Below are 121,896 nucleotides of genomic sequence, written 5' to 3'. Positions count from 1 at the left end.
TTGAGGCCAGCCTGGGCAGTGTAGCAAGACTCCAATCTGTTAGAAAAAAAAAAAAAAAGCAGGCTGGGTGTGGTGGCCTCATGCCTGTAATGTCAGCACTTTGGGAGGCCAAGGCTAGTGGATTGCTTGAGCTGAGGAGTTAGAGACCAGCCTGGGCAACATATTGAAACCCCGTCTCAACAAAAAATGAAAAAAATTAGCTGGGTGTGGTGGCGCACGCCTGCAGTCCCCACTACTTGGGAGGCTGAGGTAGGAGGATCACTTGAGCCTAGGAACTCGAGGCTACAGTGAGCTGTGATTGTGCCACTGTACTCTAGCCTGGGCACTGTACTCCAGAGTAAGACCCTGTCTCAAAAAAGAAAAAACCCGATAATATCAACCTCCAGAATGGTTATCAATGGGAGGAAGTTATCTCTCTTCCTTCTTACTCATAAATTGTGGCCTCAGCTCCCTGGCTGGCCGGGACTGTCATCTTCTGATTCTCCTTTACCTGGAGCAAGTTTATTTCCTGGCTGGATCTTTGCATCTTTGAGTGAGTCTCCTCTGACACCCCTCCTAGCCCAGCCCCCCACCCCTGAGGTACCGCAGGCAAATTGAAAGAATGAACTTCCCCTCAGCTTTCAGATGGGACTAGTAAGGGGTTGATATGTGGGCTGATGTTTGTACAGTTTTTCCCCAGAACAAGGGTAAACACATGTTTTTATACAGGGTCAGATAGTAAATATTTTCAGCATTGCGGGACAGAAGATCTCGGTTGAAACTACTCATGGTGACGAAAGCAGCCACAGAATGGGTGTGGCTGGGTTCTAATCTAACTTTATTTACAGACATTGAGATGTGAATTTCGTATCATCTTCATATGTCATGAGAGATTCTTCTTCTTTTTATCTTTAAATTATTTTATTTTTATTTTTTGTAGAGATGGAGTCTTGCTATGTTGCCCGGGGTGGTCTCAAACTCCTGGACTCAAACAGTCCTCTTGCCTCAGCCTTCCAAAGTACTGAGATTACAGGTGTGAGCCACGATGCCCAGTTCCTTGATTGTTTTGGGTTTTTTTTTTTTTTAATGTTTTGAGATGGAGTCTCACTCTGTCGCCCAGGCTGGAGTGCAATGGCGTAATCTTGGCTCACTGCAACCTCCGCCCCCCCGGGTTCAAGGGATTCTCCTGCGTCAGCCTGCTGAGTAGCTGGGATTACAGGTGCGCACCACCACGCCTGGCTAATTTTTTGTGTTTTTAATAGAGATGGGGTTTCATCATCTTGGCCAGGCTGGTCTTGAACTCCTGACCTCGTGATCCACCCACCTTGGCCTCCCAAAGTGTTGGGATTTACAGGTGTGAGCCACCGAGCCTGGCTTTTTTTTTTTTTTTAATTTAATGTTTTGAACAATTTAAAACTGTAAAAACTACCTTTTACTTGTGGGCCATACAGCAAGAGGGGGCAGGCCAGGTGTGGCCAACGGGCCACAGTTTGCCAAACCCTGCCCTAGGAGCATGAACTCCAGTGGGTTCTCCAGGGTGCAAGGCAAAGATCCCATCTGCCAATCATGTCTGAACTCCACTTCGGAAGCTTGGGCAAGTACTGTGGGGCTCTGGAAGGCAGAAGTGTGCAAATCATGGCTCTTCATGCGGCCCTAAGCGTCTAACTGCTAAGCCCTGCTTCCTGATGTTCTTCACAACAGAAATCCAGCATCAGAAATCAGACACTGGCTGGCTGCTTTAGCGCTGTGTTGGCACCAGGTGCGTTGCATGCCAGGCTCTAGAAATAACCCCTCCTATTTTTAACACCCTTGCTTCATCAGAAGGTTTCTAGTTTCTCCCGAAAACAATCTCAGGGCCTAGAGAAACCCTGTCTGAGTTGGAATTCAGAGCCTCTAAGCCACATGTGTTGCCCTCTTGTCCCCACAAAAGTCCTCAACGTACCCGGGTGACCTGCCTTCCCTTCTCATTCGGCGTCAGGGGGCCCCTGATGTGACCAGGAATCTGAGCAATTTCTATGCAAGGCGCGAGGAAAACGTGAGTTTTCTGAGAGCTTTTTTATTTCAAGCCACAGACAGATTCTACTCAGTTAAAAATGCTTCCCAGGGCTCCTGGAAGCCAAGGAGGGGACGCTGCGCTCACCAGAGAGGGTGTGTTTTATCACTGAGAAAGGGAGGGGCTGGCTATTTACACGGAACACCAAGAACTGGCAAACACAGGTTGTCCCTGCAATGTTCATAAAGGACAACCGGAGGCAGCTTATCAGAGGCTGGTACAGTGGGGACACCTCTGAGCTCCAGGGGAAGTGGGGCCCTTGCAAACACCTGTCCACCTGCTGGCCCTGCCTTTCCCAACTGTGGCCAGATTGAGACTGACATCCTCTTGCTCTATTCCCAGGGGAGCCTGTGGCAGCCCAGAGGAGCTCAGAGAGAGGAAGCAGCCTGCGACTGTGGCAGGGGGCAGATGGGAGCAGGGTGGAGCTAAAATTGCTCCCGCCTCCCCTCTGGAAGGTTCCAGGCTGAGACCTGGCTTCCTGGAGAAGAAGCCTGAGGGTTGCTAGGGCCACAGGAGGGCTAGTGCTCAGGCTCAGCATCCATGCAGGACTCCCATGGGTTCCGGGGCATTCGAGGCAGGGAGAACAGCAGGAGGGCGAGACCACCAAGGAAGAGGAGGACGAAGGCAGCACAGGCGCAGGCGAAGGACCAGGAGTAATAGTACTCGATCCAGACGGTGTCCTCACTGTCAATCATGCGCTTCACCGACTGCCGCATGACCTCTACCGAGACCAGGATGCAGAGACCTGGGGGCGGAGCCAGGTACGCTCAGGGACCGACGGGTGCCTGCCGTTACCCCCAGCCCCAGCCCAGCCTGTGTGCATGGAGGAGGCAGTGACCTTGCCTTGGGGGAAAAGCTGCCTCAAGGCAGGTTCTAGCTGGGAGCCTGCAGAGCGATCCATTTGTCCACGCACCACCCTATTCCTGCATCCCTTAGAAGGACGACCACATGGCCGGGTACGGTGGCTCATGCCTGTAAACCCAGCACTTTGGGAGACTGAGGCAGGAGGATCGCTTGAGGCCAGGAGTTTGAGACCAGCCTGGGCAACATAGTGATGAGCCCTCTGTCTCTACAAAAAATTAAAATGTAATAAAAACTTAGCCAGGTGTGGTGGTGCACGTCTGTAGTCCCAGGTACTCAGGAGACTGAGGCGGGAGGAACCCTTCAACTCAGGAGTTCGAGGCTGCGGTGAGCTGTGATCGTTCCACTGCACTCCAGCCTGGGCGACAGAGCGAGACCCTCTTCCTCATCCCCCAAGAAAAAGAAAGAAAGGCGACCACGTTTCTTTCCTTCTTCTGTTAATCATTCTCTGGGCCATTTCTTTGGGGCCTTGAGGGTTGAGTCATGGGGAGGAATGGACAGACCACCAAGCTCTGTCTCCCTCCAGCCCACCTGGGGTCGCTGAGGGCCTGGCCAGGTTTGCCCCTGGATGGGGATGGAGCCTGGGAAATGCCCCCCACCCAAATCCCACGGTGGGCATGAGAGTGGAGCGGAGAATCCCCCACGACATGGTCCCCCCAGTCCGGTGCTCGGGCGGAGCCCCCAGTCTACCTGCAAAAGCGTAGAACATGGACGCGGGCCGCAGCAGGTAGTCCCTCTTCTTCCCGAAGGACAGGAGGACACAGAGGCTGCCCAGGATGACGAAGCCAAGGCTGAAGATGGCGATGGCGGCTGCCGAGATGCTGTACTCTGCAAACACAAGGGACACCCGGCATGCGGCCTCAGTCCAGGAGCTCTCATGGTGGCTGGTTAGGGACCACCCCATACACCACAGTTCCCATCTCACACATGAGAAAGCCGACAGCCCCAGGGACCAAGTCCTTCCCTAAGGCCCACACAGAGCCAGGCTGCCATGGGGCTTCTTCTACCCATGTCTTCCCAGAGCATCAGGCTGCAAGGTCCCCACGGGGGGCAGAGGCGAGAGGCAAGTGGCTGGAGGCCTTTCCAGAGCAGAAACTTTCCTCGAGTGACAGGGCAGGAGGCACTGGGGCGGCGAGTGGTCTGCCTGGGGTTAAGGAGCAAAGGACCACAGGGTGGCTTGTCACGCAGCCCGGTGCACGTGAGGCTCTGCCAGTGTGTGTGGCAGTGTGCGTGTCTGTGTGTGGTTAGTGTGTGTGTGTGTTCATGTATGTGCCACATATGTGAGGATCTGTCAGAATGTGTTCGTGTCTGCGTATGGTAGTGTGTGCATGTGTATCTGGGTCTGTCAGTGTGTTGGTGTGTGTGTCACTGTATGTGTGTCTGCATGTGCTAGTGTGTACATGTATCTGTGCATGTGTCTGTGTCATTGCCTGTGTGTCACTGTGTCCAGTCATCAGGTCCCCGTGGTCTACTGGGCGCCATTGTGCGTCACCGCACGTCAGCGCGCGCATCAGCGCAATACGTACCGCGGTCCTGTGTCCTGTGCGTGTCATCAGTGTACGTCATGGCAATACGTCAGTGCGTCCCGTGTCCCAGTCACTGTGTTGCGTCACTGCGTCAGCATGCCTGTGCGTCCCAGTGGCGTCACTGTGCGGGCGTCAATAACGCAGCGTGTCCTGTGTGTCCGTCTCAGGTCATCAGGTCATTGTCTCTGTGCAGGCCTCACCGTCCTGGGTGTGTCATCAGGCTCCACCGTACGTCGTGGCGGCATGTCATTGTACATGTGTGTCAGTGTCCTGGCGGTAACTTGTGTGTGGCCATTGTGCATACCGCGGCACGGCGGCGTCAGTGCGTCCTGTGCGCATCCTTGCGTCATCAGGTCAGCATGCGGCTCTGTGCGTCCCAGTGGTCCCTACTGTGCGGGTAACAATGCAATACGTGTGTGCGTCCTGTGCGTCCGTGCGTCCTGTGCGTCAGGTCATTATCCTGCGTCACCGTGTCCTGTGTGCGGCCATTGCGTGGTGTGTGGTCATCAGGTCATCAGGTGGTGGCCCAGGTCATCAGGTCATCTTTGTGCGTCATCAGGCAGAATCAGGCGGTCATCAGCATGTGTCCCAGCGTGTGGCTCTGTGTACCAGGTTCCAGGTGTGTAACCGTGTAGTAATCAGGCCCAGCATGTCATGTGTGTCATCTTTGCGTACATTGCAATACGCGTCAAAGTGCGTCCCGTGCGCCCCAGGTACAATATCCTGCGTATGTAATCAATCGCGTAACACAGTGTGTCATTGCCTGTGTGTCATTGTATGTCTGTGTGTCATTGCCTGCGTGTCACTGCGTGTGTGTCATTGTACATGCCAGTGTGTGTAACTACAGGTTCAGGTCTTGTGTGTGTGGGCCATTGCATGTGCATCCGTGTTGTGTGTCCAGGTGCGTCACTGTGTGTGTGTCATTGTAACGTGTGTCAGTGTGTGTGTGTCTGTGTCTTGTGTATGTCATTGTATGTGTGTATCCAGGTTATGCAGGTCTGTGTGTGTCAGTGTGCTGGCCCCCAGGTTCGGTGTCTTGTGTGTGTCATTGTGTGTATCTGTGTGTGTCAGTGTCTCTGTGTCTTGTGTGTCATTGTATGTGTGTATCTGTGTTGTGTGTGTCTGTGTGTGTCAGTGTGCGTCTGTGTGTCTACCCACTCACCCTGTGTGCAGCTGTCTGGGCGCGGGCAGGCACAGGTGTGTGTCCCGACAGTGGGTGTGCGTCTGAGCTCTGTGGGTCCTGAAAAGCTCCCAGAGCCCACTGCGCCCTCTCGGTACTTGGGGAGGGATTTCTAGGCCAGGGAGGGACTCAGACTGTCCCTGAAGACTCTAACCATCACATCCCACCAAAAGCCACCACAGGGCCTCTGAGCACTTGTTCCACATCCACAGCTCCCGTCACAACAGCTGCCCTTGGGTAGGAGCTTGCCAGGAAGTGCTGCTTCTGCAAACGCTCCCTGGCCCCGAGGTGTGGAAGCTCTGGGCCCTGGAGATGGAAGGCGGCTACCTGGGGCCTCCGGAGCAGAGAGGTGACAAGGCTGTTGTTCAAATGCACCATGGGCTTCTTCTCATCAGGCCTGAGGAAGTCAGTGCTTTTGCCCCCAATGGCTTTCTGGCCCAGTGATGCATGACACAGAAGTCCCCTCTTGTCACCCCAGCCCCCTTTCCACCCAAGCTCACCCTTCTGAGTAGTGAATTCGAAGATCTCCGAGCTCTCGCCGGGGTTAAAATGCCTGAAGTAGGAACAGTTCTTCTCTGCAAAGGAGGAGACATACTGTGAGTTGAGGGGAGGGACCTGTAGCAAGGACAGAGGCCTGGCAGAGAGTGCGGTGTCATTCTGCTGGGCACGCAGGGGCTCTGGCAGGCTCTCTTCTCCCCAGATCCTTAATCTGGGCTGAAACGTCTGTCTGTGACCCTTAGAACAACATCTCAGTGGAATAATGACGTTGCCTGGAAGGCTGAGAGGTCTTCAGGGAGCTGAGGCTGGATGAGTCCACAGGGCAGACTGCCTATGGGTTCTGCACCCCATTAGGCAGACGGGGTAACCAAGGCCAAGGCTTAAGCCATTTTTCAGGGTGTGCAGGGTGCACAATCACTAAAGAACCAAACAGCAGTCTCCGTGAGGACCGATTCTGCCTCCCCAGGGGACACTGGGCAATGCCTGGGGACATGGTGGTGGTGAGAGGGGTACACCTGGCACCTAGCCGCTAGAGGCCACAGACGCTGCTGAGCATCCTGCAACACGCAGGACAGGCCCTCCCAACGTGGAATGATCCAGGCCAAAATGTCAAGAGTGCCAAGGTTGAGAAACCCTGGACCAACCCCAAATCTGGGACTGTTTCTCATCAGAATCCAGGCCCACCCTGGTTCACTGGTGGGACCTGGGAAGCAGTGTTTTTCAAAAGCTTTCTGGGAGAGCCTGATGTGCAGCTGGGATGGGAACCCTGCTCCAGGCCCCTTAAAATGCCCTGCAAAGGGCTTTTTCCGAGTGGCCATTGGAATGGCCTGGACGCAGATGGAACCCTACGAGGGCTGAATGTGACCATCATGTGGTTTCACTGGGTCGCTGGTCTCTGTGAGACAGCCCAGATGAGACCTGCCCCGCAAAGCCGCTTGGCCCACCTGATAATTGTCATAAAAGCTATGGAAAGTCTGTGGGTAGTAGGAACACGAATCTGAATTTGATGAGGGAGAGGGGAGGGGTTCAGCGCAAGGAAATTCATGCTGATTTAAAATATAATTTCACTTCCATTTTTCTCCTTCAGTCTCTCTCTCATAGCTAGGTATACTATAAAATCAAAGGACAGGCTGGGCGCAGTGACTCACGCCTGTAATCCCAGCACTTCAGGAGGCTGAGGCAGGAGAGTTGCTTCAACCTGGGAGGCAGAGGTTGCAGTGAGCTGAGGTCATGTCACTGCACTCCAGCCTGGGTGATGGAGTGGGACTCCGTTTAAAAAAAAAAAAAAAAAAAAAAGCACAGTCTGCACAGTCTTATCTCTTCCTAAATCCAGTTTATCTTCTTTGCTCTTGATTTAGGAAGTGGATGAATGGGTTATTTTATATTACGTTTCCTTCAAAAACTAAGTTAGTTTGCTTTTTATTTGTGGAGGCCCTTCATTGATTTCTTTTCCTGTGGGTCAATGACCCTCAAGTAGAAAGACATCTCTTCCTCTAGTTTAGATGGTGTCTAGTTTGTCAATTCATTTGTTCACTTCCAGGCTTCATTTAGATGCTCACAAGGCGGTTGATGGCTAGTTCTTTCTGGAAACGTACCTGCAGTGATGCCAAGGTTTTTTTGGGGGGATGAAGGCCTTCTTTAATCGGACCTAAATCATCTTCTTGCTCCTTAAGCCTGTAGTCTCGTACCATTCCCCTCCTTCCCCCAAAAGTCGGGGCTGCTGCCTCTCCTGAGGCTGAGGAAGGAAATGACCCTGGAGATGGGATGTGGTTTAGCAGCAGTACCCGTTCCTGGCATAAACAGCTTTCTCTGTGCGCTTCTATATTTAAATCACTTTCCTTTTGAACCACATTACCTGGGGTGTCTGACTGCTGGTGGTGATGTCAGAATTGGTGCTCTGCTATTCTCTCTCGGCGTCCGGTGCTATTTTAAAGCATAATGCAGACCTCTTCTATTTGTTAGATTATTAGCTATAGATCTCTTGAATCACTGCTTCGAAATGGCCCATGCTATGTCGTAAGTCTCCATGTGTCTCCCTCTGGACAAAGAAACATTTCTGTTTCCGTTGTATTCTTTAAGAACCAATTTCAGTTGTCAGAATTGACTGAATTCAAGTGTATTTCACCGTCAGCTGCCTCCCTGACTGCTCGAAAGCTGTCAGTTAAAATCCTTCCCAGCGGAGGACCCTGAGATGAGGGCCACGGAGTGCTTTGCTGGAGCACGGCTGTTTGCACCCGGTGGGTTGCTGAGGTGACTCCCGCACAGGTAGCATTTGGCTCGCCAAATCCCCACCAGATAAATGCCAGGCTCTGTGTGGCTGCTGGCTGCTTGGATAGAAATGATCTTAACTCAGACACAGGGGTAGCCTACATGTCTGCAGGAGCCAGGTTGTGAGCTTTTGGGGGGATTGCTTTTCTTTTGGTGGTCCAAGGACAATGTTCCCCCTCCCTCTTCTCCATTAAGTGTCCTCAAATGGAGGGAGGGGGCCTCCAGTGGCTAGGATTCCTTCTCGGGGCATCAGGAAGCCTCAGCTTCACTCTTACATGGCTGAACTAGGGGCCTGAGGACGGATGGGCCGACCTGTCCCCTCTCTTGGGCTTAGCACATGAAAAAGGCCAGTGTCTCCTGCCCTGAACCTGGGAGAAACATCCACTCCTGGGCTATGTGGCTGCCCACTGGAGACCATAAACCCTTTCATGGTCCCTGAGGGCCCCTGTAGGGGTGGGGGCACGTCAGACCCAGGCCCCATTCAGGATAAATCAGGCCAGGCATCTGCCCATGTCACTCAAGAGGGTGAGGGTCCTGTTCAGATGGACAGACCCTACTACAAGCCCCTTCCCTCCCTGCCCTGTCCCTGGGTCCAGGTGGATATTATTTGGGAAACTGAGCATCCAGGGCAACGTAAAGAGGAAGGACATCTGAGGGGGACCCGTCTTAGTCATGGGGCAAGAGGAGAGGGACTGTGACGGTCCTGTGCAGACTCTGAGCCTTCCTGCCTGTGCCTCTGGGATGTCCCTCTCTGTCCCACTGCCCTGGCTTCCATCACACTTACACAAAGCTCAGGGATTGCAGCTTTGCTTCCGACTAAGTCAGCAAAGATTCCAATGCCAGGATGATGATCTGGGGTGTTAGGAACTCTGAGGTTGTGCCATTCTCCTTTGTCTCTGCAAATGGCTTATGCTGATTTTAATCTCCTTATTTCTGTAAGACTCAGTGGTTTAAAAATATTAAATGGGGTATTTATTAAAACTGTGGTGAACTCAGCCCTCAGACTTGACTGGGGGATGGAACAGTCTGGCTAAACAAGTGTTCTGGTTAAGGGCATTAGTCACTGTGCAGAACCATGTCTAGTGTGCCAGTTTCGAAGAATTAGAGCAGAAGCCACATTTAGCTCCAAGCTGAACTGGAGTTAATAGGGATCTTTCTCTGATCATTGGAGCAGCTGGTAGCATGAGGGGATGCCTTGGGTTATCACTGAGAATGTATCAGTGTACCAAGTGACAGTCCATGGAGACTTTCATATATTCAAAGATAATTTGTGGATTTGTCCAAAACCAAAGAAACTGGTACTTTAGGGATGCAAGAAAGCCTCTAAGTTGCATTGATGCCAGTGTTGTGTTTAGCCTTTTGGTAAAAGAAGTTCTATCAGCTCCTGACAGTGGTTTTCTGGGCTGTGTCTCCTCCCACACCTCTGATTGAAGAATTTTATAGAATGGGCTGGAGAAATCTCCAAGACCTGACCCTGGAGCTCCAGAGCACTACTCTTCCGTGGGAGAAGCCTGGCTTTGGCCTAGGCCTCTGGCATGGACTCCTGTGAGTGGTGAGGGGAGCCCATGAAATTCCTGGGGTCAGTAGTATCATGCTCTTTCATCCAGTCCCAATTCCTGCACTGAGCGAAGATGGACCAGTAGGGAAAATGGGGCACTAGGCAAAGTGGGCCCTGGGGCAGCCTGCCTCCTTGCCCTAAAGAGGCAGAGCCTGAAAGAAGCAACACTTCACCCAGCCCAAGGGCAGGGGATGGCCTCTCTGTGGGTTCATTTGGACTTTCAGAACACATAGTCTCTCCTATGGGAGAGGCCCCTGCTCTCATTCTGGAGGCATTGGAATTGGTCTTAGATGTTGTACATGGAAGTCCTTCTAAGACTCTTTGGGGGACAGTAGAAAAATTAGACAACTCTTGTGGGGGACAGTAGAAAAATTAGACAACTCTTGCCCACTGAGCCTCCAACATTCTAAGACTAAATGGGACCATGAGAAGTCTCCTCCACTGCACCAGCTTCTGGTCTGGCTACCCTCAAACTATGCCATGTCAAAAGCTGGACTCCTTGTGTTCACTTGGGTCAGAACTTTTAGGAGCTGTGTTTACATGCACAATAGAGGGTGTGGGAAGGAACTGGAGAGAAAGGAGGCTCTGGATTCAAGACTTGGGTGGAGAACCTCTATTTGTTAGCTAGTTAGCCTGGGGAAGGCTATGCTCAGCCTCCATGTTCCTACCTGTAGAATGAGAACCACCTGTAGAATAAGAACCACCTGTAGAATAGGATCCACCTGTAGAATAAGAATCTACTCACTGGGTTGTTGTAAAGTAGTTAATTTATTGACTAAAAAGGTGAATGTTAGGGGTAATCATCTGAGTATGAGTCCTGGCTGCTCTGCTCATCACCTGTGTTACCTTGTCAACTATCTCAACCTCTCAGTGGTTCATTTTCTTTATCCGTAAGATTGGAATGATGATAATAGCATGGCCTTCATGGAGGTTTTTGTGAGGATTAGGTGAGCTAACATATGTATGTCATCCCACCACCTTCTGGACTCCATTGATTTGGGGGAAAATTGGCCGTTCATCTTACTAAGGATTTCTCATATGTGATGAATTGCTTCTTTCTGTTTTTAAGATTCTCTGTCTCTTTCAACAGTTTGATTATCGCGTGTCTAGGTGTGGATCCCTTAGAGTTTATTCTACCTGGAGTTCATTGAGCTTTACAAATTTGTAGATTTTTAATGTTTTTCATCCAATTTGGGAAGCTTTTGGACATTATTTTTCATATGCCTTTTTTGTTCCTTTCTCCCTTTCCCTCTCCTTCTGGGACTTCCTTTACATACACTTGATGGTGTCCCATAAGTCTCTGAGGCTCTTGTCATTTTTCTTTCTTTTTTTTTTCTATCTGTTCCTCAGACTAACTAATCTCAAATGACTTATCTTAAAGGTCACTGATTCTTTTACCTGCTCAGATATGCTATTGAGCCCCTCTAGTGAATTTCTCATTTTAGTTATCGTACTTTTCAACTCTAGAATTTCCATTTTGTCCTTAAAAATAATTTCTGTCTCTTTCTTGATAGTTTCTATTTCATGAGACATCATTTTCATCTTTAATGCTTTTGATTTTTAAAAAAAGTTCTTTGGATATACTTACTATAGTCAATTTAAAGTTTTTGTCTAGTAAGTCCAATATCTGGCTTCCTTAGGGATCTATCGAGCTCTCCCTGCCCCATATATGCCCCATATCATTTTAGTTCTTTGCATGTCTTGTGTTTATGTATGTATTTATTTATTTAGAGACAGTCTCGCTGTCCCAAGCTGGAGTGCAGTGGTGTGATCATAGTTCACTGTAGTCTCTAACTCCTGGGATCAAACAATTCCCTCACCTAAGCCTCAGGAGTAGCTAGAATTATAGGCACATGCCACCACTCTTGGCTATTTTGTGGGGTTTGTTTGTTTGTTTGTAGGGACAGGGTCTCGCTATATTGCCCAGTTTGATCTCAAACCTCTGGCCTCAAGCAATCCTCTTGGCCTCCAAAAGTGCTGGGAACACAGGAGTGAGCCACCACACCCAGCCAGTATTTTTTAAACAATATAATGTGGCAACTCTGGAAATCAGTTGTTCCCCCTTCTTGAGGATTTGTTCCTATTGTTTGTTTAGTGACTTTTTGAACTCAGATGGTAAAGTCTGTTTTTTGTCATGTGTGACCACTGAAATCCCTGTTCAATTAGCTTAGTGACCAATTAGAAATTTCCTAAAATGCTTGGCAACAATGACTCCCCCAGTCTTTACTGAGGGGCTCTGTGCATATGACTCACACTCAGGTAAGCCACCCACACCTCTGCCTTAGCTTTCACTTTCTGCTTGAACAGAGCCTTAAGATAAGGCAGAGAGTGCTTAGGGCCTTCTTAGGTCTTTCTTGAGTGTGCATATAGCCTTGTGCATGCGTGTGACCTCCTAGATTCCCAGGAATTTGTTGGAGCTTTTCAAAGCAACCTATGGACATCTAGTCTCCAGTTTTTTGGTTAGCCTGTTGTTTTCCCAACTGTTATCTACTGCCTCAGACAGCCATGATGTTAAGTAATCATCTCTAATTATGTTCCACAAATGTCCCCAGGAAGAAAGACTCTTTGTACTGGATGAGCTCAGAGTCAGGTCAAACAGAAACAGCTTCTCAAGTGGGGCTTTTCAGGGAATCACCAGACAGGTCAAATCATGACAATGCTCTGGGAATGGGCCTTTGATCCAACCCCATTCTCTCCCCTCCAGAGGCTACTAGGATGCTGATTTTCACTGTGATTATGAACGTTGGTTTGTGAGGTTACCACAGAGCTGGGAAAGGGAATCAGGAATAAGTCAAGTTAAAACACCACAGAACTCACTGGTCCTCCTGAGATTCACCCATTTTTCTTGCTGGACTTTGGTTAATTTCCAGAGTTCTGAAAATGTTGATTCTGACCATTTCCACCAGCCTTCTCATTGCTTTTATGGAGAAGAAGATTTTTGGAAGTTCTTTTTCTCTATCATCTTTTTCGTGATGTCATTCAAAGTTGATACATGTAAAGCATTTACAACAATATTCGGCACATAGGGTTACATGTATGTGCCATTATTATTGTTGCTGTTGTTAATAATAAATGAGAGGCCACATATGAACCCGCTTCCTCCCTCCAGACAAGAGTGGTCCCAGGGGGCACAAGAAGGGCATATGGGGAAGGAGAAAGATGTCCATTTGCAGAGAAAAGAGAGGGAAAAAGGCAGGAACATACTTTGGAAGATGACTGGGGGAAGGTAGTGCTCAGTGTCACAAGTGTGGGAAGTATGGTTCATAGCTGGTTAGGCTAAGAAGGCAAAGAGATAGATCCTGGTCAGGCTCAAGGCCAAGCAATGCCTGTTGGTCCCCTGTAATTGGTCCAGTCACCTCTCACCAGCCTGTCTCTTCCTTGTGTGGACTCTGCTCACTGCCCAGTCCTCTGCTCTGACTTTAAAAGGCAGATGGTTCCAAGGACGGGTGAACAGGACTGTAACAGCACGTCCCTATGCGCGGTCCCTGAAGAAGCTGCCCTGCCCTGCCCTGCCCTGCCCAGGGGAGTTGGCTGGAGGGATTGCCTGTTTATGGGTGTGCTCGGCAGTCGCCAAGGGGCATGGGCATCCGGGCTATGCGATACCCTGCAAGCACATGGCCACACCTGTCACCCTCAGCCCTGGGACTCGGTGTTTCTATAACAGTTGGGCACTTACGAGTCTTCTGGGCGTCCAGTGGGCGTGAATGAGGGAGGGGATCTCTGGAGCAAGCAGCAGGGAAGGAAGAGGGAGCAGAGATATGGGAGGATGGGGTGTTGGCTCTTTGGTTCACATGCAGACTGCAAGATCTTTGGGGACTCAGCCCTAGTGTCCTTGAAGGACAGGTTTCAAGGAACACCAAAGTCTGGTAAAAGAGGGAATCATCCTGAAAACCAGGTGGGACATCACACTGACATAACCCTGCTCCACTGCCACCGTGGATGGGCGTCTGTAAACCTGGGAAGAGATCTTACATTGCTGAGAGTCAGTCCCATATTTTATAGAGGAAGAAGCAGAGGCTGAGGTGATCTTTGTCCTCGCTGGATGGTCATTTGAGGGTAATGGGCAATGGTGACTAGATCCCTGGCCGCCTGGTCTCCACGTAGCACCCTTTCCTCTAAAGTGCTGTATTTGCTAAGAATCCAGAAGCCTCGGCATTTGCAGAATAGAGGCTAGTCATGCAACTACCAGGTACTCCTGAAAAGGAGCTTACCTTCGACATGTGGTTCGGTCACATGGTAGGAAATCGAGGAATACGCTTAAATTACAGGGTGAGGAAATGCTTTGTAACTCTGACAGGGTCTGAGCTAAGGGAGGATGCATAATGGACTGACATCCTGACAAAAGGGCGGGTGGAGGCCAGGCACGGTGGCTCATGCCTGTAATCCCAGCACTTCGGGAGGCCAAGGCAGGTGGATCACCTGAGGTCAGGGGTTCAAGACCAGCCTGGTCAACATGGCAAAACCCCGTCTGTACTGAAAGTACAAAAATTAGATGGGTGTGGTGGCGCATGCCTGTAATCCCAGCTACTGGGGAAGCCAAGGCAGGAGAATCACTTGAGTCCAGGAGGCGGAAGTTGCAGTGAGCCAAGATTGTACCACTGCATTCCAGCCTGGGCGACAGAGCAAAACTCTGTCTCAAAAAAAAAAAAAAAAAAAAAAAGGTAGGGGCAGGTGGCTCACCCACAGCCACATCCTGCTTCACAAGCATTCAACCTGTGCAGCTTCTCCAGGCCCAGGGCCCACAAGGGTCCATGCTTGGATTCATGTGCTGCTATCGCTGCCTTGAAATCCTTGGTAATTTGGAGCAAGGAACCCTGCATTTTCATTTTGCACAGGACCCTGCATATTCCATCGCCTGTCCTCTCTCCTCCCCTGCCTTGAGGCCAGGGACAAACCTGCCAGCTCCATGGTTTCCCCCAGCCTGAGGACACAGAGCCACCCAGCATGTCTTTGCAGGGAGAGAGTGACCAGATGGAGCCCAGAAGTCCCTGGGCTGGTACAGCTGCGGTTCCTGTCTTGAGCCTGCCCAGCTCTCTGTTCTGGGCGAAAAGCCCCATGGTCCAGCCAGACAGAAATAGCTGGGACAAACGCCCTCGTCTTACAACCCAGCCCCAGCCACCAGCACAGCACATGCAATTCAGATCTTCTTCCCTGGGCAGAAAGGGCTGGGCGGCTGCCCTATCTCTAGCCTGAGAAACCTGCCTTCCTTGGCATGGGCAAATTTGTCCGGGGGACGACAGGGAAGGGCGGGAGGTGGGGATCGGGACGGAGGGTGGGTACGTTACCCCCGGGCAGGGTGATGGGCCCGCAGGTCTTGCTGTCGTCCATGGGGATGCGCTTGGTACAAATCCGCCAGAGGCCGAAGTGGGCCGCCTCGCAGGTGGTGTTGTGGTGCTCCATGTGGGGGCTCAGCACAGCCCAGTGGTCAGTTACCACGGCCGTCATGGCCAGCACGATGCCTGCCAGGATGCAGAAGAGGGTCACGCGGACCTTCAGCGTTTTGGTCTGGGACATGGTGGTCGCCGAGGCGTAGGTGCCCTGGGCAGGGTCCGGCGGCTGCGTCTCCTCGGGCAGGTGACAGCCGAGCTGGGGGGTGGCGGTGGTTGTCGAGTTGGGAGTGGCCACTAAGTTTAGTGTGCCTGGCTGAGCCAGAGTGGGCTGGCCTTGGGGCTGAGGGACGCGGGACGTGCTGAGCAGCTGCCCAGACGTGTCAGGGGCCTGAGGAAGGCTGCTATTAATGCCCCTCTCCAGGCGTGGCACCGGGGACGGCTTCTGCTCAGGTTTCAGGGCTGTCTGCCCCTCTGGGAGCCAGAAATACCCCGGTGGGGGGCGGGGTAAGGAGAGAAGGCTCTGGATGGTGGATTGAGGCCTCTATGGAGCAGCAGCTCAGGGTGCCTGAGTTGGGAGGGGGCGAGGGGTGGGCAGCAGGGCCCCAGGGGTGGGGATCTGTCTGCTCTGGGCTGATGGGAAAGGGCACCCCAGGCCAGGGGAGGAGACCAGGAGCTGCAGGCTGCACGGCCGTCCCGGGTTCCCACAGGGTAAGCCTACTACCGGCGGGGCAGTGAGTATGTTCTCATCCTGGAATCTGGGGGGCCTAGGATTCTGTCTAGGGACATCCCAGGGACCCCGTCCGGGGCCTGTGGAGTCCACCTCTCAGGCAAGCGTTTTAGCCACAAACCCCACAGCATCCCCCAAACCATAGGAAGATTTTAGGTGGTTCCCAGGCCTGGCCTTACCCAACTCTGATCCCTCCACGAGAACACTTCTTCCTTTTCAATTCTCTTTCCATCCCCAAGACTGAGCTCCGTTCGAGTCAGTGTCATGACTGCCCGCAAAGTGTCCTCTGAAACAAAGCGAGAACGGCCTGAAGAGGACGAGGAATCCTGCTGGACTTGGTGGTTCCGTGTTCAGGGCACTGTGTTTGGTTTTGCCGTCTACTAACAGCAGGTGATAACGATTTTCCAGTTACGTTTTAATTTGCAAAATGTGTGTGTGAGTGAAAAAGAACGAATAGGTTGATTTATAGGGGATCATCAGGAGCTCATGGGTGTGCGGATACGGCAGAGAACACAGAAAGCCTGGGATCGACCACCCTCCGAGGGTCCTGGGCACCTGCCTGGCCCCCAGGCCTGTTCCCGAGGCTGCGGCCTCTACGTCTCTCCTGGGTTGTGCCATCTCTCCCTTCCCAGCTCACTGGGTGGCCCTTTTTGGGTGTAGCCGAGAGGCTGATGCATGATCAGGAATAGCCTCCTGAGCTGGGTGGGGCCTTGAACTTCACAATTCTTGCCTCAGATTGACACGATTTACAGAGACTCTGCCCATGTGGACAGAAACATTTCAGCCTTCAGCCTTGGAATCACAGGAAGTTCATGATGATGATAACAGGAGCAGTGGCTCATCTTCAGTGAGTGCTTACTACCTACCAGGCACTCTGCTAAGCCTTCATCCATCATCGCAGGTACTCTTCACACCAAATCCACAAGGGGACTGTGGCTGTTTTTGCCATTTCACAGTAACACAACTGTTACTGCCATTTCACAGACAAGGACATGGACACTCAGAGACGTGAAGTCACTTGTCTAAGGTCACACAGTGGGAAAATGAGGAAGCCAGGTTTCAGGACCCAGAGCCCAAAGTCTTAACCAATGGTTAGAACTGGGAAGAAGCTTGAAGATCTATTGTGACAGATTAGGAATCTGCAGCCCAGAGAGGAGACATGACGAACCAGGACCACCTGGTGAACAGCCCCGAGGCTGAGCTGAACCCTCGTGTCTCCAGCCACAGGCTCGTGCTTATTGTAGTTCCATCCAAACGTTCATATTTTTAAAGTCAGTCTCTCATCCATATTACAATCTCCCGAGAGCTTCTCTCCCTACTGTTCTCATCTCTGCTTCCCTTCCTCCCTGTCCCCCCGCCTCTGTGTTCCCAGTGGGTGCTAATCCATCACAACTGACTGATCACTGACTGATTGTTGACATATGCCGCCGCCCCTGCTTCAGCTCGCGGAGAAACTGCCTGTCACCAGGTGGGTGGACCGTCTCCATGGGGAACTCCCAGAACCTGGGACATGGCCGCAGTCTCTGAGCCCTCTCTTGTTGCTTGTGGGGGCCCAGCTTCAGGATCCTGGCACCTGGGGATCTCAGGGGGTGCTGGACAGCTTGAGCAGACCTACTGAGTGCCAGGCACAAAGCAAAGCAGTAGCTGGGGAGCCAGAATAGGGTTCCAGTGTTTTAAGACAGAATATCTAGAAAGAAGCTATTTAATTTTAGCACTACAAGTAAATACAGTGTCGCTGGAAGAATAAAAGTGTCTTTTGAATTTCCTGGTGTGGTGGGTGTGGGTGCCCTAAGCTCTTTGGTGCCAAGAGCCTCTGACAGCCTTGGAAAGCACCCTGAAAGGGCCCAGCCCACAGGGTGCACCCAGCACCAGCCATGATGATATTGCAGGCCCTTCAAAGATGCCAGGTCTCGGCGGGGACAGCAACCAGGAACTTCTGCTGCTCTTTCCCTCGGTGGGGGGCAGGTTTGTGCCCCATGCAGGGGTCCAGAGTCCTCCGCCCCAGTGCAGTGAAAGCATTAAAGATTGATGGCCTCTGCCTTTTGAAGTCATCTTTGTGTAAGTCGCACCACGAGGCCAGCAGCTGCAGCTACTGCAGGCAGATCCACTTTCTCTCCCCTGTTTACTAAAAGCTCCCTCAAATACACCTTTTCTGCTCACAGAGGCACTGCCGCGCTGCCTGCCTGGTTCCCCAAGAGCCTGGCAGGGCCAGGAAAGGACTTCAGTATCCACAGGCATTTGCTGAGAGTTGGGCAGGGCAACATCCATGTCCTCCCCCCAGATCTCACCCTTTCCAGGGCAGCAGGGAGGAGAGCATCTCAGGGAGGCAGCATGCAAGAGGGGGACCAAGCTAGAGGGTGATGGAGCCGGCCAGCCCTGAGCAAATCCCTGCACTGCTTGGTTTCAGCTGTGCAGCTTCCAGCAAGTCATTAGCCTTTCTAAGCTGCCCTTTGTAAAATGAAAGCAATGGGCCTGGCTGTGGAGAGGGTAGAAGGACAGGAGGGAGTGCACTGGACCAGCTTAGCCATGGTAGGCACTATGGGCTGCATCATGTTTTCCCCAAGTTCATAGGTTGAAGCCTAACCCCCAATGTGATGGTGTATAGAGATGGGGTCTTTGGGAGATAATGAAATGAGCTCATGGAGGTGGGGGCCTTGTGATGGGAGTAGTGTCTGTATTAGTCTGTTCTCACACTGCCGAGACTGGTAATTTACGAAGGAAAGAGGTTGAATGGACTCACAGTTCCACATGGCTGGGGAGGCCTCACAATCATGGTGGAAGATGAAGAAGGAGCAAAGGCACATCTTACATGGCGCCAGGCAAGAGAGCACGTGCAGGAAACTGCCCTTTATAAAACCATCAGATCTTGTGAGATTTATTCACTATCATGAGAACAGCAGAGAAAAAGACACCCTCATGATTCAGTTACCTCCCACTGGGTCCCTCCCGTGACATGGAATTATTACAATTCAAGATGAGATTTGGGTGGGGACACAGAGCCCAACTGTAGCAGTGTTCTCATAAGAGGAGACCGGAGAGAGGCCGTCACGCATTTAATAGAGTATTGAGTACTTGATTCAGCACAGGACGTAATGGTAAGAAATCAATCACCCTGGATGCCTGGCACTCACAGTGTTGTGGGAAATTTGGGGGGCTCCTTTCCTGTTCTGTTCTCCAGATGTTGATGCTTACTTGCACCCCTGAGATATTTTTATCCTATCCACACCAGCCCAATTCCCTTTGGTTTTACAACCCCACTCTGCCAGCTTCCAATTCTGGCAGCTTTTTCCGACTGCCCTGATCACAGTGGCCTCTTCCCTCCCTGTTGATTCAGGACCCTCCTGAGGCCTCCAGAACATACAGGCCAGCCAGGGCTTGGGCCATAGTTAAGTTGGGGCACAATAAGGCCCACGCTGGGACTTCTGCCCTGCCAAGCAGAAGAAGAACCACTCCCTGCCCTTGAGGAGTCCACAAATTGTTAGGGCAGCTGAGACTGTACTGGGAGGGGCTGTGGGGTCTCCTGGGACAGAACTCAGCCTGCTTGGAGAGGTGTGGAGAAGAGGAGCTCCAGGCAAGACATGGGCCCCTCGGGAGGCTTGAGCCCGCAGCCAGGGTTCTCAAAGTGCACCCTGTACATACGTGCAAGAGGAGAGAAGGCAGCCTGTGATTTAAATACTTTTTTTTTTTTTTTAAGGCGGAGTCTTGCTCTGTTGCCCAGGCTGGAGTGCAGTGGCGCAGTCTCAGCTCACTGCAAGTTCTGCCTCCTGGGTTCACACCATTCTCCTGTCTCAGCCTCCTGAGTAGCTGGGACTACAGGCGCCTGCCAGCATGCCAGGCTAATTTTTTTTTGTATTTTTTAGTAGAGATGGGATTTCACTGTGTTAGTCAGACGGTCTCGATCTCCTGACCTCGTGATCCGCCTGCCTCAGCCTCCCAAAGTGCTGGGATTACAGGCGTGAACCATCGCGTCTGTAAAAGTCATTTAAATGTTTCTTTTTTTGAGATGGAGTCTCCCTCTCTCACCCAGGCTGGAGTGCAGTGATGTGATCGCAGCTCACTGCAATCTCCGCCTCCCAGGTTCAAGCAATTCTCTTGTCTCAGCTTCTCAAGTAGCTGGGATTATAGGCATGTACTACCATGCCCAGCTAATTTTTGTATTTTTGGTAGAGACAGGGTTTCACTATATGGGCCAGGCTGGTCTCGAACTCCTGACCTCAAGTGATCTACCCGCCTCGGCCTCCCAAAATGCTGCAATTACAGGTGTGAGCCACCACGCCTGGCCTAACGATTTTCATATTTCTTTTCACGAGGATCTGGATTATATCATTAATATTATTTCTTTAGGTCAAGATCAAATTAAAAGTGGTAATTTAAAGAAAAAGATGAAGCAAGTAATTGTACAGGTGGCACCTAGGATGTGGCAAGCATCATGCCAGTGTCCCAGGGTGGCTGCTGTGTGGAGCACGCAGCTGTCAGGGAAAGCGCATGTCCTTTCTGGAAGTGACAGTCATAGACTGGAACCCCAGCTTTGCTGTTGACTGTGTGTGTGCCTTGTGAGAGATGGGTCACCTTTCTGAGCCTGTTTCTTGCTCACAAAGAAGGGAGGATCATAACTACCTTGTGGGGTTATAGCGAGAATTAAACGCAGTAATGTATGTGTGCACGTGTAGACTGTGATGTACGTTACTTCACAAGAAGCTTTGTGGGACTCTGAGAGGGCTGGACACCTGCAGTGTTGGTGCCCATGGCTTGGGCAGCAGCAGGAAACATCTTGTTGAGCAGGTCAGAGTCAAAAGATAACGATGATGATTTTCTAGCCAAGCAAATAGAAGTTTGATGAGAACATGCAAATCCCCATTGACTGTCCGCCTCACTACTCTCACTCTGGGAGTGCTTCTGGAGAAATCTGATGATGACAGTGGTTCCTGCAGAATGGGTAGTGATGGAGCTAGGGAAATATTATTTTGTGACTGTTGTTGTCATTCATTCATTCATCAAACACTTACTGATCACTGTAGGGCTATTAGAATGTGAATAAGACATCGAGTCTGCCCTCTAGGAGCCCACAGTCTGGTGGGAAAGTCAGGCATCAACTAACATGAGTCTGCTCTGATGGATAGCAGAGGGCATGCTGGGAACATTGGTGTTCAGTAAAGGGTTAACTCAGCAGGCCTGGGTTGTCCAAACCCTACACATTCCAAAGAGAGAACTGGCCCTTAACTGGCTCTTGGGAGATAACTTCTATGCCCTTGGAATACTCTACCTGATAAGAGTGTTTTTGCCTAGCCGGAGTCTTGGATCACACCAGATAGTTTAGGCTAACAATGTGATTGATGGTAAGGGCGTTGGACCACCTCAGATAGTTTAACCTCTGGGATGGGGGAATGAATACTGAGTAGCTAAGGTCAGTCACATAGGCACCGATCCTCAATAAAAAACCTGAACACCAAGTCTCATCTCAGAGGAGCTTCCCTGGTTGGCGATACTTTTTGCATGCTGTCACACAGCACTGCTGGGAGAATGAAGTCTGTTCAACTCCCTTGGGAGAGACGACTGAAAGCCCACACCTTGTCTCTCTTGAACTCTGCCCTCTGCACCCCTTTCTTGTGCTGATTTTAATCTGGATTCTCTCACTGCAGTAAACTGTAACCATGAGTATAACAGCTTTTCTGAGTTCTGTGAGTCCTCCTAGTGAATCATTAAGACCACTCGAGGGCAGCCTTGGGGACCCCTGGCCCACTACCGTAGGTAGAGTGACACTGGAGGGGGTAGTCAGGAGACCTCATGGGCAAAATGGAGGCTGAGTGGGGTGAGGACAGAGGAAGGAAGGACCAGCTGGCAGGGGAAGAGCAGGTGTGGAGGTTATGGGGAGGAGGAGTCCAGACTCTAAACTGCGTAAGTGATTAGGTCTGGGTAGGTGCAAGGGAGGCAAGGGGGGAACAGAGAGATGTGGCTGGAGAGATGAGTAGGGATCAGACCTTGCAGAGCCCGACAAACCATATCAGAAAATAGCGTACCTTTGTTCTAAGAGTAGCTGGAGCTGCAGAAGGTTTTCTGTTTGTTTGTTTTTTGTTTTGTTTTGTTTTGAGACAGAGTTTCACTCTGTCACCCAGACTGGAGTGGGGCGATCTTGACTCACTGCAACCTCCACCTCCTGGGTTCAAGCAATTCTCCCATCTCAGCCAGGACTATGGGCACCTGCCACCATGCCTGGCTAATTTTTGTATTTTTTGGTAGAGATGGGGTTTTGCCATGTTAGCTGGTCTTGAACTCCTGGCCTTGAGCAATCCATCCACCTCGGCCTCCCAAAGTGCTGGGATTACAGTGTGAAACACCGTGACCAGCATGCAGAAGGGTTTTAAATGAGCATTGATGTGTCTACATCTGCCTGGATGATATAGTTTGACCGAGTCCCCACCCAAATCTCATCTTGAATTGTAATCCAAATTGTAATCCCCACATGTCAATCCAAATTGTAATCCCCACATGTAATCCCCACAGGGTGGGAGGTGATTGAATCATGGTTTTCCTTCATGCTGTTCTCATGATAGTGAGGAAGTTCTCATGAGACCTGGTTGTTTGCTAAGTGTCTGGCACTTCCTCCTCCTCCTCTCTCTCCTGCTGCCTTGTGAAGAGAGTACTTGCTTCTCCTTCACCTTCTGCCATGACTGTAAGTTTGCTGAGGCCTCCCCAGCCATGTGGAACTGTGAGTCAATTAAACCTCTTTCCTTTATAAATTACCCAGTCTCAGGTAGTATCTTTATAGAAGTGTGAAAATGGACTGATACTCTGGACCAGCAGCGATGCAGGCAATAGAATGGGTTGAGATGGAATAACAAAAGCATGAATGAAGACAGAGATGGCAGTGGGAACCAAAGCAGGAAGGGGTCTACTGGGAAGATCCACACGTGGGAGACCCAAAGGGATTTGGTGAGAGACTAAACATGGAAGGAAGGAGTTGGAATTTCAGACTCGGAGGCCTGGGTGGACAGTGATGCTACTGACAGATGAGATGAACTGGAGGAGAAAAGACTGAGTGTTCAGGAGATGGGTTCGGGCTCAGGCACTGTATTCGTTAGATACAGGCCATGCTGCTATCGCAATGAGACCCCCAAAGGCAGCTTAACTAGGCAGAAGCATGGCATGCTTCTCTTTCAAGCACAGTCTGGCTGGCAGGGTGATTGTCTCCATCCAGTCATTAATGGAACACGGGTGCTTCCTGTCTTGTTGCTCCACCATGCTCTGGGGTATCATCCTCGTGTGCAAGGCCAGGGTCACTGACATGGCAGCTCCAGACCACAAGAAGGGGGAAAGAGTGGGAGTTCAAACCAAACAATTTCCTTATAAACAGTGGACACACCAGTTGCACAAAACACTTAAATTGTTGAGAACTTTGACCATCTCCAAGGGCCCTGGAGATTAGCTGGGTGGCCATTTAGCCAGCTAAAGCTCTCTATTTCCATGCAAGAGGGGAGAACAGATTTTGGGAGACAAGGGCAGTCTGCTGCAGACACACCAGGAGGAGATCTGGAGATTGGGGAAGGATCTGAGTTAGACATGTGGACTTGGTGGTAGTTGTAATAGTGAGAGGGAATGAGGTTACTAAGGGGAAGTGATGAGGTAAAGAGGAGAGGAGCTCCAAGAGTGGAATCCAGGAGTTCTGTGGCCTAAGATGTAAGGATACAGAATGGAAACCAAGCCAGCAAAGGAGAGGAGGAGAAGGCAGAGAAATAGAGGAAACCAAGAGGGTAGTGTGTTAGAGGTCAGGAGCAGAGGACATCTCTAGAAGGCAAGAGTGGCTGATAAGTTTTGGCACTATAGAGGTCAAGACAGAAACATGTCCATTGGTTTTGACAACTGGCAGGTAAAAAAATCAAGGCAGACTGTAGTAAATTGAGGAGCTAAATGGGAGGCGAGGAAGGGTAGACAACACGTTTAGACATTTTTGTGAAGTGCTCAGCTTAGAAGGGAAGGAGAGGCATGAGGGAAGTTTGGTATTTGCTGCGTTTTTTAGTTTTTGTTTTTGTTTTTGTTTTTTAGATGGAGTCTAACTCTGTCACCCAGGCTGGAGTGCAGTGGCATGATCTCGGCTCACTGCAAACTCTGCCTCCTGGGTTCACACCATTCTCCTGCCTCAGCCTCCTGAGTAGCTGGGACTACAGGCACCCACGACCATGCCTGGCTAATATTTTGTATTTTTAGTAGAGACAGGTTTTCACCGTGTTGGCCAGGATGGTCTCGATCTCCTGACCTCGTGATCCACCTGCCTCAGCCTCCCAAAGTGCTGGGATTACAGGCGTGAGCCACTGTGCCCGGCCTGGTATTTGCTGTTTTAAGACAGAAATGCAAGATTCTAGGGGAGGGGATGGGGATGACCAGACCTCAAATGAAAGGGCTGGCGATGTACAGGAAGAGGGGGTGACCTCCCCCACCAGGATGGAAAGGACCAAGCAAGAGATGAGTCATGAGGGAAACCAGTCTACAGGTGGTGGAGGGGTGGGGAGGTAAGGGGATTGCCATCTAAAGACTTCTGTTTTCTTGGTGACCTCAGAGGTAGGGCCAAATGGCTGAAAGTAGGAGATGGAAATGATGGGTGGAGGGTTTCGTGGAGGTAGTGAGAGTGTGAAATAGCTGTTGTGAGTATTGGGGTGTCCACTGACAAGGGCTGTTTTAGTCTGTTCTCATGCTGCTACTAAAGACATACCGAGACTGGGTAATTTATAAAGGAAAGAGATTTAATGGACTCACAGTTCCACATGGCTGGGGAGGCCTCACAATCATGGTGGAAGACAAGGAAGAGGAAAGCGATGTCTTACATGGTGTTAGGCAAGAGAACTTGTGCAGGGGAACTCCCATCTATAAAACCATCAGATCTCATGAGACTTATTCACTATCACGAGAACAGTACGGGAGAAACTCCCATGATTCAATTATCTCCACCTGGTCCCTCCCACGACATGTGGGAATTATGAGAGCTACAATTCAAAATGAGATTTGAGTGGGGACACAGCCAAAGCATATCAAGGGCATTGAGGATGATAGCTGGGGTGCAGCATAGTACCAGCCCCGTGCATACACATGGGATTGTATTCATTGGCTCTTGCTCTTGGAACAAATTACCTCAAACTTAGTGGCTTAAACAATGCAAATTTATTATCATACCAGTTCTGGAGGTTTTAATTCCCACTGAGTTAAAAATGAAAGTGTTGGCAGGGCTGTGTTTCTTCTGGAAGCTCTAGGGGAGACCCCTCAGATTTCCTGCCCTCTAGAGGCTGCCAGTGGTCCTCAGTTTGTGGCCCCTTCCTTCTTCAAAGTCAGCAGTCCCATCACTCTGACCTCTGCTGCTCTGTCACAGCCCTCCTCCAACCCTCCTGCCTCCCTCTTTCCCTTAGAGGGACCCTTGTCTTTCTATCTGGGGCCATGCAGATAATCCAGGATAATCCGAGCATCTGAAGATTCTTAATTTAATCACACTCTCAAAGTCCTTTTTGTCATGTAAGGCCACATATTCACAGGTTCCAGGGATTAGGATGTGGACATCTCAGGGGACCACCATTCTGCCTCCCACAGGCACCAATTTACAAATCACTTGATTTTCTCTGGTGCTACCATGAGGCTCAGGTGCAGAGATGGAGAAAATTTGAAAGGTGAGATTGGAAGAGGGTTGAGGATCTTCTAGGAGACAAATACTAGAAGAGAGCCCAAGGGAACTGAGGTGTTGGCAAAGGCGAGGTTAAATGATGCCTCACCATGGTCTAGACTGGTTAGGATGGCCCTGAAACCAGGAAGCATTGATAGATTGGGAGAAAATGGAGGAGTCAAGACCTTGAGGCTTGATGAGGTTGAAGAACGGGTGTCATGGTGGAGAGAGCATGGAGGAATTGAGAGCATTGGAGACTGTGGTCAGAGAAGAGAATGATGGCCCTGAAGATTACACCAGGACAGTTAGGGGTGATGACAAGGTCAAGGTTGGAGATGAAGGTCAATGGAGGTGAGAAGGCCAGAGAGCTGTGTGGTCAGGAGTCAGAGTGGTTGGTCCCATGGACATCAATGTGCTGTGATGGTGGCAGTATTTGGGGTACAGAGGAAGGCTTTAGCCAAGGTGAAGTCTTTGATGAAAGTGAGTTGAGTGGCTGGAAAGGAGTTGGGGAGGTGATGGTGTTCAGAAAGGGCTCAGGATGGCCAATTTAGACCCTCAGAGGAGAAAACTTTGCCCGAGGAGGGTGGAGGAGTGATGGTTTGCAGGTGTTAGCAGCCCCCCACCACCACCACCAACTCTCCTTGCCTGCAATTCCACGTGCAAGGACATGAGTTCATAACCATCTGTTATCGTTGACTTCTATTCCTGAGATTGCACCAGCTGTTTTGTTGGAAGCTGCAAGTTAAAAAATATCTGTCTCAGGTGTGTCTGCCTGAGCCTGTCCCTGGAGTCTAAGGTCCCTCAGATCCTTTCTCCCTTCCCACCTGTGTATCTCTTGGGACTGAGTCTGGGTCTGGGCTGCCGGGACTGCTGTATTGGGAACCTGGGCAGAGAACGAACCTCTGGGCAGAAGTGGCAGCTTTCACCAGGGAGGACACAATGTCCTTTTACGGTTTCTTTTACGCCAGGAGATGGAAGGAGACCACAGCAAAGAGATGTAAAGATGTGGCAAGTTCCAGGGGGAATAGTGGAGATGGAGGATGGGAGGGAGGGTCTGTGGGTGGAGAAGCCTAGAGCCTGACAAGGTACTAGAGAGATGAGGGGAGCAGATTTCTAAAAACGACCAGAGCAGTGTTTCTGCTCCCACTTTTTCTTCCAGAACCTTGTTACTACTCATAAACGGGTGGAATCTATTTCCTCTACCCTTGAGCCCTAAGTGGCCTTTTGACCATTCCAACCCTTACCATACACTGAAAGTGATGCTGTCTGACTTCTGAGACCTTCACCTTTCTCTCTTACTCTCGAGACACTCGTCTTTGGACTCAGCTACTATGCTGTGAGGAAGCTCAGGCCACACAGAGAGTCTACACATAGAGATTCAGGCTGAAAATGGAACCTAAGGTTTTGGCCAAGTGCCAGCATCAACCACTGGACATGTGAGTTAAAGGGGGAACCTCCAGATGATTCCAGCCCCCAGCCTTGGAGCCTGCCAGCTGAGGCCCCAGACAGTGAAGTAGAGAAAAATCATCGTGACCCTGTCTTGCTCAAGCAGAGACAAGAGTCCTTGAGTATATTGAACGGTTGTTTAACACCACTATGTTTTGAGGCAGTTTGTTACACAGCCCTACTGATGGATATACTAGGCAACTGGAGGGAATTCTATTTTGGGTGGCAAAGAATGGCTAAATGTATGGTCTGGTGGATGAGGCAGGCTCAGCCTTTGGAGAGGAGAGCAGTACGAAGCTGCTGGCTGTGGAGTGGTGGGGGGAGTGGGGGCAGGTGGTGGCTGAGGCTGCTGTCCCCAAAGCCCAGGCCCTCAGGCTGCGCATGTGGACAAGCTCCTGGCTGGGTTTGGAGGTAGACAAGAAGGCCTGACCTTTTCATTGGCCTCTGGGTGTCCTATAGGAGTGAATAGGGGACAAAGGTCAGGTGTAGGTCCCTCCAAGCCTCCTCTCCTGCAGGTCCAACACTGCTGTTTGGACGATGTTACCTTCCTCAGGTGACTGAGGAGAGAATGGGCTCTAAGCACACAAGGATGTGGGTTGGTAACCCTTTTTGATCGCAGGACTTCTGTTCTTGAGGTTGCACCAGCAGTTTTGCTGAAAGCTGCAAGTTTAAGAACATCTGCCTCAGGTATATCTGCCCCATCTTCCACCCTCTGGATCCTAAGGTCCCTGAGCAACCATTTCTGTCCTCCCATCCCTCCCCCGTGCGCCAGATCTCTAGGGCTAGGCAGTGATGGAGGGATGCTGTCTTGGGTACCAATGCAGGGAGTTGAAGGCTCAGAACATGGCTGGCTCTGAGCTCCCTGCAGGAAGGTCTCCCTTGCCCCCTTACTTCCCATCCACGCACACCCCCTCTTTCTCCCAGGCCTCTCCTTAGTGCCAGCTCCTGTGGTTCCACGTTAGGGAACCAGAACAGGGCACCTGGGAGCTGGTCAGGACTGGGTTCTTGCAGCCTGCGTAACCTTCATGGAACCAGGAGGGCCCCAGCAGGGTTTGGGGATTGTCAGGTCCTGCAAAGAAAACAGCAGCCACACAGCTGCCCTGACCACCTCCGCCCAGCAGCCCAGGACACTGACGGTGAAAACAAATGGGCTTCGGCAATAGAAGGAGCTGGCAGCAGGGGCCGCTCCCAGGTGCAAGACTCAAGAATGGATGGCAGGTTTCTCCCAAAGCATAGTGCAGTGCGCCAGGCACCCTCTGGGCCTGGCTCTCAGAGCACTTCCTCCAAGGGCTGTTCTAGAATAATCCACTTTGGGAAATTCCTTTAGTATTGTTTGTCAACAAACATTCCTGACCACTCACTAGAATGCCAGTCGCTGAACTGGGGTGTTTATGTGCATTTCCTTGTTGAAAATTTAGCTCATTCTCTCAACAATGCGAGGTGGGGGATGTCACCTGCCTCATGTGACTGAGGAGGGAACGGGCTCTGAGACAGGCTGGGTGACTTGCCCAGTGCTGCCCCTCAGAGTGGAGGAGCTGGGTTTTGATCTCCATCTTTCTGGTCCTCTACCATCTCACTGCAGCTTCTAGGGTGTGGGTGGAGGAGGGCGAACCCCTGTGTCGGGCTGGGCCAGGCTTCTGGGCTTGTTCTCCTGCTGCCTGTTCTGTTGAATTCCATCATCATTCTGTTCTCAGACACAGGGACACAGGCTTCCAAGAAAGTCCTCTTCCCCAGGGACAGGGGCTGTTTCCCATTCCCTTCCTCGAACTCCAGTGTCTGTTTCTGAAACTGTTGGTTCAACAACGAAGAAGAAAAAGGCAGAAATCTAAATGGGTTGCAGGGAAAGGAGATGCTGGGATTAAACATATGCGTTTTCGTAGTATGCCCACAACCTAGATACAGTAAGCACCAAAAACTTGCCATGTGATGGTGCACGAGTGGTGTCACCCTTTCTGAGCCTCAGTTTCCCTCACTGTTGAATCAAGTGAGTGCGGGGCTTCTCAGCCTCAGCACGAATGATATTTGTGGCATATTATTCTTTTGGGGGATGAAGCATGGGGCTGTTTGGTGCATCGTAGGATACTTAGCAGCATCCTCAGCCTCTGCTCAATAGACGTCAGCAGCACCCCCCTTTCAAGTTATGACAACCAAAAATATCTCCAGATATTGGTAAACATCCCCTTGAGATGCAAAATTGCCCCTACTTGAAAACCACTGGGCTAGCGGTAGCTCCCTTTCACGGTTGTTACAAAAATTCTCAAAAGATAATTTTCTTTCTTCCTTTCATTTTTCCTTCCTTCTACCCCTCTCCTTCCCTCTTGGAGCCTGATCCTTTTCTATAATGATCAAATGTATGCATTTTTCTGCTGGTATCTTGATCGTGGATATAATGATCAAGTTGAATGAGATATTCCTAAAGTATCTGCCACTTCTGTTGAGCATGATGTTCAGTAATTCCGTGATTCTTGTTTGCGTCTAGGCACAAGCTCAAGACCGTCCCTCCAACCTGGATTGAAAGTAGTATGGACCCATGCTACAGATGGGGCATCTGGAGAGAGTAGAGGTCAGACATCACGTTGGAGCTGAAGGAGGGGCTCAGGACACACAGGTTGATGCAGTCCCAGGAAAAGCTGTCACTTTAAAGTGGGCATGCCCAGAAAAGTTTGGTGGAGGGAGGCCAAGCAGGGAGTTACCAAACAAAAGACAGAGACCAGAGGGCTGACACTGACCAACTCTTCTCCAAGCTTTCCTTTTCCCCTGAATTAGACTACATTTCCCACCTTCCCCTGCTCTTAGACATGGTCACATGATTGAGTTCTGGCCAATGGCATGTGGACAGAGGGTGAAGTCACAACTTCATGGTCTATTAAAACCTCCCACAAGGCTTTCCACCCACAGTATCATCTATTCTCTCTCCCCTCCAACTGCCCACTGGACATCAATGTCCAGAGCAACCTAAGAAGCCCATGTTGAAGATGGCAGGGTCTCCATGGGTCTCTGAATGTCTGCAGGACTGGGTGGAGCCTAGGACCCACCCCTGCACAGCTGAGTGGACTTTATAGGAGTGAGAAATGAACTTCTATTCTATGAATCCTGTATATGCTTGGGGTTGTTGGTTGGGTAGTCAGCCTATTCTTTTTTTTTTTTCTTTTTTTGAGACAGAGTCTCGCTCTGTCGCCCAGGCTGGAGTGCAGTGGCGCGATCTCGGCTCACTGCAAGCTCCGCCTCCTGGGTTCACGCCATTCTCCTGCCTCAGCCTCAGGAGTAGCTGGGACTACAGGCGCCCACCACCATGCCCGGCTAATTTTTTGTATTTTTAGTAGAGATGGGGGTTTCACCGTGTTAGCCAGGATGATCTTGATCTCCTGACCTCGTGATCTGCCCACCTTGGCCTCCCAAAGTGCTGGGATTACAGGCGTGAGCCACCGCGCCCGGCGGGTAGTCAGCCTGTTCTAAGTAACACCAGTGCCAGGATAGAATGGGGCTACTGGGCTGGAGGAGAGGGGGTTTTCAGCAGCATTATTTTTTAAAGGGTCTTGCGCTGTCGCTCAGGCTGTAGTGCAGTGGCGGGATCTCGGCTCACCACAACCTTCACCTCCCGGGTTCAAGCGATTCTTCTGCCTCAGCCTCCCGAGTAGCTGGGACGACAAGCGTGAGTCCCCACACCTGGCTCATTTTTGTATTTTTAGTAGAGCTGGGGGTTTCACCATGTTGGCCAGGCTGATCTCAAACGCCTGACCTCCAGTGATCCACCCGCCTTGGCCTCCCAAAGTGCTGGGATTACAGGCGTGAGCCACCGCGCCTGGCCTCAGCAGCACTTTTTTTTTTTAATTTATTTTTTATTTCAATAGGTTTTTGGGGACCAGGTAGTGTTTGGTTACATGAGTAAGTTCTTTAGGGGTGATTTCTGAGATTTTGGTGCACCCATCATTTAATCAGCAGCATTTTGATTAGGGAAATGGAATAATTATTTCTGTGCCAGTTCTTGTGGCTCTAACTCTGCATGTTATGGAGGCAGAGTTTTTAGTTGAACGAAACATGGGACCACGTGACCACGGGAGGTGGAACCAAGTCACTAAATGCAGACTGGCCCGGGAGTCCACCCAGGATGGCTGAGAAGCTTGCACTGAACCAGTTTCCTAGGGGCTAAGAATAAACAGGAGACACAGAAGTTCTGACACAGGGTGCTGACTCTGGGCAGCGTGGAATGAGTGCTCGGAGCTTGGCAGGGGGTCAGCAGGTGGGGGTGGGCAAAGGCCTGAGCTCCCCTGACCCCAGGGCCTGGTGGCTCAGCACATCAGTTTCCGCAGGTGCCTGTCTCAGATAAGAGGAAAGAAGGTTAAAAGCTGGGGCAGGAAGTTCAGAAAAGCCAAGACTGGTTACTGCAGCTCCGAGGTAGGGATGTAGGGACGCTGGGCCCTCAGCCTCCCTACTCCATGCTTTTCTCTGGGACCCGGGTAGGAAAGCTTTTCGTGAGACTGAAGTTCTCTTGAAGGAGGCTCAAGAGTTTGGTGCCTCTTGGTTCCAGGAGGAGCAGTGAAGCCTGTGGCCCTTAGCAAGAAAACTCAAGGTCAAAGTCCTGAAAAAAATGCAGGCCTGGCGCCATGGCTCACGCCTATAATCCCAGCACTTTGGGAGGCCCAGTGGGCGGATCACGAGGTCAGGAAATCGAGACCATCCTGGCTAACCTGGTGAAACCTCGTCTTTACTAAAAATACAAAAAATTAGCCAGGCATGGTGGCGGGCGCCTGGAGTCCCAGCTACTCGGGAGGCTGAGGCGTGAACTCAGGAGGTGGAGGTTGCAGTGAGCTGAGATCACGTCACTGGACTCCAGCCTGGGCAACCGAGCAAGACTCCATCAAAAAGAAAGAAAAGAAAAGAAAAGGAAGGAAAGAAGAAACAAAGTAAGAAAAAGAAAAAAGAAAGAAAGAGCAAAGTGTAACTGGATGCAAAGGTCTCCTGGGCTGCAGCTTGGACAGAACCAGGAGAGGGTGCTCCTTATCCCTCCTCTTGCCTCCAAGGAGGGGAAGGTGGAGGTCTGTGCCCACCTGCGAGGGTGAACCTGGCTGTCTGCAGTGGTCGTCGGCTGGGGCCTGTGCCATTTGTTGGCCATCGCCCGGGCTAGAAGGGTCCTCTGGCCCCTCTCTCAGTTCCTTACCTTACTCCTCCCTGTGGCCTGGGGCAGGAGTGGTCGGATGCCCTGCCTGGGACTGTCCAGTGACAGTGGAGGAAGCCCATTTGGCCTCTGGTCTGAGCCACATCCTCCCTTCTGGCTTTTCCAGCCATGACGCTCACATTGTAGTCATAAGGATGCTCTACTTCGTAATCATTTCAGAATTCGGAGGGGAACAGAGGCTGGCTAGTAACCTTCTTTGAAACCACTTGGGGGCAACTTTAGTGCCTTGGCAGCTGTGGCTCCAGCTGGCCTCCACTCTGCAGGGGGACAGGCCTGGCTCTCTTGGCTGCCCAGGGGCCCACACCCCACCCAGTACAGCCTGTGTATCTTCTGGCTCATTGGTGAAAAGCCACCTCGATGCCACCACCCAGAAGTTTGAAACCAGCCATTGGTACTGGGGAGGTGGCCAGTGACCCAGATTAAAGCTGGAAAAATCGGCCTTGGTCAGAGCCTGGCCTCCCCGCCCCCGGGCCTCCTTCTCCTTCTCTGGCGGCGGGGGTGGGGCACAGTGTACCCTAGAACCAGGGACATCTATTTACCCTAACCGCCCACAAAGACTTACGGGGGGCTCTTCCCCCGCCTCCCCACATCAAGAAGAGAACATTTTAAAAATGTTTTTATTTAATTAAAAAAAAGACAGAACAACCAACCAAAAACCAGTAGTAGGTACTGGAGTCACAGGTGCTTAACTGGCGAAACACACAGGGCTGGGGGTGAGGGGGTGGGTCGGGAGGAGGGAGAGAAGGCGGGTGCCGGCCACCACATCCCCCCGGGTGGGCGTCAGGTGTGAGATGCAGCGGGAGGGCCAGGAATGGGCGGCCCAGGGCCCAGGGTCCCCGGAGACCCGGCTGGCCGCGGGGAGAAGGCTGAGAGTTCCGGGTGTCTGACGTGGTTTTGCTCCCGGCTCGTCCCCTTCTTCCTACTCTTTCTTGGTCCCTAGGTGGACCCTGCTTACTCTGCCTGGGACTGGGCAAGAGGTAGGATTCATTGGAACACAGCTTTCTCCGTGGAATGATAGAAACTTCTGGGGCAGTGGGAGGGGAGGTGGCAGATGGAGAGGAAACAGAACAGCGCGGCTGCCTTGCTTTTGGAGATCACAGAAGAAAAGTCTCGGGGCCTTGCTGGACGGCGGGTCTGGGGAGGGCGTTCCCTGTCTTCAGCCTGGTCATGGCAGTGGAGGTGGTGGGGTGTGGGGACGGGGCTGGCCTAGAGCAGGTGAAGGCCTTGAGCTCTGGTGCTTCAGCGTCCGCTGCTAGGCACACTTGGACACGCCACCAGACGATGTCAGCCCCGACGGGAGCGAAGGCTCCGGAGCACAGCACACAGGGGCCCTGGCAGGCCTCATTTCAGCTCCCCGGCACACCACAGCAGTCAGCTGCGGCCGCTACGGGTGGATGAGTCCTTTCCTGGGGGCAAAGGAAGGTGGGATAGACGATGACATCATCACCAGACCGAATGGACCTGGGTCTGAACCCCAGGGGCCGAGTCCACCCATGGGCTGCGAGCAGATAGCTGAGGTAAGGATGCGCTCGTTCTTTCCAAGCACGACAGCTACCAGGACTACAGGCGACTGTTCCAGGGTGGATCAAGGAGTCTCAAAAAGTAAGAAACAATTTTTCTTTAGAAAGCACATGTTTTATATAAAAGAGGGTTAAGTTCCATGTTCTAGAGAGTTCTTCTTCCAAGCCAGTACACGCTTCCACGCTCTTTGCTTGCTTCAGGAGGGGGAAAAAAAAGAATGGCTGGAAAAACTGTAAAACACAGAACCCACTTCCTCAGCTCCGGACAAAGTGCTGAGATCTCCCCTCTGTGGGGAGGAAGAGAAGCCCAGCTCAGCCCATTTATCCAAACTCCCTCCACTCCATCCTGTTAGGTGGTGGCGGAATAAATTACATTGACAGGAGTTGTGGGGCCAGTTGCTGCTACTTTTTAAGACAAAGAAATGAATGTAAGTTGCTCTCCTGGCGTTGATTTGCAGGAAGTCATGATTGGTAACCACCTAGGAATTGGATGTTTGTTCTCTAGGGTTTTTTTTTGTTGTTGTTGTTGTTTTTGCCACTGTTCACCCTTGGGTCTCCCTTTCTTGCACAGAAGTCCAGGCTCCTGTTGCCAAATGCCAGTTGGAGGGAGCTGTCTGTCCACCTCTTCCCCAGGATCCCCAATGCTTAGGGGACAGAGTTGCTCCTTAGGTCTGTGACAAGGGGCACAGCAAGAGGCCACGTGCCCACTTTCCCCTGACCAATGGAACCCTCCAGACTCTGAAGTCCAGTCAGTGGGTCTGTCCTGCCCATTCTGAGTGAGGCGGAAGCTTCCAGAAGCAGAGAGGAGAGCCAGCAACAGCTGCCAGCCTTTACCTGGGCCTCCTCCACAGGCCATGGCCTCCCCAGGTCGAGGGAAGCTGGCCCTGGGACAGCGCAAAGGCCGAAGCACCAGTTGGCTGCAGAGCTGTCTTCAGGATCACAGGCCACCGCCAGAGTCTCGGAGAGAGGGAGAGATGGAGAGGAAGGGAGTGAGCTTCGGTGGTCTGATTTCTGGCTCAATGACACAGGAACCTCAGGTTCAAAAGCAGCTGACAAGAGCCCAGAGACCTCTTGGTGCTCGGCGGAGCCTTCTGGTGGCCCGGCGCCCAGGCAGGGAGGGAGGGGCCTGAAATCCCGTTTTTCTGGCAAGATGCCTTTCCAAGAGGAGATAATGGCTCGATTTTGTCTTCCCGAGTTGATCAAGGCCGGGCAGCCTCAGGAAAGCTCTAGGGCTTCCTGGGAGATTTCAGTGACCCTGGGGCATCAAAACACCCTTTTCGGGGAGGGGACAAAGTCAGCCTTCAGCTTCTTCTGCAGCCCCGGGTCCAGTCTCCCAGCACAAGCTCTGTGCAAAGCCAGCCCAGGACACCTCTGGAGACCAGGGGGGGCTGCGTTTGGCTTTAGTTCATTGTTCGTTGTCTTGAGGATCACATGCCGTCCTGTGTGACAAAAAGAGCCATTCTGGGGAGAGGCCGGAGCTGAGAGAAGGGGCAGGTGGCTCACACAGGGGTCGTCCGTCGGTTCAGCATGCTGACATGGAAACCTTCCTTCAGGTCCTGCTGGAAAAAGTCATGCACCTGCAGGAAGCTGGGCTCCTGGTCGGGGCTGTAGCTGGCTGCGGTGGTCACTTTGAGGGGCTCCCTGGACAGCGTGTACATGGACAGCTCCCCCATGGGGATGGCCCCTGTGATCTTCAGGCCCATGGGCGACACGTCCCTGGAGGGCGAGGCCTCGGTGGACCTCGAGCTGGACCTCGAGCGCCGTCTCCGGTACCTGTAGCTCGGCATCCTGGCATAAGGAGAAGAGGAAGATGCCTTAAGGAATTCCCGTTTGGTCTTAAACCTCAACTCTTTATTTTTCTCAATGTAAATGTTTACAGCCAGGACGCCCACGGTCTCAGCCACAATGAAAGACAGAGCTCCAAAGTAAAAAGACCAGCCATAGTTGTAATGGTTCTTTTTGTCTTCATCCCTCTTGTCACTCGGGTCGCCTGTGTTGCTGGAAATGTAGACGATGATACCAATGATGTTACTGAGGCCTGAAAGGGAAGCGGGGAGCGGGGAGTGGGGCCAGGGAGGGAGAGAGGCAGAGGTTAGACCCACAGTGGGATGGGCAGGGCAGGGAACAGGTAGACACTCCCCTCTCTGATGAGTATTTCTTTATTCTCGTTGCTAATTTTTCTTTTCAGTAATTAATGTTGAATGGGTAATATAGTACAAAGTTCAAATGAGGTATACAATGAAACACACTCTCAGCCCCCAGTTCCCCTCTTTAAGGCAACTACTGTTATCTTCTTTTGTATGTCCTTCCAGAAAAAAAAATTCTCTCTAACACACACACACACACACACACACACACACACACACACCCCTATTATTTCCTTTGCACAATACTCTTTGGCCGCTTGTTTTTTCTCTTAACAGTACATCTGAGAGACAGTTCTGAATCAGGCCATGCAGAGCTGCTCCTGTCTTTCTAACTACATGCGGCACCCCCATATGGAAGTCTCACGACCCACCTAACCAGGCCTTTGCAGGAGATGTCTGGGTGGCTCCCTGCCCTCTGCTGTGACAAGGTTGCCTTGGACATCCTTGTGTCTACAGCCTCACATGTGCATATGGATACAACTATGGGGTGCACTCCTTGCAGTGAAACTGCTGGGCCTTGTGCATTGAAACACTTAAAATACATTTTTATTTGAGAATAATTTATGATTTACCAAACAGCTGCAAGGTCCAGAGAGTTTCATATACTCCTCACCCAGTTCCCCCTAATGTTAACATTTTACATTATGTGGAACATTCGTCACAACAAACAAACCAGCCTGGCACATGACTTCAGACTTTACATGGATTTTTTGTTTGTTTGTATTTTGAGACAGTCTCAGTCTCACTCTGCTGCCCAGGCTGGAGTGTAGTGGCACAATCTCTGCTCACTGCAACCTCTGCCTCCTGGGTTCAAGCGATTCTCCTGCCTCAGTCTCCTGAGTAGCTGAGATTACAGGCACGCACCGCCATGCCTGGGTACTTTTTGTATTTTTAGTAGAAACAGGGTTTCACCATGTGGCTAGGCTGTTCTCAAACTCAGGATCTTAAGCGATCCACCCGCCTTAGCCTCCCAAAGTGCTGGGATAATAGGTGTGAGCCACCGTGCCCGGCCTTTACTTGGATTTTACTGGGTTTGCACTAATGTCCTTTCTCTGTCCCTGGATGGATTCAGGATATTATATTGCATTTAGTGTTTTAAATTTACAGTCACTGCCTAAGTGCCCTCTGTAAGAGTATAAATGTCCCAACAGCCTATTGTGAATATTATCAAATTTCTGGTTCTTTGCCAATATGGGAAGTGAAAAAGAGGCATTGTTGTGTTTATTTCATTCTCTCTTATTCTAAGGGAGGCTGAACAGAGCCACACTGGTGGGGTGTGAGTTCCAGTTCTACCAAATATCAGTGTGACTTTTGACAAATTACTCCCACTCCCTATGTGTCAGTCTCCTCATGTGTAAAGTGGGAGTAACTGTGGTCCACACCTCGCCGGGCTGGTGTGAGGATTAAATGAGCTGATATATACAAAGTGCTCACAACAGCATCCAGCACACAGGGCGCCTGCCGTAAGTTCAATTACCATCCGCTGCATTTTATCATAAAGTGCTGTGTTGTGTTTGTCTCTGCACTGTCCACGTCCTCTGTCCATTTTCTGCAGCACCCACCCCATGTGGAAGGGTTAGAATATCTTCGGCTAAGGGGTCCAGCAATCCTGCCCTGAGCTCATTAGTCCTGGGTTTCGACTCCTTGTCTCTTCCGTTGTGTTCTGTAAGAACCCTTTCTGACATGTTTTTTTTTTTTTTTTACCCTACTAGTTCGTTTTTTATTTATTTATTTTTTTGAGACAGGGTCTTGCTCTGTCACCCAGGTTGGAGTGCAGTGGCGTGATCTCGGCTCACTGCAACCTCTGCCTCCCAGGTTCAGGTGATTCTCGTGCCTCAGCCTCCCAAGTAGCGTGCCCCCATGCCCAGCTAATTTTTGTATTTTTAGTAGAGACTGGGTTTCACCATGCTGGCCAGGCTGGTCTCAAACTCCTGACCTCCAGTGATCTGCCTGCCTCGGCCTCCCAAAGTGCTGGGATTACAGGTGTGAGCCGCCACCAGTTCACCTTTCTCCCCTCTGATCTCTCTCTTGCTGCTTCCCTAGCTTCGTGTTGTCTTCCCCACTCTGTATTCAGCACGAGTTGGAAAAGTGTTTCTTAAATGACAACTCCACGAATCCAGTTTCCCGGAGAAGTTTTGTATCTTCTTCCGACTTTCCCAGCCTTGGAACCTGTCCCTCCCCTGTGGCACCTACCATTTTCCATCTCGAGTTCTTTAAGAGCTTGTCTGACCTCCCTGCCAGGGCTGGTGGTCTGAAGCCAGGCCCCATACACGCCCGGGTGCCTGCCACCACGCTCGGCCCCCATCAGCGCCCCCTGAGCCAGTGAATAAGCCAGTGTCCCCCTGCGGGCCTCCCCATTGCTTCCTTGCAGCCAGCCGCAGCCACCTTCTCTGCCTGGACTAGTTTTCTTTGGCTAAGGCTCTGGGTCCAGGATCCAAGCCCCTCTGGTGGCACCAAGCATCTGGGCCTGCCTTTGAAACGGCTCCTTCTAGGGGCACAGGCAGCTGCAGGGGGCATCTCGAGGGGCCTTGGAGGGGGGCAGCCCTGGGCACAGCGTGTCTTTGCCACTGTGCGTGTGACTTCAGGGAAGCCACCTGAGCTGCTGGACTCCCTGTGTGCCTCTTCCGCAGTAGCGGGGATGGTGCGGTCGGGCTCACAGAGCGCTGGCACGGCCACTGTGGTTTCTGGTGTGACTGGAGTCTTCTCTTCCTGACCTGGGGAGGACGCTCCGGGGCAGTGTTCAGGGGTCACAGCCGGGACCTCCTAAACGGCTCACACCTTGTGAAAAATGACTGCTTCAAGGAGGGTGGTGGGCCTGGGGCAGGAGGAGAGAGAATGGAGCCGCGTGGAAGAAGGGAAGGGCGGGGGGCCTGGCCAGGAGGGAGGTTCATGCTTCTCCCAGGAGACCCTCAACACAGGCTCCTCTTCCCAACAGACACACACGTGCGCGCACACACCATAGTCCTCACACACACACACCATAGTCCTCACACACACAAACACACCATAGTCCTCAAATACACAGACACACATCACCCTCCTCAGACACACACACCATAGTCCTCACACACACACACCATAGTCCTCAAATACACAGACACATCACCCTCCTCAGACACACACATCACCCTCCGCAGACCCACACACCATAGTCCTCACACACACACCATAGTCCTCAAATACACACATCACCTTCCTCAGACACACACACACCATAGTCCTCACACACACACACCATAGTCCTCAAATACATACACACATCACTCTCAGACACACACACATCACCCTACACAGACCCACACACCATAGTCCTCACACACACACACACACCATAGTCCTCACACACACACACCATAGTCCCTAAAATTATACACACACACACCTCCTCAGACACACACATCACCCTCCGCAGACACACACACCATAGTCCTCACACACACACCATAGTCCTCAAATACACACATCACCCTCCTGAGACACACACACCATAGTCCTCACACACACACACCATAGTCCTCAAATACACAGACACATCACCCTCCTCAGACACACACATCACCCTCCGCAGACACACACACCATAGTCCTCACACACACACACCATAGTCCTCACACACACACACCATAGTCCTCAAATATACACACACATCACCCTCCTCAGACACACACACACCACATTCCTCAAATACACACACATCCCGCTCACATACACAAACACACCCTCCTCAGACACACACATCACCCTCCGCAGACCCACACACCATAGTCCTCACACACACACACCATAGTCCTCACATTCCGTCCCCATTCCATCCATTCCATTCCCCATTCCTGATCCATCCTTCCTCGGTCCTGTTTCCTCCCCTCCACCTGAACCCCTGATTCCTCCAGATCACCACACCATTTCCTCCACCAGTCCTCCATCCCCCTCCACACAGTCTCCTTTATCCTGTTCTCACTCCCTGGCTTTCCTTCCCTCCCTCAAACACACACCACAGTCCTCAGATATACACACATCCTACACTCTTCACACAAACACACCACAGTCCTCAAACACACACATATACCACACACACAATCACAGTTCTCAAACACATACACACCCCACACTCCCCACACACACGTCTATTTATTGCACTGGAAGGAAACAGATGCTGGAGTGGTGTAGAACTGGGGCCTGGCACCTCGGCTCCCCAGCGGCGGCTGCAGAGCTGGAGCCAGCCCCTCTACTGCAGTGGCCCCGGGTCCCAGGATGTGAACAGAAGTCATCTACCCACTCCAGGAGAAAGGGCGAGGGAATGCAGGACAGGACGAGGATGCTCTGAGAGGCCCGCGTGTGCGGCATCACAGACCTGCCCATCCTCAGCCAAGGTGGCATGTCACTGTCACCCACAGCTCTGTGGCTTTTCCCCAGTGGCACTTTCCGGGGACATCGGGCATGGCTCTGAGGTGCTGCTGCCTTCTTGTAGCCAGGAAGGTTGGGGCAGTCGGGATGGGCGGGGGCCGCCTGCTCACTCTTGGACTTCTGCTTCCTCTGCAAGACGGCCACTCATGCCCATTCTGGGCCCTCACCCTGTCTTTACCTGGCCAACTCCTTCGAGTTTTGGCATGATTCCCCTGGGCACCTCCCTGACCGCCTAACCCAGGCAGGCTCCAGTTACAGGCTTGTAAAACTGCCAGCTGAACCCCACGCACCACTTTGCACACCTGGATTTATTTTTTGGTTGAAGTGAAATTCATGCAAGATAAAAGTAACCCTTTGGAAGGGCACAATCCAGTGGCATTTGGCGCATTCAGAATGTTGTGCAAGCACCCAAAACATTTCTGTCACCCCACAAGGAAGCCCTGTTCGGCAGGTGCTCCCCATTCTCCATCCACCCCGTCCTAAACACTGGAACGTTACAAGTCAGTTGCATGCAGCGATGTTATGTCTGCATTCCCCCCCGCAGGATGCACACTCCCTGCAGTGTGAAACAGGCAGTCCTGTGTCCCCAGCTCCCAGCCCAGCACCAGCGCGGGCAGGTGGCTCACCTGCAGCCACGAAGAGGATGCCGGCGCTGAGGACGATGTTGTTCTTGCGGCTGTAGATCCTGCCGGCGCCGATGCACAGGCCACCCAGCAGAAGCAGGATGGTGCTGAGGATGGGGAAGACGCTGGAGGCTCGCACGATGCCTGGCCAGGGAGGTGGGGGGCACAAAGCAGAAGGCAGTGAGATCAGCTGCCCTTCCGGGCATGGCTGTGTATGTCTCCCAGGAACCTTGCAGCTCCAGGCCCTTCCCCAGGATTTGAGATTCCCATCAGGACCTGGAGACTCGAGGTGGGCCAGGGCCTAGGTAAGCTCAGGGCTGTTGGATCAGATGCAAGTGGGGGCTCCAGGCCTGCCCTTCACCCTGGAGTCACATCTCGCTTAGTCTCTCCCTGGGAGTGGGCACCAGGGAGACCATAGTAACAGCCATGAAAGCAACAAACTGCATCACATTTCTGCGACACTGCACAACCCCCTCAGCCCTTGCATCAACGCAGTCTCCATGAAGCCCCTGGAAGGCTGGGAAGCAGTGTCCACAAAGGGTGGCCCTGGTCAGTGGCTGAGAGCACAGGCATTGGCATTGGGTCTGTGACATGCCGGCTGTGCAGGCTTGGCCAAGTCACTTTCACTCTACAAAACTCAGCTTCCCGTCTGTGGAATGAGGTTCCTCACAGCGCCGGTGTCCTACACTTGGCTTTGTACAGGTAAGGTGCATCGCGCTGGGCCTGACCATTCTATACCTTCAACATCATCATCATCACCATCATCATCATCCCCCAGGTGACAGACAAGGATGTGGGACCTCACGACTGGCCTGAAGTCACAGGGGAGGTGTGACTGGGCCGAGAGGGATGCTTGTGACCCACAGTGTCCACAGAACCACCTTTGTAGCCCTGCCACTGACTAGCTGAGCGGGGACAGCTGACTTTGGTGGCCACCTCAGTCCCCTTTTATAACTTGGGAAGAGTAACATCTACCTGCAGGGAGTTGGATTGCAGCCTCCCTGGAATATACCTGTGTCCTAACCCTTAGGACCTGTAAATTGATCTTATTTAGAAAAATGGTCTTGGCAGGGCGCAGTGGCTCATGCCTGTAATCCCAGCACTTTGGGAGGCCAAAGCAGGCGGATCACCTGAGGTCAGGAGTTAGAGACCAGCCTGGGCAACATGGTGAAACCCCGTCTCTACTAACAATACAAAGAAATTAGCCGGGCATGGTGGTGGGCGCCTGTAATCCCAGCTACTTGGGAGGCTGAGGCAGGAGAATCACTCGAACCCAGGAGGTGGAGATTGCAGTGAGCTGAGATCGCACCATTGCACTCCAGCCTGGGTGACAAGAGCGAGATTCTGTCAAAAAAAAAAAAAAAAGAGGTCTTGCAGATGTGGACTCAGTTAAGAATCTCAAGCTGAGATCATCCGGGATGAATCCAGTGGGCCCTAGATCCAAAGACAAGCATCCTTACAGAACCTTAGAAGAGGAGAAGACACAGGGCAGAAGGGGCTGTGAAGACGGAGGCAGAGACCCAAAGGTGCTTCCATGAGCCAAGGAGTACCAACCACCCCCAAAGCTGGAAGAGTGGCCCTCTCCTAGAGCCTTCAGAGAAAGCAGGGTCCCCCAATACCTTGACTTTGGGCTTCTGGCTTCCACACTGTGACAGTGAATTTCGGTTGCAAGTCACACGGTTTTGATCATTTGTTATGGTGGCCTTGGGAAATGAACATGCCTCATCGGAGGGTTACCATGAGAAAACGTCAAGCACCCAGTAGGGGCTTAGGGTGCCCCTCCCTTAGCGTATGGGGTAGGAGGAAGACCAGAGGGAGGGAAGGGAGACTCAGGAAAGGGAAGCAAAGAGTTCGGCCTTTCCCAAGCACCTGCTGTCTCGCAGCCCCGTAGAAAGCTCGGCTGCGTGGACCCTTGGTGGCCCCCGCAGGGGACAGTGAGTCTGGCCGCACTGGCAGGCGCTGCCCTCCCCAGCCAGCTGAGCGGGTTTCAGGGCTGTCAGCCTCTCCTCTGAAGGCAGGGTTTGTCTCCTTTTTTGTGAACGCATCAGTGTGTGTCCCTGCTTCACAGAGAGGGGATTGTCTGGGGGCGTTAAATGCAGTTCTTCTCTCCGGTGCCTCCTCCTCTCCAATTCCTCTCTGCCTTCTGGCAGCAGCGGGCTCTGGGATGAAGTTTCCTGTGTGGTTCTGAAATGTGCCTCTGATCTGTGCTGGCCAGAAAAGTTGGGGTCAGTCATCCCCTCAATGCCCTCGTTCTGCAGACAGGTCAGAGGAATCCGAGAGAAGGAAGTCCATCCAGCACTTTGGGAGGCCGAGGTGAGTGGATCACTTGAGGTCAGGAGTTTGAGACCAGCCTGGCCAACATCGTGAAACCCAGTCTCTACTAAAAATAGAAAAATTAGCCGGGTATAATGGCAGGTGCCTGTAATCCCAGCTATTCAGGAGGCTGAGGCACAAGAATTGCCTGAACCTGGGAGGCAGAGGTTGTAGTGAGCCAAGATTGCACCACTGCACTCCAGCCTGGATGACAGAGTGAGACTCCGTCTTAAAAAAAAAAAAAAAAAAAAAAAAAAAAAGCCCAGTTGCTCTAAGATCACTGGATGCCCAGGCTTGGCTCAGAGCCATCCATTCTGCCCAGGTAAGTCACACAAGCACCTATGCCTTGCCACAGGGACTCATGCCTGAGCTGTGGATGTGCAGATGCCAGCTGGGATTGCCACAGACAGTGGTGCAGGTCGGACACAGCGCAGGTGGCTAAGGGGTGGAGGGATGAGTGAGGCTGAAGTCCAGCCCATGCCCTGCTGGCCATATCAAGCCCTGGCAGAGGATCTGCATCTGCCAGAAGACCAGACACTTCCTTCTAACTCACCCCCAGGCACACTGTGGACTCCCAGCAGCCCTGACACCAGCCCCCTGTGGCCTGGCACAGAAGTTATCCACCTAGCTGCTGAAAATGCAGACTTGGAGAGGGGCACCAGGCCCAGGGCAAGGTGGGCAGGAACCCCTGGGACCAGCAGGGCCTGCGGAAGAGAAGGTAGGCAGGAGGTGGGGTGGTGACCCCCTCAAATCTTGGGCTGTGCATCTGCAAATCAGCAGGGACATCATAAGAGCTCAGAGGCCTTCAGGGCGCTCTGCAACAAACAATACAAGCCCAGCTTCTGTGGAAGGTTTCAGAATGCATGGCTGGGGGCCGAGTTCCTTCTTGAATTGTCAAAGACTGGGTGGGAGCAGCGCAGCCTTGGATCTGCCAGGGTTGGTGCTCCACGCCCACGCAGATGAGCCGGCCTGAAACAGGCATCCTGCAGGCAGCCCCACCGTGGATCTGTTGCCTTCTCCAAAACACCCATTCTCCACCTGGAGGACAGAGCCCTGTTTTCTTTGCTGCTGTACTCCACATGTCTAATACAGTGCCTGGCACATAGTAGGTCCACAGTAACTTCTTTTTTTTTTTTTAAAGATGGGGTCTTGCTCTGTCATGCAGGCTGGAGTGCAGTGGCACGATCGTGGCTCACTGCAGCCTCAACTTCCTCGGCTCAAGTGATCCTCCCACCCAAGCCTCCTGAGTAACTGGGACTAGAGGCATATGCCATCACGTCTGGCTAATTTATTTTTATTTTTTGTAGAGATGAGATCTCACTACGTTGACCAAGCTGGAACTCCTGACCCCAAGCGATCTTCCCACCTTGGCCTCCCAAAGTGCTGGGTTACAGGAGTGAACCACTGTGTCTGGCTGCAATAACTTGTTAAATGAATGAATAAATGAACCCTCATGAATCCTCACTTGTTGCAAATATCAACCGCCAGAGACCTCCCTCCTGTGCTTCTACATATTTTGGGGAGCCATAGTCTGGACAGAGACCAGAAGACAAAATATTAGAAATCAGGGTGGCCCTGGAAACTCATGCCAGATGTCTGTGGCGACCATGACCTTGGCCTGTCTCTGAAAGTTGCTCAGCCCCTCTGGCTCCAAGCTCACAGGCACCTGTACTCTGGAGATAAAAGGACGATCAAAGACACATGCAGAGCTTGGTTTTAGGGCCAGATATCCCGGTTTCTGCAGCCACCGAGTGGAAAAACACCTCCCTGTTGGGAAGTCAGTTCCCTCCCACCCCGCCCTGACTTCTGCCAGCAGCAGAGACCACAGGCCCGAAAGCCGTCAAGCTGTCTCTTCTGTGTGCATCTCTGAGCTTGTTAATGAACCTGGCTGCTTTCCCCACAGCGTACGCTTAAGGAGAACATGGCCTTCCCCAATGAGCTCTAATTGCGGTTGTGCTGTCACCATCATCATATCTGGGAAAATCACTCTGTAGCCCTCCCCGCCTTGCACCCTCCCCAGAGGACCTGGAACGGCTCACTTATTTTTGTTTTTTTTTTGCTCTTCCAGATCCTCACTCCATCCTGCCCTGGGCCCCTGGAAGCTGACTGTGTAGACTGAATCCTCGGGCTCCCACCTCTGGCTTTTGGAAAGGGGTGTCTGCGAGGGAGTTCGGCCCAGCTGTTGGTGAAGGGGCAACATTGCTTCCCGATGGCTGCAGCTCCTGCCAGGTGGCCCTGTCCCTACCGCTTCTTCCTCCAGGCTCCCACACCTGCCCCCTCACCTATCCAGGCTCCCGGCTATTGCTGGTCCCGGGGTGCTCTCCAGCCCTTGTGGGTTTCCCTTAACCTCACCCACACTTTTGTAAATGGTCCTTCCATAGACATCCTTTATTCATCCTGTTTGAGTGTGACATCTGCTTCCTGCTGGGAGATCGAGAAGCCACGTGGGGTGACCTCTGGGCTACTGCATCTTGAGGCCAATCCAGAAAAAGACCTCAGCACTCCGGGACCATGAATAGGACAGAGACAGGCGAGTAAAGAAAAACTAGCACCAATGCCCATAACCTCAGGGGAGCTCCAGTGGGAAATGGAGAGGGAATGGTTTGTTTCTCTAATGCCATTTTCCTTATAGTCCCAGGGTTGGACCATGGGCACATCTGCCCCCAGAGCTTTAAGAACCACCTGATTGCCCTGGATTGGGCAGAGAAAGGCAGATTCTGAGTTGGGGCTGATTTTCAATTGAGTCATCCCAGCTAGGCTGAGCACCAAGGGCCTCTGTAGACAGTTGTGCAGACATGCACTATACAACCGGACGGATGTTCATACCATAATTGATGCATGTGACATCCCTTGAGTTGTGCAGTGTGCAACCTGCACAACTATCTCTGGCGGCCCTGTGGAAATCTCATTTGATTGGTTCAGTGTGGGCTCCCGGTAAGCAGAACCAGAGTATAGGCAGGAGGAGGAGAAGGTGAGGGAGGAAGGATGGGAGGCAGAGCGGTGGCCAAGTTATTTCACGTTCTGGGCCTGGTCGCAGCAGCCTGACACTGCCCCAGGCTCGATGGGAACCGTGTGCTGTTCTATTTCACCAGATGACTCAGAATCAAAATCCTTTCTCTTAGAAAAAACGATCTATAAGCAGGTGCAGAGTGAACTGTGCTCTCTCAGAGGGCGCTGGTATCGATTCTCCATCAATGAGGCTGGGTTCGAGCCCCAGGGGTGCTGCTGTGAGCTGCTCTTCATGTCTTGCCTAACGTGAAAGGGGAAAATGACTCCGAAATGGTGCTATTTTTCTATTTGCAGGCTCCTCCCTGGCAGCTCCCAGGGAGGTATTCACAGGCCCAGGGATGAGATCTGGACTTAGTATGGTGGCTGGGTTTGTTATTTGGGATTGAGCTTGCGCTGTGACTTCCAGGCTTCAGTCTGGGGGCCCCACGCAGCCACTGGACCCAGGAGCAGGTGGGGGCTCCCATGGGCAGACGCGGTGCTTAAAAGACTTCAGGACCATATATCAGAGGCTGCTCCCTGGCACCTTCCTCGCCTTCTGCCCTGGATCTCCCAGCACCCCACGAGGCTGTCTTGGTGTATGACTGTATCTGCTTTTTCAAGACTAGAATGGATGAGAGTATGCAGGAGAGGGTGGGTAGGCCCCAGTGTGCTTGGGGTGCCACACCCCTCAGGGAGACCCAGCCTGGGCAGAGCCTGTATCTTTAACCTCCCTTGCTCCAGCCTCAGCTCCAGCCAATCAGTAGCTCCGAAGCCAGCCACGCCCAGCAGGCTTTCTGCTCAGGCCTGTCTCCCCAGGGCATAGACCTCTCAGCCAAATAACCCCATTGAGATACCCAGTATGTCATGGCAGTGATGAGCAAAACTCCATCCTCCGAACTCACGATGTCTGAACAAGTAAGAGAGTGAGCGGAGCATCCCGAAACAATCGCCCTCTCCACGCCCAGTGTCTCTCTTTCCTCCGGCCACCTCCCCCCCCAGACTTCCCCCTCCCCACAGAAAGAGAGTCCAGGCCTCCTGACACTCACGGAGGAGGTACTCTGAGCTGTCGTGGTCGTAGTCATTGTCCTCTGGGAAGTGATTGATCCGGAAGCAGTGCCCTTTATAGACCCCTGGAAGGAACGAGAAGAAAAGAACACTGTACATCCTGTCTGGCTTCACTCATCCACTCACTCCAGACACAGTCACCGCGTGTGTGAGCCTCTGCGCAGGTCTGGGGACAGACGGAGAAGAAAGACAGGCTCCAGCGGCCCAGACTGGTGGGGGCACAGGAGAGACACACAGAGAACGGCTACACAGGGAGAGAGATGCCCCAAAGGTGACCCTAGTTATGGTCCAAGGGTGGACGCACGTGAGAGTGAGGGGACCTAGCATGAATCACCATTGAGATAAGAGATACCAGGCAGAGCTGCCCTGGGCAAGCAGGAGGTTGGATCCCTCTACCCAAGGGACTCTTAGCTGCGCGGCGGCTCACGCCTGTAATCCCAGCACTTTCGGAGGCCGAGGCGGGCAGATCACGAGGTCAAGAGATCGAGACCATCCTGGCCAACATGCGGAAACCTCGTCCCTACTAAAAATACAAAAATTAGCTGGGCATGGTGGCGAATGCCTGTAGTCCCAGCTACTTGGAAGGCTGAGGCAGGAGAATCGCTTGGAACCGGGAGGCGGAGGTTGCAGTGAGCCAAGATCGCACCACTGCATTCCAGCCTGGTGACAGAGCAAGACGCCATCTCAAAACAAAAACAAAGAATTTGCCCACTGGGAATGGGGTACAGGGGGCTTTCCAGGCAGAGAAGCAAGACATGCGAAGGCAAGGGTGGGGTTGAAGTTTGTCTGTCTGTGTCTTTCCTGCTCTTAAACCGTAGTTATGGCCCAGTGCGGTGGCTCACACCTGTAATCCCACCACTTTGGGAGGCTGAGGAGGGCAGATCGCTTGAGCCCAGGAGTTCAAGACCAGCCTGGGCAACATGGTGAAACCCTGTTTCTCCTAAAAGTACAAAAATTAGCTGGATGTGGTGGGGTGCACTTGTAATCCCAGCTACTTGGGAGGCTGAGGTGGGAGGATCACTTGAGCCTGGGAGGTGGAGGTTGCAGTGGGCCGAGATCATACCACTGCACTCCAGCCTGGGCAACCGAGCCAGACCCTGTCTCAAAAAACTCAAAAAGCCACAGTTATGGTGACTTCTTCCTAAGGTACACAGCTGGTGCAGATTCCAATCCGCTCACTCAATGTGATTGAAGGAAGAGAGGACAGAGCAAGAGAAACTTCCAGAAGGGCTGAGCCCATCTCCTGCTTGGTTTCTTCCTTCCTACTCTGAGAAGTGGCTCTCATGGGGTGGGGGGCCAGACCCCCTGGGTAGCTTCATAATGTAGGACAGGCCACTCCTCCCATCCAGAATCTTCTGCCCCGCTCTCCTAGTCCTCTGCTTCCCTGAAGTCTGAGAATGTCCACCACAGAACTGGACATCGGTTGCCAGGGACACAGGGTGTTGCTGCTATGTCCCATCCGTGCCAGAAACCCCTTCCCCCGGGTCAGCCCCCGCTCCTGCAGCCCAGGAGCCACAAGCTCATCTTGACACCCGAGTGGCCTGTGCTGGGGCAGTTTCCAACTGGGACCAATTCCTTTTCTGCAGCGGCTGCAAGCACCCCTCCTTGCCTTGGTCAGTCAGGAGCACAGTCCTGGCGGCAGGGTCCGGGTGCTCGCCCACCTCTCACACTTCCAACCAGGAGAGGTCGCTGGTGAGCTGGGAGCACGCCGCCCTTCCCCCTGGGCACCAAGAAGCTGGTTACCGGCTGCTGTCCCCAAGTTCTTTCCTCCATTGAGCCCCTTCAGCTGCTGCCTCCAAGAAGCTGGGGTGCTCAGTGACAACCCTGCTTCCTGAAGGTCCATGGGCCCTGGGGGCCAGTGGTGGGGGGCGGAATGGTGGGGAGGCAGAGGGAGGGTCTCAGAGGTGGTGCTAGGAATGTCCTCTGCGTGGGATCCAGCACGAACAACGTAGTTATTAATCCCTCGGTCTCCTCATCTGTAGAATGGGCAGAGCCACAGCCCTTATCTCCTGGGGATCTTAGAATTACACCACGTCATATCTGAAAGGCACTCAGGGTGATTCTTGGCCCATGGTGGTGGCTCAGAGTTGGGGGGTTCGCTGCTGTTGGATCTAGAAATCACCCACCCTCGCTCCTTCATGAGTGGCTGAATTGGTGGAGAACCATGACGGTTTGTGAGCAAGAGGAAGGAACGCCAAGACAGGCTGGGCCTCAGGGTGGTGGGGTGGGGACACAGAGGCCAGAGTGGGCTGGATCCATTTCCTGTCACTCCTGGCTCTCACACGGCAGGCTCAGAATGTTCCTGGAGACCCGGAGTAGGCATTTTGCCAGCCGTGGGTGGATGAAACCAAACTCTGCTGTTCCTCCCCTCTCCCATGCCTTCCCTCCCCCTTTCCTCCCCTCCCCCACACACCTTGTTTTTGGCTACTTCATGGGTCTAAGCAAAATCACCAAGTCACGCATGCACGGTGGGACAAGTGGCAATAAGAGGTTGAAAAAGAAAAAGGAGTGTGTCTTTCCTGATTTGCTGTGCTGCGGCAGGCTGCCAAGTCCACCGTGTGTCTTCTCAGACCCTCCTTCGTGGGCACACCCTTCCACGTATATACGCGTGGGGTTCCGCCCATCTTTACAAAAATTACACTTGTCTTGAAATAATTGTAGAGTCACAGGCAGTTGTAAGAAGTAATACAGGAACCATCCACGTACCCTTTATACTCAGCTTCTCCCCATGACAACATCGTGCACAACTGTAGTGCAATATCACAACCAGGACACTGACGTGGACAGTCAAGATACAGAACACTCGGTCACTGCAAGGAGCCCCCATGCTGCCCTCGCACAGCCGCACCCACGCCCTCCTGCCCGTCCCCTCCCTGACCCAAGGCAGCCAGGAATATGTTCTCCATGTCAATAGTTTTGTCATTTTGAGATTCTCCTACAAATGGAGTCATCCAGCAATGTAAGCTTTGGGGACTGGCTGTTCTCACACAGCCTAACCCCCTTGGGATTCATCCGAGCTGTCACGCGTACGGGTAGTTTGCTCCGTGTTATTCTGAGCGGAATTCTGAGGCGTGGATGCAGCATTGTTTGTTTCATCATTCACCCACGGAGGCACACCTGTTGTTTCCAGCTATTACTAACGAGGCGGTGGAGAAGGGCACGAGTTGTCTTCGGCCCCGTGGAGAGTGAATGAGATTGTTCTCTGCCCCTAGAGCCAAGAATCGGGGATGTTTCCCCTAAACATCCTCTCTAGGTCAACACCTTCAGCCCTTCCTTTCTCCCTTCCTTCCTTCCTTCCTTCCTTCCTTCCTTCCTTCCTTCCTTAATGGAGTCTTGCTCTGTTGCCCAGGCTGGAGTGCAGTGGTGCAATCTCAGCTCACTGCAACCTCTCCTTCCCGGGTTCAAGCAGTTCTCGTGCCTCAGCCTCCTGAGTAACTGAGACTACAGGTGTGCACCACCACGACCGGCTAATTTTTGTATTTTTAGTAGAGACGGGGGTTCACCATGTTGGTCACGCTGGTCTCGAACTCCTGACCTCAAGCAATCTACCCGCCTCGGCCTCCCAGAGTGCTGAGATTACAGGTGTGAGCCATCGTGCCCAGCTGCCATTTCTTTACTGATGGTTTCAAGTGCCTACATCCCCCTGGCTCCCTCCTCTGGGCTTGCTCCCAATTCTCGGGGCCTGGAGGCACAGTTCCACCACCAAACCCAACATTCAGGCTGGGTCCGACCAGCTCAAACCACACTGGCACTTTCTCCTCCTCTTCTCTGGACTCCATGCTTCTGTTAGTGGGACTGGGTATCACTGTTGATTCAGTCTCCTAGGATTTTTTTTTTTTCCACAAAAGTTGCCTCACCTCCCCCGAATCTGTTTTTGTGGAGTAGAATGTTTGGCACTAAGGACTTCACATTTATCCCTGTCAAATTTAGTTTCGTTAGCATTGGCCTAGGGCATTTAGTAAGGAGAAAATTAATGGCTGGTGCAAGGAGTAAGAGAGAAAGCCATTTTCAATCCACTTCACACGTGTTCGCTCTCCACACACGGGCCATTTGCTGTGCTAGCTATTAAGTGATAGTTAGGGTGGCTAATTGTGAGATCCTGACTGGCTGGGCTGCAGGAATGCTGAGGTCGTGAGGTGGAGACAGGGGTTGCTGGGCTGTGTTCCCAGAGACACTGTGGCCCTCGCCTTCCCAAGGGCCACGAGACCACTAGCGTGAGAGTTTGTTAGTCACTCGGCCTCAGGCAAGTTACTTCTTCATCTAGAAAACCTAGGAGTTGGACCAGAGGGACAGTCCTGCTTGAAGATTCTATGACTATTTTGTAAATAACAGGCACGGGGTGTGTGCACAGGTGTGCATGCTCCTTCATGAGTAGGTACAGGCTTGTGTGCAGACGTGTATAATCTCTTCATCTGCACGTATCAGGAGATACTTTCATTAAAAGTATATTTCTTTTTTTTTTTTTTTTTTTTTTGAGACGAGTCTCACTCTGTTGCCCAGGCTGGAGCACAATGGCATGGTCTCGGCTCACTGCAACCTCCACCTCCCGGGTTCAAGCAATTCTCCTGTCTCAGCCTCCCAAGTAGCTGGGACTACAGGTGCATGCCACCAAGCCTGGCTAATTTTTGTATTTTTGGTAGAGATGGGGTTTCACCATGTTGGCCAGGTTGGTCTCGAATTCCTGACCTCAGGCGATCCACCCACCTCGGCCTCCCAAAGTGCTGGGTTTTCCGGGTGTGAGCCATCACATCCGGCCTCATTAAAAGTATATTTTTATGGGCACAGGAAGCATCTGGAAAGGTATATCCCCAAATGTGTCCAGTATTTTATTTCTGAGCGATAGAGTAATGAGCGAGTTAAATTTTTCTTCTTTACATTCCTCTGTATTTTCTGAATTTTCTACAGTATCTGAAAATGAACCAATAAAAGTAAGAAAAGAGACCAGATTCTTTGATTCCAAGTGAAAATGAGGTGATGGGTCTGAAATGACAGCAGATGCACTTGGACAGGGGAGCTGGGAAGCGAGGTGTGAACCCTGGGGGCTGGAGGGTGTGTGGGCAGCATTTGAGCTTCTCCTTCCATGACCTCTGTGAAGGTCATGCCTTGGGGTCATGTCCCCAAGTACAGTTGAATGACCAACCCCCAGGACCTGATGGGTTCCAGGGACATAGGAACACTGGAAGAGTCCAGGCAAACGTGGCAAGCTGGTCACCCTATGAGCCATTTGAGGGACACTAAGCCTCCATATGGGCCACCTGAGGCCATTGTCATTAAGGGAATTCTGGAGAAAAGCATGTCAGAGGGCGACTTGCTGATGGCGACTATTCATGTAATCCTTTCTCATTTGCAATGCATTTTCAAAAGCATGACCTCATTTGATCCTCACAAACATTCACAGATGCCACAGGCACCTATTGAGAGTGTATGGTCACCCTTCTGTCCACCTCTTACCTCTTGGCCTATCTTTGACCCCAGTCACACATGGCTGCCATGACCAGCTCTGTACAAGTGGAACCTGCTGACACCTCAATTCAGCTGCACCAATTACTTCTTGCTTTCCACCCACAGCACTTAGTATGTTGCCTGCGGGAACCGCTCTGCACTCGCGCGTGCGCAACTGGAAGTTTGAGGGATGAACCACGCTGGGGGAAACCTTTGAACAGTGGAGGATGGGATGGGAGCTGGTGGATAAATGTCCCCAAACACTGTCCCTTGGTGGGCAGTTCTGAAGTCCATTCTACACTGCTTCTGAAGGGGTGAGTCCCAGCAGGACCAAGCCAGGTGATCATCAGCTCAGGACACCTTTGCATTGGCTCTCCCCTCCCCCATGCCTGGTCCCTAAGATGGCCACCCAAGATACACCCCCTGCATGCCAGCCCTGGGTTCAAGCTACGATGAAAGTTGGGCGTATTGCATGCTTCAGCCCATTTCATCTCTGCAATAAGGCTCCTTTGAAGATGGAGAAAGAGGCTTAGAGATGTTGAAAGATCTGCTTCCACAAGGCTCACAGCAGAACAATTAGGCATTCTACCCTATGCTGTAAAACAAAGTCTTCTCTGCCCCATTTGACAGAAGAGGAAAGGGAGGCTCAGGGGACACCTGGTCCTCTGCATGTGGCACCCTGGAATCCAGCCTCCTGACTCCTTGTCCAGTGCTCCTTCCATACCACCCTGATGCAGCCTTTCCAAGAATCCTCTATAGATGCAGGGCTGGGGCTCTAGAGGCGGTGAGGCCCAGCTGGTCTTTCTCCCCAAGACAGAACAGGAAGCGAAACCAGATAGCCACCAGGTGCGCCGGGTTAGCTTCAAGGAAACAACTGTCAGGTGATGAAGAGCGAGGTATTGGGAGTCTCCAGGCCCTGGGAAAGAAGGCAGCCTCGAATTGGCTGGGGCTGTCGAAGCCGGGGAGGGGGCGGCCCAGCAGCACAATGCCCCTTTAGGATCTAGGAGGGGACGAATGTGCATAAAAAGGAAAGAGAAGGAAAGAGGGCAAGTAGAAGATGATACTGAGTGAGGCCTTTCCTGTTCACTCATGTATCACTCATTCATTCTCAACAGACTTTTACCATTTGCTCATCACTCAATCATTCATTGCTCGACAGTATTGTCACTGTTTACTCATCTCATCTCATCTCATTCATTCATTCCTCAAGAGCATTTTACAGAGTCCATAGCAATGTTCTAAGCGCTGGAGCTGCCAGTCTGAGTAAGACGGAGTCTGGCCCTCACAGAGCTCTCATTCTGGTGGAGCAGGGAAAGGGGTGCTATTGACACAAGAAGATAAAATAAATGAATATCAGCATCATTTCAGGTGGCGCCATGCGTGAAGGCAGCGGAAGGGGTCTGCGGCGTGTTAGGCTGCGGACTCTTGTCCTAAAATTGTGGCCGAGCTCAAAGCTGAGATGATGAAGGTGTGGAGTCCACTTCTGGGAACACACACCCCTGTGGGGGCTGCTCAGATAATACGTGATTTCAGAACATCCCCCATGATCCCCACTCTCTCCAGGCAACACTAGAAGAGGAGAGGGGAAGAACCCCAGACTCAGTCCAGGGACCATCAAGGAACACCTACTGAGGCCACACAGACCAGAGAAGGCAGTGAGGGTGAAGACCATACCTGGGCCAAGCGTCCCAGCAACTCTGGTTGAATTAACTTAGGAACTGCAAAATAATCAAACAACATGTATTGTTCTAGAGAGCCACCAATGCGAACTTTACCATAATTGAAAGCATTCATCTGCCAACTACTCCGAATTGGAGAGGTTTCCCTGGACTGTACACTGTGAAAGGGGGTAGCTGTACTCGGGTCACAGCTCTGGTCCAAGGGCCAAATGGACCAGGTCTGTGTCTTAGAGAGGGGCACGCTGCGGGAGCTCAGAGCATGCCTGTGTCTCTCTGTCCTTCTGGCAACCATCTGCCACGACTACTTCTCCTCAAGGTTTTCCCAGAGCTCCTCAGAACCTGGCCCCCTCCTACACCACCCCATTTCCACAGGAAGGAAGGGAACAGCCTAGAAAGACTGGAGGGTTCTGTGTTTCCAGGAGGCTACAGACCATCCCAGAAATGACCTGCCTGGGACTTCATGGAGGAACTTCATGGTGGGGAACTGAGGGGTAGCAGGACGTTAGCTGGGCTGATAGGTGATGGGGGCGTGAAAGAGCTCTGTCCTCATGGTAAGAGTGACAGCAAATATTTATTGTACTTAGCACCTATGATATATCAGGCACTATTTTGAACACCTGACATTTATTGACTTAATCTTCATGCTAACCCTATATGGTGGACAGGCTAACACCCTTGCTACTAAGTGCCCTAATTGGGATCTGAACCCAGGCTGCCTGGCTTCAGAGTCTGTGCCCCTACTTCGCACACTAGGGAGGCAGAAGAACACAGAGTGTTCTCAGAGCTCTAAGACGTTCTGCGTGGCTTCAGCACCATGGGGAAGCATGTGTCCCCAACACTCCTTAGGATTAGACTCTGGGGCTGAGGGTATCGGCTGATGCTTCAGGCTGCGTTAATCCTTCACTAGCAGGCAGAGATGCTGAAGCAGCGGGGACGGCAACCCAGGGTCCCACACCACTGGGACAGCGAGTAGTCAGGGAGGGTAGGCATGGACACAAAGGCAGAGCTTGGCTGGGGAGCAAGGTTAGGATTTTTGAGAAGGGCTGATGTGTGCAGAGAAGGCACCACCACCACATCTGGTGCAAACAAAGGGGACAGTTGGGGCAAAGGTGTGAAGGTTCCCAAACCACAGCTGTCCTGGTGTGGTTGGGTAGCAGTGATGGGGGAGGTAGAGGCAGAAGGAGCTGGGATGCGGGTGGGGTCTTGCATGGTGGGCAGAGGACATGGGACTTTATTGTCTCCATGGTGGGGATGCCATAGTCTGAATATTTGTGTCCCTCACCCCCAAATTCATATGCTGAACTCTTAACCCTGAGGTGATGATGTTAGGAGGTGATTAGTGGAGCTCTCATGAATGTGATTAGAATGTGATTAGAGTCCTTTTAAAGGAGACTCTGGAGAACTCGTTCATCCCTTCAACTACGTGAGAACACAGCAAGAAGGCACCATCTATAAACCAGGAAGCGGCCCTCACCAGACACCAAATCTGCTGACACCTTGATCTTGGACTTCCCAGCCTACAGAACCATGAAAAATAAATTTCTGTTGTAAGCCACCCAATTTACAGTATTTTGTTATATACTATATATATATACTATATTTTATAGTTTGTTAGCAGCCTGAATGGACTAAGGGAGGGGGTGACTTCAGGTTGGAAGGCCCAGGGAGGCATCCTTCTTAAAGGGAACTGCATGGGATAGGAGCAGCAAGGAGATATAAAACCAAGACATGCAGCCCAGTGCAATGGCAAGCGATGTTCTTGGTTTGGGGAGACACTGGCTGCTGTCCTTGGATGTAGTTTCAGAAGAGGGACTGGAGGCCAGGATGGAAGTGACTTGGCCAAGATCATTCCAGCACAGAGACGCAGGGTGCATTCGTTTTCTGGGGTTACTTTAACGAAGTACCATAAACTGGGGGATTTCATGACAGAAAGGTATTGCCTCACAGTTCTGGAGGCTTGAAATTCAAGGTGTTGATGCAGTTGGTTCCTCCTGAGGGCTATGAGGGAGAAAGCACTTCCATGACTCTACCTTGCTTCTGGTGTTTGCTGGTGATCTCTGGCGTTCCTTGGCTTATAGAAGCATAAACCCCATCTCTGCCTTCTCTTCATATCACATTCTCTCTGTATGTGTGTATCTGTGTCCAAAGTTCCCCTTTTCATAAGGGCATCAGTCATACTGGATTATGCCCCACTCTAAAGGCCTCATTTTTTTTCTTTTTGAGACAGGGTCTCACTCTGTCACCCAGGCTGGAGTGCAGTGGCATGATCTTGGCTCACTGCAACTTCCACCTCCAGGATTCAAGTGATTCTCCTGACTTAGCCTTCTGAGTAGCTGGGATTAAAGGCATGTGCCACCATGCCTGGCTACGTTTTGTGATTTTTAGTAGAGATGGGGTTTCACCAGGTTGGCCAGGCTGGTCTCGAACTCCTGACCTCAAGTGATCCACCCACCTTGGCTTCCCAAAGTGCTGGGATTACAGGCATGAGCCACCACACCCGGCCTCAAAAGGCCTCATTTGAATTTGATTACCTCTGTAAAGAGCCTGTCTCCAAATCAGGTCACATTCTGAGGTACTGGGGTTAGGACTTCAACATAAGAATTTTTGGTAGGGATGAGGTAGGGTGCAATTTAATCCATAACCCAGGGTTCAGAGCAGACATGCTGGGCAGGCCCACCAGCCAGTGCTACAAGCTGCTGCTGACAAACTCGACGCTCCTTGATTCCCCACCCCTCAGCTCTTTTCCCAGCCCTGCTCCCTGCTCCCCACAATTCTCCCTTAGAGGTCCCCCTAGTAATTCCTCCACTTCCATGCTGAGTGCCAAAGAAACCCCCTAATAACTGTGATTTCCTAATTGGCACATTCTGGTCTCCTACGGGCTGGCCTCTCTCCAGCTTCAGCGAGCCAGGCTGTTGGGAAACCTCTCCATGGGTTCCTGCAGCGAAACTTCAGGCGTGGAGAGGCAGTCTGGGCTGGGTCGGGCTTTCTCAGGGAGCCCTAGCTTCCTGACCTGCTGGTGGCTCTCCATGAGACACTGGTAAGCCACTATGACCTTTGGTTCCTTCATTGAACTTAGATTTATTGAGCACTTGCTGTATGTGAGATGCTGGGGACTCAGAGATGTAGTGGAGTGTTTTGCTTGCTAGAACCTGTTTCCTCTTCTTACGGTGCACACGACTACACTGTATTTCCCAGCTTCCCTTGTGGTTCAAGATGGCCTGTGACCCAGCTGTCCAGTGAAATGTGAGCTGAAGTGATGTGAGCCAATCCTGGACAAGGCTCAAGAGCAGTGGGGGTGGCCCTACATCTCCACTCCCTCCCAATCTGCCATGGGATGAGAGAGGCCTGGGTCCCTGAATCACTCTGTGGAACACAGATGTCCATTGACAGGGCCATCCATTTGGACTGTTAAGATGAGCAGGAAACAAACTCCTACTATGTTTAAGGCATTATACATTTGGAATTTTTTCTGTTAGAACAATAATCAATAATACAAGAAGATAACAGGACAGACACGGTCTCTGCCCTTCTGAAGCTTTCTGTTTCCATAGTCATTCAGTGACAACTGAGGAAAGGGCTTAGAAGGAGTCCTGAGTTTCCGACAGCACATCACCGAGGAGGCAGGCCCAGGCTGCAGAGTAGAGGTCAGGGAAGCCGCTCCTCATTCGGAAAATGGGGGAAATATTTTTACAACCTTTCAAATCTCAAGTGAGACCCAATGAGACCCATTTGGTCAAGGCACCTTGAGAAGGCTAAATTGTGATGATGTCATGAGTGTGAGTATATGGTTTTCAACTCCTCATTTCTCAGAGATGTCTTTAGACTAGACTGTGTTCCAATTAGAGTTAAGAGAGGGGCTAAAAATAATAAATGCTTGCCATTCAGAGTCTGGGAAGTTTCTTTGGGCAAATGAGGACAACTATCACTGGCACCTGCTAAAAGATTCACACAGGCTCATTTCTTTTTTGATAGTTTAGAGTCATTGAGGTACCTTGTGGTCCCTCTAGAATCTGTTTGGGTTTGTTTTTTGTTTGTTTGTTTGTGTTGAGGTAGAGTCTCACTCTGTCGCCCAGGCTAGAGTGCAGTGGTGCAATTTCAGCTCACTGCAACCTCCGCTTCCTGGGTTCAAGCGATTCTCATGCCTCAGCCTCCCGGGTAGCTGGGACTACAGGCACCGGCCACCACGCCTGGATAATTTTTATATTTTTAGTAGAGATGGGATTTTACCATGTTGGCCAGGCTGGTCTCGAACTCCTGACCTCAAGTGATCCACCCGCCTTGACCTCCCAAAGTTCTGGGATTACAGGTGTGAGCCACTGCATCCAGCCTCATTTCTTCTTTGATAGCTTAAAGTCATTGAGGTGCCTCATGGTCCCGCTAGAATCTGTTTGGGGTTTTTCTTTTGAGGTGAACAAGGTTCACCCACTCAATCCTTTGCCCATTCTTTCTTTTAGTTTGGTATTCATTGATTGACACCAGGTCCCGTGGATCCTGCCTGGGAGAACTTATGACCTAGCTGGGGAGGTGAGTGAGCACATTACCTAGAACAAGAGAGCCAGTGACACTATGAGAGAAGGAGCAGGTTTGTGGAATTTCAAAGAATAAGGGACAAGTGCTGAATGGAGTGTCTGGGAAGCTTGGGGAGTGGCTGGGGTTCACACAAAGTAAGTAGTACTTGGCATATGGCAGCCCAAGTGAGACAAAGCCCAGAGGCATGTTTGGCATGAGCTTCTGGAAGGGACCTTGCCTGGGGAGGTGATGGGGACAGCACTGAGGTTGAGTAAGCAGGTGGGACTGCAGTCCTGGAGGGAGCCGGAACCGTCCTGTAAGGAGACTGGATTTCACACCATCAGCTGAGGTGCCCCGGGAGCTTTCCTGAAGCTGGAAAACTCATGGCTCATGCCTAGAGCTCTAGACCCTCCAGGCTCCGAATGTCTGTCATTCTGTCCCCAGCCTGGCTGCTATCATCTGGCCTGTTAGGGCTTTCAGATCCCACCCTGGGGCCCTTGGGTGGCCTCTTTTAGCCCCAGAGGAGCCTGGCTGCCTGGACATGGCAGCCCTTGCTCACCCAGAAGGAACAAGCTCTCTCCTCATCGCTGCCCCTCATGGTGGAGTGCCTCGTGAAAAGGGACACACATCAATTCTGGCTTCAGGCTGGCAGCTTCCTGAGGCTGCCAGAGGCTTCCGGGCAGGGAGGGGTGGTTGATGGGATGGTGTCAGGCCCCTTGGAGTCAGCCTGCCTTATAATGGCTTCCATAGTGACTCGGGCCCATTGTCCCTTCTGTCAGCTCGTCTATAGAACCAGGCAGGGGGGCAGAGCCCTGTCCCCAAGACCCACCTGTGTCTAGCAGTTCAGGGAACCACAAGGTCCGAAAGGGTGTTTCCTTTCAATGGAGCAGCCTGGAGTGGGGCCAATGGAGGATTTGGGAGAGAAGTCACCTTTGTGGTCAGCCGAAGGGAGACAGCACCGGACTCTGGTACAAAATCCATTTGGGGACTGAGGCCTGTCTGCAGCCCATTCTGGTTCCCATAGGAAGCAGGATTCTTGGAGAGAATCCATTTCCACCTCCAAATTCTCTCTGTGAACCTGGACCCTGGAGATCAAAGCTCGTTTGGTAAGCAGAGGCATTGCTTTGGGTCCTGGACTCTAAGAATCTTGAGCTGTGGGCATCTGTGTGGTGATTCAGAGGGGCAGAAGCTGGGCGGAGAGGGAGTGGGCCGTCTGCCTTGCACTACGCCCATACTGAGGTTCCGATGGTCCTCAGGGGTGTACCCCTCGGGAGCCCCTTTCTCTGGGAATGAGTCCTTCACACAGAACTTCCCCAGTGGCCGCATGACATGGCCCTGCCCCCAGCCAAGGCTCCTCAGCAGACCTCTGGCCCAAGCTGGACCAATCAGAGGTTCTCTTGGAAGTGTATATTTTGGATCAGAGACAGAGGAGACCCATGGACCAAGGGACTTTCGAGAGTTTTTAAAGGGGTGTTCTTGAGTGGTCCAGGATGCCAGTTATAGAGGGTCCTGCCTCTTTCCTTCCTTGATCTTGGCTGTTAAGCTCTCCCTTCCATCCTTTGGGACCCTTCCACATCCTTCTGATAAAGTCCTCTTTGGGGCCGGGCATGGTGGCTCACACCTGTAATCCCAGCACTTTGGGAGGCTGAAGTGGATGGACTGCTGGAGCCCAGGAGTTTGAAACCAGCTCGCGCAACATGGCAAGACCTCATCTCTACTAAAAATACACAAATTAGCTGGGCGTGGTGGTGCGCGCTTATAGTCCCAGCTACTCGGGAGGCTGAGGTGGGAGAATCAACTGAGCCTGGAAAATTGAGGCTGCAGTGAGCTGAGATCAGATCACTGCACTCCAGCCTGGGTGACAGGACTGAGACCCTGTCTTAAAAAAAAGAAAGTCCTCTTTGTGGATCAAGTCAGAGAAGTTGGTTTATGTGCTTGCAACCGGGAGAACCCTAACCCCCAACCAGCTGTACCTTCACTGGGGGAAGGAGATTCCAACCTGCTTTTCCAGGGCTCCAAAGCCCAGGCTCTACTCCTTGTCTCAGGGCAGGTCTGCAACACTTTCTAAGACATGAAAATAATAAGCTTGGGTTCCCTAGAGACCACAGGGCTCCAGGGAAAGGAAGGATGCTGTATCAGGGGATGAGGATGCTGAGCACCAGCCCCTTGCTGCGTGGAAGCTTGTGGAAGCTTGTGGCCTGTGTATTACAGCCTTCTGAGGTCTCAGTCACCTGAAGGGCTGAGGGTGTCCTCAGAAAACACTGTTGAGCTACTCAACCTTTCAGCATCTGTGTGTCCTCTCTATGGATAGTGAGACATCTACAGGCCTCACACCATGTGTGGCCAGCAGGGAGAAGAGTCCCCATAGATGATGGTTTCTCTCCCATTCTGATTAAAAAACAAGAAACAAAAAGGCCAGGTACAGTGGCTCACACCTGTAATTCCAGCACTTTGGGAGGCTGACGTGGGTGGATCACCTGAGGTCAGGAGTTCGAGATCAGCCTGGCCAACATGGTGAAACCCTGTCTCTACTAAAAATAGCTGGGTGTGGTGAAGGGTGCCTGTAATCCCAGCTACTTGGGGAGGCTGAGGCAGGAGAATCACTTGAATCTGGGAGGCAGAGGTTGCAGTGAGCTATCGTGCCACTGTGCTACAGCCTTGGCAGCAAAGCAAGATTCCATCTCAAAAAAAAAAAAAAAAAAAAAAGCCAACCTCCTTGCCAGTAGTCAATGAACCAAGCCTTTGGAAGGGTTCTCCTGCATCAGAGCCACGATTGCAGGAAATGCCTGCCAAGAGGACCTTGGAGACAGCTTTGGGGCCCCAGAGCCCCTGGCTCCTCAGGGCCCTGCTCCTTCCCCTGCAACCCCTCCTGCCCCTTGGGGCGGGAGGTAGGAGACTAGTTACACCCTCTCACCATCCCTCATCTGGCTCAGCGAGTTCTTCAAGAACCCACAGCACTAGCCTCACGCCTCCTCCAACACTTTGCTCCAGAGTGGGCCAGGATTTTCCAGGCTTCCTGCCGAGATTCATAATTGAACGGAGCCGGAGAGATTTCCCCAACCAATTGCTCCCTTTCTCTCCTAACACAGGGAAATGGGTATTCAGTTATTGTCTCTGTGATTTTTCTCCTTGCATCTACTTGATAACTGCTGCTTAAATGAAACTTCAGTACCAAGGGTGGTGGTTGTTTTCTTTCTTCGTTTCTTTCTTTCTTTTTTAATGAGGAACAACTATGGAGCTGTAAGGGGCGAAACAGCTCTCTGCAGATTTCAGCTTTTCCATTGATTTGCCTCTGCAGATCTCTGGAAAGTTATGCTCCAATAACCTGAGTTTTAATTGAAGGGGCTGGGCAAGGGAGGGAACATCAAAGTAGAGAATCATAAACTTCTAGAAGGGACCCTTGGGATCATCCACTTCACCCCACTCACTTCAAATATTAAGAACTTGCTGCCTGGAGAGGTGAAGGGCCATTTCCATGGTGACAAGCTGATTGGTAGCATAGCCAAGCTTTGCATGTTGGTCACTTGACTTCAGGTTTAGAGCTCTTTTGCCCCCTGTCCCCTGCCTGCTCTAGTGCAAGGCTCTATACCGGGGGTGATTTTGCCTCCCAGGTGACATTTGACAAAGGCTGGAGACAGTTGTGATTGTCACAACTTGGGGTGGCAGGGTAAAGTGCTACTGGCAACTAGTGGCCAGTGATGCTGCTAAATATTCTACAATGCACAGGATGACTCCCTACCCTGCCCCATCAAATAATGATTTAGCTCCAAATGTCAATAGTGCAGTAGTTGGTGGTGAGTAAATGTCCTGCACAGAACTGAGTCTTCCCCTTCCCAGCCCATGGCAGACATTGCTAATCAATCACAGTACTTTTCTCCCCAGATCATAGTCTGAATCCTCAACACAGTGTTCCATTCAGGAGCTACTAGTTGATAAAATACCTATTGATCATCCTTTGGCTGGATAGCATAGAGACGGTATGTTCTGAAGTCATTCTGCTTGGGTTTGAGTTCTGGCTTTGTTACCACCTATTAGCTGTATAATCTGAGGTCCTAATTCACTTCTCTGTGCCTCATTTTTCCCATCTGTGAAATGGGGATCACAAATGGGGATAAAGTGAGGGTGATTTGGGGGATTAAACAATTGTATGCAGTTTTTAAATGTCACTGTGCCTGTCACATGGTATGTGCTTACAACATGTTTGCTGTTGTTATAACCAGCCCTGTTCTAGCAACAAAGAGGCAGCTGGTCTTATCGTCAGAAGTCAGCAGGCCAGGTTTGCCCCCTATTAGGACTGACACAGATTCTTCCTTGTCCTCATATACCCATAATACTGTGGCTTCCAAAATAAGCAGAGCTTCCCTGACTCTTAGAAGGCCCAGCAAAGTAACCCTGTTTTTCCCTGAGCCTCATGACTAATGGACTAATAAGTGTTGGCTTTGGTTGAACACTATATTCCCTGTAAAGCATGTGCTAAGCTCTTTCCATTTTCTCATTAAGCTTCAAAAACAACTTACGAAGGGGGAGCTCCTATACACCCATTTTACAGATGAGAAAGCCAAAGTTCAGAGAGGGCAAGCAACTTGCCCAAGGTAGCACAGCCAGGATTCTCTCACCTACTTCTGTCTGATCCTACAACTAGTGCTGTCACTGCTATGATTTCCTGCCTCCCTATTCCATTTGAGGTTGGAGAGAGAGAGAGAGAGAGAGAGAGAGAAAAGATGAGAGAGAGGGAGAGCCAGTGTCTGGGAGGGCACACACCTGCCAGGTCTGCCAGGTCACCAGTGCTTTCTGGCAGCCAGACCAGGATGAGGGAGCACACATGCATTTCTGGAGTAACTCCAGGGCTGAGCATAGTTCTTTCAGGGCAGCCAGATACCAAGTTCAAACCCAGTTTTTAAGACCCCTCTCACCACCTCCCTGATATGGTTTGGCTGTGTCCCCACACAAATCTCATCTTGAATTGTAGCTCCCATAATCCCCATGTCTCATGGGAGCGACCCAGTGGGAGGTAATTGAATCATGGGGGTGGGTTTTCCCATGCTGTTCTCGTGATAGTGAATAAGTCTAATGAGATCTGATGGTTTTATAAAGAGCAGTTCCCCTGCACACGCTCTCTTGCCTGCTGCCATGTAAGACGTGCCTTTGTTCCTCCTTTGCCTTCTGCTATGATTGTGAGGCCTCTCCAGCCACGTGGAACTGTGAGTCCATTAAACCTCTTTTTTCAATACATTGCCAAGTCTCAGGTATTTCTTCATAGCAGTATGAAAATGGACGAATATGCTCTCATACCTGTGGTCTGGAGCACCAGGTTAGAATTCTCCATTACCTGCCAGCACCCTAGTGCTTCTCAGTCACTTGGTGAGGAGCCGGCAGATCATGGGCTTAGGCAAGGCCTCAGAGCTCCTGGGCTAATCAGTCACGCCTTGTGCCCATCGGCCCTCTATCCTAAGCCCCAGGGCACCCAACATCCTGCCTGCGTCCTGCCCACTGGTGGCTTTCCAGGAAGAGCTTTGCTACAATGCACAGGATGTGTACCTTCCGTTCCTTATGGAATCACAGAGAAATGTCTATTTCATCTGCCCCATGAGGGCCCCTCAAGTCCTGGAAGAGCAGCTGCAGACCTGGTCATCCAGTAGAACCCCAGACTCAAGTCAGTGCTGACACATTAAGAGCCCGCCGGGTGCCAGGCACTATGCTAGGCCCTGGCTATGGTGGTGAAGGTGCCAGGGTCATCCCGTCCGTGCCTTTGAGTGGCAAGAGGGGGCCTGGGATAGCCTGTAAGCGGTCAGGGAGGCTACTCAGAGAAACCCACAGTACAGCTGCGCCTTGAAAGAGGAGCAAGGTAAAGATGCAGTGGCTACTGCAGAGGCCCAGAGGGGCCAGAGCCTGTCTGAGAAGGCAAAAGGAGGCCGGTGGGGCTGGAATTAGAGAACCAGGGGGAGGGGACAGAGGTAGCAGGGCCTCCGGGGCCTGAGAGCTGGAGGGAGCCATGTGGGGATGTGTATTAGTCTGTTCTCATGCTGCTAATAAAGGCGTACCCCAGACTGGGTAATTTATAAAGAAAAAGGGGTTTAATGGACTCACAGTTCCAAGTGGCTGGGAGCCCTCACAATCATGGTGGAAGGTGAAGGAGGAACAAAGACACGTCTTACATGGCAGCAGGCAAGAGAGTGTGTGCAGGGGAACCACCCTTTATAAAACCATCAGATCTTGTGAGACTTACTCACTATCATGAGACCAGCATAGGAATAACCCATCCCCATGATTCAATTACCTTCCCCCAGGTCCCTCCCATGACACATGGGGATTACAGGAGCTACAATTCAAGATGAGATTTGGGTGGGAACACAGCCAAACCATATCAGGGTGTGAAGCTAACCATCTGATATACAAGATTTGCTTTTCAGGAAGGTCTGTTCCTCTCCAGGATGGAGGACAGAGTGGAGGCAGGGAGGCCAGTCAGAATCCAGGCTCTGGGAAAGGGGTCTCACTAAGGTCCTCTGCTGACTTGGGGCAGAAAGGGAGGACCCCAAGGATAACTAGTGCCCCCATCACTGTCTATCTTCAGACTAACCATCCATCCCCCTGTCCCGAAAGCAGTCCTGGCTTAGGGGCACTAGCACCCTTCCAAAGCGGCCTTCCCTGTGCTACTTCACTCAGGGCCTAGGGACCTTGGCCACTGGCCCTCACTTGTCCTGCTGTGTCTCTCCCTCCTCCAGTCAGTCCCAGAGACCATGCCCACATGGCAGGATCCATGTCTCAGAGCAGGTGCCCTGCACCCTTGCCCCCTCTCCTGGCTCCAGGCTCCTGAAATCCCAGGTGCAGGTCACTCAGCCTCAGCTTCCTCCTGGAGTTTCGGAGCGAAGGCTTGAGGCTTTTGCTTGCATTAAAAAAAAAAAAAAAAAAGTAAATAAAATGTAAAATCCAGCTTCCCTCCTTCCACAGGCACAGGAGAGCCCATGTGTGGGGCTTGGTGAGCTGGGACCCAGTGAGAGCAGGTTGGCTGGGAGGGAGACAGAGAAAACCCTGGGAACACAGTGGAACAATTGTCATCGTGAGTTAAGCAGGCTGTTTATGGGAAGGATAAAAGTTAATGGGAAGCTATACTCCAGCTCCCCACCATTAAGCAAGAGAAATGCTGTAAACGACACAAGGAAAGAGAGGAGAGTCCCAAATGCAGCGATTCTGCTTGCAGAGAGAGCCTGGGGAAGGCAGGGTGGAAGCCAGGTGGAAATAGGCGGTGGGGAGCCACATTCATCACCTGATTAGGAGGGCAATCGAGATTTGGACATCACTAATTTCATCTAAGTGCTCTGGGTGGCTGATTCATCTATTACCCACCATCCCCATGCCAGGGATGAGTTGAAAGCCAGTTGGGGAGGAGGCGTTGGCTCTCTCTCTAATTCATCTAAATAAACCCCTTCCCTTGAGAGGCTGTGCACTCAGACAGCCCGGACAAGGAGTCTCATCTATCCTAATAGATCATAGTTGCTCTGGCTTCTTGCCAGTTGATATGGTTTGACCCTGTGTCTCCACCAAATCTCATCCTGGATTGGAATCCCCACGTGTCAGTGGAGGGACCTGTAATCCCCATGTGTTGAAGGAGGAAGGTTGGATCAGGAGGGCAGTTTCCCCCATGGTGTTCTGAGAGTGAGTTCTCATGAGATCTGATGGTTTTATAAATGCTTGGAAGTTCCCTCTTCGCTCGCTGTCTCCTGCCACCTTGTGAAGAAGGTGCCTGCTTCCCCTTTGCCTTCCACCATGATTGTAAGCTTCCTGAGGCCTCCCCAACCAGTGAAACTGTGAGTTAATTAAGCCTCTTTCCTTATAAATTAGCCAGTCTCAGGCATTTGTTTATAGCAGTGCAAAAACGGACTAATACACCACTGAGATGGATAAGGAACGTAGGACTGAAGTCTGTGGGGGCGGTGCCCTGGGGTCAGGGAGCTAGTCCCATGCTAACTACCACAATGACCACCACCACCACCACCACCAACAACAACAACAACTCTACTGCCAACTATTACAGTAATAGCAGCTAATACTTGTTGAGGTCATCGCTGTTCTATGTACTTTATATTCTAACTCATTCAGTTCTCACTGCAACCCTCTCATGCAGGTACTGCCATTGTCAGCCACTCCATTTTACAGATGAAGAAACTGAGGTCCTGAGAGGTTCGGTAAGTTGCCCAGGGTTGCCCATCTAGTGCAGGGTTGGGACTAGAACCCAAGCCATCATCCTTCAGAGCCTGAGCGCCTAAACCACTCGGCTCCACCACCTCTCAAACTGTATATGACGAAATACAAGCAGGCACCAGCTGGCAATTCAGGGGCTGAGGGAGGCCCAGCCCAAATGGTGGGATGTTCTGTGAACTCCCAGACCATCTCAGGAGCATCTCCCCTTCACCAGCTTCTGTCCTATGCTAGGCACCCATGCTCCAGATAACTGGTGTGTCTCTTTGGAAAGGGGCTCATGTGAGAAGGCAGGGCGGAGGTGAGGAAGCAGGGCGGGGGTGAGGAAGCAGGGCGTGCAGTTTGTTCCCAAATGAAACAGACTTGGAAACTGAGCAAGAGGCAGAGTGTGAATGGGCAGCCCCAGAGCATGCCCGAGGCCCCGGGTCTGGCCCTGGGTGAGCTCAGCCACGCACTGACAAGGAGCTGCCTGCCTGGGGGCGTGGGAAGGTGAGTGGGGAACACTCAGAGCAGTGGATGCGCCTCCTGAAGGTTGGGAACTCGGCTTCAGGCCAGTGCCCTCAACTAGCAGTTTTCAGTCTGAGGCTCAGGAATGTTCACGTTAAGTAAGTATCCCAGGGCTGGGTGCAGTGCAATCCTAGCACTTTGGGAAGTCGAGGCAGGAGGATTGCTTGAGTCCAGTAGTTCAAGTGAGACCCCATCTCTACAAAGAGCAAATTTAAAAAATTAGTCAGGCATGGTGGCGTGCACCTGTAGTCCCAGCTACCAGGAGGCTGAGGCAGGATGATTACCTAAGCCCGGAGTTGGAGGCTGCAGTGAGCCATGACTGCACCACTGCACTCCAGCCTGGGGGACACTAGCAAGACCCCATCTCTTTAAAAATAAAAAAGATCTCCAATGGTCTGCAGGATGTCTGAGGCCTCACTGTGGGGAACTGCTTCAGACTGGGGGCCTTGAAATTTACGGCATAAATGGAGTCTGCCTCCAATGCCACTCTATCCAGAACAGCCCTGACATGTCTTGAACCCTGACATTGCAAGGGAAACAGCCCAACACCCTTGACCTTGGCAATTCTTCTCACATGTGGTCGCTTTCCTGGTTTCTGTGGCCTTTCTCTCTCACACCCTCCTAATCACTCCCTGACTGATCCTTTCCAGTCTCTCTCAGGGTCTCCTCCTCCTTCCCTTCCTTCTCAGGGGTGCGCAGCTTTTCCTCTGTCCTCAGTTTCCATGCTCATGCTCCTGTTGGTGACCTCTGCACAGGTGTGGACCTTTGTTTTTTTTTTGACAGGGTCTCACTCCCATTGCCCAGGCTGGAGTGCAGTGGCATGCTCTTGGCTCACTGCAACCTCCGCCTCCCAGGCTCAAGCGATCCTCCTGCCTCAGCTTCCCACGTAGCTGGGATTACAGGCATGCGCCACCACACCCAGCTAATTTTTGTATTTTTAGTAGAGATGGGGTTTCCCCACGTTGGACAGGCTGGTCTCAAACTCCTGACCTCAAGTGATCTGCCTGCCCTAGCCTCCTGAAGTGCTGGGATTACAGGTGTGAGCCACTACACGCCGCCTGGTTTTAACCATTCTCTTTGCACTGCAATTCCTCAGACTCAGGCATCCCACCCCCGGGGACATCTCCACCTAGAAGTCCAACAGGGGCCACAGGGCTCAACACGGCTCAAACTAAGCTGTCAACCTGCCCTTTGTAACCCTTCACCTACTCTCATTGCCTTCTTGCTCCCACCCTCTGGGGATCCTCACTGGAGGGCATCTTGACTCTTCCCTCTTCCTCACCCTGCCTGTATTTCATCCATCAGCCGATCTTGGAATTCCACCTCTGTGATGCTGCAAATCCACCCCCTTCTCCATCCACACTGCCCTGCCCTAGTTTGGGTTTGCGTAACTCTTCCTTTTTACTGGTATCCCTGTTGCTGCTTCCCTCAAAACCACCTGCCAGGACAATCTGGTGACATAGGACTTTGACCACAGCACCATCACTGACCTTCCACCTCCTGCAGGATACAGTTTGGTCATGCCAGCCATCACAGCTGGTTCCTGCTGACCCTGAGTCCTGTCGCTGGCCCTGCCCTCCAATAACCCTGAGCTCTGCAGGGTTCCCCATTCATGCTGTTTCGAACCATCTTCTGGCTTGGGCTGTTCCCTTTGTCCTCCCCTCATCCCCTTATAAACTCTCAGAAGTCATCAGGGCAGGTGCTGCCCCTTCCAAGAAGCCCTCGGGCTTCCCACACCCGGGGACATCTCCACCTAGAGATGTCCCCCTCTTCTCTTTTGCCTTCTCATAATGGTCTGTGCACATCCCTGTCATTGTAACCTTTTGCATTATTTCTAAATTGTGTCTCCCCGTAAGCCAGGGATCTGGGTCTGAGATTTACTTGTCTTTAAACTGAAGCCTTCTATTTAGTCTCTGCTCAATTCATGTTGGTTGAATTGCACTAATGGGCTGGGCGTGTTGGCTCACACCCGTAATCCTAGCACTTTGGGAGGCCGAGGCAGGCAGATCACCTGAGGTCAGGAGTTTGAGACCAGCCTGGCCAACATGGTGGAACCCTATCTCTACCAAAAAATACAAAAATTGACTGAGTGTCATGGCGTGCACCTATAATCCCAGCTACTGGGGAGGCTGAGGTGGGAGAATTGGTTGAACTGGGAGGCGGAGGTTGCAGTGAGCCGAGATCACACCACTGCACTCCTGCCTGGGGGACAGAGCGAGATCCTGTCTAAAAAAAAAAAAAAAAAAAAAAAAAAAGACTGATGTTCTTTCTCCAAAGAGAGCTCTGAGGGACTCGGGATCTAGGAGGCCAGGGGAGGCACTGCTCTCTCCTGGCTCCCTGGCTCTGTGTCTGCGTGCAAAAGGCAGAAAAAATAAATCCACTCTGCCCTCTGCCCTCTTTACCACTAGGGAGTGAGATACCCAGGAATGCCATCAGAATGCCCAACCATGGAGCAGAGAGGCATTGGCAGAGCATGCAGTGCCCCTGTCCACAAGATGCCACTGGAATGAGCTGCTTGTCATCAACCTCCTAAGTCAACAAGTCACTCCTGGAAGTGTGGCTTGATTGTAATGTGATAAATATTAATGTCCTAGAGGCGAATCCAACGGGCCATACTCAAAACCATGGTTTGGGATTCAGTGGGACCAGATGTCAGACTGGTTTCATGTCACTCAGTTCTAAAATCAAAGTAAAAATCACCCCCTCACAAATAGGTTGAACTGATGGCAACAAGGAAAAATGGAAAAACCTAGAGGTCTGTATAGATCCCTTTTTTTTTTTTGCTCTGTCACCCAGGCCAGAGTGCAGTGGCATGATCTTGGCTCACTGCAACCTCTGCCTCCCGAGTTCAAGCAATTCTCCTGCCTCAGCCTCCCAAGTAGCTGGGATTACAGGCACCCACCATCACACCCGGCTAATTTTTGCATTTTTAGTACAAACGGGGTTTCATGATCTTGGTCAGGCTGGTCTCGAACTCCTGACCTCATGATCTGCCCGCCTCGGCCTCCCAAAGTGCTGAGATTACAGAGGTGAGCCACTGCACCTGGCCTAGATCCCATTTTTAACACAACCCACACTGTCATAAATTCCTGCAGTCCCGATATTTCAGAAGAAATGCTGGCCCACTCCGAGAAGATGCTGGCAAACCCAGGCGTGGACTCGTGAGGCCCCCAACCCTGCAAGGTTCCATTCTGCCCTTCTGGTGCCTCCCCTTTGCTTAACTGGGGCTGAAGAGCCTGACCTTCCTCAGGCTTCATGAGAGGCTGCCGTGTGATCGCAAAGCTTTCATTATTCATCAAGCCATTTTCCCTCCCAGTGAGATTTGGATCCAGACATAGGAATAGCACATCCTTCAGTTCTCCAGCAGAAACAACCCCCACTCCCGATGGACAGAAGCCGGAGACACCCACTTCCAGAGGTGCAAATAACAGCCGGAAAATGAAGTTTACCACGGTGCCACGACCCGGCATGAGGGCTCTAGGGCCACCTCCACAGAGGCCTGAATATTCTCCATCTAATGACTCTGAGTTATGAGCTTTTCACTGTTAGCTACCAGATTGAACTTGATTTGAAATTGGCCCCAGGAGAAACTTGTTAAAGAAAAAGATCTGAGATGGATCTTTCTTTGCAAGATCTTTCTTTGCAAGGTACTTTGCAAAGCAGCTCTCTCCAGTTGCATCCCACAGCCATAGATTTCTGGATATTCAAGGGGACGAATGGCTCCAGTCCTCCTCATACCAAAGCCCCGATTCCCCCCTTCCCCACCCTGCCCTCGTCCTGGGAAGACCTCTCACTCCCTCACCCTCCACTACCACCGGCCTCTGAGAAGGTATGGAGGAGGCGCTGAGTGCTAACTCTGTGCAGGTGCAGTGATGCTGATGTTGCTGTTACATTGGTGAATCCTCCCGAAAATCCAGGAGACAGGGACTGCTGTTCCCATTTCACAGAGGAAGAAGCAGAGGCTCTGGGAGATGACCAACTGGAGAGAGCCAGGACCTGAATATCATTGTATCTGGTTCCAAACGGCGTGCTTTCTACTTGCATGACACCCAGCTCACAGGCTCCGTGGTCACCAGGACCAGGCTCCTGGGAGGCCAGTGTGGCATTCTGGCTGACAGCAGCATGGGCTGCTTGCTTAATCCCTCCATGCCACACCTTCCCACTCTGAACAGCCAGGATAATGACAAGACCTACCTCCCAGGGCGAGGGCAAGGCAAACACGCGAGGTCCTGACACACACGGTGTGCTGAGGCACCTTCTCCATGCATGTCTGCCAGTAGTGGAGGCATTTTTTTTTTTTTTTTTTTTTTTGGAGATAGGGTCTCGCTCTGTCACCCAGGCTGGAGTGCAGCAGCTTGATCATAGCTCATTGCAGCCTCAAATTCCTGGCCTCAAGAAATCCTCCCACCTCAGCCTCCTGGGTAGCTAATACTATAGGCATACTCCACTACACCCTGCTAATTTTCTATTTTTAGTAGAGATGGGGTTTCACCATGTTGCCCAAGCTGGTTTTGAACTTGTGGCCTCAAGTAATGCTCTCACCTCAGCCTCCCAAAGTGCTGAAATTATAGGTGTGAACCACTGCACCTCTGGTCTCTTTAAAAAAAAAAAAAAGGTTTTTTTCATGTGTGTATTTGAAGTTTACAACATGATGTTATGGGATATATATAAAGATGGATAGTACAGTAGTTACTACCCTGAAGCAAGTTAAAGAATCTATCATTGGCTGGGTGCGGTGGCTCACGCCTGTAATCCCAGCACTTTGGGAGGCCGAGATGGGTGGATCACAAGGTTAGGAGTTTGAGACTAGCCTGGCCAATATGGTGAAACCTCGTCTTTACTGAAAATACAAAAGTTAGCAGGGCGAGGTGGCGGGCGCCTGTAGTCCCAGCTACTCAGGAGGCTGAGGCAGGAGAATCGCTTCAACCCCGGAGGCGGAGGTTGCAATGAGGCGAGATGGCGCCACTGCACTCCAGCCTGGGCGACAGCGCAAGACTCAGTCTCAAAAACAAAAACAAACAAACAAAAAAGAAAAACAAAAACAATCTATGATCGCACATGGTTACTCTTTAAGTACTTTTGTCCCTGGGTGATCCCCCTTGTGTGTGCAAGAACAGGTGTGGGGGTGCCCTGGTGACCTAGCAATGGGGGAGATTGTGAGCTGTCCAAGCCTGGCCCCAGCTAGAGGGTGAAGCAGTCTTCCGTCCCCAAATGTATGCCCCCTCCTCTGGGAAGATGAAGCCCTTCTTTGGGGTGTGGTCATAGGGAGTGGCCTCAGTGGCAGGAGCAAAGCGTCTTCCAGCACCAGGGATGACACAGCTTGCGAATCAGCGGCCCTGCCTGCCCGGCCACTCAGAGCCTTGTCTCCAAATGAGCCCTAATTCATAGGACCGCTGCCAATGCTCATTAATAAATGATGGAAAACCTCTCAGCAAATGCTGAGCCCTGAAACGGTGCCGTGAGGCCCCCGCCACAGGCCTCAGGCCCACACAAGCCACCGCCAGGCAGCCTTGGAGTCCCCTGGGTGGGGATTGGGGTGGCTGAGCCTCAGTGGGTGCCAGCTGAGCACTGCAGGTGCTGCCCTGAGGGTTCTCACAGCCTGTCCCAACCCAGCAGATGAGCCGGGCCAGCTGTTGTAGACACAGAGCACACTGGGTGCAAGGTGGGCGCTCCCTCTGGGACACCCAAACGAGGCCCAAACGAGGGCAGATCCAGATTCTGTTGGGCCCTGAAGTTTGTGTAAGCAGACAGGCCCTCATGAAGAAAAATAACACACAATGACAAGTGCAAAATGACACTCAGGAAGGGCCCACGATGCTTTAGTGTCTGGGAAGTCCAGCTTTGGTCTCACTGGACCAGGGTCCCCGGCCCCAGGATTGAGACACCGGTGCAAACACAACAGCCTCTCCGGCTCTGTTACCTTCTCAGGAAGCCTCCGCCAGGCCAGGGGCTCTGAACCAGACTCTGGGGAGCCATGGGGTGCCTCGAAGGGGCCCACACGGGTGGCTGCCACCTGACCCTACCCCTACCCAGCCATGGCAGGGCTGCTTCCAGCTATTTTCTAGACATACCTCCTCCGAGGAAGGTGGGTGTGCTGGTGGGTAGTGCCAGGCTTGTTGTGTGCTGCTGGGAGGCCTTTCTTATTTGATGGATCCCCTGTGCCTGGGAGAACCAGTGCTAGGTTGAATGAATGAATGAATGAATGAACGGTGAATGAATGGTAGGTGGGGATAGGACCCAAATAAGCTCTTCTTATCTCAACTTTTCAAAACTTCCCACACAGAGATTCTCGGGCTGACCCAGCGTGGGGTCCCCACCCGTCTCCTCCCCAATCTATGGGACCTATTCATTCGTGTAGCAAACATTTACTGAGGGTGCTGACTTGGTGGGGCAACCAGGTACCCAAGGGCAAGAGAGGAGGCAACACAGGCCCCCAAGAGCTTGGCGGAGCACCAGGTACCCCGTGACATGACATAACACATCCGGCCAAAGTCTGGGCACAAACCCAGAGCTCCAGGAGTCCAGAGAAGGGAGGTGTCACCGCCAACTGCAGACGAGTAAGGCTTTGTGGGGAAGGTCACCTTTGAGTGAGTTTTGAGGGACGGACAGAGTGAGTTGGGTGGGCAGGCAGCTCGCCTTGGGGAGGGCCCCATCGCATTCCAGCAGGCACGGTGGTAAGAGGCAGGAAGTATAAGCCAGACAGTGAAATTTCAAGTTGGGACTCTCCTTTGAAGTGGTGAAGAGAGCTCGGCCTGCAGATCTTGCCTTCACACCTCTGGCTTTCTGTACGCTTCAATATCAGGGCCAGGTGATGCCCTGAAATGTTCAAGGTTTCTGGCCTTTGTCTGGAGACACGCCTTCCTGGTGTGTCACGTATCAGATAATCATGAACATGTGGTCGGGAGTTGTCAGATCTTATTCAGGGTTAATATCTGGGGGCTAAATCCTGTCTGGATGGTGCCCCATCAGCATAGAGGGCAGAACTGAAACACATCCTCGCAGGCCCGTCTCCTTACCCACGTGAGTAGGGAGGTGTCGCCAGTCTACTGAAGACCCAACGGGAGAACAGACTCAAGCAGCGAAATGGACCAATATAGTGACCATCCAGGAGCAAAGACATCTGCCACCGACCCGTACACCCCCCTGCCCCACTGCTTTGCTCAGCACCAGGAGGGGAGGGGGGCCCTCCTCTTACGGGATCTGGCTTCTGGGAAGAGGAGAAACATGCCTCACACAGTATAGGAAGGAGGGGTCTTTCGGAAGTGTTTGTTTGTTTGTTTGGAGATCTTAATTCATCTTCATCTTTCACCAGGCAAAGCTACTGTGATTCTTACCATTTGGGAGAAGGGGAAGGGGCAGGGGAAATGGTGCGATGGGCAGGCCCTGCCGAGATCAAGCTGGAGCCCAGGGAGGCCTTCCGGCTCCAGGACCAGGTGCCTTCCACCTGCACCACCCTCCTGTGATTTCCTCTGTGCTGGAGATTTGCTTGCAAAAACGGAGGGAGGGAGCGGCCATTCACCGAGCTCCTAGCAACTGCCAGTGCTTTATGGTTTAACTCATCTAATCCTCATCCCAGGCCTTTGAGTCTGGTATTAATGTACTCTTTTTTAAAATAAGGAGACTTAGGCTGGGTGCGGTGGCTCACACCTGTAATCCCAGCACTTTGGAAGGCTGAGGCAGGAGGATCACGAGGTCAGGAGATCGAGACCATCCTGGCTAACACGGTGAAACCCCCTTTCTACTAAAAATACAAAAAAAATTAGCCGGGCATGGTGGTGGGCACCTGTTAGTCCCAGCTACTTGGGAGGTTGAGGCAGGAGAATGGTGTGAACCCAGGAGGCAGAGCTTGCAGTGAGCTGAGATCGTGCCACTGCACTCCAGCCTGGGCGACACAAGCGTGACTCCGTCCCCCAAAATAAATAAATAAATAAATAAAATAAAAATAAGGAGACTTAGATTTAAAGAGTGCAGAAGAAAATTCCCTAAGATCAACCCTCCAGCCCTAGAGAAGGACAGAACCAGAACTCAAAGTCAAGTTCATCTGACCGGCAACCACCCTTTGTACCAAAGCCCCTTCCATCTGTGGTAGGCACGGTTCTAAGATGGCCCGCAAGATACTCGCCCCTGCTGTGTGCCCCTGTATAACACCCTTCCCTTGAGTGTTGGAGGAACCTGTGACTATGATAATTCAATTATGTAATATAAGACTCCGTTGCGGCAGATTGGAGGGGAAGAAATCAGAGATGTTCCTGCTGGTCTGGAAAAAACAAATAGTCATGCAGTCAACTGCCAAGGGGGCCACGTGGCAAGGACTCTGGGTGGCCCCCAAGAGCTGAGAAGTCCTGGCTGATGGTTGGCAAGAGAATGGCAGCCTTTGTCTCATAACCACAACCGGGTGAATTCTGCCAACAACCAGTGAGCATGCAAGAGGTTCCCAAGCTAAGAAAGGAAAGCTACCCAGCCAATATCTCAACTGCATCCTTGGAGACTTAAGCGGCGGATGTGGCAAAGCATGTCCAGACTCCCAGTCCACAGAGTCTGGGAGATAATAAATCTGTGTTGTTTTCAGCCACTACGTTTTGACAATTTGTTAAGAAGCACAGAGAAAATGAATGTATTTCTCACCCAAAGTTGCTCATTTTGCCTTCAGGACCCCAGTCCAGCCTTGGAAATAGTCACTGATCCAGAAAGAAATAAAAAATGTTGATGTTGCTTTGACAAAAGTGTTTAACCTGAGACTCAGTTTCCTCCACTGTCAATCAGGAAAGGAACAGTACCCACATCAGGAGGTTGGTGGGCGGTTCAGGGAGGTGACACATATGTGTTCTTAGCCTACAAAGGGAGTTCTCAACACACTGTTGCTAACAAAATCACTTTTCTTTTATTTTTCCCTCTTGGAGAGCAGCATGGAAAACACTTCAGAAGCGTGGTTAATCCGGCAGTTATTTGCAAGGCTGAATTAATCTCCTTGTATTGGTTTTCTGGTGCCGCCATGACAATATACCACAAACGAGGTGGCTTAAAACAACAGAAGTTTATCTTTGAATGGTTCTGGGGCTAGAAGCCCAACATCAGGGTGTCAGTGGGGCCATGCTCTTTCTGAGGGATCTAGGGAAGGATCTGCCCCATGCCGTTCTCTTAGCTCCTGGTGTTTGCAGGCAACCCTGAGCAAATGCTCGGGCTTGTAGCTGTATCACTGCAATCTCTGCCTCCATCTTCTGTGTCCTTCTCCGCCTATGTCTGTCTTTTCTCCCTTTTTTTTTTTTTTTTTATGAGGACCCAATCTATTAAACGAGGGCCTATTCTAATGGAGTGTGACCTCATCTTAACTTGATGACATCCAAAAAGACTCTATTTCCAAATAAGGTCGCATTCCCAGGTCCCAGGCATTACGGCTTTGACATATCCTTTTAGAGGACACAGTTCCATCCATAATTCTCCCTGATGCTAAAGATGTTGGGAATAAAAAGCTCTTAGCAGCTTCTGTTTCTCTTCTCATTTAACTCTCTTGCCTTTTTTTTTTTTTTTTTTTTTTTTTTAGGCAGAGTCTTGCTCTGTTGCCCAGGATGGAGTACAGAGGCACGATCTTGGCTCACTGCAACCTCCACCTCCTGGATTCAAGCGATTCTCCTGCCTCAGCCTCCTGAGTAGCTGGGATCACAGTCACCTACCACCACGACTAGCTAATTCTTTTTGTATTTTTAGTGGAGACGGGGTTTCACCATGTTGGTCAGGCTGGTCTTGAATTCCTGGCCTCAAGTTATCCACCCACCTTGGCTTCTCAAAGTGCTGACATCCCAGGCATGAGCCACTGCGCCCCGCCTCCCTTGCCTTTTCAATGCCTTACATATGATAGAACTAGAAATGGGAAGACCTCACCAAGAAACTTCAGGAAGATTCTGGTCTAAGAGAGGCAAAGAGACCCTTCTGATGACCCATATCTCCTCAGAGCCACTGGAGAGCAGTGGATACCATGAGCTGCTCGGTGCTATCCGACCAGTGACAGATGCAAGGGCCGGATGCATTACTGAGGTGAGGTGAGGTGCAGGGGCAAGTGATGGGGATGGGCGGGGAGGCCCTGCAGGAGGCCAGGCAGACAGGTGGCATCAAGAGGCAGATGCAGCAACACCCCTCACGATGGAGCTGGATTTCCAAGAAAATCAGAAACTCTGCTTCCTTACTTCAAAGAAAAGCTGGTGCCGCAGATTCGAGGGCCTTTTCCTCTCCTGCTTGCCGGTGGCTGTTTGGAGATGAGATACATGCACACAATAGCTCTGATGATGGGACTGGCCGAGTCACAGGACACCCTGGAGCAGAGACGCTGAGCCTGGGTCTTCCCGCCATGGCAACAGGACAGGATGAGCTGCAGGCAGATGGAGCTGCAGACGCTGTGTGATGGCCTCACACGCTCTCAGGTGCAGTACATGGGGATTCATGCAGCCAGACTGGGTGCTATCAGGGTGGTGGCTCTGTGACCACACTGTGTGCAGTTGCATGTGTGTATACACACACACACACACACACACACACACACACACACACACATAAACGATGTATAGCCATAAAGCACTCTCAAGGGCTCCCACTCTGCCTCCTTTCCTGGGTGCACACCTACAGTATGCACACACTGGGACCATGTCCAGTCTCGGGCATGCCAACATCGTGCATGAACTGGCACACAGAGACCAACAGTAAGCTCTGCTCACCAGCTAAACGCACCGCTGAGATCCCTGCTTTATCCCAGGAACCATGCTTCCCAGGCTCCCTTACCCTTGGCTTCCGGGTAGGTTTGGTCAGTAGGTGACTCTGATGGAAAAAAGGGCCATCAAAAGGGGAAAGTCGGGGTATTTCGCCCCCTCTTCCTTGGACAGTGTTTCTGCAGCTGCTGCATCTCCTCTGGGGGTCTATCTAGTTACTTCTGGAAAGCCCCTCCCTCTGTGGTCCCAACTTCCTCCAGTAAAACCGCTCTCTCATTTTCTCTCAGGAAGGAGCTTCCTGCAGCCACCCACATCTCAGTGCTTGATGCTTCTCCCGTTTGGCTTCTTGGCTCTTCCATCACCCAAGTGATCAACTCCCTCTATTAAATTTCCTCTGTCTGAAAGTCACAGAGCGGTTTCTGTTTTCCTGGATGGACCCTGACTGAGAGAGTAATGATAATGACCATTTATTAAGCACTCAGAATGTACCAGTGACTCTCACTAGGTGAGTTCTGTGAATTCTCACAGGGGTAGAGGATAAGGGTGATATGTTGACTCTATTGTGTAGATGAGGAAATGAGGGTCCGGGAATCTAAATAATTTGTCCAAGGAGAAACCTCTACTTGAACCCAGTTGTGATAGAATATAAACTTTGGAACAAATCCCATCTTAACCACTTAGCAGCTGTGTGACCTCAGGCAAGTTACCTAATCTTTCTGAGCCTGTTTCCTTGTTTCAGAAAATTTTCATCACCCCAAATGGAAACCCTGTACTCATTAAGCAGTCAATCCCATTCCCCTCTCCCCTCAGCCCCTGGCAATCACGAATCTGCTGTCTTTTTCTGTAAATACACTGGATATTTCGTATAAACAGAATCACCCAAGATGTGGCTGTTAAGAATTGACTGTGTCCCCTCCCCCCACCAACTCCATTCATTTAAGTCCTAACCCCCAGTATCTCAGAATGTGGCCTCATTTGGAAATAAAGTCATTACAGATGTAGTATAGTTAAGGATGATGTCATTAGGGTAGACCCTAATCCAGTATGACTTGTGTTCTTATAAAAAGAGAAATATGGACAGAGACGCACCCAGACAAAACACCGTGTGAAGAGAAGGCAGAGATGAAGGTGATGCTTCTACAAAGCCAAGGGGCACCAAAGATGGCCAGCAACCACTGGAAGCTAAATTCTCTCTTACGGCCTTCAGAGGAACCGATTCTCTCTTACGGCTTTCAGAAGGAACCAACCTTGCTGACACCTTGATCTTGAACTTCCAGCGTCCAGAACTGTGAGACAATAAGCTTCTGTTGTTTAAGCCTAGCAGCCCTGGCAAACTCATCCAGTGGGTTTTGTGTCTGGAATCTTTCACCTAGCACATTTTTGAAGTTCATTCATGTTGCAGCATATCTCATCACTGTGTTTTGGGTCCTTCAGGGCTTAGTCCTGGGGTGTTGACAGCTAGCGGTTTCTAGTAAGCAGGCAGCAACGTTCTCTCCCAGCCAGCACTGCAGAATAGAGGGATGGCTGGGGTGGGAAGGGCTACTGGCCTGCATAGTCTTTCCAGGAACAGAGCTGAGGAGGCCTCAGTGAGGAGCTCCGTTTTTTCCCTTACGTTCACATCTGTAGGATCCTGGGGTTCAGAGCGACCCTGTATCCTGCTAAGACACAGATGCCAGCCCGCATAGCTCCTCTCACAACTCCAAGGAAGTTCAAGGCTCACACACTACATCTAGAAGGCGAGGGTCTCCTTAGGGTTTCCCGGCACAAGAGGTAGTACAGTGTGGAGGTTAGGGACGTGGCGACTGGAGCCTGACTGCCCGGCTTCAAATCCCAGCCCCAACTCTGCCACTTAAATGCCCTGCCACTTGAGGATGTTACTGTAACCCGCTGTGCCTCTGTTTCCTCCTCTTTAAATTGGGGATAGTTAAATAGTGAAGGCATTAGTTAAGACACAAGACTTGTATGATCTGCTCCAACCGATCTGTGCCCTCCCCCAGAGCTGGACTTATCAGCCTCACTCACACATCTTCTGCTCCTCCTGTGTGTCCTGTCTTGCTCAGTGACATCACCCTGTTCCCCCATAATGGGTTCTCGTTCTTGCATCCAGTCTATGTCCAAGGCACCATCTCCTTCAAATCCACCATCTCCTCCATTCCACTGTCCTAATTCAGGACTCATACCCCGGGGCTGGAATTTTCCAGTGTTTCCCTAACGTGTGCCCCTGCCTCTAGCCTTGCTCCCTCCACTCCATCTTGCACAGGAGAAGCCACAAGAGCTCTCCAGACACACATCAGCTCTCAATGTCCCCTTGGTGAGACCTTCAACCTGCCCGGCTGGACCAGGAGGACCAGAGGCAGGCTCCTAAGCAGGTATGATGGAGCGAAGGGCCCTTTTGCTTCTGTCCTTCTACCTCCCTGTCCCCAGCTTCGGGCCTCCTCTTATATGAGGCTTTCTGTTTCGATGGTACCAGATTTCTTAGGCATTCGGGAACACCCCCTCTGTCCCATGCATCCCAGGGGCTCGCTCAGGGCCAGGGGCCCCTGGTAGGCACTGGGTAACTATGGAATGCCCAGGAGCAGGCATGATATTTCCGGAACTTTGCCTGCGTTCTGTTTGGAACCCTCTTCTTCTTTTTTTTTTTTTTCCTTTTTAAACAAACTTGTGTTCGTCTTCCTAAACTGTCTCACATGACTTGCCACCTAGAAACTTCCCTGACTATATCCCTCACCTCTGAGGACCTTCCTCTTCCCACTCTGTGCTACTGCCACTCCTTGGACGTGCACTTAACACATTTCCACGCAGAATCGTAACAGATGGCCATCCCTCTGTCTCCCTTCTCCCACTGGACACTGATTTCTTTGAGGAACAGGAGAGCATTCTACTTTTCATCTGGGTGCTCCATAAAATGTCTGCTGGATGAATAAAGAATGAATAGGAGAGTGCGTGTGTGCATTCAGGAAGGAAGACGTGCGCCTCTGTACATTCCCCTGCCTGGGGAACTCCTACGCATTCTGCAAGACAAGAGTAATATTGCCTCCTCTGGGAAGCCCCCCGGGACTTTCCCAGGCTGATAGAGGCCAAGCCTCCCTGAAATTGAGTGCACTAAGACAAATGACACTCTAACATCACAAGCCTCACTCTGACACTCCTTTTTCCTTGCTTTTTGTTTGTCTCTCTTGGACAATAGAATCTTTCCTGAATTGCTGTCTGTTTTATTCTCTGCTGTGAAGAAAACTTTCCCTATCACTTTGAATGCTGCTTGATCAGTAGCAGATACTCAATAAATATTTGCTGAATGAACGAATGAATGAATGAATCTGGGGGTACTCAGGACTCAGCCTCGGGTTTTGTTTTCAAATCCTCAATGAGCATTTTCTGGATTTGAATAGATACTAAGAAAATGCAGGTAGGGAGTTGGAAACAGATGAGGCAGGATGAGGGCGGGTGGTGGGAGCCCCCAGGGCAGGGTACCAGGCAGTATCTCCGGATCACAGCTGCCCAGGCCGGGAGAGAGGACAGTCTCAGAGAAGCAAGGCCATTCTTTGCCCTTGGGTCAGACCCTCCTCACCCCAAACATGTCAGTCCCCTGTCACCCTTTGGTCTGGTCTCCTTGAGCTGGTGTGCTTGGCTCAGCAGGGCATTTCCCCAAGGATGAGGTCGAGGTGAGCAGAAAGGTGCTGGGCTTGTTGTCAGCACAGCCTCCCAGCCTGGAAACCCTGGGGACCCTGGGGCAGGCTCAGGCTCGAGCTCAAGTCAAACTCTGCCTCTGCTGCTTCGCCTTCTGGGTGAAGAACCCAGGGTGAGAGAACCTTCTGGGCGACAGAATCCACCTTCCTGTGGGGTTATGAGGATCCCATGAGAGGCAGCACAAGCAGATGGCGAGGCAGGAAGAAGTGGGAGGTCATGTCATTCTCAACAGCTCCGAGTCTCAGAATCTGCAGATACAGGAGTATCTTTCTCCTCCAGGAGGTCAAACACTGTTCCCAAGAGGCTGGGTGCAAAAATAATTGCTGAATGAATGAATGAATGAGTCCCCAGAATATAGCTCAGGCCTAGGCACATTCCTGATGAGTATTTGCTGGATTGCCTAGGACTGAAGAAAACACTGGCCAGCAGTTGGGGATGAATGGCGGCGGGTGCCGGCTGGTGGCAGGCCACCTGGGAGTCTTTGTCATCCCAGACCTATATTTGTTTTTTTGCTTTTGTTTTGAGACAGGGTCTTGCTTATTGCCCAAAGCTGGAGTGCAGTGGTGGCTCACTAAAGCTTCAAACTCCTGGGCTCAGGCAATCCTCCCACCTCAGCCTCCCATGTAGCTAAGGCTAAAGGTGTGCATCACCATGTCCAGCTAATTAATTATTATTATTTTTTTTTTAAGAAATGGGGTCCCGTTATGTTGCCCAGCCTGGTCTTGAACTCCTGGCCTCTAGTGATCCTCCCGCCTTGGCTTCCCAAAGTGCTAGGATTACAGGTTCAAGCCATTGCAACTGGCTACTATTTTTAATTGTTACTGAAGATAAATCTACAGAGAGTAATCCTAAGAGTGCAGCTCAATGAACATGTGTCCATACCCATATAACCAGCACCCTGATCAAGATATAGAACATTGTTCACACACCTCGCACCCTCCCAGACAATAGCCCACAACGGGAGCCACTGTGCTGGGCTCCACTGCCTTGCATTCGTTTTGCCTGCGTGTGAACAGGGTATGAATGGAAACACACAGGATGATCAGCCTGTTTTTCTATCTGCTTTGTGTGAGCTGGGAGTCACCGTGTGAATGCCAACAACCAGAATCTGGGTGTGAAAGTGTGCCAGTGGGTGGCAGCCCCTGCAAAACATGGGTTCCAGGGTTTGGAGTGCACGGTTAATGTCTTCTAAAAAGAGCTGTCTCGAGCAGAATGATTTTCACTTTCTTTGCGGAGAGTGCCCTATCTGAAGAGCCGCCCTCAGTCTGACAGCAGAATCCTTTCTCTCTAGGCTGCATGAGTCAGACCTGGGGCCCAGCATCGTGCGTTGCTCTGGTCACGACGCTGTGCCCACCTCTGAGAAGCCTGATGTGGCAGCCCAGCCCACAGCCAGCGTCTGGCAACCACGGGGACACACCTGAGGGGCGGGTCCTGCTCTCTCTTCCCATCCAAACTCCTCCTCCAGCCTGGGTAGCCTGCACTGTGGCCCCAGATTCTTGGGGTCACCGTGGGTTATTTTGGATATTCACAGGACACTGAGCCACCCCACAGCCTCACCTTTTCTCTAACGTGCAGCAGGCACATGACTGTTTTTAGCATGGAGCTGAGAAAGATCTTGCCATGGGCTTTGGGGCTCGAGACCTGGGTGCAGGTGCTGGGGGCTGTCACAGGCTGGTGAGTCTCCCACAAGGGGAGTGCTGTCCATGCTGCATGGTGAGGAGGAAGTGAACTCTGCAAAGTGCCTGCAGAGATTTTCATGTCATAGCTATTGCTGTTACCAGCTGGGAGGAGGTATAGCCGAATGAAGAGAATGGAATCTGAAGCCAGACAACCTAGGGTTCAATTCTGACTTCACCACTTGTTGGCTCTGGGGCCTTGGGCAGTTACTTAACTTCCCTGTGCCTCAGTTTCTGCATCTACACCATGGAAGTAGTGTTAGCACCTGCCTCAAAGGTTGGCGGAGGATTAAGCAAGTTAATCTATATAAAGTGCACAGGGCAATCCCTGGCACATAGTAGGAACCACAGTAGAGTTGGCTCTCACTGCCAGGCATGGTGGCTTATGCCTGTAAATCCAGCTACTTGGGAGGCTGAGGCAGGAGGATCGCTTGAGCCCAGAAGTTTGAAGCCAGCCTGGGCAACAGAACAAGCTTGAGCCCTGGAATTCAAAGCCACAGTGAGCTATTGAGAGGGGAAGCCAGCTGGACTTCCTGGGTCGAGTGGGGACTTGGAGAGCTTTTCTGTCTTACAAAAGGATTATAAAATGCACCAATCAGCACTCTGTAGCTAGGATTGTAAAACGCACCAATCAGCGCCCTGTAGCTAGCTAGAGGTTTGTAAAATGCACCAATCGGTGCTCTGTAAAAATGCACTAATCAGTGCTCTGTGGCTAGCTAGAGGTTTGTAAAATGGACCAAGCAGCACTCTGTAAAATAGATCAATCTCTGTAAAATGAACCAATCAACACTCTGTAAAATGGACCACCAATCAGCACTCTGTAAAATGGACCAATCAGCACGACATGGGTGGGGACAAATAAAGGAATAAAAGCTAGCCACCCCAGCCAGCAGCAGCAACCTGCTCAGGTCCCCTTCCACCTGTGGAAGCTTTGTTCTTTTGCTCTTCACAATAAATCTTGCTGCTGCTCCCTGTTTGGGTCCGTGCCACCTTTAAGAGCTGTAACACTCACTGTGCAGGTCCATGGCTTCATTCTTGAAGTCAGCGAGACCACGAACCCACCAGAAGGAACCAACTCCGGACACACTATGATCCCACCACTGCACTCTAGCCTGGGCGACGGAGTGAGACCCTATCTCTAAAAACATTTTTTTTTCTAAGAGTTAGCTCTCTTTCTGCAATAATACACCTGAAACATGATTAAATCATAGTTAAGTAACTAGTGTGAAATTATAGCTGTTACAAAGATAAGTTGAGATAACGTATGGAAAGTTATTGAAATAATACATAATGCGCTTGGTGCATAGCGAGGGCTCAGTAGGCATTTGCTCTTATTTTTTAAACTATTCATAATTTTGGACTCTAAACAGAAGAGCGAGCAGGAGAGTGTCAAGTGGATAAACAGCTAGGGCGGAGGGGACCTTGCAGGGCTAGCCTGAGCACCTTCCTACTCACGGCCACTGGTGACGAACAGAGTGGGTCTCCTGTGGTTCTCTCGGCCCCAGCACTTCCCACCCTGTCCCAGTGCTTTGCACAAAGGCTTATGCGTTTCAAGCTACCATCTAGAGAAAGCAACTAGGTGTCAAAACAAAACAAAAAAAAACAGGTAAATTTCCTTCCTTTTCCTCCAGAGATGGGTAGACCAAAGAAGGATCCAAAAAACCGCTTCCAAGAATATGAAGGGCTATTAAGGGTCGAAGATGATTGCTTCGTTTTCAGCTACAGGAAAGACTGAAGAAGAAGAAAGGAACAGACATTACTATTGAAGGTAGCAAATTTGATTAGAACTAAGGGAAAATTTTGTAGTCCTAGTACTGGGAATCTCAGCTGGAGGATGCTGGACTTGATCAGTATCTCCTTCCATACCAGTTCCCTCCCGCTTCTGCCTTAACTGAAACTCTTGCTAAGAACTAAAGGGAACATTCTGAGCACCTGGCAACAAAGACCCAAGGGGAAGCTTGTATCTCTGCACTGATGGACATTTGAAGGGTCAACTGACTCACTGCCACAAAGAGCGAGGGATTGTTTCAGGGGTGTACGAGTCACAGTGGAAACTGCCTTTCCTCCAGTATTCACCATGCAGAGATTTTTTTCTTTTTCTTTTCTTTTTCTTTTTTTTGTTGTTCTTTTAGAGGAACCTCTGGAAGAAATGCAAAGATGTTTCTAAGAAGGCCAGGTGCAGTGGCTCACGCCTGTAATCCCAGGACTTTGGGAGGCTGAGGTAGGCAGATTGCCTGAGATCAGGAGTTTGAGACCAGCCTGGCCAACATGGTGAAACCCGTCTCTACTGAAAATGCAAACATTAGCTGGGTGTGGTGGTGCACGCCTGTAATCCCAGCTACTCAGGAGGCTGAGGCAGGAGAATTGCTTGAACCCAGGAGGCAAAGGTTGCAGTAAGCCAAGATTGTGCCACTGCACTCCAGCCTGGGCAATAGAGTGAAACTCAGTTTCAAAAAAAAAAAAAAAAAGATTTACACAAAGGGAATTGGCAATGGAAAATTTTTGAGACAAAAGAATCTTTTATTTTAAAGAGTTTGAAGACTTTTGGTGCAATGAATTTCTTGCAATGAAATTGCAATGAAGGCTGCTTAAGCTTGCCACAGGGCAATTTCCTAGGGAAATAATTTAAAAAAGTAAGCATCTTCTGCTGAAACTTCATTGGATTCACATATTAAGAAATATTGAGCCGTCTGACTCTGGCAGAAAAATTCTCCCTGGGGAGCCTCTCACGACACAGCTTTCGGATTAAGTACTTAGGTTTACATATGTGATAAAAGTTTGTAAGAGCATAGATCTGGGTTTTATTTCCTTCTCACTTTCACGGTCAGTTTTAGCACTTTTATTGTAGGAGATGGATTTCTAGGGATGGAAGCCCAATGTGGAAATTGTGCTTACAGGAAATAAAGATTCAATTGTGGTTGGCTCGCAAAGGCTTTGATCCAGGAATCAATTTGGTTATAAGTCAGAAGTGGCCTGTAATAAAATGCTGGCAAGAAGTCGCTGGGCGTGGTGCCTGGGAGCGTGCTCCTGGATGCATTTAAGAATAAAAAGAACAGGCTGGGCGTAGTGGCTCATGCTTGTAATCCCAGCATTTTGGGAGGCCAAGGTGGGCAGATGACGAGGTCAGGAGTTCAAGACCAGCCTGGCCAACATGGTGAAACCCCGTCTCTACTAAAAATACAAAAATTAGGTGGGCATGGTGGCACGTGCCTGTAATCCCAGCTACTCAGGGGGCTGAGGTAGGGGAATTACTTGAACCGGGACCCAGGAGGTGGAGGTTGCAGTGAGCCAAGATTGCACCACTGCACTCCAGCCTGGGCTACAAAGCGAGACTCCATCTCACAAAAAAAAAAAAAAAGAAGGCATAAAAAGAACAAACACCGGCAGTGTCAAATCTGCATACACACCCATTCATCTGTCTGGAGACTGGGCTTGGAATGCTTTTCATCTAAATATCAGGTTTATATTTTTTCCTCTCTGCATCACAGAAATTCGAAAAAAGATAGAAGATCAAATAAGTCACTCCTCATTCCCATGACCATCAGTTTAACATTTTGGTGAATTGCCTTCCAATATTTGTTCCCAGCTTAATAAAGCAGCCATTGGCACAGTCACATCCATTTCGTACCAGATGATCTTCAAAGGTTCCACATCTGTGGGTTTTTGGCTCACTCAATTTGCTATTTAATAGAATTCTCTTCATGTTTAATAACCCTCCTAATAATCACAGAGTTAAAATAATACATTTTTATCTAGGAAATGCTTCAAGAACTTTCAAAAGACTGACTTGAACAGGAAGCAGGAGAGGGCTTGTGTGGTTTACAAAGATGGCAGACTCAAAGGGAAAAGGGGAAGAATTAATTAGAAATAAAAGGAAGAAAGAAAGGAGAGAAAGAGGGAAGAGAGGGCCGGGCGCGGAGGCTCACACCTGTAATCCCAGCACTTTGGGAGGCCAAGGCAGGTGGATCATGAGGTCAGGCGTTCGAGACCAGCCTGACCAATGTGGTGAAACCCCGTCTCTACTAAAAATACAAAAACAAGTTAGTCGGGCATGGAGGCGCATGCCTGTAATCCCAGCTACTCAGGAGGGCTGAGGCAGGAGAATCGCTTCAATCCAGGAAGTGGAGGTTGCAGTGAGCCAAGATCACACCACTGCACTCCAGCCTGGGCGACAGAGCAAGACTCCGTCTCAAAATAAATAAATAAATAAATAAAATAAACATAAAAAATAAAAAAGGAGGGAAGAGAGGAAGGGAAGAAGTCACTGGGGAATGGGGAAAATGGGTTTGGGTTGCAGAGGATGGTCATACAAAAAGGAACCTCAGGTTGGCTGGGTGGGTGTGGTGACCAGGACTGCGAGAATGGCAGCAACTCAAAGGAGGAGACTGGAGATACATCAGAAACCACCAGGGTGAGGGAAGGGGGTTCGTCAGAAAGAGGGTGAGGGGCAGGCCTGCAGCCAGCAGGGAACTCCCCCAGAGACTTAACTTCAAGGCCACAGGCCACAGGTGGCCACCAAGGTAGAAGACGGGAGATCCTCCAAACGGTTAAGCAAGTGAGGACTGTCTGCCCACCAGGCATCTGGCCTTGACTCACACTCAGGAATCCGCAGGCAGAAAGACAACCAAAGCCATTTTTCATGCAAGAGGAGTTGGATATCAGGAAAAATCAGAGCCCCTTTGTATGACATGCCAAACTGCTGAAGCGAGAAAATGTCTCGGGCGAAGGCTCAGATGCGAGGCAGGGACAGCGTGCTCGCCCCGGGGAACCTGGGCCATCAATGTGCACTTGTTATCGGGCTTTTCAGAGCTGAGGGCCGGAAACGAGTACGGGGCATCCCTCCCCCACCGCATGCTAATGATGAGCTGGTGACACGGCCTTGGCCGGACTGTCCGGCCCCTGGAAGGGAGCCTGAGTGTCCTGAAATGTCCTCAGGGAGTCTTTGGGGATCTGTGTCCTTTTCTTGCCTGTGCTTTGGTGTGTGGGGGAGGGGTGAAGTGGGCCGGAGGAACCCTGGGAATTAAGAACCAAAGCTCCGTTTCCTCCGAAACCTGTCCTCACTCTGGGTCCCCTCCCCTGTCCCCACGTGCCATGTATTTTTTGGGTTAGCAGATGAGAATAACTACCATGCACTGAACACGTTATGCCAGCTCCAAAGCAAGCACTTAGATACTTTATCGCGACTCCTGCCAGCAAACGTGTGTAGCAGGTATTGCTAACAACTCCATTTTGCAGAGAAAGCAACTGAGGTTCAAAGGAGGTGCAATGACTAGCTTAAGGCCCCCCAGCTAGTAGGAGGCAGATGCTGGATTCAAACCCCCACTCACTCTGGGATCTGGGCCCTTTACCACCATGTCCTACCTCCTCTCCAAGACGCCAAGCAAAAGAGTTGCTGTTTATTTCAGTTCTACGGTGAGACAGATGTGTGGGGAGCCCTGTGTGTATTTCCCATCTGATTCTCCTGACAACCTTATGGGATAGGCCCCCTTAGAGCGTCCAGGAGGAGTCCCTGATGTCTAGGACGCGTTCTGGTGCCCTCTCCACATCGTGCCCTGTGTGGTGTCTTTCCTACTGCTGGTGCCCCAGGGTCACCAGAACCAGACAGTAAGTACCTTGGGGGCTTTCTGTGCCCACTAGGCCCAGCCTGAAGCCAGGCACTCAGCAGGTGCCCCACAAACACTTGAGGACGACAGAGTTTTAAGTAGTTCCGCTCTCCAAGGCAGCCCCTGGCCCTGCAGGTGCGTGTGGTAGCTCTCAGAAAAACACAAGAGAGAGGTGAGGTCTGGTTCTGCACCCAGCTCTGCTCCCCGCCCCATGGTGCCTGGGCCGCCCTCAGGGCTCTCCATGCCCAATCTCATGTAACCATGCTGATCATCTGATGAGATGGGAGAGGGGGGGTCTGTCATTATATCCCCATTTTACAGATGAGAAAATAACAGGCCCAGAGAAGCTAAGGAATCTGCCCAAGGTCACAGAGCTAACACAGGGCAGAGCAGGATTCAAATGCAGGTCTCATGGATCCCCTGCCCACACCCCCCCGTCCTACGGACCATCACACAGACTTAGTTCAGATGTCACCTTCGACTCCCTTCTGCACATGAAGCTCCGGGAAAGTCAAGTGGGTGGGGTGGGGCTGGATCCACAGGCTTCGGGTACCAGGAACGAGCCTGACTTTATCAGAGGGATGTGGTCTCATCGGAACATACCGAGCTGGGGAATGATGTGATCTGGTTGATATTTTTACAAGCTCTTTCTGGCTGTGTGTGGAGAGCAGGGAGAGTGACCAGTCAGGACTCTGCAGCGGGCATCCAGGCGAGAGATGACAGAGCTGGGAGTGCTCTGAGATGGAGAGAGGTGGAGGGAAGGAAGACAGTGGGCATGTGCCGGAGGTGGAGCCCACAGGCCTGGGGAGGGTGCGAGGAGCCCTGAGGGATGCAGCAGGAGAGGGACTTCTGTCTCTGCTAGACACAGAGCAGGCTCTTGGCAGCATTGCTGGATGGATAAACTGGTGACTGAGTGGGCCGGAGACGGAGGGGGCATTGCTGTCCAGGCAAGACCACACTGGTGGGCAGCACAGCCGATGCGTGAGGTTACCACCAGCAGGCTCCTCCTTGCCAAGGTGTCAGAGGGAAAAGAGGTCACAGCCAACAGTGTTTCCAAGAAAAGGAGCCTGAAGTCACTGTGTCCTGCGGGGTGCCTCTGTGGGAGTACGGCCACTGTGCTTCTCACAGCACTTTCACAAACATCCTCGGCTTGGATATTCCCAGAACCCTGGGGGTGGGGCGGGGCAGGGAGGACTCAGGGATAGAGAGAAGATGAAGGCAGGGAGGAGGGACGATGGGGAGGAGAAAGGAGGAATGGAAGATGCAGGGAGGGAGGGAGGAGGAAGAAAGAATTTAAAGAGAGGAAGGAGCGAGGGAGGATAGGGAGGACAGAGAAAAGCTGGAAGGAGGGAGGGAAGTTAGAGGGAGGAGGGTGGAAGTTAGAGAGAGGGTTGGAGGTGGGAAGGATGGAGGGATGGAAAGAAGTTGGAGGGAGGGGAGGATGGAGGGAGGAGGGAGGGAAAGATAACAGGAGGAAAGAGGAAAGACAGAGGGAGGTGGGAGGGGAGGATGACAGGAGGAAAGAGGAAAGACAGGGAGGAGGGAGGGGAGGACAACAGGAGGAAAGAGGAAAGAGAGGGAGAAGGGAGGGGAGGATGACAGGAGGAAAGAGGAAAGACAGAGGGAGGAGGGAGGGGAGGACAACGGGAGGAAAGAGGAAAGACAGAGGGAGGAGGGAGGGGAGGACAGGTTTTATTTGCCAGTTTGACAGCCGAGCAAACTGAGCCTCTAGGAGGTTGAGTGACAAGCCAAAGACTGTCCAGATGGTGAGTGGCGGAGTCAGGACCAGGCCACAGGTCCCTGACTCCAATCCTGATGGTTTTCACTCCGGTCCCTTGTCCTCCTCTACCCTGGCCCTCGCCCTGAGACACTGGGAGCTCACAGCTGCAGCCTTGTGCCTGGTACGGCAGGGTTCTCGGCAGGTGTCGGTCCGTAAGTGACAGGGGGATGCGCGGGTCGGCCACAGCCCCCACGAGTGCTGTCTCTGCTCCTGAGTATCAGTCTGGGCACTCAGTTCCCACCCCTGAGGCTACTGGAAGTTCCCCAGTTCCTCTCTGCCTCCTTGGGGCCAGGGTAGGGCACTTGGCAAAGTCACTGTGCCAGAAAATGTGATGTTGGGAACACACACTTGGGTGGCTGCCATCCCCAGCCCGGGCACAGCCTGGGTGCTAGGCCCTCTTTCAGCTCCCAACTGAGAGCCTCAGTCTCTGACTTTGCAGTTCACAGGAGCCATTCAGAGCCGCCCTGCCTCTGAGAGGTGAGGAATTAACACCGTGGCCTCCACTGGGGCGGCTCAGCTTCTTCCATTCCTGGGCCCTGCAGGCTGGTAGACTGACCTGGGGCAGCTTACAAGATTTGGGCAACTTATGTCTTCTGGGAAAAATTCCAAGGTTCAGGAAACATGGAAATAGAATGAAAGCGATGATATTTTTTGAACATCTATAGGGTGCCAGGCATGAGAAGGGGCATTTTCCATGGTTTTTTTTTTTTTCATATAACTTCACAATAACCCCAGGATTGATTCTATGATGCTCCTAACTTAACAATGAAGGAACTGGAGTTCAGAGAGGTTAGGCAATTTGTCTGAAGACACACAGCTGACAAGTGGGAGTCTGGACTCAAACCCGGGGCCATGTGACTTCAGTGTTGGCCGTCTGAGGCTGCTGCTGCCATGTGGACTCATGGTAGGGAGGAGAGGGGGAGCTGGAATGAAGATCCAGCCCCTTTCTCTGTCCCTGGGTCCAGGAGGTGACAGATGCTAGTGGCAGGTGAGCCAGGGAGACTGATGATTTTTACTCATTTGGTTTTTCCCAGGCTCTGTCTGGAGCTGGGCTTAAGTCAAGCAGCTGCCCTCTGCCTTTCCACATTCCCTTTCAGAAATGGGGTGATGGCGGTGGAAGGAGGAAAGGCAATTAAACAGCATTTCCCAACGCCTCCGCCTCTGCGAGCTTGCCATGGTAGCAGGCAGGCCGGGTTGGATGTGGTGACAGTGGAGAGCTTGCTCTGGGTCTACAGTCCTCAGAGGCAGGGTATGGCATCGGGGTGGGATGGAGGGAGGGCGTGGAGGTGCAATAGCAGTTCCAGTTAAAGTCCAAAGCCCTTACAAGCCCACGCACCACGAAGCCATCTGATGCAGCGGCTTCCATGTGAACTAAGCGGGGAGGAAAGGGCCTAACTCAAGCCCAGCTCCAGACAGAGCCTGGGAAAAGCCTGCAGAGAGCCTGGCCTGTGGGGGTGGAAGTGTCTGCTTTGTAAAGGCCGTGGTGCTTCACCAGAAGGGTCCTCTGTGCAGGTTGGGAGTTGGCAGCTCAGTCATTGTCTCCACCTCACCGACTCACACCCAGGAGCCTCAAAGAATGCGGACACTAGGGACCATTCTGATTCCACCCAGAGGTGTCCTAATGAGCACTCCACGCGAGGGAGGGGCATCCATAGGTATGTGCTGGGTACCTTTCCATTCACTGCCTCATCATCCCTTTTTCCAAACGTCAACAAGAACTCGGAGAGGTCACCTAACCTGCCCAAAGCTACACAGCTGCCTGGAAACTGGGGTTTTGAACTCTAGAGGTCCAACCCCAAAACCTGGCCTCTTTCCCCTACCCCAGGCTGCCTTTTCAACAGAGTCCATTTTAATAGAATATCCCTCAAATTAAGGGCATCATTTCTTCTAGGCCTCTGTATCAGGAAGAGCTGGGCTTCTATTATGAAATATTCCCCTTTTATTGTATGCCCCCGCGAACACACCTCTGGCCATGCTCCTTTCTTTGTCCTGGCCCCCAGGAAGCTCAGCGACAAAGCTGTGGCCTGCCTTGGCCCCCAGCTGGCCTCTGCAGTCGGTACTGTGGACACTAGCTGGACGCAGCCATCATCTCTCATTTTACTACTTGATTTTTCTATCCACCCCAGTCCCTCACCTCTTTATTTATCTTGTCCCTTTCTTTCTTTTATGGTTGAAGGAGGAAGAAGTAAACAAAAAGTGCAATCATGGGATGTCATTGTTACAGCTTTGAAAAGTTTTTCATTGGAAGAGGTTAATACTAGAAAAAAAGTCCTTCATCTGGTACCATGTCCTGCCTCGCAGTTCAGAAAAGAGAGTCTCGTAGCATTTCCCGGAGTATCACGGAGATGCAGAACAAGAATTGGGGGATGGGACATTGGGGGCAGATCCAGGCAGGTCCTCCCTGGCCCCTCCCTGGGGCTTAGAACCAGTTTGCTCCCTTTTTGAAGCTGTTTCCCAGGACAGCAAGCCCATGCACCCGCTGGAGACAGTATCCTTGTTGAAGGGAGGCTGTCATGGAGGGCAGCGCCGCTTCTCTGAGTGTGGGTGCAGGTTAACCGCAAAGGAGGCCTAAGGCACAGAGAACATGGGAGGGAGTTTCCATCGGTGTTCTGCACCTATTGCTGCCCCATGCTATGGTGGCTGTGTGTTGCCCAACCTTCGCCCAGGTACGCACCCAAGGAGAGGTTATGCTGGGACAGAGCCCCAGCCAGGGGGCCCCACGGTCCCTTTCTGCTCCTGAGCCACGCGACCTTGTGTAAGTCACTCTGCCTCACCTGTCTTGAACTTCCTTGGCTTGCACAGCGTAAGAACTGGGCAGCGTTAGTGGTTCTCAGCTCCAGGATGGACGCCTTCTGGGCATTGTGGGCAGGGTAAGCATTACTATTAATAAAGGACTGGGATTGGTCCCTAAAGCAGACACCAGGTCATCCCATTGATAGGATCGCTTCCCCCACTTGTGTTTCATGTGCTTTCTCTCTCTTTTTTTTTTAGATGGAGTCTTGCTCTATTGCCCAGGCTGGGGTGTAGTGGCGAGCTCTCAGCTCAGTGTAACCTCTGCCTCCCAGGTTCAAGCAATTCTCCTGTCTCAGGACTAGCTGGGACTACAGGTGCATGCCACCATGCTGGCTAACTTTTATATTTTTAGTGGAGTTGGGGTTTCACCATATTGGTCAGGGTGGTCTCGATCTCCTGACCTCAGGTGATCCACCCACGTTGGGCTCTCAAAGTGCTGGGATTACAGGCATGAGTCACCGCGCCCAGCCCCACGTGCTTTCTCAAGTGAAGTGAAGTGACTGGAATTCCAGCTACCAGGAATCATGCCTGCTCCCTCTGCCCTCTGTCCCTGCAACCCTAAACGATGCTTCCCCTAGAGTCAAGAGGTTCTCCACGGGGGCAATTTTGTCCTCCAGGGACATATGCAAAGTCTGAGCCCATTTTTGGTTGTCACAGCTGGAGAAGGAGCGGCACTACTGGTTCCAGTGCGGGGAGGCCAGGGATGCTGCTAAACACCTACAGCACATAGGACAGCTCCTGTGATAGAGAATGATCCCGCCCCAGTGTCAGCAGTGCTACAGGTGAGACACCCTGCCCTGCTCCGAGGGGCAGCCGATGCTGAACCCACAACCCTCGGTGCTCCTGAGTTACGCTCTGTGGAAGGGCTTTCTTTCCCACAACTGCTCCTTCTTCCATCTTTCCCTACTTGGCCATGGTGCTGCCTCCTGGCCGGCTGCTGGGGCCCCAAATCTGGGAGCTCACCCTTCATTCCTCATCCCTTTCTCTGGGCCATCCCTCCACTTCTCCCATCTCTGCTGCTACCATGTAGCCCCAGGTCTTCAGTCCGCCACAATGTCCGGATGGGTCTCCCGGTAGCCTCCCCTGCCTGCTGGTATCTCCATCTCCAAATGCAGTCAGAAGGTCTGCTAAACACATAAACCAGATCACCGCACTTCCTTGCCCCAAGTTCTGCAATAACACTGATCTCATGTGAAATAAAGCAGGCTTCTGACCCTGACCTCCAAGCCTCCCCCAACCCAACCCCTGACCTCTTCCTTGCTCCCTCTCCTCCGTCCGCACCAGGTTCCCTCCTGCTCGGGGCCTCGCCTTGCCCTTTCTTCTTCCTAGAAGGTTCTCCCTCCAGGTCCTTTTTGTGGTTCAGGTTTTGGCTTAAACATGACAGCTTCCTGTCTCCTTGACCAGCCAACAGCAGCCCCCGCCAGCCGCTCCTCACACGCCCCCTGCTCTGTTTTCACCATAACATAAATCAGTACCTAGAAGTGCCAACGGCCTCACACGTAGGAATATCAATTCCAGGACAGCAGGGACCTGTCCGTCCTGTCTGCGGCTGTGACCCTGAGCCCTGCATGTCTGATACAGACCAGGAGTTCAGCAAGCCTGTGCTGAAAGAATGAATGAGGGGACAGCCGCACACCCAGCAGGTGGGTGACTTGTAGCCTGTGTGTGTGTCTCAGCAGCAAAAGGGTCAAGAGTCACTGAACTAAGTAGCCTCCAAAGCTCTTCGGGCTGGAAACTCCTCCGGCAAGGACTCTCCATGAGGCCACACCGACCCACCTTCAAAGTGGAAGCTACGGGCAGAGGCTCTCCGGGGTTTGTGTGACAGAGAATGAGAGGTGGGAGGAGTGTTCCAGAACAACCAGGCCCCATTTTCAGATGAGGAGACAGAGGCCCACCAGGCCCCCTTCCCCGCACGTTGCTGCTCCAGTTTGGCTGTAGCTTCCTCGCCTCTGACACTCAGGGTCTGGTGACCCGAGGCCCCTTCCTACTCGTTACTTCTGTCACTATGTCCTGGAAATCCCCAGAGTCTGGGCTGCTGGTGGAGACTGACACAGGGGATTTATTTTAAAGATCTGCTGATTTTCCTACTGAGACATTTTGAAGGTCCTCTTCCTGAATGATTGGAGAGTAAGCACCAGCTGTGAAGCAGAGACAGGGCGAGAACATGTTTGTGATGGATACATGTCTGTGTGCCCCCAAAATTCATATGATGAAGACCTAATCCTCTGTGTCAACAATGGTATTTGGAGACAGGGCCTCTGGGAAGTGATGAGGTTTAGATGAGGTTGTGAGGGTCATGATCACATCAATGCCCTCGTAAGAAAGGACCAAACAGCTGGTACCCTCTCTCTCCATTTTAATAGAATGATCTGGCCCCAATGTCAGCAGTGCTAAGGTTAAGAAATCCTGCCCTGGTGTGAGGGGCAGCTGATGCTAAACCCATAACCCTTGGTGCTCCTGAGTTATGCCCTGTGGAACTTGCATGAAGAAGCCGGCCATCTGCAAGCCAGGAAAAGGGACCTCACCAGGAACTAAGTCCAGTGACACCTTAATCTTCTCCACAGTTCTGGAGACTTCCCAGCCTCCAGAACTGTGAGAAGTTCACATCTGTGGTCCAAACCATCCAGTCTATCATATTTTATGATGTCAGTCCAAGCCGACTCCAACAACCCCCTTACCTGCCCCTTCCCAAATCTGCATGGTTCCAATAAAGGATTTCCCCTGACTAGCGGACAGAAGAGCTCCTATGTTCTACCTTGGCCATGATCTGGGGAGTGAGATGCAATACTCAGGAGCTGGGCACGACATCTTAAGCCTCATTTTCTACAACTATAAAAGGCAGATAATTAATATTTACCCTGAGGTGTTGCTGGAAATTACATGCACGAATGTGAGTCCTGCATGAAGGTCTTCCGTAGTGATGGCTGTGATGATTAGCACCCAAGGGCAAAGGGGGTCCAGGATGAGGATTCTATCTGGTGGTACTTGGCGCATCAGGGAAGGGGTACCTGCTCTGACACTGTCATTCACCTGGGCCTGACTGGACAGGCTGCCTCTGGGTTATTTCAAGAGAAAATGAAAGCAAACACAGATAAGAAAAGTTTCAAGCCCAGCGCCAGGCCTGGAGTGGGTGGAGAAAGGCTATTATTTGATGAAACCTCTCTGAACAGTCCTATGTAGGGAGTGTGGTTTAAGACAGAGCCATGCAGCTGACCCACCAGGAAGGAGTTTCAGGAAACTCTTCGGAAAGAGTGAGCCTCCCACCTGTGGGCATCTGGGCGGGGCTCGGGGCAGCTGGGGCCCCTTGGGAGACATCCATGGCTGTCTTCTCACTCCCCTCCACAGGGTGCAGGGCTAATGCTTCCTCTTCCTCAGTGCGCCATGGTGGGAAGAAAGGTTGGGTACACTGGTGTGCAGGATGCTGCCCAGGTGAGGCAGGTGAACATGACTAGGGCAAAGAACTCCTTCACTCTCAGGTTCCAGAACCTTCTCCATAACTTCCCCCATGAGTGCCCAGCACAGAGCTGGCACAAAACAGGCACAGGGGCCAAGCCTAGCATCAAGGCTGCTATATTAAGGCCCTGGCAGAGCTGTGGGCATGCTGGAGGCAGCTTCCTCCATCGGGTTGGGGGAGGGGCATGGTTGAGGCACCAATACCCTTCTCTTTGGGTGGAGAGCTTTCCTGATGGCAGCACGGGGACTGGGTGGCTCTAGTGAGTTCTCTAGAGTTGGTGTGGGTGGCAGGGCCTTGGCATGTGGCACAAGCTGCTGCCCTCTGGGTCCAGTCTCTTCTTCCCTTCCATATCTACATGGGCTCTTTTGCCCCTGGCAAGAGTACATGCTCGTGATGTTTGCTTACATTCTATACTCACTGAATTCCAAAATGCATGAGACTGAACAAATGTTGGCTGGTGATGCCTTAGATAAACCTTGAAAAAAGGTTTACTACCCTTTTCCTATGTCCTCAGACTTGGCTGGGTGTCACCAAAGATATAAAGAATGAGATGAGTGTCTCAGAAGGCAGGGAGATGACTGACTGGCAACTAGTCTAGCACACAGTGGAAGGAGAGAAAAAAGAGAAAGAGATAGAGACAGTGACACAAAGAGACTGAGAAACAGATCGGGAGAGAGACATAGACAAAGACTGAAAGAGAAAGAGGAAAAGGGAGGAGAGAAAAGGAGAGAAGAAGGGAAGGGAGGAGGAGGGAAGGGGAGGGGAGGAGAGGAAGAGGAGGAGGAGGGAAGGGGAGGGGAGGAGAAGAGGGAGAGGAGGGAAAGGAGGAGGGGAGGGGAGAAGGGGAGAAGAGAGGAGAGGAGGAGAAAAAGGGAGAAGGGAAAAGAAGGGAAGGGAAGAGAAAATAAGGGAAAAGGTGTGTTATGCAATTTATGTATCCATTGTGCATCCTCACTTCTAATGCCTTCATGCTGCCGCCAGCCCAACCTCAGAGCTGGGCTCCACTGGGTAGTCAAGTACTTGGTTCTATTTTTAATGGCAACCCAGAAGCTGTTTGGGAAAAGGCAGGATGATCTGGTGAGAAGAGCTTTGTAGTGAGACAAAGGCTCCAATCTGGCCTGGCTGCCTCCTACCTGGGCGCCTCTGGGCAAGTCCCTGAACCTCTCTGCACCTCCCTTGCTCATCTGCAGATGGGGGTGAAGACAGCGCGCTCCCAGGGATGTCATGGGCAGACCACGCGGTAACGTGCACAAGGCTCTGCACACTTGAGTATTTTGACACTTCCCAGCGGAGGGGCGGGTAGAAGGGAGAGACTTTGATTTGAGGGGTAGAAAGAGGCTAAGACAAGGTCAGCCCTGGTGAAGCTGGGAGCAGCAGTCTTTTGCACGCAGCCTTGCCAGAATGCATGGATGCCTTAAGTACACAAAGGGCTGGGCTTTCCGGCCCGGCAACATCATTTATAAGACATGAACATGAAACTGAATCTGTTGTTTGCCAGTTGCCAGCAAACCCTTCAGAGTTCTGCCTTTACGCTCAGAGTCTTATCAGCTGCCTGCTGCAGTATTTCTTTAGTTTCAGCCCAGAGGTTTGATTTTTTCACTTTCTTCTGTTCATTTTGCTTTAGAGGTAATGCTTTGGGATACTTTTCTAGAGAACAGGCGGAAACAATGCATTTTAAACATGAAAGCCAACATGGAGGTAACCCTCCCTCCATGTCCCCAGAAAGTGGCCTAGGGTTAAGGTGCTGTCCAGGCCTCAGCTCTGGCTACTTGCTGGCAGGTGGAGGCATCGTAGGAGGTGAGGTGTCAGGTGGTTGAGAGCTGTTGGTCTAGGGATGTGCTTTTTATGAGATAGGCTGGCAGTTCCCACCCAGGTTGAGGGACTGTCACAATGATTCTAGTCAAGGAATCTTGAACCCACTCTCCCAACCCTGGATCCCACAAACATGTTCTGGCCCTCAGAACTGCTGAGCATTGGGGAATAACACAGGCAGCCCAGTTCTTTCGGTGAGGTCCCCCAGATGGCTCCCTCTGCTAGTGGAGCCAGCTGCCCAGATCAACTTGGGGCTCTCTTGATGAACACCGAAGTGCAAACGGCTCGAGGCAGCTGGCAAGATGCTAAGTGCAGCATTAATCCTAATTAGGATGAGGAATTAATAAAGGAAGCCAGGCTTGCTGGCATGGAGGACTTAGTTTCAGAATTTCCACTGGGAAACTGGAAGGCCCTGGGTCCGCGCATACCTTCGGGTCGTGCCAGTGGCATGACTTATGACTTACTGTGCCAGGTAGATGGCACCCGATGGAACTTGCTTGTGAGGTGGAATATGGGGCACTGCAGCCCCTGCTCTGTATCCAACTCAGGTGCTGTAGCAGGTAGTGACGTGGGTACATTCTCCAGAGGAGAGGAGTAGGTGTTCGTGATCTGAGCAATTGCACACTAAAAATGATGTTTTTCAAAAGAAAAGAGGAGGGTGTGATCGTGAGCCCACTGGCTCTTTTGTGTGGCTGTGCTTCTCGAACTACTGATTGAACACTTCTGTTACCTGCAGACGCCACTCAGCCCTGGCATTAGGCTCCAAATTGCAAAGGGCAAAGCAGCCTCTTTCCGGAGTGGGGGTGGGAGACAGAGGTGGGCAGGATCCCCGATGAGATGAGAACAAGCACGGTCTGGAGGGGGAAAGGGGGCCAAGTTGACTTCACCAAGCAGATCCAGCTTCACAAAGCCTCTTTTCAGATGACTTCAAACGCGGCCAGAAAAGGGCTATGGTTTTAAGAGCTCCTTGCCAACCTCCACCAAGAAACAACCGCAGCTGAACTCTGTGCAGGGGCTGAACTGCAGTAAGGAAGGCTAGGTGTGTGGGAGAACTTCCCGAACTGAGGGGCGGAGTTAACGCGGGGAAAGGTTACGGAAAAAGAAAGAGGGAATTCTGTCCAAGGGTTTTTGAAAAATCAAAGGAAAGCCTCCACCAACTCTCTCCACCCAGTCCCAGATCTGAGCGCCGCGCTTAAGCAGCAAACCTGTGCCCAATCTGGCCGGGACCAGGCGGCCCCTCCCCAGCCACCTGTTAGTTCAAGTTCCGCAGCCGGGCAGTAGAAGGGCGCCCAGAAGGCGCGGAAGCCGAGCGCATTTTGGCGTTGGAGGCATCCAGGCCCCTCCCCAGTAGGGAGCTGTCCTCAGGGTCTCAGGGTCGAAATCCTGGCTCCTAGAGGCATTCCAACCTCATGACACCTACTACTCAGCCTCCAGTTGCATCTGGGGGTCGCAGCGCCCAGCTTGGACGAGACGACCACGCCCCTCCCAGTCTGTTCCCGGTCCGCAGATCGGCCCTGCACACCCTAGTTTCCTACTGAGGTCTCCGCAGCCTCCCTGCTGAGGGGCCGCGACCGAGGTCGCTGTCTCCGTTGGGGGAGACTCAGTGTCGCTCCCCTCACCACTCCAACGCGCAGCGAGGAGCGGGCTGGTGGCTCCGTGGGAGACGAGGCGGGCGTCGGGCTGGGGCTACCCAGCTACCCTAGATCTGCTCGGAACCCAGCCCCTACCCCGACCCGGACAGCGCCCCCGCCCCTACTTCTGCCCCCAGCCCTCGGCCGGAGCCTGTAAAGAGAGCCCAGCGGCCCCCACGCGCCCCGCCCCCGGCCGGCCCCGCCCCAGGATGGCCAGTTCCCATGGCAATGGCACAGACAGCGGTTGCCAAGCAACCCCTCCCCCCCATCCGCTCCCCCCAACCCCAGCCTCCTCCCGCCCCATCGCCAGCCTCCACCTCCCCCGGGGGTGCCGGCGCGGCCCCTGGGGATCGCTCGGGTCCCGGGCTACGCGCGCGCGCGTGAGTTTCGGTGTGTTTCATTGTGTCTGTGGGCAAGGGGGTGTGCGCGTGCAGAGTTTGTGGGATCGGTGTGCTGGGGAGGTCCCCAACCGAGAGGGACCCGAGCTGATGCACAGCTGGCCGCGAGGGGACCCGCCCGCCCGCTCCGGCTCCTTTGTGTCTCGCGCGGAGCCAGCGCCGCGCCCACCCCCTCCCCGGCCCGCGCCCCGGGCAGTGTGTGCGCGCGTGTGTGTGTGTGTGTGTGTGTGTGTGTGTGTGTGTGTGCGCGCGCGCGCGCATGTGTGTGTATGTGTGTGGCGGCGAAGGGTCGGGGCCGGCCGTACCTTCGATGCAGCACACCCGCCACAGCCCAGAGTGGGTGAGGTCGCCGCGGGCGCGGCGGGGCGGGGGCCCGTCGTCCATGGTCAGGTTGGTGCCGTTGCAGATGTGCGCTGGAGAGCCAGCAGCGGCACGCCGATGGGCGATGGCTGGCGAGCAGGCGCGGCGCCCCGGCTGCCGTGCACCGCAGCCCGCTGCGGCCGCACCGCACCGGTGGCGCCTCAGGCCCCGTCCGCCGCCCGCCGGCCCGGCCCGCCGCGCCCGCCCGCCCTCCTCCCTCCGCGCGCCGCTCCGGGGGCGCCGGGGCCGGGGCCGAGGCCGGCGCCGCGCTGCGCGCCCCACCCCGCGCCCCGCGCCCCAGCTCCGGCAGCGCTGTGGCTCAACCCGAGTTCGGCGGCGAGTGCGGGCTGCGCGGGCCGCCGGGCGGGCTGGCGGCGGCGGCCGGGGGCTCCTCCCTCTCCTCTCGCCCTCCCCCCTCGGCCAGCGCCTCCGCCCCGCGCCCTCCGCGCCTCCCCCGCCGCCGCCGCCGCCGCGCTCCGGGCCCGCGCCCGGTTCCTCTCGGCGCCGCCCCTCGCGCCTCGGCCCCCGCCCGGCTGTGCGCTCCTCTGCGCTCCCCTCTCTCCCCAGCCCAGATTTTCTTCCCCTCGCCTCCCCTCCCCTCCCCGCGCCCGCGCGCGCTCTCTCTTCCTCTCCCAGGGTTCATTCACATTATTGGAGTGAAGGAAGCCGAGGAAAGGCTTCCCCAGGAGGACCGAAGGGAAAGCGCGTCTCCAGCCACCTCTCTTACCATCCCAGGACATCCGGCCTCCCCTCCGACGGCCCTGCGGATTCTTTAATTTGTGGAGGAGGGCGTGCGTGGGTGTGTCCCTCCTTTCCCCTCTGTGCCTGTTCACCTGGTGATGAAGGTGAGTGTGGGAGTGCGTGTTCAGGTCAGAATTCCTGAAACCCCAGATGTGGGTCACAGCTGCCAGACCCTGCAAGCCACGCCAGGCCCGGGCCAGGCCCCACCCCAACCCAGGTGGCTCCTGCTCCTCCAGATCCCCTTGCAGGACCTGGAAGGACCCAGACTTGGGGTTGAGGGAGAAGGGCGATGCCAGCGAGAGGTCCTTTGGGGAGAACACAGGGTCCCTGCTTTCTAGAGTGGTGGCAAGGCTGAGATTGAAGATGGGGCGCTCCTCCATGCTCACATTTTTGAGGGTCTATTACTGCTGGAGTCCAGGAACACTCCAGTTGTGTTAGATTCCAACACTCCACCCGCCAGCCTTTTCCCTCTCTCTCCCAGCCGCTTCGCAATACCTTTATTTCGTTTTGCCTTTTGCTCTACTCGAGCTTAACTGGCTTTCCCTCACCTGGCCTTTATTGCCAGCCTCTGCCCCCCGAGCCCTGCTGGCTTCACTTAATTGTCTTTGCTGCTGGCCATGATCCCAACCTGGACACCCTCCCTTCTCCAGGGAGCCGGTGCTGGCTCCTCCTTCCAGACCCAGCTCCAAAGCCCTCCCTCCAGGAGGTTCTCAGGGCCCAGCATCAGGAGGTGCAGCGCCCTTTGACCTTACATGTCCAGGTGGTCCTGTTGTTGGCATCCCTGGCTGCATTGGACCCCAGGATATGGAAAAAGGTATAGGGAGTCTGCTATTCTTGCAAGATGAAGCTTAACTTTCTTTGTGGCACCTTCCCTGGTCCCCACTCCCCGTGTTGAAATCACTGTTCTCTGTCCCACGAGATTGTGAGCCTTTCCTATGACTAGCATACATACTAGCATAAATGTTTGCTGAGTGAGAGGTGTTTCTTGCCACTTGGACAATTATAGTCTAATTGGGAGGAATAGATCATATACATAAAGGGGAAAAACAAACATCACAAAGTGACAGAGCCTGAGGACCAGACTGGCTGCGCCAGTAATTGTTTATTGGCCCCCTCTGCCCTTGGGGTGTCTATTCTGCTTTCCAAGTCACAAAGGACAAGGGTCATCACCTCTAATTTACTTTAACTCATCTGCTACCGGGTCTGGGGTTTTGCACACAGCAGGTGCCCGACGTATGTCTAAGTGGACCAGAAGGTGTGAGATGGGTTTGCTGTGACCCAGAACAGGGCTACCCACCTCCAACCCTAACAGCCACTAGGATTAAGTCTTGGTTCTGTTCTCAGAAACTCCAGGAAAATGAATCCCGTTCTTCTCTCCTTCTCCTCCCCCTCCTCCTCCTTCCCCTCCTCCTCCTCCTCCTCCTCTTCCTCCTTCTCTTCTTCTTCTTCTTTCTTCTTCTTCTTCTAACAAATCATTGTTTCAAATTAAATCATAAATGGAAGCCCAATTAAACAAACCAGGTCTCCCATCAATTAGCTCTATAGGTAAGGGCTGGCATGGCTCTGGCTGAATAAGGGGCTCAGGGCACTGCAGTCTCCAAAGCACCTCTCTAGACCCATTCCACAAAGCATGGTGTGAAAACCCATTTCCTGAGCCAGCCACTGGGTTACTCAGGAACATCCTCCTCCACCCTGTCCCACTTGCAGCCTTCGTCGGGGACTTTGGGAGAAACGAATGTATGTTGCATGAACCTGCTCTTCAGGGGTGGAGAGCAGCAGCTTCCCCCATTCACCTATGAGATGGCAGAGATGACACTTAGGTGGAGGGGCCCTCCTCCAAGCAAGCAGTCCTCATGTTCATCCCATGGGAGACAAAACCGAAATCTTCCTTCATCAGAACCTTGGTAGACCAGCTCTCACTCCTCCACTTACAGAAAAGCGTGCGGGAGAGTTGAGAATGCACTGGACCAGAAGCCAAGACAGTCACCTTCGCATGCTGGCTCTGCAACTAACTAGCAAGGCAGGATCTGACAAGCCAAGACACCAGCCCTGGGAAAAACGATACCTCTAAGAGTAAACTTCTGGAGTTGTTTCAAGGCCGGTGGGGCATGGTGGCTCACGCCTGTAATACCAGCACTTTGGGAGGCCAAGGCAGGGGGATCACTTGAAGTCAGGGGTTCCAGACCAGCCTGGCCAACATGATGAAACCCCATCTCTACAAAAAAAAAAAAAAAAAAAAAAAAATCAGCTGGGCATGGTGGTGCGCACCTGTAATCCCAGCTACTTGGGAGGCTGAGGCAGGAGATTCGCTCGAACTCGGGAGGCGGAGGTTTCAGTGAGTCAAGGTCATGCCACTGCACTCCAGCCTAGGTAATAGAGTGAGACTCCATCTCAAAAAAAAAAAAAAGAGTTGTTTCAAGGGTCAAAAAAGCCACCTTGGGCCAGGTATGGTGGCTCACAGTTGTGATCCCAGCGCTTTGGGAGGCTGAGGCGGGCGGATCACAAGGTCAGGAGATCGAGACCATTGTGGCCAACATGGTGAAACCCTGTCTGTACTAAAAATACAAAAATTAGCTGGGCTTGGTGGTACACGCCTGTATTCCCAGCCATTCTGGAGGCTGAGGCAGAAGAATCACTTGAACCCAGGAGGTTGAGGTTGCAGTGAGCTGAGATCACGCCACTGCACTCCAGCCTGGTGGCAAAGCGAGACTGTCTCAAAAAAAAAAAAAAAAAGCCACTTTGCATGTCGTGTACACTTAGCTGCCATTTGTGGACTGGGCAGTAAATTCTGACTTTTCTGCCTTTTATTTTGGAGACAGTGAGCCCAACACTGTCTAGGAGGCATACATTACATCCACTTTTTAAAAAATTTTCTTTTTTTTTGAGATGGAGTCTTGCTCTGTCACCCAGGCTGGAGTGCAGCGGCACAATTTTGGCTTACTGCAACAGCACAATTTTGGCTCACTGCAACCTGTACCTCCTGGGTTCAAGCAATACTCCTGCCTCAGCCTCCTTAGTAGCCAGGACCACAGATGTGTGCCACCATGCCAGGCTAACCTTTGTATTTTTAGTAGAGACGAGGTTTCGAGGTTTCGCCATGCTGGACTCCTGGCCTCAAATGATCCACCCACCTCAGGCTCCTGAAGCGCTGGGATTAGAGGTGTGAGCCACCTACATTCACTGTTAATTCTCACTCTCACCCCCTGACGACACCAGGGGAATCTGAGGTGCAGAGCTTGAGTAACTTGCCCCAGGTTTCACACCTGGAGGGTGGTGGGGTCAGATCCTAGCTCAAATCTCCGTGACTTCAAGGCCAGAGTTTTTCCAAGGACGCTAAGCAGCCTCTTTGCCATTGTTAAGTACTGCTGGGCTGTGTCATTATTATTACCTGTTAATTGGGGGGGACCCCAACGGGAGCTCCACAGTTTGCCTTTCTGTTTGCGGACACCCACTGGCAGCTGCGCTTGGTCCTGCGGTTATGAGGGTGTAGACTGTGGAGTCGCATAAGGACTTGACCGCCGGCACAGGGAGCTGGAGCAAACCCAAGACTGACTGAGACCATTCATCATGCCTGGGTGAGCACAATTTAAATCTGGAAATTTCTGCTCAGCCAGATTAGAGAACTCTAAATGACAGTATTTAACTGCTGCCTGAGGACCCTGGAGTTTCTCCCATGTGACACTTCCAGAATTGAGGGAGGGATGTGCTCTTCTCTTGCCTAGGAGGAGGTCCTGGACTGGTCTTGTGGGGAGACTGGACACTTGGCATCCTCTCCCGCCATGAACTGCCCCCCAACCCCCGCCGTATAAATGTTACTGCTGGGGGTGTGAACAAGTAAACATGTATTATTACCTCCCTTGCCAGCTGAGAAGGTGGCAATATTTGCCAGTCCCTTGGACCAGTCTCCCAAACCATCTTTTTCCACACGTGGTGGTGTCTTTCCTTCTTACTGAATCATTTAGGTAATTACCTCAATTCTTCACTTTACTTTGGCTATGAAGACAGAGCCCTAATGAGCCCAGAGCCCTGAAGAATCCCAGCTCCGTGGTGAGGCAGCCAGGCGGCGGCCATGGGAGGGGAAGACGGTATTAGGGTGCTCACGTTGCGTAACCTGCACGTCCAAGCGGCCAAGCCAGCTGCATCTGCAGCCCGGACGAGAAGACGGGAGAGGCCCTCCACCAACCAGGGGAACGCAGTCACTTTCTGCAGCAACTCCCAAAGCCTTTAGGTAAAGCTTTGTTTTCTCCCTTTGTCCTCCAGAAATAATGACCTTTGTGTGTCAACTTTTGTAGTATCTCATTTCTGAACCCAAAGCAGATGGTTCTGGTGATTTCAGAAGGCTTAGTGAGGGGATTTGAGGAACCTGGGTGAGATCTCAGGTGAACTGACACAAAGCATGGTTTCTAGTTTCTATAGCCAAGGCTTGGGGATGAGGCTCAGAAGATTCTGGGGCTTGGCTCTGTGTGGAGGCTTATCTGCAATCCATGCAGCCTGCTCAGCCTTCAAGAAGAATGCCTGGAGATCCAGGTCCTGACAGCCTCCCCTGCATCAGATTATGCACGCTGCAAGGATGACTTTCTTTTTTTTTTTTTTTTTGCTTCAGTATTTCAGTAGGCTCCTTTGAGGATGAGAAAACGCTCCATGGCTTTATGTATTCAAGTTTATTCCATTTCATTTGCTTATCACAGATACCCCATTCAAGGTGATGGAAGCTGGATATACAGCATTTATTTTTCCAGCTCAGCTGTGATAAAATGGTGGCACACTCACCATCTCCATGCCAGGCCAGGACTTAGAAGTGCAGAGAGAAAGGAAATAGCATTTTGTGAGTGTCCTCTGGGTGCCAGTCATTGAGTCCCTCATTTCAGTTATCCATCACAACAACCATATAAAGAGGACACTTTTATCCCCGTTGTGTAAGTGGTGAACTTACAGCTAAACAGAGAGCAAGTCACTGAGCCAGGATTTGAACCCAGCTCTGCCTGGAGCACAGCTGGGCTCCATCTGCTACTACACTGCACCCCAGTCCCTGAAGGGCACAGCGGCCACTTTGTCCACTTCTCCTTCCTCCCTTCCTCCTCCTCACATATTTATCCAGATGAAATCAATTTCAAATGATGATCAAAGTCACATGAGGGGCCGGGCGTGGTGGCTCACACCTGTAATCCCAGCACTTTGGGAGGCCGAGGTGGGTGGATCACTTGAGGTCAGGAGTTCAAGACCAGCTTGGCCAACATGGTAAAATCCTGTATCTACTAAAAATACAAAAAAGTTAACTGGGCATGGTTGGGTGGCAGGGAGGGGGGCTCCTGTAATCCCAGCTACTCAGGAGGCTGAGGCAGGAGAATCACTTGAACCCAGGAGGTGGAGGTTGCAGTGAGCTGAGATCACACCACCGCACTCCAGCCTGGGCAACAGAGCGAGACTCCATCTAAAAATAATAAAAATAATAAAATTCACATGAGGGTGGAGAGGTTAGGAGACAGCTGTGCTTTTTAAGCTATGGCGGTGGGTCTGGAGTTTGGGGTTTGGAGAAGGCTCCCCATTTCCTGGGCGGGTAGGAGTGAGCTGGGTTTATGGCAGGCAGGTTCTAGAAGCCACCAGCCTTGGGAGCCCACCCTTCTCTTCCTCCCTCCTGGCTCTTACCCCCAGCACCTGCCCTGATGCTAGCCAGAGTGGAGGGCGGAGGGCCAGCCCCTGGCCCAGGTACCCAGTGGCCCCTCTGAGGTGCCTCTGGTCTCTGGCTGCTACCCTCTCCTGGGCATTTTCCATTTACTGTGATGGCAGGAAAATCCAGTATCCTTCAACAGCAAACAACACAGTGAACTGTGAGTGAAGTCCGTGTGGGCTTATCCAGACCTGTGTGTTTGCAAACCAGATCCCAGTATGGACTGTGCCCTGCAGGCAGTCTCCCTTGCTAGAATCTGTTCTGGAACCAGCCCGGTTGATGAGCATGTTGATATTAACAGCCTGGCTTGGCCAAAGCTTCCGGCGCAGCACGCTTTAGTGTCGGCTGGTTATTCTGAGAACATTCTTTTCAACACACTCTACAGGACAAACAGACCGAGAGGTTCCTTTGTCCACAGCTGGCCTCTGAAACTGAGCTGACTCTCAAAGGGTTGAGAAGAACCCCAAGGAGGAGATCGTCTGCACTCAGAGGCTGAAACGTTTGAAAACAGGTGCGGGAGGGGGCGGGGAGGATGGTCAGTGACAGCACATTCTTCAGCAAACATGTGTCATTTGTGCTTTCACCAAAGCAGAGCTTTTAATTCCTAAAATATAACAGCCTGGTGCAGGGGCTGGAAGAAGAGGGCGCGTTTTATGGGCAACTCTGCTAAATGCTTGGTTGCTGAATGAAAGGTTTGGTTCCGCGGAGGTCCAGGTACCTTCGCCTTCAGAACCACACCTTCCTTTTCATCTCCAGCCTCCCTGGGCTCTCAACTGACTGCTGGGGGCTGGGGGGTGGGTTGCTCTTGGCCCTCCTGTAGCTATGCTTGCTACTGGGTGGGAGGGCTTGCTTTATACTGCAGACATCTTTCTGGATTGTTGCTATCAATTGACTATTTGCCCTCTGCCTCCTATGTCCGTGATTCCTGCTTGTCACAGAAGAACTGCTGGGTCTTTATTGCTTTTCTCTCCAAGGCCTTTTGATGAGGCAGAAAGGAAAGGTCATCAGATTCAGGCTGACCTGGGTTTCCACTTCTGCTTTGTCATTTGCAACTGTGTGGCCTGGGACTAGTGGCTGAACCTCTCTGGGCCCCAGTAAGATGGAAAGCCAAACATGGGCCTCATCGGGTTGGTTATCGTGCAGATTCAATAAGCCCAGGGAAAACATTAACACAAAATGCTAATAGCTGATGCTTACTGAGCTCTTTGTGTGTACCGCACTCTATTTGATGTGCTTGGCCATACATTAACTTATTTGATTTTTTCCAAAATTCTTAGAGATAGATACTGTTATCGACCTCATTTTACCGAAGAGGTAACGAAGGCATGGACAAGGTAAATTGCTTGCCAAGCATTGCCCGATTTTAAGCCTCTGCAGTCTGTGTACAGAACCTGTGCTTATAATTTTGATTTAAATACTTACTAAATGAACAGTAACTTTTATTATCTTGCTCGTTAATACTCCCTGACAACTAAGTTGTCCTCAACTGCCAACAACCACTGCTTATCCTCAACTGCTTATCCTTAACTGCCAACAATCACTGATGTCACTGGACTCAAGCACCCTTTGTAATACAGACCTATTAATTTATCTATTCCAGAAATATTGTTATTGTTCCTCCCCCGCCGTTTAGCAGAGCCCTCCCTATTGGTTCATATTGTCCCCTGGGAACCTATGTGGTTCTTCTTGGGGATGAAGACATTATTGAAATCATTGCTGGCTGGGCGCTGTGGCTCACGCCTGTAATCCCAACACTTTGGGAGGCCGAGGCGGGTGGATCACCTGAGGTCAGGAGTTTGAGACCAGCCTGGCCAACACGGTGAAACCCTGTCTCTACTAAAAATAAAAAAAATAAAAAAAAAATAAAAAATAGCCTAGTGTGGTGGCAGGCGCCTGTAATCTCAGCTAGTTGGGTGGCTGAGGCATGAGAGTCACTTGAACCTGGGAGGTGGAGGTTGCAGTGAGCTGAGATTGTGCCATTGCACTCCAGCGTGGGCAACAAGAGTGAAACTCCATCTCAAAAAAAAAAAGAAAAAGAAAAAAAAAAAGAAAAGAAATCATTGCTGTCAGTTGCAAAAACTCTCTTTAAATTCCTTTCTTGTCCAGGAAGTGGCGGCAATGTGTGATATAGGAAAAAGGCTGTGGCAAGCAACTCAACTCTTCCAGGCCCACTCATCCCAGCAATCCACTGGCAGAGTGGCACCTGCTTTGGTAGAGCTGCTATGAGATTTGAAGAAGACATTGGTGCCCGGCTGACCCAGGCAAGATAGTCTGGCATCAGCAGATGTCACCAGGAGATGCACATAATACAAAATAAGAAATCATATTTACTAATGAATGAGCAATGCTCCTGGGGTCCTGGGGGCCTCTTCAAGTGGTCTGCAGGATCACTGGAGTGTCTGCCCAGAAGCACTTGCTCCCTGCATGACTGCGGTGGGCCTCAGGGCTTCCCCATGCCACCCTAGCCCACCCAGGGCGGTGCCAAGCAGAATAAGTTTTCAAACACTCGTATCTGGCTCTGTTCTCGGCTGAATCTGATAACAGACCATTTCCAGATAAACAGGATGGTAGACACATTGACTTCCTAGAGGAGATTTCTTTCTTTCTTTTTTTTTTTTTTTGAGACAGTCTCACTGTGGCCCAGGCTGGAGAGCAGTGGCACCATCTCGGCTCACTGCAAGCTCTGCCTCCCGGGTTCACGCCATTCTCCTGCCTCAGCCTCCCGAGTAGCTGGGACTACAGGCGCCCATCACCACGCCCGGCTAATTTTTTGTATTTTTAGTACAGACGGGGTTTCACCATGTTAGCCAGGATGGTCTTGATCTCCTGACCTCAGGTGATCCACCCGCCTCGGCCTCCCAAAGTGCTGGGATCACAGGCTTAAGCTATCGCGCCTAGCCCTAGAGGAGATATTTTAAATGCTCTAGATCCTTTAAAAAATCAAGGAGAGATTTTTTTTTTAATTTTTATTTTTTGAGACGGAGTCTCATTCTGTCACCCAGGCAATTGCACAATCTCTGCTCACTTCAACCTCCGCCTCCCAGGTTCAAGCGATTCTCCTGCCTCTGCCTCCCAAGTAGCTGGGATTCCAAGCATGCACCACCATGCCCAGTTAATTTTTGAATTTTTAGTAGAGACAGGGTTTCACCATGTTGGACAGGCTAGTCTTGAACTCCCGACCTCAGGTGATCTGCCCGCCTCAGCCTCCCAAAGTGCTGGGATTACAGGTGTGAGCCACCACGCCTGGTCTCCTCTAGAGAGGTATTCTTTGACTGGTGCTGTATCTGTTGGGAGTGTCATCAGCTGGGGAGTGGTAAGGCCCATGACTCAATTACCCTTTTGCAGCCTTGGTACCCAGAGGTAAGGACTGAATTGCTCTCTTGCAGCCTTGGTACCCAGAGGTGAGACCTTGAGGCTGTTCTGCAGGTAAGGGAGGTAACAGTTCCAAAGTACCGGTTCTGTGCGTGGATGGAAGCAGCTGCCTGGCCGGCTGCCTTGCTGGAGTGCACTGCATACTCAACACCAGCAGTCTCTTGTCCCGGAAGATGGGTTCGTGATGGAAGATGATTAATAGCAGCTTGACTTTGTTGAACAGTTACATGTGCTGGGCACCTTAAGACAAGAAAAATGTTTTTATCCCCCATTTTAGAGATGGTGCAACTGAGGCTTTGGGAGGGCAAGTAACTGATTCCAGGTCACAGCAAGTAAGTAAAAGAGCAAGGACTCCAGTCTAGGACTGCCTGTGTCCAGGGAACATAGTCTTCCCATAGTTCAATAGTTTTCAACCCCGATGCCCTTGACCACGACGTGGGAGATCTTAGAAATATATGCCCCACTCTCAGGTATTCTGACAGTGCTAGAGTGGGGCTGGGCTTTGATATTTTCTGAAGCTCCCCAGTGATTGCTAATGGGCAGCCCAGGCAAGATCAAGGGCACGAAGTCATGATGCCTTTGGACCCATGATCTCCTGGATATTGTTTGATTTTCACCAGAATTCGTCTTTGGCAGATACAGCCTGGCTCAGATGCTGTGGTAACTATCAAGGGCTGCTGGGCTGGGGGTTCCTGGATTCACTTGGGGGGCTATACCACAGGTGAGTACAGAAGACAGCAGTTAAGCTGGTGTGACCTGGGAGATTCCACAAGGTTCTTATTGCTACCTCCGGCTCTGCTGCTCAGCCGACTCCCTCTGCCCCGGTATGGGTCACACTGTCCCCAAAGGTGGGAAATGCCCAGCAGGGAGAACGAGGGATGCCCCTGGCTCTGCCTTTAGAAGGATTCCTAGGAGGGGAGAGCTTGAGATGCAGGGGCCAAGCCAGCACCCTCTCCTTTACTAACTTGCCCCACTGGGAATTGTCACTGAAGAAGACTCTTAGAGGCTGCGAGGAGAACTGGTCTCCGCCCAGGCGGTTTACCTGGGGAGCTGGGGAGCTTTGGTATCAGACCAGAAGACTTGAAGGGTGAGAGTGAGAGAGAGGCTGGTGGGGGTGCCTGTGAGGTCCTGTATCCTGGCTGCTCTCTTAGGATGCTCCAGCCCCATCCCTGGGAGCATCGCAGAGCCAGGACCGGAGGCTGCCAGCCTGTGGCTCCTCCTCCCTCTTCCTCGGCCAATTCCCAGCAAACCACCCGCTGTACTTGCCAACGGAGCCAGATGCTGCTTTGGGGAAAATACCTTCTGGAGTTTGTTGTCTGAGCCCTCCCAGCTGACACCCACGGTGGAGAAGACGTGTCAGGATAAATGGAAAATCTCTTCATAAATATTTGAAAAAAAAGGCAAAAAGGAAAAGAAAAAAGAATACCCCCCAACTCCCAGCATTTGGGAGCATCTTCGTGATTGTGGTACCAGATGGAGGAGGCAGGTCATTAGCGTTCATCAATTTGTAGTGGGATCCCAGCAAGAGGACCTTTCCGCGGCTGCAGCTAGGAGCCCCGTGCTCGGCTCCTGGGGCTGCAGGCACCAAGGGGCGCCTTGGCTTGCTCTGTGTGCCCAGGGGAGGGGACAGGTCGGCTGGAGCCTCTGATGGGAGCTGTGGGGCAAGCACAGATGCCCAGCTGGCTGGCGGGGGAGGGTGACCTGCCCTTTATCCATAATGCATAATTGTGTCTTTAAACCCAGCTGCCTCGGGACTTGATTACAATTGGAGCTCAGGAGCAAGTAGCTTTTAGGGGAGCCCCTGGGACACTAGTGAAGAGGCCCCGGGGGGTTGAGGTGCTAAGTGGATAGTGCTGGTGCCCACACAATGTGGGGAGAGCAGCACACCCCAGCAGGAAGGCCCAGGGGATGGGGACCTGCCTCCCTGAGAGGGGCTCGGCTGGAGAGACAGGACACTTTCATGCTGAGGCAGCAAAGTCAGGAGTCCCAAGGCCCCTGTGGAAAAGGGCCCTTCTCAGGTCTGGTCATCAAAGAAACTCAGCACCCAGGGAGAGCACTTGGCCTTGCTCATGACAGCCCCAGTTCCTGCCATGTGCGTCCCTGTGTGTCCCTGGAGCTGGAGCTGCTGCTCTCAGTCCCAGGAGAGCCTGGCCTTTGGGCTCCTCAGACACTTTTCGGCTTGTCCCCATGCACTGTCACTTGCCTTCCTCCAGGGTCTGGTCCCTGCCTGTCTTGGCTCAGGACAGACAGACTCTTCATACTGGAGGGGAGGATGGTCAGCCAGGCAGGGCCTGGGATGGGGCAGGGTCTCTAGGAGACGAAACTCTGCGGAAAACCTTCGTAGGTAGGGAGAAGTCGGGTTCCTAAGACTAAGTGTTGGTGCCTGTGGTCAGCTTGGAAAGGCAGACGTGTTCTGAGGACTTCGAAGGGTGCCATGTACCCCTCGAAGGTCCTCTCTGCCTTGGGCCTTTCTGCCTGGATTGTGGGGCACACAGACAAACCTCCCACTTTTTAGCAGTGGACCCCCTGTAGTTTCCAGAGGGGGTGGCCCTCAGTGCAGGGTGGCAGTGTGAAGAGGAGGCTGCCTGTGACTTAAGATGTGTGTGGCAGGATGGGAGGTCACAGCAAGCTTGACCAAGATGTTTAGAGCAGCATTTGTTGACCTGCCTCCTGCTCCATGCTGGAAACGTACATCGCTTCTGAAAGGAGGTAGACTGGCCAGGCAGGATGCCTGAGAGGGGGTGCAGGCCTGGAGGTCGCGCTGTGCCGCCTGGCTCAGGGATGGTATTTGTTTATCTGTCTCTGCCTTGGCGGGAAGAGGCACAAGAATGGCTTCAACCTGGAGGCTGGATTGCTGTTCACCTTTGGCATGTTAAATCCGCTTTTAACTATGACTCAACTTCTCTCCAGTTTATTCATCGTGAGTCACCTACCTGACATGCTGTGTTATGGACACATCCCTGAATGACCAACTTAGAGAAACTGGCGGTGAATACAAACAGCTCCCACAGAAGGCTGGTTGAAAAGCCAGAGCTTTACTCTCTGACCCGGCGTTTGCGCTACACTTGGTTCTCCCATCAACAAGAAATCGCCGGGTACTCATTCGTTTTCTCAGTTGGTGGATGAAGTGGGTTGAATTGTGATCCCCCAAAAAGTATGCCTGAGTCCTAATGCCCAAAGCCTGCAAATGTGGCCTTATTTGGAAAAAGCGTTTTGCAGATGTAACCAAGTTAAGGATCTTGAGATGAGATCATCCTGAATTAGGGTAGGCCCTACGTCCAATGACAATTGTCCTTAGGAGAAAAGGGGAGAAGACGCACAGAGGAGAAAGCAGAGATGGGAGCAAGGCGCCAACAAGCCCAGGAGCACCACAGACTGCCAGCAGCCCCCAAAACGAGGGAGAGTCGCGGAACGGGTTTTCCCTAGAGCTTGCTCAAGGAACCAATCCTATCTGCACCTGGATTTCAGCCTTCTGACTTCCAGAACTGTGAGAAAATATGTTTCTCTCTTTTTAAAGCCACCTAGTAATTTGTTACTGCAACCCTAAGAAATGAATACAGTGGATATCCGAGGGCCTTCGGGTGCCAGGCACTGTGAGTGCTACTCAGAATGGAGCAGTGGGCTGGGCACTGTGGCTCATGTCTGTAGTCCCAGCACTTTTGGTGACCAAGGTGAAAGGGTGGCTTGAGCCCAGGAGTTCAGGGCTGCAGTGAGCTGAGATTGTACCACTGCACTCCAGCCTGGGTGATGGAGCAAGACCCTGTCTCAAAAAAAAAAAAAAAAAAAAAAATTGTGGCAGTGAACTGTGCAGGTGTGACCCCAGCCCTCATGGAACCTCCCATTCAGAGTGGGAGACAGACTCAAAAGGGGAATTGCATAAAGAGGAATTGCATGACGAGGGTTCTGAGCAGGAGGCAGGTGCCATGGAGCCCATTTCCTCCTTCCAAACCTACTCCTTCTCCAGCTTCTCCATCTCAGTACAGCACCGCCATTGGCCTGTGGCTCAGGCCACAAACCACAGCCAACCCACCACCAGATTCTGCCAGTGTTATGTCCAAGATGCATTTCTACCCTGTCCACTGCTCCCTGTCTTGTGCCACCTCCTGGCCAGGCCACCTGCTTCTCTCCTCTGGGTGCCTGGAAAACCCTCCTCCAGTGACGCTGTCCTCCTCCTTCACAATTGCCACCTACATTCCCTCAATGTGTTCTCTCCTTGGCAGCCAGAGGATCTGTGCAAATGTCAATTACTTCATTTGTCTGCTGAAAACCATGTCAGAGCGTCTTCCCGTTCACTGAGGGTCAAATATGAATGCCCACACCTGGCCTGCCCTGTGTGATCTTGTCCTTATGTATAGCTCCACCTTGAGCTCAGGTTCCCCTTTCCCTGAGAGGCTGCTGCACTGGCCGCTGTCCCTCCCTCCAACCTACCACGCTCCTTTCCAGCTCAGAGGAGCCTCTCTCTCTAGAGAATTCTTCTTTCTCTCAGGTCTCAATTCTTGGTTTCAAGTTCAATCAAGTTCAGTCTCAAGTTCAATCTCAACTGAAACATCCCCTTCTCAGAGAGGTTGTTCCAGACCAGTAGTCTGGATGGCGTGCTCCTTTCTTCATAGCTCTCATCCCCATAATCAGCCTCAGGGTTTGCGTGTCAGTGTGTTTAAGCTGGTCTTTCCCATACCTGGCAAACTCCGGGAGGGACCTAGGTCTGTTTTGTTCAATTCTGCAACTCCACCACCTAACGCATAGGACCTGGCATACAGAAATGCTCAATAAATGTTTGTTGAGTGAAAAAGTAAATGAGTATATTTTCCAAGCTATATGGTGGGGAGAGGAGTAAAGAAGAACCAACACTTGTATGGTAAACACCGCAGCTCTTGAGATCCTACAAGTATGATATGACAGCAGACTTGGAAATGTAATTGCTTTGTTTTTCTCCCTCCTCCAAATGCCTTGTTTTTAGAGTTGGGTGTTTTTTTTTTTTTTCCCTCCTTCTGTTGAGTAAATGTGTGTATGAACCCTAAGGCAGCAGAAAACAAAGGTTTTGCAGGCTTAGTGAAAGCATGCAGCAAAAGTCAGACCCCAAGAAGGGAAAAGTTCCCGTCAAATAGAACATCTGAGGGAAGTTAAAATGCACTTGCAGAAATAAATTGGTTGCTGTAGCAACCAGCTCTAGCTCTCCCCCAGAATAAAAACACAGAAAGAGGAGGGGACAGGGGGATGTCAGCTAACTCTGGTCTAGGCTTAAGAGAAGGAGCTGTCCAAATAGAATTATGGGACAATATTGTGAATGGTGTCACGTTACCAGCATTAAATGACGTTGTGCATGCTTGCCTCGATCTGGCAATGGACTCTCTTACTGGGCTTGAGTCATCATTTCCGTTGTCTTCCTGGCTGGCTCCTGTGGGCGGCGGAGTATGTGACGCCTGCCAGACAATGCCTCCTGTCACTCTCAAAGTCGTACACCAGCTCCTGCGTTAAAGTGCTCCCGGAAACCTGCGCTTTAGAGAGACCATGTGGTGTATCCTTCTGTAATGAGTAATCGACTTCTAACAGACCCTCTTTGCAAATTCAGATTTTTACCTATATATGGTTCTCTAGAGTGGCATCCACCCACTTGTGCTGGGAGAGTTCACCGAAGGTGCCAGAGTGGGGAGTGAACTCGCAGAGGCGATTCTCCATTGCGTGTTTGGGGTTCGTGAGGAAAAGCAACCCACTTACGGGGGAGAAGCGCGGGCGCAGGACCGTGGGTGCAGGGCCGGGGTGGGCCATGCGCGGGCACCATGTCCTGGATAGATTTTTCGTGAATGCGGTGGTCACGGTGAGAAGGCAGCCCAGCCTCGGTGGGTTTTCTCTGAACAGATGATTTCCAGTGTGTGATTCCAAATAAGCACTTTTAGGTGGTTCAGTAACCACTTACGATAGAGGCAGAAAGGTGCGAAGAATTGGTGGTCCATGAAGCTTGTAGTTTCATCTCACTCATTCATCTTTGCTCAACATGAATGATTGAATTCTTACTGTGGTGGGCAGAATAATGGCCCCCCAAGGATACCCGCTTCCCTATCCCTAGAATCTGTGGACAGATATGTTACATTGAGTGATAAAGGGGAATTGAGGTTGCAGGGGGAATGAAGGTAGCAAATCAGCTGACTTTGAGATAAGGAGATTATCCTGGTTTGGCCTAAATGGAATCGCAAGGGGCCTTTAAAAGTGGAAGAAGGAGGAAGAAGACAAGGTCGGAGTGATACCACGTGGGAAGCACGCACCCCACCGTGGCTGGCTCTGAAGATGGAAGATGCCACGAACCGTGGCATGCAGGCAGCCTCTAAAAGCTGGAAAGAGCAAGGAAACCGAGTTTCCTGAGAGCTCCCAGAAAGGAACGCATCCCTGCCAGGCTGGATTTTAGCCCAGCCAAACTTGCACTCCTGATTCTACACCTGTTAGATGTGTGTTGTAAGCCACTATGTTTGTGGTCATTTGTGGCGGCCCCGGGGCACTGATTTATCCTCTAAGTGCCAGGTCCTGCACCAGGTTATGGGAGGTCAAAGTCAAATGAGGCGTGGTTCCCACCCTCACCAGGCTCTCAGTCCCGAGAGAGGGCAGTTGACCAATCAGCAGCTGAAGTGTGGAAAGCAGGTATGGGGCGATCTGGGTGGCTGTGGTGGAGGCAGATGGCTGTGCTTGGGGAAGGCTTCCCAGAGCCGACTTTTGAAGAATGGACTTGAAGGGTTATCCCGTGAAGGAGGGCCTGCGGAAAGCCATCCTGAACAGCAGGGCCACCGGCAGGGTCAGAGGGGTTGGAAATGCAGAGGCTGCAACAAGAGCTGGCCGGCCCAAGAGCTGAACTGGGCAGCTGGAATCTCACCCCGAGAGCTACAGGGGAGTATCCGGAGGGTTTTGAGTGCAGAACTGACATGTTTTGATCAACCTGACCGCAGAAATCAGCCAGAAGCAGAGCATGTCAAAAAATAGAGCCACATGGATCAAAATAAAGGCTTGTGGGGCCCTGGGCTGAGAGGGAGCAACCTGCCCAGGGGAGAGCGTGGTGAGCAGCACCCCCAGACCTTCCCCTCCACTCTTCCTCATCCAAGTCTAGATTGCTTAGGTGTTGCTGGACCTGCTGCAGAGAAATCGGTAGGACCCACGGACTGGCCCTCTTCCCCTCACCTCCCTTGTGCTTTTCTTTTCCCCCTGGGCAAGGGCACCCAGGGAAAAAGGCAGATGGAGAACGAAGTTGTGGTCACAGGCAGGGCGCTAGGCCTGTCATTCTTTCATAAATTAAATGTAAGTTATAAAAATGGATTATTTAAGGAATAATTTCCATTATTTTCTAATATAAAAAAGCAGGGACAAATGCTGTGATAAATTACAGAGCCGGAATGAAGAGAGGCATTTAATTCATTTAACAAGCTGGCTGAAAACGCCATCCCTGTGGAATCAGGGGCTGCCTTGGGCCCTGCCAGGCTGCAGCTGGCTTTGCATGGCACTTGACCCCCCCACCACAAGCTGGGGGCCACCCTGGGCAGGGAGCCCTTCCCTGGCGGGCTGAGGCCTGGGCTGCCTGCAGGGTGTGGTGGAGGGCAGCAGGAACACCAAGCCAGGTCTCTTGGTGCTGCCTGGGGGCTCGGCTGAGCCCTCGGGATGGCTGTGGCTTCATGTCTGGACTTGCATGACAGCTGGTTGGGCAAGTTGGGCTGATTGGGCAGGTGGGAGATCAGTAGAGGACCAGAATCTGGGCTTTGGAAGGTCAAGGTCAAGTCCAGACACTCAGCTAAACCTCCTGTCCTCAGCCCAAGCCAAGGGACCCTCCCCTGCAAACACACACATTCTTGTAGCCAAGCAAGGCAGGTGGTCTTCAAGTAGGAGCCCAAGTTCATTCCTCCCATGACTGAGCTCAAGGACCCCCCTACTTCTGTCCTAGTCCTCATGAGCAAGCCTCCGTCATCCTTTCTAGCTGTGCTAACTAGGTCCTGCCTTGCCGCTTCTTTTCCAGTTTGGGGGGGTTCCTGGGTGATCATGATGGCACTAACATTTTATTTCATGCCCCCCAGATACTATATTACATGCTCTGTAAACATTATCTCATTTAATCCCCTCGACAACCCCACTTTGTTCCCATTTCACAGATGTGAAGCCTGAGGCTCAAGGGCTTAAGCCATTTCCCCCACTAACTTGTAGTGCATGGCAGAGTCAGGATTCAAACCCAGGTATCAGATCAGTTGAGCCAGTCTCTCTCCTCTGTGGTCCTGGCCTGTCCCAACCTCTTCTCCATGGTCCTCAAGAGTCCTCATTAAACAAGTCCTGGGGTGGGATTGCTTGAGCCAAGAGGGGAGACTTCTGGTTTGGCGTGGCTGCTTTCAGAAGCAGCGTTTCCCAGCTGCCTTCAGAGCTGGATCATCACCCCAGCAGACCTGCCTCACATGCCATTGTGTGGTTGCCAAATTGAACAGCAAAATGAGGATGAAAGGACTGGCATTTTTCCTGGTTCCCGGAGCCCTTCCTTTCCCCAATCTTTCTCTCCTGTCTCACCTGGCACACACCTCTCTCACCTGCACCCTCTACTACCAGGCCCAGAAAACACAAATTCTCCTTCTCCAGAAGCCCGTTCCTTCATTCAGCCCTGCCACAAACGCTGATCAAGCATATGCCATTTGCTGGGTGCTGAGCTATAGATAGAGTCAAAGGCCTAAATCTGGCTCCCGGAAGTTTCAAGCAAACAGGTGACAATTCTGCATGGCGAGTGTGCAGGGGCTGAAGGATTCCAGAGAATCAGGGCTCTTGCCCTGGTCTGGGGAGGCAGGGGACACTTCTTGGAGAAGGCGATATTTACAGAAACTCCCAAAATGACAAGAAAAGCATAGAAGAGCTCTTGGGCCAGGGGCACGGCACGTGCAGCTGCCTGCTGGAGGGAGGCTGGAAGGAGCAATGGCATGGCATCTTGAAAGCCAGGGCAGGCCGTTGAAGGAGTTTCAAAGCAACGGGAGCAAACCTCCTTTCGGAAAGATGAATCCAGCGCCAGCGTGGAGCACAGATCAGAGGGCTGTAGAGAGGAGGCTTTGGGCAAGAAAAGATGCTGGTTTGGGCAAAGGCAGAGGCTGGGGGCAGGGAGAGTTAGGGAGAGATTTGCACTTATTCGAAGATGGCTTTGGGCATTGTTATCAGATGGAAATTTCCAGGAAAACTAAACTAAAAAGGAAGCAGAAGAGAAAAAGCAGTAATTTGCCTCCTAGACCCCTTCCCGATTCCCCCGGTTTTCAGAACTGGCCGGCTGGCTGTGTGGTATTTCCATGGCCAATCTTGAGCTTTCACGGATGCATTCCTCAGAATAGAGCGAGCAACACCTTACCGACACTTGTGTGATTCATGATCCCGGTAACGGGTGCTTGCCCGGGAAGCTGTCTTGGCTTCTGCAGCCGTTGGCGTCTAATTGATTTAATACATCAGCTAAGGAACTGCCGTTTCCTGAATGAAACTTAAAATTGCATTGACTCTACAGCTGCAGCTGAGAAGGACTTCACTCCAACAGCCCAGCAGCCCGATCAGCCCGATCAGCCCGATCCCAGGTGGTGCTGAGATCGCAGGGACTGGCGTGGAGTTAATGACTGCGCCTTTGATCTGGCATCTTCTGCTTCTCCCCGTGGGGAGGCACGAACACAGGAGAAATCAGGGAGCAGCGTTGGAGGCTCTTTAATGGGTGGCAATGGCCACTTGTAAGAAAACAGTTTTCCCTCCACCCCCAACCCCCCCCCCCCCCCCCACACACAGCAGGGTGAGGATAATGAATGTTCTATGAGCAGCTCTCATCTGAAGGGAACTAATTGATTCCAATTTTCATTTTACCGGATCCCATAATTCTTTATTATGCCTTCCTTTACGACTTAGAAGGCTTTGGCGCTGAACTGCTGTGTAACAGGAGGGCTGTGTAATCCACACGATAATCATTTATTCACCAGCAGGACAAATGTGCTTTGTTGTCATTAAGAGGATGCACGACTCCTACCCCTGTCGCCCTTCTTTTCCCATCCGAGACAGGTGTGTCAATCTCAGAGCTGCGGGAAAAGTCATCTTCCCCTCTGAGAAGGAAGGGAACGGGAGGCCTCCAAGGAATTTCACAGATGAATCTGAAATCTCAGCCTCCTCTCCTTGGACATTCTAAGACAAATGGAAGGTTTCTGGGAAAATCGTGCTTTGAGATGGATCCCTGGTGGCAGGTGGCTTGAGACAAAATTCATTTAAGGAGAAGGGATACATCTACGTTTCTACAAGGGCAGGTGTTCGCCTCTCTGAAGCTGGCTGGGCAAAGTTCCAGAAAGCCAGGTTATTCGGCACGTTTTGAAAGACAGGTCATTGCTGTTCTGTCCTCTTTGCAAAACCCACAAAAAGTCAGCTCCTCCCTGCAGCTGACTTCACAGCTTCCTGAAGGCACGGCCTCATTCACTCACTCACTCATTCACCCTCTTACTCCACACACATTTATCAAGTCCCCGCAGCGTGTCAGGCACTGGGAATATAGAGATGAATAACACTCGTGGCCCTGTTGTCAAGGAACCGACTTTCTGGTAAGGGAGGAAGAGAAAAGCAAGCAAATAAAAGAG

General features: G+C 51.8%; 3 protein-coding genes and 3 long non-coding RNA genes across 7 annotated transcripts; 2 read left to right on the top strand and 4 right to left on the bottom strand.

Annotated features, from left to right (window-relative positions):
* Window positions 1-2,015: 2,015 nt before the first annotated feature.
* On the bottom strand, window positions 2,016-15,555 carry CACNG1 (calcium voltage-gated channel auxiliary subunit gamma 1). The gene is made up of 4 exons (XM_003913324.4): window positions 15,209-15,555; window positions 6,100-6,174; window positions 3,584-3,721; window positions 2,016-2,777 (listed from the first exon to the last, which is right to left on the bottom strand). Exons 1-4 carry the CDS (start codon window positions 15,435-15,437, stop codon window positions 2,551-2,553), a joined length of 669 nt encoding a protein of 222 aa, XP_003913373.1. The 5' UTR covers window positions 15,438-15,555; the 3' UTR covers window positions 2,016-2,550.
* Window positions 15,556-15,869: 314 nt separating this feature from the next.
* Window positions 15,870-19,674, top strand: LOC103878930. The gene is made up of 3 exons (XR_002518180.1): window positions 15,870-15,961; window positions 16,220-16,370; window positions 16,716-19,674. It is a non-coding gene; the product is annotated as an uncharacterized LOC103878930 (long non-coding RNA).
* Window positions 19,675-32,841: 13,167 nt separating this feature from the next.
* LOC108582527 lies at window positions 32,842-34,977 on the bottom strand (the record flags this gene model as incomplete). Its single annotated transcript, XM_031657720.1, is given in 2 exon segments — window positions 32,842-34,473; window positions 34,476-34,977. Coding segments are annotated over 2 exon segments (804 nt in total), but the record flags the coding sequence as incomplete, so codon positions are not given.
* On the bottom strand, window positions 32,844-102,647 carry CACNG4 (calcium voltage-gated channel auxiliary subunit gamma 4). Its single transcript, XM_003913323.4, has 5 exons — window positions 102,475-102,647; window positions 101,472-102,043; window positions 47,284-47,367; window positions 40,940-41,080; window positions 32,844-35,800 (listed from the first exon to the last, which is right to left on the bottom strand). The coding sequence occupies exons 1-5, from the start codon at window positions 102,645-102,647 to the stop codon at window positions 35,262-35,264; spliced, it is 1,509 nt and encodes a 502-aa protein (XP_003913372.3). The 3' UTR covers window positions 32,844-35,261.
* LOC103878932 lies at window positions 98,680-100,871 on the bottom strand. The gene is made up of 4 exons (XR_639301.3): window positions 100,387-100,871; window positions 99,868-99,991; window positions 99,602-99,761; window positions 98,680-98,972 (listed from the first exon to the last, which is right to left on the bottom strand). It is a non-coding gene; the product is annotated as an uncharacterized LOC103878932 (long non-coding RNA).
* A 2,702-nt stretch (window positions 102,648-105,349) lies between the features above and the next one.
* On the top strand, window positions 105,350-109,742 carry LOC116271073. Of its 2 annotated transcripts, none has more exons than XR_004179484.1 (3): window positions 105,350-105,842; window positions 106,269-106,495; window positions 108,321-109,742. It is a non-coding gene; the product is annotated as an uncharacterized LOC116271073 (long non-coding RNA). The 2 variants fall into 2 exon arrangements; XR_004179485.1 differs by having other exon boundaries at window positions 105,391-105,427; window positions 105,726-106,495.
* Window positions 109,743-121,896: the final 12,154 nt, after the last annotated feature.

This window comes from Papio anubis, chromosome 17 (genome assembly GCF_008728515.1).
Source record: "Papio anubis isolate 15944 chromosome 17, Panubis1.0, whole genome shotgun sequence".
In the NCBI taxonomy this organism is placed as follows: domain Eukaryota; kingdom Metazoa; phylum Chordata; class Mammalia; order Primates; family Cercopithecidae; genus Papio; species Papio anubis.
This window is presented reverse-complemented; position numbering and strand designations above follow the sequence as displayed.

Coding starts and splice junctions, on each gene's coding strand:
- CACNG4 (XM_003913323.4), bottom strand. CDS start 102,647: ATGGAGGAGCGCCCCATCTTCAATCTCAGCCTTGCCACCACTCTAGAA. Junction 102,044..102,474: donor CAGGAGCCACCTGGGTTGGG/GTGGGGCCTGGC, acceptor GCGGGGGCCGAG/GCGCGAGGGGCGGCGCCGAG. Junction 41,081..47,283: donor CAGCTCAGAGTACCTCCTCC/GTGAGTGTCAGG, acceptor CTCCCTGGCCAG/GCATCGTGCGAGCCTCCAGC.
- CACNG1 (XM_003913324.4), bottom strand. CDS start 15,437: ATGTCCCAGACCAAAACGCTGAAGGTCCGCGTGACCCTCTTCTGCATC. Junction 6,175..15,208: donor GCCCATCACCCTGCCCGGGG/GTAACGTACCCA, acceptor CCTCCTTTGCAG/AGAAGAACTGTTCCTACTTC. Junction 2,778..3,583: donor CATGTTCTACGCTTTTGCAG/GTAGACTGGGGG, acceptor CTCCGCCCCCAG/GTCTCTGCATCCTGGTCTCG.